At 47.0% G+C, this 119,039-nt stretch overlaps 3 protein-coding genes and 1 long non-coding RNA gene across 7 annotated transcripts; 1 reads left to right on the top strand and 3 right to left on the bottom strand.

The window, feature by feature from the left end:
- Positions 1-2,088: 2,088 nt before the first annotated feature.
- On the bottom strand, positions 2,089-8,104 carry GPHB5 (glycoprotein hormone subunit beta 5). Its single transcript, XM_040411761.1, has 4 exons — positions 8,048-8,104; positions 6,024-6,107; positions 4,932-5,156; positions 2,089-2,856 (listed from the first exon to the last, which is right to left on the bottom strand). The coding sequence occupies exons 3-4, from the start codon at positions 5,133-5,135 to the stop codon at positions 2,668-2,670; spliced, it is 393 nt and encodes a 130-aa protein (XP_040267695.1). The 5' UTR covers positions 5,136-5,156; positions 6,024-6,107; positions 8,048-8,104; the 3' UTR covers positions 2,089-2,667.
- A 7,119-nt stretch (positions 8,105-15,223) lies between these two features.
- On the top strand, positions 15,224-21,258 carry LOC120981950. Of its 2 annotated transcripts, none has more exons than XR_005774818.1 (2): positions 15,224-19,189; positions 19,256-21,258. It is a non-coding gene; the product is annotated as an uncharacterized LOC120981950 (long non-coding RNA). The 2 variants fall into 2 exon arrangements; XR_005774817.1 differs by having other exon boundaries at positions 19,223-21,258.
- Positions 21,259-22,885: 1,627 nt separating this feature from the next.
- Positions 22,886-91,266, bottom strand: PPP2R5E (protein phosphatase 2 regulatory subunit B'epsilon). Of its 3 annotated transcripts, XM_040411759.1 has the most exons (15): positions 90,875-91,266; positions 79,129-79,292; positions 66,081-66,277; positions 54,874-54,975; positions 51,763-51,855; positions 46,024-46,154; positions 44,356-44,415; positions 42,756-42,864; positions 42,076-42,129; positions 41,938-41,988; positions 39,739-39,858; positions 34,180-34,307; positions 33,210-33,311; positions 23,376-23,515; positions 22,886-23,294 (listed from the first exon to the last, which is right to left on the bottom strand). In XM_040411759.1, exons 2-14 carry the CDS (start codon positions 79,283-79,285, stop codon positions 23,416-23,418), a joined length of 1,404 nt encoding a protein of 467 aa, XP_040267693.1. In that variant the 5' UTR covers positions 79,286-79,292; positions 90,875-91,266; the 3' UTR covers positions 22,886-23,294; positions 23,376-23,415. The 3 variants fall into 3 exon arrangements, with proteins under 3 accessions (XP_040267693.1, XP_040267692.1, XP_040267694.1); XM_040411758.1 differs by having other exon boundaries at positions 22,886-23,515; XM_040411760.1 differs by having other exon boundaries at positions 22,886-23,515; positions 33,225-33,311.
- Positions 91,267-100,603: 9,337 nt separating this feature from the next.
- On the bottom strand, positions 100,604-118,747 carry WDR89 (WD repeat domain 89). Its single transcript, XM_040411756.1, has 2 exons — positions 118,621-118,747; positions 100,604-103,310 (listed from the first exon to the last, which is right to left on the bottom strand). The coding sequence occupies exon 2, from the start codon at positions 103,271-103,273 to the stop codon at positions 102,122-102,124; it is 1,152 nt and encodes a 383-aa protein (XP_040267690.1). The 5' UTR covers positions 103,274-103,310; positions 118,621-118,747; the 3' UTR covers positions 100,604-102,121.
- Positions 118,748-119,039: the final 292 nt, after the last annotated feature.

The following is a 119,039-nucleotide window of genomic DNA, read 5'->3' as shown; positions in this document are numbered from 1 at the left end:
TTAAAGGGTTTGCCCACCTCATAATCATGTTTGTCAGACTGGGAGTGCTTTAAAATAATAACGTACTCATTGATATACGCTGCCTCCTCTCAGATCCCCGGCAGTTTACTTACAAGCAGCATTCATGTGACCCCTGCTGCAATCGCCCATCTCCACTGTATCACCGCTGAGACCAATGACTGGCCGCAGCGGTCCCACGCTCAGATGTTGACCGGGAGTAAAGTCAGAGGAGGCAGCTTAGGCTACTTTCACATTAGTGTTAGCAGGGTAACCGCCTGCCAGATCCAATCGAACGCTAGCCCACGAGTGCCACCGGAAGTCCACTCTGGCCCCATTCACTTTAATAGGGACAGGTCGGACATGCGGCCGCTGCACGGCAAACATGCAGAGAGGCGGCCGGACAAAAACCGCCGCATGTCCGACCCGTCCCCTTTATAGTGAATGCGGCCGGAGCAGACTTCTGGCGGCACTCGCGGGCAACCGTTAAAACGGATCCGGCAGGCTGTTACTCTGCTAATGCTAGTGTGAAGGAAGCCTTAAACGGGCGAGCGTGTTATATTATGTCACAGTTCTCCCCCACTACACTGGGCATTCCTTTAATATTAAAGCTCATATATAAGTTTATATATCCACTTATTTAAGTAATGGCACTAAAATAAAACACAACAGACCAAAGGCATTACACGGCACCTACGGAGTCTATAGAAAAGAACCGCTACATAAAAATGTTTGGTCAGTAGTTTTTCTTTGACACTGTTTTCGTAAATCTGCCCTAGTGTCTGAGCTGCAGACGGCATGTTCTAGAGCAGGAGGAGCCGATTCATTATAACTTGTCATTTATACATCTTCTCCCTATTCGGTGTGTCTTCAAGAGTCCAGTGGGCGGTCCTACTCAGTGATTGACAGCTGCACCTTTTCAATCACTGATTAGGACCGCCCACTGGACTCCTATGGCCAGACGGAGCAAAAATTAAAGGGGAGATTTATGAAACTGTATAAAAAAAGAAATAAAAAAAAAAACTGGTGCCCAGTTTTAAAGGGGTTGTGTTATCTCATACATCGATGGCACATGGGTAGGATATGGCACGTGCTCCCCATTCACTTCTGTGGGAGTTGTGAAAATAGCCAAGTCAGCGTGCTCAGCTATATAACTCCTATAGAAGTGAATGGAGGGTGGCCACGCTAGCATTGACCATTGGGAGGCCCGTTCGGTAGATTGGTGCCACTTCTAGGACCCACTCATCTGGCACTGATGGCATATCCTAGCAATATGCCATCAATGTCTGAGATCGCCCAATCGGAATCAAGGGACTGACAGCCATCCCTCTTAGTGCGCATACAGAGCTGTCAATCACCGATTAGGACCGCCCACTGGACTCCTGACCGCCCACTGGACTCCTGAGCCCAGAATGAGCAAAGGGCTTAAATTACAAGTTAGGGCTCATTCAGATAACCGTATGAATGGGTCCGCATCCATTCCGCAATTTTGCAGGCCCATTCATTCCAATGGGGCCGCAAAAGATGCAGACATTCACACTGTGTGCTGTCCACATCCATAGTTCCACTCTGCGGCCCCGCAAAAAAGATACAGCATGTCCTATATTCTTGTCCGCAATTGCGGAGAATAATAGTCATTTCTATCATAGTGCCGGCCATGTGCGGTCTGCAAATTGCAGAACGCACACGGGCCAGTATCTGTGTTTTGCGGACCTCAATACACTACGGTCGTCTGAATGAGCCCTTATACTGAATCTTTTCCCATAAAACCAGATATCAGTCTGCTCAGCTCCTCCTGCTCTATAGCATGCTGCTGTATTACATCATAACCAGGCAGAATGAGTATTTGGGAAAGCTGGGTAGTGATCGCTAGAGATGAGCGAATTTCTTTGTTTACTGGTAAAAAGTAAATTGCGTTACGGATTCCGTTACCACGGACCCTAACGCAATTCTCTAAAGGCATTCCGATATGCATTCCGTCATAGAACTGCGTTATGGTCCGTGGTAACTGAATCCGTAACGCAATTCACCTTTTACCAGTAAACGAATTTCATAACCTGAAATTCGCTCATTTCTAGTGATAGCGGCCCTTTTGGTTTTTAACCAGACTTTACCCAGCACAACTCAGAAACAGGTGACTGTAGAGGAAATGCATATATATGAAGCAATTTCTGGTTTTACGTAAAGAAACGTAAAGGGGGTCACCTATTTTAGAGCTCTCTCTATTTAAGGCTCTCGCCTAACAAATTAGGACAGATTTCTCCAGCCGGTGCGGTCAGTGAACGGATATACAAAATATTGGAATAAGCATACTCTACATAAAACCGAAAAGTCCCCTAATATATTAGGACTCTGTGGCATTACTGGAACATAGAAAAGACTACGGCTGCCTACCGTGTATTTGACAGGCGCACTACTACTACCTCTACATGCTCTATAAAAGTAGTAACCACGGTTCTCCTCTCACATGAAGACCATCTCGCAGCCTCTACGGCCTCCGTACAGCAGGGCTCCTCACCGCCGCTCCCCAGGGCCCACCTACCGGTCAGGATTTCCATAGTATTGAGCAGGTGATGCAATTGGTGTCGATACATCAGGACTTACCACGCGGATATTCTCAAATTATGACAGGCGGGTGGGCCCTGAGGACTGGGGTTGAGGAACGCTGCCTTACAGGGTCTCGCATTCCGTAGTCGCGGTGGAGCAGACGCCGCAGTCACATCGGATCGCCACGGGGTAAGTGAAGAAGGGATCCACGTTGGGGAAGCAGTTTGGTAATTTCACGGTCACCAGCTTTGTTTCATTGTAGGTGCAGACTCTGTGGTAAGCGTCAATGTGGGGAGGGTCGAGGATAGGCTTCTGTAATAGGAGAGATATATACATGTAATGGCAAATATAGCTTTTCTATCCCCCCCTTGATGTGTTATCCCTTCTATAGAGGGGGCAGGGCATAACATGGACTCAAGGCTCCAAAAAGAATGCCTAGCTCAGGGGTCAGCAACCTCCGGCACGCCAACTGTTGTGATACTACAACTCCCGACATGCTCCATTTACTTCTATGGAAGTCCTGAGAACAGCCAAGCAAGTGTGCATGCTGGGAGTCGTAGTTTCATCACAGTTGGATCGCCCTAGGAAGGTCATAATTCGTCCCGAGGCCCTGCAGCTCATTTGGCTTACTTACCCCACATGCACACCGGACTCAGAAAGAACAGAAAGATTGGGCATGTTTAAATACAACAGTCCAATCCTCATCTCCCCCCAACATGTGCCATCAGAGGACCGTACGAAGCCCCCCATACACACTGGACGGTTGGCCACTGCTGCAGATATATACATTTAATGTGTTTGGCCAGCTTTACATTGAGCTGCTTCAGGACTAAGTAAACTTTTAAACAACTTTATTTAAAAATATCCTAAAAAAAAAAAATAATTCTAAGAATTTTTACTAAAGAAATAGGCAGCTGAACGTCGGCTCTCCAAAGCGCTTTAGAAGCAGCGCGTTTGTACATGTCTACGGATTCCACTGTACTGTGGAAAGGCGCAGGACGGGTCGCTGGTCCTGCCTGTGCCCCCTGATCTTGGCTACGCTCCTGCCTGTGCCCGCTCTGCTCTCCTGTAACAACGTGCTATACAGAGCAAGGGCTCATGCACACAAACCTATTTAGTTTGCGTGTCTGTTCCGTTTTTTTTTGCAGCCCATATACTGAACCATTCACTTCGATGGGGCTGCAAAAAAACAGAGGACATTCCGTTGAATTTTGTTCCTGCATGTCAGTTCCGCAAAAATAAAAAATGGAACATGTCCTATTCTTGTCCGTTTTGTGGACAAGGACAGGCATTGTTGCAATGGATCCGCAACACGGACGTCCGTGTTTGCGGACCACAAAATATATAAAGTTGTGTGCATGAGCCCCAAAGCAGAGCGAGCTCAGGCAGCAGCTAAATCCTGGCATACTACATTGGTAAGTGCTGTGCCAGGATTTAGCCAAGATCAGGGGGCACAGGCAGGACCAGCAGTTGGTACAGCGCTCGCTGCAGTAGAATCCATACACACGTACAGTGCCCATATATCAGCAGTGTAAAAATGTACTGATTCTAAAGCACTTAGGAGAGCTGAAGTTCCGCTGTCTATTTCTTTAATTTAAAAAAAAAAAAAAAAAAAGCACAGTATCCTTTGGACTATAAGACACACCGAAAGTAGGGGGAAAGTGGCAGTGCGTCTTATAGTCCGAATGGTAATGACCGCTTCCATTATAGAAGTGGTCATTAGCATGCAGGTGGCACAGAGAGTGGTAAGTGAAGCGGTGTACTCCCTGCTGTGCACATCATTCTGACTGTGTATAGTCTCCAGACTATGACCGGATGACAGTGCAGGGTGGGCCGGAAGAAGAGCAGGGAGTGGCGAGTGCCGGGTCTGCAGGGTGGCAGCGCCGTCCAGAGCATGACAGGTAAGTTTACTTTTTTTTTCCATGTCTGATAAAATCTTGGGCACATCTTATAGGGCAAAAAATATGGTATATTAGAAAATTTCTTTATAGGACATTTGCAACATTTTAGAAAAAAGTTATTTAAAAGTTTAGTTACTCTTTAAGGCCTAGTTCATACTTCAGTGATTACGAACCACAACCAGGAGTGGAGTCTATATGTACCTTATATTGGAAAGATTTGCTGACCCGCACCTGGTTTTGGCCCAGTTACTGATGAAAACCACTCATCAGACACTGACCAAACACTGAAGTGTGAACAAGGTCTTATAGAGCGAACATACACAAGTATTTATTTGTTCCTGTCGATGCAATATCTGTCCTATTACTTCTAGCAAGTCGTGAAACGTTTTTCTTTTACTGAGCAAATGGGTGAATTCAAACCCCCAACTCAGTTTAAGATGTCGAAAGCTAAGGTAAAGTAAACGGGACACAAAATAAATGACGTACCTCCCAAGTCTCGCAGCGCCCCCAGCAGGCATCAGTGGTGACGCGTAAACCCTTACATCCGGGTTTCTTTGCCAAGAAGGTGAATTCCCGCACAGCGCAGCCAATGAAGGTTCTCAGGCTGATGTTGGAGACGGCCAAGGTCTTCCAGCAGCCACTTAAGATCAGCAGATACAAGGAGATCAGCGTCGCACTGTGGAAATTCATTGTCTGCCGAGAAGAGAGGAGCTGTATTAAGAAAAAATATATTTATGTTACTTGTCATATTGGGCGTTTTACACAATAATATTCTGCCAAAGCACAGCCTTCCCGTTTCTATTTAAATAGGACAGTGATCCCTAACCTGCGGCTGTTACAAAACTACAACTCTCAGCATGCCCTGATGAGCAGAGCTCTCCTGATCCCATACAGCAGCAGTTCCAGCTGAGCTCTGTACTCTGAACCCTCCATCAGTCCCATTACTGGAGAAGCATGGGGCATTCCCGACCTGCTGCTCCATCAGTTTGGGGGGGAATCGGTGGTGGTCCCAGCAGTCTGACCCCCAGTGATCAGTTAGCAATACTCTATCCTGTGGATAGGGGATAACTTCAAAACTTGGCACAAGTACCATACACATTTGTAAGACTGGTGGGGAACGCTGTGTGGCCAGACGACACAATTATGAACTATGAAACTCCAGTAGGAAGAAGGAAGAATGAAAACAGAAGAAACACCTCCAAACATATTTAAAGATGCAACAAATCGTTGAACTTCTTGCAAATAACAGCAAAACAGACTTCAAACAGACTGCCTGTGATAATTCCCCTCAACTGTTCTCACCTTCCTTCTGCCTTAAAAATAAAAAAAATTGTACCTATAATAAAATACCTAGCGGGACTATAAACCTGGAAAATGATTATTTTTTTTAAGCTTTAGAGCAATTAGTTATTGAATTATTGTTACTTTCAACATAACAAACACAACACAAAAACTTTACAAACTCTGTATTCAAAGCACTGAAAATCCGTAACAGAATTTTTTAAAAAATATATACACATTTAAAACAATTTATATGTCTGGAAACTTAAAACTTCTATGAAGGTAACATGAGCAGACCTGTGCCCGCAGATGGTGTCCTCTCTGATCGCCTGGTCTCTGCTGTGGCTTCTCTGATGCTCGCACATATATATGGAGGGAGGCCTGTCAATCAAAGTAAGTTAAGGCAGATCCTTACATGAACCACAGCGATCATCAAAACGCTGCTCCTGTACAACAAGCCTCTCACTTAACTTAAGCCGGTTTAATTTTTGTTGAAACAAAGATGGATTTACTCTAATGACATAAATCCAAAGTAAACCATGTTGACAAGAGGTTTCCTAAATTTTCACATGAATGAACACAAGGGAATAGAAAGCTGACACTCCGCACTCTAGTGCTGCACAATTAGATTATTACACAAAATAAAAAATAAATAACTAAAATAAAATTTCACATTCTCTATGAAGAGGTTAAATTGCACCTAGGGCGACACCACTCAAAGCCTATGGGACTACTGAAGATAAGACTACAGCCTAATGCTTGCTCATCCATTCAAATTCTCATGATCCGTGGGGGTCACTTATGATCTATCCTGTAGGTGGGTTTAATTAGATAGTTAATTTATTGTGCCCTCAAAATAACCAAAAATGAATACAAATAGAAATATATAAAATCATTTTTTTTTATTTTTTATAAATATATACATTTATTCTAATACATAAATATATATGAAAAAAATATATTATATCTCAAATATATACTGTGTTCTCCCCTTCCCTTAAAGATTGCTGATAGAGAGGAGCGAATTTCCGCTTATGAAATTCGTTCACACTTCATTTGGTGGTAAAAGGTGAATTGCGTTATGGATTCTGTTACCACGGACCATAACGCAAATCCATGACGGAATGCCTTTAGAGAGGACTCCCCTGCAAAACAGAAATGGGACGGATCCGTTTTGCAGCCCATAGACTTCTATTATGACGGAATGAATAACGGAATGCCGCTAAAGGCATTCCGTCATAGAATTGCGTTATGGTCCGTGGTAACGGAATCCGCAATTCACCTTTTACCACCAAATGAAGTGTGAACGAATTTCATAAGCGGAAATTCGCTCCTCTCCAATTGCTAATAGCTCTTGCGGGCAGGTTCCTCTAACCCCTCTGTACCAGTCTGCTAATAGTTTCTTGTTTATTGTATTTTTTATATTTGTGTAAGGCCTATTGCACACGGACGTTTTTTTTTTCCCGTTTACTGGACGTTTTTTGCGTTCCGTATACGGAACCATTCATTTCAATGGGTCCGCAAAAAAAACGGAATGTACTCCGTATGCATTCCGTTTCCGTATTTCCGTTTTTCCGTTCCGTTTTAACATAGAACATGTCCTATTATTGCCCGCAAATCACAGTCCGTGGCTCCATTCAAGTCAATGGGTCCGCAAAAAAACGGAACACATACGGAAATGCATCCGTATGTCTTCCGTTTCCGTTCCGTTTTTTGCTGAACCATCTATTGAAAATGTTATGCCCAGCCCAATTTTATCTATGTAATTACTGTATACTGTATATGCCATACGGAAAAACGGAACGGAAAAACGGAACAGAAACGGAAACACAACGGAAACAAAAAACGGAACAACGGATCCGTGAAAAACGGATCGCAAAACACTGAAAAAGCCATACGGTCGTGTGCAATAGGCCTAACCCCGGCGGGATTTACAGCGCCATGGAATTAATGGTGTTTTAAAATAAATTATATACTCATTATTTATTATTATTAAACATGTATAAATATATCAAATATAAATATATAACAAACATATTAAATATAAAAATGTATAAATATATAAAATATAAGTATATAAATCAAGAATGTGCTGTAACTTCCTCTAATCTTTTGCTCAGAACGACAACTTAATTAAGCTGCTAGAAATCAATTGCTGCAAATTATAAAAATAGGATTTGCAACTAGAGTGAGATGTAAAAGGTTAAAAAGAAATCGGTTCAGAAAAAAATATATATATAAAAAAAGAAAAAGAAAAGAAATCAAGACAGCCTAATAAGTAAGGTGCCATTATCAATAATCCCGTCCTTTAGACTTAATACCTGCGACAGAAGAGATGCAGGTTACAGACAAGGCGGCTTAGTTGATCAAGTCCTCTATTGTTCGTGTCCAGCCTCTTGGAATGCTTTCCCCTTTTTGTTACTTTCCTGTTTTTTATTCCTGTATTGCCTTGGTGATAAAGAAGTTAAAAGGAGAAAAATAAAATAAAAAAAACTGAAAGCTTTGCATCATAGCGAAGAAAGAGAATGGGTTCTTAAGTACCCTCCCTGACTTCTTCCCCCATACAGTCTCACTAATCCCGAAAATCTCTACCCCGTAGCCCAAATCAAAACCCCCACAATGCCTGTAGCGTGTGCGATAGAATGAGCCGCGGATGTGTGCGTCATTACCGCCAGTTACTTCCAGGATGACTTAATCGCTTGATTACTAAGAGCTCATTTCGGCAGCGAAAAACCTTTATGACCAGCTCCTATTAAAAGGGAAAATTCTGCAGGTTTCCAAGTGGGATTTTGTCTTGGAGGAAGAAAACAATATAAAAATAAAATCAGTGAACTGCTCAGCCTCACACATACAACATATAAGGATTACATAGCCTTAAAGGGGTTTTTTCGGGGGTAGAATATTATTTACCTATCCTTGGGATAGTTCATCAATAGGTAATCGGTGGTGGTGGTCTGACTCGCGGCCCCCCCGCCGATCAGCTGTTTGCCTCTTCCTAGGCTAGTGACATCACGTCCATCAGTCATGTGACCTATGTGCAGCTCAGGGCTATTCACGTGAATGGGCCTCGAGTGCAGTACCAAGGACAGCCACTATACACGGTACATAATTTGTTGTCCTCCTTGTCCCTGCAATGCATAGGTAAAAAACGATGGCGTGTACCATTGGATAACATATTTGATTGACGGGACCAGGCAAGGAAAACATCATCACACCTGGCCCTGTCAATCAAAGTGGAGAGGGTGCAGCAGTTGCAGAGAGAGCAGAGCCTCTAGGTGTAATGGTAACGCCCCCGTTGCTCCTAGAGGCTCATTTGCATATAATAAAACATCATTTTTCTCAGCAGTGCGGGCACATATGAACATGGGACCAACACAGATGCCTTCAGCTGCCAAGCGCACATGTAACAGGTCAGCCATTGTCATAGGGACAAAACTGCTGACAGATGCCCTTTAAGAACTTATGTTATATTACATATTAGAGTTTGATTTCAGACCTGCTACTTATTCAGAATGGCACAATTTAACACTGCAGAACAGGAGGACTAAGGCCCCCCCCCCTTGCAGACGAGCAAGTATTCCGCGCGGGTGCAATGCGTGATGCGAACGTATTGCGCCCGTACAGAATCCGGACCCATTCATTTCAATGGGGCTGTGTACATGAGCGATGTTTTTCACGCATCACTTGTGCGTTGCGTGAAAAATCGCAGCATGTTCTATAGTCGGCGATTTTCACGCAACGCTGGCCCCATACAAGTGAATGGGGCTGCGTGAAAATCGCCATCGCATCCGGAAGCAAGTGAGGATGCGATGCGATTTTTTTAACGGATGGTTGTTTGCAAACATTTAGTTTTTTTTCACGCGCGTTCAAAACGCATTAAATCGCATGGCACCCGCGCGATCAAAACTGAATGTACTTGCTTGTGAAATTGCGCATTTGTCACTGAACGCACCCGGACATAATCCGCACACGCTCGTCTGCAAGGGGCCTAAGACTGACGATTTTCTTTTTTTAATTTGTTATTAGCTTCATAGCTACAATTAAAACAGCACGTAGTGTGACGTATTACAGAGCGTAAGCACTAACGTGGAGCCCGTAATTACACTGATCACTATAGGGACATCAGAAGACGATCCCAGGAATATGGAGTTGGATTGAGTGTTACCTAAGGGAATGACCAGTAATAAACCTGAGTCTGAACTCCACTCCATCTTAGGCTCGGTTCACATCTGCGGCACAGGCTGTTCCGCAGTCTCCCGATCCTCCCTCCCCCCAGTACCAGAGGACCGGGAAGTGGTGAATGCAGCAAGTGCCAGTAGTCAAACCGCTACCAATGTGATATTTATGGCCTATCTTAAAGAAACCCCCTTTAAAGAGGACCTGCCAGCAGAATCAACCCTATTAAACCTGGCTACTTGGGTTGATCCCCAAATGAGAGCACATATTTGGCATGTGTAACTGGCTGCGTTGTTCACATGCAAATAAAGTTATTATGCAAATCAGATGTCACAGCTCACCTCCTCCCCCTCCCTGCACAATGACTTCTGCGCAAGTCATAAAGCATGTCATAAAGCTCTCCCATAGAAGTCAATGAACATCTCATGCCTTATGCTCCATGCGGCTGCTCTACAGAGCCTCTAAATGCTGTTAACAACTGAACAGGAAAGATGGCCGCCCTCATAATTATGCAGAGAAAGTAAAAAATCTACGAGATTAGAAAAAGGGAATACGTTTCAATATCTGGTTTTAATTAAAAATTATCTACCTACCCATCTATATCACAAAGCCTAAGCATAGCCATGTAGACCCCCTCCTTGTACTGGTTGATTCTCTTTCTTACTTTTCCATCGCGGGGTTGGACATGTCTCCAGATAAGTATACCTCGGGCCGGCTCTAGCACTAATCAGCCCTCTTGTGCTCTTCACAGGACTGGATTTAGTTTTTTTCTATAAGTCTCCTCTTTGTGTGAAAGATCTCCCTTGAAATGTGTTGAAAAGAGGACTTTACTTGTTCCAACTTTTAATAGCAACGCTCCTCACGCTCTTCCCCTCTGCTACATCCCCTCTGGCATTACTTCTAACAAGGGTTTTCAAAATGCGAGTGGCTGATTGAAACCATTCAGAAAGAAAAGCGTAAGTCGGGACTGTACAAGGATTAGGGACAGGTTTCATTTTTCCCGGTAATTAATCCAAGCAAACACTTTTTGTTTTCAAGAGCAATTTTAATGACGTGGACCCCACATGGCACTGCTCCAGTCCTATGTCATCTACTCCTCCTCCAGAAATGTAGTTAAAGAAAGCCATCACAATGGACACCTACCTTGAGCATCTACGTTTTAACAATAAGAAAAGCCAGGGGAGCAGACTGGTGTAGTGTCTGAACCAACGGAAGACCCGTCAACCAGTGGAGTGCTCACCGTCACATACAAAGTGCAGCTGAAGAAGAAAGAAGAGAATCCGGCGTGAAACAGAAGAAGATCAAAAACTAATAGTCCTGCTTATTGTCGTCTCACCTTCAAGTTGGCCTTCTGCCATCATCTGCTTCCAGTACTGGTCGGGACACAGGAGACTGAATGCACCGTCAGAGGGTCTTCCTGATGATGCTTCAGAGTCTTTGTATTGCTTCCCGACAAGCTACACCAATCTGGACGGTGGAAATCGGCGCGGATTTGAGTGGCTGAAAATCGGCACCAAAACCGCATATAAATCTGCACTAGTTATTGTGTTTTTTTGTGTGCATTTTTGGCGCAGATTGGATGCGGTTTTGCCTCAGATCTCACCCATCCATTGAAAAGGGTGAAATCCGCAAAACAATTGACATGATGCCGCAATCAGCACGCCGGGTCAATTTCCGCACATACAAATAACTAACGTGCACCTGAGATTTGTCTAATCTCATTCACTTTGCTGGTACTGTATGACGCTGCTTTATTTCTGCACAAAATCCACATTGTCAGCACGCACCCTAGCGCTACCTGCACATGGCGCAGACTTGTACGCAAAAAAACAGCATCAAGAACGAGTGGAAAAATAAGTATTATCCCAGTTTTTGGTGCGGATTTTCTCTTTTATTTTTAACAAGTCTATTGGAAAATCCACTACATAAGGCCTCCTGCACACGAACGTGTGCTACCCATTGCCGTAGTGCGGATCCGCAATACACGGGCGCCGGTCCGTGGGCATTCCGCATCACGAATGCGGACCCATTCACTTCAATGGGTCCGCAAGTCTGGAGATGCGGAACGGAAGCACTACAGAGTGCTTCCGTGGGGTTTCGTCCCGTACTTCCGTTCCGCAAAAAGATAGAACATGTCCTATCTTTTTGCGGAACGGGCGGATCGCGGACCCATTAAAGTGAATGGGTCCGCGATCCGCTGCGGCTGCCCTGCGGTCGGTTGCGGCCACGGGGCGCACACGTTGTTGCAACATGTTCAGATTTAAATGCACACGGCAGATCAATGTCCCTCACTTACAAAATACGCTATGGGCACATGATTTTCAGCAAATGTCATACACTTATCTGGTGCTGCGTTACTCTGTGTGTCCCCCCCCCCAAAAAAAATAATAATAAAAAAACGTGAGAAAAACCACATGATCCGCATTGTGGGCAGTTACCCAAAAGATTTGAATAGCTCCAAGACTTTCTTTGACACATCTTGCTTTCTTACAGAAGTCCCAGTCGCCTTTAAATGTTTGCAGTTTTTGGGAAGTAGTTGGTTTTTATGTTATCCACAGGAAAGAGGATAGTGACATCTAACTTCTAATTAAAGAGAGTAAAAATTACCTTTAACTAATTTAAGGGTGTAATGACATCTCCACATAACCTCCCCAGACCACAAAGCACTTTTTTCCAACACTGAATAAAGTTTACTGCCCTTAAAGGGGTTTTCCAGGCTATAGATATTGATGAGCTAAACTCGGTCTAGGTCAATATACTGTAGGATCGGCAGCTGGAAACAGATGATCGGTGGGGGTGCCAGGTACCGGACCTCCACCGATCTAATAAGGAAGTCCCATCCAAAAGGAAAGGTCATCAGTTTCTGTATCCCAGACAACCCCTTTAAAGAAAAAGGATTTCAGTTGCCTAAACTACTAAAATATTTAAACTTCACCTTAATACAACAAAAGTTTGGCTCCCAAGGTACATGATATAATAAAAATCACTATGAAAAGGTCTGACCTACAATCGAGGAAGTGATGAACCAAAAACTACATGGAATCAATGGAGTCAACTTCTACATAATCCATCTTGATCCAACTTTGTCTTTGAACTAGTAATGTAAACTACTAATATCCATGTTTATACACAGTCAAGTCACATTATTCTAAGTACTAGCCAATATCCAGAGTATCCGCTGCTTGCTGCAGGGACAGAAGATAGATGGGCTGGAAGTGACTTAGTAAGGTCCTGGTAGGTGGTCACAGGGACCTGGAGCCACGCTGACTGCAGTGAATCCCACAGCTGCTGGAGGGTGCGTGTGAGAGGATCTATGGAGACAACACAACGATTTAGCTGGTCCCACAGATGCTTAATTAGGTTCATATCTGGGCAATTAGGGGGCCAGGGTAGTGCTTGGAAGTCTTGGTCATGCCCTTCCAACCAATGCTGGACATTTCTAGCCATGTCACCTTGCCTTGCTGGAAGATCCCATCCGCAAGTATGGGTGTACGTGATCTGCAAGGATGGATTCATACCCAAATCAGATGAGAGTGCCTTCCACATGGATGAGTAAGTGAACCCAGAGAATGCCACAAAAACACAGAAAACCTTCCCCAGACCATAACACTGTCCCCACCAACGTGTGTTCTTACAGCAATGGTTGCTGGGTGTTTGTTCTCCGAGGTTTCTCGCCTGAAATGCCGACGTACATCTGTTTATTGAGGTAGAAAATGTGATTCATCGGAGAAGACAACCCTTTGCCAATCAGTGGAGGTCCAATTCCGATACTGCCACTAAAATTTAAGCCTTCTTCTGCTGATGCAACTTGGTTGGCAGAGGTGCAGTGACCATGCTTCAGAGCCCTACAGGCAGTAGGATTTGTTGAACTGTTGTTTTAGACACACGTCTGGTGGCCCCCTGGTTCATCTTGGCGGTGAGCTGCTCCGCTGTAGCGTCAGTCGTTTTCATGTCACTTTTTCACAATGGTGCTATTTGCCCACTCACAGTACTCTTTCACCACAGCAGCACAAAAACCGTTTCCAAAGCTCAAAAGCCAATAGTCATCCCTTTTTGCAACTCTGATGAATCGCACCTTTTACCCATGACCGTAGTGAGGGATGTGTGCGGACAGCCCATCATACACCTTATATACCCACCAAGCCAGCTCACCACATGTGTTTTGAATATTTAATGTGTTTTTCTCTTGGTTTATGTACATTGCTAAATAAAATTGTGTTTAATGGTCATTTATTCTTGAGGTGCAGTCTTATGTGCATGTTCTCTGTTTGATCAGTCTGTTATGGTCATTAGCCTTGAGGTCTGTGATCCAAGTTTCCATACAACATCAACCGGGTGGTGCGTAAACTCTTGCTCTTTCATCGTGTCAGGTTCAGCGAAGTCTTCAGGCTCATACACACGGTCTGTGTGTCGGCCACTTCTCCTGGGCAGACAGCAGCTCCCCTGACCCAAACTGACTGTATAATAGTAATTCATGATGTAGTGTGCATGAGCTCTTGTGCTTTCTTCATGTCAGGTCCAGCCAAGTCTTGTTCTTTCTTTGTGGTAGGTCTAGCCAAGTATTGCTCTTCGTAGCAGTCACCGCCAAGTCTTGTTCTTTCTTTGTGGTAGGTCTAGCCAAGTATTGCTCTTCGTGGCAGTCCCCGCCAAGTCTTGTTCTTTCTTTGTGGTAGGTCTAGCCAAGTATTGCTCTTCGTGGCAGTCCCAGCCAAGTCTTGCTCTTTCTACGTGACGAGTCCATCCAAATCTTTCTTTTTCATTGTGACCGCTCCTGCAGAGTCTTGCTCTTTCTTCGTGTCAGACCAAGGGTTGCTTTTAGTGTTCAGCGAACTTGTGTTTCAAATTCTGCGTCCAAAGTTCGGGTTATCGAAGAATCCAGTTATGGATTCTGTTACCACAGACCATAACGGAGTTTGGAATCCATAACGGGATTCTTCGATAACCTGAACCCGAACTTTGGACGCAGAACTTAAAACAAAAGTTTGCTCAACACAAGTTGCTTTCATTGTGTAAAAAAAAAATAGAACATTTCCTATTCTTGTCTGCAATTGCGGACAACAAAAGGCATTTTCTATGAGAGTGCCGGCGATGTGTGGTCCGCAAAATACAGGACCCACATTGCCGGTGTCTGTGTTTTGCGAATCCGCAAAACACATACAGACGTGTGAATGGACCCCAAGTCTTGCTCTTTCTCCGTGTCCATCCAAATTTTGCTCTTTCATCGCATATGGTCCAACCAATCTACTTTTGCAACTAGAGAAGGAAAAGCCACCTTGGAGACAAGTGACAAACAAACACATTACAGCACGTAGGTCTGCATTTCAAATGTACTTTTTTATTAAAATATCACACACCTAATGTTGCCAAGGGACAATATTTGACAATTATGGGAGAAGCAAATTTTCCATTTCAAGACTCATCATTGTTCATGATCAACATGGTGTCAACAATGCAAAGGGCTAAGACCGCATAAACAGGCGACACTATTTTTTTTCTTTATAAAACTGTCTAGTCTCCATGGGGGCAATCAGATTTTTCTGTCCACGACCAGGAAAAAATAAAAATAAAAGACAATTAAAAATGAAAACAATGCAGAATTGTAGGGGTGAAGGGAGAAACTGGACAGCCTGTGCCCAACCAGAATATAGGATGAAAGCTAAAATGATCTCTCAGGCTCTGCTATTCTCTTATAACTATTAAGGATTAGTCACTATTGGAAAACTGACTTATCAGATAACATAACTATATATTCTACCGGAATACAAAACCTACTGAAGCCTGATCATTTCTCCCTAAATGACAATCTGTCCCCTCTCCTGACATGTCTGTTAGTAACTACTTGCATTCCCCTTGTAGTAACAATTCCAGAGCATCTATGCTTATCACTCTATGACGTGCCATTCCTTTATTATTTTTGTTAGAAGTCATTAATAAATTAGAAGTTTGAATTCAAGGTCCAGATCGGCGTTACCAGTCGTATATTGTCAAATCAGTGCTGAAACACACCCAACTGGGAGCAGCCATCTGGATCTTCATTGCAAACTGCTAGAAATGCTTTCATAACTAGCAGGAATAATGGTACAACACAGAATCAGAAGAATAGGGGCTCCAGAATTATTACATGGGGAATGCAAGTAGTTACTACAACAGACCTGTCAGGAGAGGTGAGAAGTCCTCTAAGTTGATTGACAGAGCACTGCTGGAAGCGCTTGAAGAGAGGGTTGAGAAGTTCTCTACGCCATAAACTCTAAGGAGAGTTTCACATCTGCTGTAAAAGGTATTCAGCCTGCCAGTTCACTGGATCCAGCCTAACCGGATACTTCCGTTCACCTCTACAGCCCATTGACCAAAATGGTATCCGGACTAAAACCTGGCATTCATGCCGAAAATCGGCAGAATACCATTATAGTCAATGGAGTCCGGCGGTGCATGGCCCTATCCGGCTAAGCTGGATACGGTGAACTCCTGCAGGCTGTTCCTCTGATAGAACAGCCTGGCAGATACCTTTACCGCATATGTGAAGGTAGCCTTAGTCACCTAATGCACTTTCGCATGCAACTAACTTCAGAACCTTCACCAATTTCAAAAATGAAACTAGTCTAAAGACTGAATCCAGGTTACATTAGAGCATATATCTGAGGATAGAGTTTGCCATGTGTCCAGTGTGCTAAGACACACAGTCCCAGAAGTGGGACCAGTTCAGCACAGAATTTAGCAACTCTAGTATCTGTAGCTTCCAGCAGGATTGTGGACACTGTCCCAATGAATGGACAATTAGCCATAATGTGGAGTATGTTAAAAAAAATTAAATAAAAAGTTCTCTCTAAACATCTACACTTGCATGTTATACAGAACATATTGCTTTTTGGTATGGTAGAAATGAGATCTTGTTTAACGTTCATCTTGCCTTTATAGACCCATATATATCATAGGTCCTGTGTTAAAACGGGACCTCAAAGATGGGTTGATGGGTTACCCGACCCCCAGAGCGGTTTGTCCTCGAGTTACCTCTATAGAGGCTCAAATAAAAAGTGAACAAATTGCATTTTACCTTTGAACAACGCCAATATGGCAGCAAAACGGTCTACTTTTTCTTTCAAAGACATTATAGACTAAGCCATACATTAGGTGTATGTATACATTTTCACTTTACAGCAGATTCTTCAGAAATAACAGCGATATATACAAGGTAACATAGATCACAATATCTTCCTTTTCTGACCTTAAAGAATAATCTTATACAATGTGCGATCTGATAATCCTGAACGTTACAGGTGACAACATGGGAAGGTAAAACAGTAACAGGTCACTCCCGGCAAAAAGTGAGAAGCCTGCTCTTCACTTGACTTCGGTCTGTTCCCTACTCTAGAAGCGGTAGTTGCCTACTGGTCTGCATTTTGGAGATCTGCAAGTCTGCCTAGGAGGTGCCTGGTTCCTTAAAGTGAATGCACGCCTTATATCATAATGCGTTGATTAATTTCTTAATATAGCTTAACAGTGGCTAGAGTGCCATTTTTTTTTCCTGAGGCAGAGGTTCAACTCTCCTGTGTAGACATAGATTCAAAATATAACAGGATTGCTACCTGCAGCTGCCACTAGAGGGCACTTACTGCGTTATTATGGAGTTCAATGAATAGACAGTATGCAGGAAGCTCTTAAGCTCCCTCTAGTGGTGGCTGCAGGAAGACAAAAATCTTGCTTCACCAGAACTACTGGAGACTCACGTCATCACTACATGCTTATGTTTTCAAGGCAGACTGACATGAGGAATTCAGAGACATCCAAAACACAGAACCAAAAGATAAGCAAAAACTTTTTCTTTCAAGGGGGAAGAAAGGGCGAGTGATTTTTTATTTTCCAATGTTAGCCTAGAGTTGATACAAAGAATAAGACTCAAAGGAGAATTCTGGGATTTTTATATTTATGCCCTGTCCTCAGGATAGGCCATCACAGCTCCATGTGTCGTGTAGTGGACAGATTCCCTTCAATCATAGCAGCGCTGCATTGGACACACAGTGGACAGAGTTGTGTAGTTCTGCTGCCTATTTCCAGAGCTGGAGCTATTTCCGAACAGCTGATCGGCCGGGGTGCAAGGTGTCTGCCCCTGCCCCCCCCCAGATCTGATACCGATGGCCTATCTTGACGACAGGACATGAATATAAGAATCTCAGAAAATCCCTTTACAGTTTGTACAAATAAGAAAACGTACAATTGTGAACATTGCCCAAAATTACACAAAGCATCATATTCTAACTATGACTATAGTAAAAAGAAATTTGAAGCCTATTGGTCATAACATGTAGAATTATCATGTCTCAGCTAAACTTATGTGTCAAAGGGGTTGGCTGCTGGAAAGAGCACCTTAAAGGGCCGGGCAGGCGTCAGAAGCAACACGAATGCTGGGGAGCCAGGTAAGTCCAACCTCTGAGAGGGGCCCAGGCGTATGGGGAGGCATTTTAGGGATTGGATAACGAATACAGGTTTTAGCACATTAGCGTATGTCCTCTGATAAGTGACATCCACTGATTTAGCACAGTTTGCTCCAGGACTGCAGGCCGCACCAGTCTTTAACATAGCTGTTAATAAAGGGGCACAAGACCAGAGGCGTTCCACTACGGCCTCCATTGAATAAATCTGGACGTGCAACAGCAAACTAGAGCAAGTGCCCTGCAAATATTATTGTTGTATTTTATTTTACTCCATGGCTTAAAGTGCTGTTTTCAGGACATCGGTGAAAAAAAAAATTTAAGTGGCCAACCCCTTTAACTATCTCCATAGACACATCAGTTCATTTAAAGCCCTCGACTATATAACATTATGTAAGTATTAACAAAATATATTTATGTACATATGGAGAAGACTTCGGTGCCCTGAATCTCTTGCCATGTGACTATCGAGGGAAGAGTTAATCAGTCCAGAAACATGGCCCACCATACTGGGCAGCAAACTAATTCCATCAACAGGGGATGGTCAGTACTCACCGTCCCCTAACGGAAACTTGAGTGACCAATCCAAATAGGTAATTTTTATATATTTTAATGGATATTTTCAGTTACATCATTGAACCGAGCACATGACAAGCTTAGAATTTGCGAAGAAAGATTCCATTGGGAGCCGGTCTACTGCTGATCTAACACATGGTGGAGAAGGCAATGATTGTGCAGACTGGAGCATCAGAGCAGAATCCTTGATGTTCTTCCAAGTCATTGAACCTATTAGGTGTGAATGCCCAAGAGTCCAGCATCATGAGTCCTGAAGATAACCAATAGACCAGCATCACAAGACTTGTGGGTGCCCAACAGACAGGCATCAAGAGTCAGGTGGGTGCCCAACAGACAGGCATCAAGAGTCAGGTGGGTGCCCAACAGACAGGCATCAAGAGTCAGGTGGGTGCCCAACAGACAGGCATCAAGAGTCAGGTGGGTGCCCAACAGACAGGCATCAAGAGTCAGGTGGGTGCCTAACAGACAGGCATCAAGAGTCCTCTTGAGGCCAGAATACTGTATTTTTTTCCTTTAATATGGTGCAAGACCAACATTCTCAAGATCAGGACTAAAACTGTTTGTCCTGTGCTCGGTTCAATGAAACGAAAGGACATACTCCTGGAAGAACACCTCAAGACATTACATACCCGACTGTGAACCCTGATCAAGACTGGATAAAATGCGGCCACCACAATTTCACTTTATGTGCAAATAAAAACCTTAAAGACGACCATAGACCATTAGGGTACGGACACACGGTCAGGTTTCCTGATGCAGTTTTGGAAGCCAGGAGTGGCTCATAAAAAGAGAGACTGTAGAAAGGACAGAGACAACTTCTCTTTTTGGAATTCACTCCTGGTTTTGGCTTCCAGAACTGCATCAGGAAACTTGACAGCGTGGCTGTCCCCTTATTACAATATTTCCCGGCCAAGTATCTAGAGTATGGCGGACACTGACACGGCTGGTTGTTAACACACACAGAAAGACAGGACTGGCCGTGTTCATGTTTCTCAGCTGATCTCCTAATGTTTTTTCTCTGGGATAAAGAATGTTGGGCAGCACCATACAGAAAAATAAAAAAAGATAATACCCGTCATGTTCAACACATATGGTAAAGTGGTTGTATGAGCTTATGAAGGAACTAGAAGGTCTCTTTTTCCAGAAACAGCACCACTCTTTTTGAATATGTGTAATACTTAGTACTGCAGATCAGTCACATTCAGCAGAATTGGCCCACTGACGGAGGTAGTGCAGTTTTTGGAGGAGAAGAGACCACCTCTTCCATGGTGGTGAGTACAAGTAGCAGTTTATCACTGACAAACCAGTTTTAAAAGGGGCTTTCTGGCCAGTAAAGATTTGGAAAAAGAAGTGGGTATGGGTGGTAACAGTGATGCTCCCTTTCTGACAATTCTGGGATTCCCTGCCGGTATTATGTGACACTTAAGTCAATCACTAACCAGTGACTGGCTGCAGCGGTCACACGTCCCCGTGGACAGGGAGTAGAGACTGGCAGGGGACAGCAGAAGCACTGATCAGAACGGTACTCAGCATGCAGAGCCTTTTCCAAAAATAATTTTTACTGGCCTGACAACCCCTTTGAAGAGGACCTGTCACCTCTCCTAATATTCCTCTTTTAGTAACTAATTCTATTCCACATGACAATTCTGAGGCATCTATTCTTATGACACTACATTGTACCAATTATTCCTGCTAGAATCATTCAAATAAAGGCAACCAATGCATTACCAATTAGGGGTGTACCCCTGCACAGTCTGGCACTGACTGGATAGAATCAGAATGCGCAGGGACACCCCCTCCCCTCCCCCAAATGGTAATACCCATTTGTACCTTAAGCAGGAATAATAGAGAAACAGCACAGCAAAGATGCTGCAGAATTGTTATTACATAGGGAACGCAAGTAATTGCTAAAACAGACTTGTCAGAAGAGGCGACAGGTTAATTCAGCAAGATCTACCTAGTATAGGTAGATACAAGACACTCCGCTGCTAGCAATGGGCCCCTGGATGATGTCAGAATGCCGATCAGTCCTCTGCAGCTACATATTCACACTTTTAACACTAAATACATTTATTTCCTGCCAAAATACTCCACTTTTGGTTGGTTCCTAGCGCAACGGGCGGCCAACACTCTTCACTTGGTTTTAAACAATTTGGTCACAATGCACCTTTGATATAAAAGCATTTTATCTTTATTAATACTCAGGACAATAGGAATTTCCAGAATTTCTTTTTCCGTTTTTTTGTTTTTGTTTTTTTTTCAGTAGCATTTGAAGAACCACTTTCGATGGTGAACACAGTAGTTGAAATGAGCATCCAAGTTCAGAATGCAGACTGATGTTGCAGGCAAAAATTTTTAAAAATAATAAATCCCTTCCCGACAGGGGACTGGCACTGCGACGTACAGATCTAATGTCCACAAGAATACCGCAACATGACCTTTCTCTCTCTCTCTTTCTTCTCGTGAGCGTGTTTCCTAGAGGGTTACAGCCTCTATTGCTGGAATACTTGAATAAAACACATTTACTAAAAAATAAGGCAAATGACTTCCAAAGAGCTCGAAAAACGGATCTGTCTGTGAATACAATCGGTACAACTCCAACAACACCTTGTCCTGTTTTCACCGTTTAGTGTTTTTTTTTTTTTGTTTTTTTTTATATATATCTTTATTTCAAAATGGTCCAATAAAATTTGTAGGATAATAATGGCTAAAATATATATATATATATTTATATAGGATTCTAAAACAGCCCTGTGTTGTGTGTTGCAGTGGGTGCGGCGGGTACAAACTTAATACTGATTGGGTCTTACACGGTTGTCAGGGTTTCATATATAGAGGATGCAAGCTCGACGGTAACGTAGGGCGCAGGTTGCACCGACAGTGAGAACAGGCTCCAGAGCTCTGGTGCAGATTTTGACTATTGCGCATGCATTACAGAGCCGTGGCCTACAACTCCCAGCATTCTACAACAGCTGGAGAGCCGCAGGATGACGCACAAAGCGCTCTCAGGTAGTACTATTACAAGGATCCAACATCCGGCCGCGGACAGCTAAAGGCTGGGGGTTGTAGTCTAACAACGGCTGACGAGTGGCAGGTTGAGAGCCACTGCTCGAATCGTCAAAATAAGCACAAGAGCTTTTACAGGTTTTATTTAAATTTTTACTAAAATAGCACTGGAACTTTTTTAAAAAAAATTTGACTACTGGTTCTACATTAGAGTGTGCAATCTGCGCCTCTTCAGGTGTTGTGAAACTACAACCCCCAGCAGATATGCCGCAGGCTTCATAACACTGCTCTAATGTGTACAGAATAGTCAAAGGAAGCAGAAGAGCTTTTACAGATTTATTATAATTTATTTTATTTTTTTTAAGTAAAAAGCTCTAGAGCCATTTTTTGCTATTGGTAATACATTGCGTTGTCTGCAATCTGCGACTCTTTCAGTGTTGTGAAACTACAACCCCCAGCATTTTACAGCAGATGTGCTGCAGGCTTCTCATCGCTGCCATAATGAACACAGAATAGTCAAAAGAGCTTATGTGTGTGTGTGTGTGTGTGTATAATAAAAATATTATATATATATATATATATATATATATATATATATATATACATATATATATATATATATATATATATATATATATATATATATATATATATATATATATACACACACACACACATATACACACACATTTTTTTATTCTTTTTAGGGGAAAAACCTCTGCTGCTCATTCGGGCTAATGTATATGCATTAGGGCATGGGCATGCAACCTCTGTGTGTAATGCCAGGAGCTGGAGGATGTCACGGCTCTAATGCATGCCCAATAGTTTAAAAAAATAAATAAATTAGGTATATTACACACCAGTTCACAAAACCGTTGCCGCGGGGAAACAGTTCTGCTAAGACATTGAGCTCTAGAAAAAAAAATAATAATTACGAAGAAAGGAAAAAGAAATAACAGTTTCAGAAAGGGGAAATGGTATCCAGAGGAGGAGGAGGAGGGTGTTCTGCAAACTCAGAATTTTCCTCTTTTTTAATTTTTTTTTTTTTTACATTTTTAACTATATAAATAGATTTATACAGTTTAGCAGAAAGAGAAGCTAAATTGAATAAGGGGGGCGCCTGGATCCGAAACACTGCGATACTCTGCCCAACGATAAATATCAAGTGCCTGACAAAACGGGAGGAGGAGGAGGGGGGGTGGGGAGGGGGTTGACACTGTCAAATTTTCATCAAGATCCGAGAAGATGTAAAGAAACAATGATTATGTTTGCAAAGTTCTGAGAAGTTCATCTAGTGTCCAAACTTTGGATTAAAGTCCATAGAATTTTTTTTGTTTTGCTTTTTTTTTTTGCCTTTTTTTCTCTTAGACAGTTATATACAGTGCTGTTGTAATAAGGAAACAAATGTTATCTACTGTAAAGTTGCACGATACAGAAAACTGCTGCTCCATCTTCTACTACATACATGTGACTCCACAGGATAAGGATGAAATCATTGCCTTTTGTTAAGTCGGGATAATGCCGTCGCTCCTAAGACCTCTCTTGAGTTCAAGGTCCTCTAATTTTTTCCATAGTTCTTCGCGTTCCTTTTCTTTCTTCTTCTCACTAAGCAAACAGATGGAAAGGATGGGATCATTTAAAAGGGGCAGTGAACATAGAAAACACACCAGAAAAAAACAACCACCCCCCAGCAATTTCACGCTTATCTGAGGAAAAACAGACATCACCCCTTCCTTCTACAATACTGGCTCCACCACGGCTCTTCTGCAGTAGGAGACAAGACGGTTAAAGGGGTTTCCCAGTGGCTGAGTATTTATGCCGACCCCTTCAGGATAGGTCATGAATATCGGTTCTGGTGAGATCCAACGCCTGGAACCCCCACTATCAGCTGTTTGAAGGTGCTGTGTTGCTTGGACGAGCTTTGTGGCCGCTTCCTTGACTTGGTCTTGGTGCAGCTCAGACCTATTCAAGTCAATGGGCCTGGGCTGCATTACCAAGCACAGGTGGTATATACAATGTACAGAGTTGTGCTTGGTATGCTGTGAAGGGCACCATGGCCTCTTCAAACAGCTAATTGACGAGGGTGTCGGGAGTTGGACCTCCATCAATGTCATGTTGATTGTTGATGACCAATCCTGGAGGATATTTAATTCTAAGAAAACGCCTTTAAAGGGGTTTTATATTGATGACCTTCTAGGAGGATAGGTCCCCGGCCCATCAGCTGTGTGAAGAGGCTGCGGCACTCCGCTGAAACGCCGTGGCCGCGTCGTGGCTTACCAAGCACAGTACTGTCCATTGTATAGTGGCTGTGCTTTTTCTCGCAACTCAACCCCATTCACTTGGACGGGACTGAGCTGCGTCTAGGCCATGCGACTGATGAACGTGACATCACTGGCCTAGGAAGTGGCGGGAGTCAGACCCCCACTATTCACATACTGATGAACTATTCTAAGGCTAGGTCATCAGTATAAAACACTCGGTAAACCCCTTTAAGCATGGTCGTAGTCTCCCTTACCCAGACAAAGGAGTTACCAGTTTCAGAGTTCCCCTTTAACTAGAATCCGGGCATGGCAACAGGAGAGGCGTCCAGTTGTAAAGAGGACCTGTCACCTCTCCTGACTTGTCGAAGTAAGAACTTGTCATTTTCCTTGAAACAATTATTGAGCAGTTCTGAGATGAATCCCTTTGTTATTCCTCCTAGAAATGTATTTCTACGAATCCTCAGTTAACTCTATAATCCATTAACTACGATTGGCACGGACTATAGAGCGGTGCATACGACTCGCCTGGATCATGTCACATACAATTACTACACGTCTGCTATTTTCCAGGAATGTCATCCTGTGGTATTGAGACATGTTCTCGGCTCCGGACAGTGGGGCATTGTTCTGCTACTTGTGACACACGTATGTAACACAGTTATCAATTGTCTGATGTTGGTTTGGCAGAACACCGCTTCTGTCCCATCAGATTAGGCCAAGCTCCATTTCCCCGCATGTTTCTCATCACGTACACAGCCTTCCAGGCATTAACCGCTATTAAAGGAGTTCTCCGTGAGTTAATATCGATGGCCTATCCTCAGGAGGGGTCATCAATATCGTATTGATGGCTGGCAGACTCTCGGCTGATAGAGGCCACGGCCCCGGGGTTTGCACTGTGGCCTTGGACGTCACGTCCATCAGTTACATGGCCTTTGTGCCGCTCGGTCCTATTCAAATGAATGAGCTTGGGCTGCAATACCAAGCACAGCCACTGAATAAGGTACGGTGCTGTGCGTGGTATACTACAAAGAGGCCGCAAGATCCAGACGCTTCATATGGTTGATCTGCGGGGTATAGGGAGCCGCACCACCACTGATCAGATACCCATGTCCTATCCTGAGGACAGGTCATTTAATTCCAAGAAACCCCCTTCAAAGGGAATATTCCTACCTCATAAAGCAGGGGTGCACAACCTGCGGCCCCCAGAGCCAAGGTTTGCGGCCGCCGTCCTCCTGGAGAGAAACACAGCTGATCGTGAGATCAAGTGTTCACTGCCCGCAGCGCCGCGCGATGGATTATTACAGCTCCTGCACTGTAGCAGGACAGGTCCCCAGCACGAGACCCGAGGAGAAGGCAACGCTTCTGCCTTCTCACACAGGCGAGTGCTATGCAGGGTGGCCCCGGCTTGGGGGCAGAGGAGCCAAGAGCTGCAGGTTCAGCAGACTCTGATAAGCTCTGCCTGTGTAAAAAGCCCCCACAGCAGGCTGATTTCCCCTGTAACTGGGGCTCCTTTGGATGCCCCAGTTACAGTAGAAATAGTGTGCAAAAAAAAAAAAAAAAAAAAAAAAAAAAAAAAAAAAAGTCTGTGTCTCCAAAGGTCTTTCAGTGACCTCTTGGGGACAAATTATGTGGAAAAAAATATTAAAAACTAAGTTACAAGAATATAATAAATCACAAATAAAATAAAAAAAATAAAAAATATGATGTGGCAAAAAAATTTAAAATTATAAAAAAAAAAAAAAAAAAAAAAAAAAAAAAAAAAAACAACAAAACATTGCAAAATAAAAGACTGTTTACTGCCCTCTAACAGTCTATTTATGATCCCTTGGGGGACACATTATGTGGCAAAAATATATAAAAAAAAAAAATTGAAAATGTAAAATAATTTTTTCTCAAAAAATAATAAAAATGCAAATAAAAGAAAAAAAATAAAAAGTGCAAAATAGTAGAGTGTTTATTGTCTCCCAACAGTCTTTTTATGACCTCTTGGGCAAGATATTACGGTATGTGGCAAAAATATATTTAAATTATAAGTAATAAACCAATTATAAAAAAAAAAAATACAATAAAATATTATTAAAATAGAAATGAAAGTAATAAATAAAAAGGAAAGAGTGAAAAATTTTGAAAAAAGTGTCAGTGTCCCCCAAAGGTCTTTTTATGACCTCTTGGGGGATATATTCAAAATTATATAAAAAAAAATATTTAAAATACATAAAAGAAAAAACACCCACACCAACCAAAACCGTTGCTATTATCGCCCCATTCACATGAAACTATACATATTATATAACAAAACGACCGACACAAAATAGGTAACTAATTATAATAATTTATTTTGGTGTCAGTTTGCATATTTAATGAATAAAGGAGCTATAGTTTGAAAAAAATAAAAAATTTTAAAATGTTTTGTAGTTTCCCCCAAATAAAACTAAAAAATAAATTATAAAGGCCCTATGTGTCAAGTGAAAAATTGTTGCAAAAATTATTTGGTAGTCAAAAGTTACAACCGTTCGAACCACCACGAGCGCTAAAATCACAAAAAAAAGCGTCTTTTCAGGCCTGATTATTAAATTGTTAACCAACAAGCTCTTTCCCCACTAGTAAGGCCCCTTTCACACGGGCGAGTATTCCGCGCGGATGCGATGCGTGAGGTGAACGCATTACACCCGCACTGAATCCCGACCCATTCATTTCTATGGGGCTGTTCACACGAGCGGTGATTTTCACGCATCACTTGTGCGTTGCGTGAAAATCGCAGCATGCTCTATATTCTGCGTTTTTCACGCAACGCAGGCCCCATAGAAGTGAATGGGGCTGCGTGAAAATCGCAAGCATCCGCAAGCAAGTGCGGATGCGGTGCGATTTTCACGCACGGTTGCTAGGGGACGATCGGGATGGAGACCCGATCTGTATTATTTCCCCTTATAACATGGTTATAAGGGAAAATGATAGCATTCTGAATACAGAATGCATAGTAAACTAGCGCTGGAGGGGTTAAAAAATAAATAAATAATAATTTAACTCACCTTAGTCCACTTGATTGCGGCCCGGCATCTCCTTCTGTCTCCTTTGCTGAACAGGACCTGTGGTGAGCATTAATTACAGGTAAAGGACCTTTGGTGACGTCACTCCGGTCATCACATGATCCATCACATGATCTTTTACCATGGTGATGGATCATGTGATGACCGGAGTGACGTCACCACAGGTCCTTTACCTGTAATTAATGCTCACCACAGGTCCTGTTCAGCAAAGGAGACAGAAGGAGATGCCGGGCCGCAATCAAGTGGACTAATGTGAGTTAAATTATTTTTTAATTTTATTTAACCCCTCCAGCGCTATTTTACTTAGCATTCTGTATTCAGAATGCTATTATTTTCCCTTATAACCATGTTATAAGGGGAAATAATACAATCTACAGAACACCGATCCCAAGCCCGAACTTCTGTGAAGAAGTTCGGGTTTGGGTACCAAACATGCGCGATTTTTCTCACGCGAGTGCAAAACGCATTACAATGTTTTGCACTCGCGCGGAAAAATCGCGGGTGTTCCCGCAACGCACCCGCACATTTTCCCACAACGCCCGTGTGAACCCAGCCTAAGGGAAAGTGCTCACTGGTTATTGCATGGCGCCTGTAACTGGCAGGAGGTGGTAATAACCAGGGTGCGCCATCCTCTGCAGGAAAAGGAAATCACAGATTTATGAACAAGTTCCTGCAGCACGGCCCCTGAAACAGAAGATGCGTACTTACCTGCTTCATGCCGCCCTGGCCCCCTCGGCCTCCATCTTCCGGTTCCTGCACTTTTACACCTGTCAGTGCATGGTCATGGTCACATGCACCTCTCCAGTCAATGACGGACTTCAGCTTGTGGCCACATCACCGCTGAAGCCAGTGGTTGGCTGGAGAGGTGCATGTGACCATGGCCATGCACTGACAAGTAAAAACAGCGCCGGGAGCAGGTAAGTATAACTCTTCGGTTTTAGGGGCCATGCTGCAAGAACGTGTTGAAAAATTCATTTTTACTGCGAAATCCCATTAAGCCAGGGCCGGATTGGCCATTTCCCTGTGGGCCGATGCCCAGGGGGCCGTCTGGGCCCTCCTCATGGCCGGCCAGTGAAAGTTTTCGGGGATGTATTTTGTACCACTGTAGCAGTATTTTGTGATGGATGGTGGTATTTGGCTCTGTTGGGGCGGTATAATGTGCCACAATATGGTATTGCTGGTCCTGACTTCCATCAATTTGTACCAGACTACAAAACGGGGCCACTTTTAGTATTTTTCCAGGGCCACTTCAAGTTCCCAGTCTGCCCCTGCTTTAAGCCCTTATGACATTGGGAGATATTCGAGAGGGACGCTCATTCATGATAACTGGCCTGTATAATCGTGCCGCATGTACGACTGTGATAGCGATCATTCCTCCCCAGTCACTTTACCTCGGCCTGTGTACATTGCGGCCCCTTGAAATAGAGCGATGTGACAATGCGGCCCTCAGACCAAAAAAGGTTGTGCACCCCTGTCATAAAGCAATGAGTACATCACTAGGATATGCCATCGCTTCAGGGTGGGTGAGGGTCCGACCTCTAGGGCCCACATGGATACAGAGAACGACGTGAAGCCTAGTTGTGCAGAACATCAGCACCGCTCCATTCAAATGAATGAGGCCGACGGCAGTTCCCTGCGCGTCCAGGTGACGCTGGAGCCGCTGTGTAGAGAAAAAAATAAAAACACTGAAGATGTCGCAGCGCCAAACTATTAGTATTTTGTAGGGATCCCAGAGGTTGGACCCCCGACCGATCATAAGATGATGCCATCACTTTAAGACGGCAATACATAGGATGTGAAAAGTAATGAACTTATTCAAGACATTATCTCATCCCTACCTACAGGGGGCATCACAAGCAGAGGCAGAGAATGGAAAAAGCAAAGAATACTAAAACAATCTAGTAAATGAACAAAACCCACCACTAGGAGGCGCAGATGATCTGTACTAATGTAAAGTGTACCCCCGGCCGAGCCCCAGGGGCTAATGCATTACTTGACAGCATCACCTACAAATCCCTCATACGGCTGAAGGTTTTTGCAGGAGGCAGGAGCACGGCCACGTGGGGCGGAATTTCTGCTGCGGTTTTGCTGCACTGCAAATTGTGACTCTGTGGTGGCTACCCACGGCATAAACCCACATCCTACGCTTTTAAAATCTGAACGACATTACTCCGCAGCTTTATTTTTTTTCTTTTGGCAGCGTGTGGATCAGATTTCTTTAAACCTCATACACTTTGCTTCTACTGTAAAATTCTGTAGTCTACCCTACCCGACTGAGCGGGCAATTATCGGGAAGGAACCGTTCTTTCCCGACAATTGCCTGCTTGTCAATTATGTATAAAAAAAAAAATCCAAAACCCAGCAATCTGAACAGTATTGTACCAGTGAAACTTTCCAGGTGCGTCGGGCCCAGCCTGCGCTCATGGTACACTACAAGCTATATACAGGCCACGAGCTTCCGAATCCCAGTTATCAGGTTATCCCCAGGAGATAACCATTAGACCCGTGATGGGGGCCTGACTGCTGGGATCATCCCTAGATATTGATGAAGCCGCAGTATGCGCCATATTGCTTCATTCATCATTCTCTATGGGACTGCCCATAGTACAGCGCTTTATGAAGCAGTAGTGCACATTGCTCGACCTGCCTTGCGTGATAGAAGGAGGCCCCAGCAGACGGACCCCCACCAATCTAATAGTTATCCCCTACTATGTGGAAAGAGAATAACTTGATATAACCGGAATACTGTTTTCAGCTTTCTAGGGGTTTTTACGGTAAGTGCCCGCAGCCTGCCTGCTGTAACCAAAGATTAATGACCTGTGCCAATCAGTTCTTGTCCTCTAATCCGCCGCCATCTTCTGGTCCCCGCGCTGTGTACATCCGGTGATGCATGTGCATGGTCACATGATCCGCTCCAGCAGGGACGCTTGTGGCCAGTGATTGGCTGCACTGGTGCATGTGACAGTGTCCTGGCACTGCCAGAGGAAAACAGTGCGTGGACCACAAGATGGAAGCAGCGCAGAGGACCGGAGCGGCGGCGAGCAGAGAGGTATGAATCTTTAGTTTAGGCAGGCTGCAGGCATTGGCTTTAAAAATGACCAGTTATAACCAATAAACCCCTTTAAAAAGTTTTCCCAAGATTTTTTTTACCGATGACCTATCCTCAGGATAGGTCATCAGTATATGATCGCAGGGGGTCCGACACCCAGGACCCCTGCCGTCGAGCTATTTTGAGAAGGCACCGGGACTACTGTGACAGCCGAGACCTTCTGGCAGCTCACCAAGCACAGCACCGTCCATTGTGTAGCGGCCGTGGTTGGTATCACAGCTCAGTCCCATTCACTTCTATGGGGCTGAGCTGCACTTAGGCCACGTGACGGATCAATGGGAAAGCCGAGAAAAGGCCGCTGCACTCACAGGAGTGCTGCCGTCTTCTCAAACAGCGGATATGCGGGGGTTTTCAATAATAATAAAAAAATAATAATTTCTCTGTAAACCCCTTTAAGTCAGAAAATAAAAAGTCAATGGAAAGTACAGACATAAACCAAACTTTGCACAAACACATTTTGCAGGGTAAAGTAGAGTGTAATATGGCCATATATTAGGGTCTGTATAACAGTTGCAAAAAACTTGACCCTGAGCGATCTTTAGAATTTATTTAGGGTCCCGGTATCGTAGCTCAAATACAGACCCCAAAACCTGTCCATTGTATGTCTGTCTGAAGTTCATCTTATAGGGTATTACTGGGGTTTCTCATGCAGCTAAAAGGTATTACAGCCAAAGAGAACATTACTTAAAGGGGTTGTCTCATGAAGAGAACCTCTGTCCATATGCCCTATTACAGCATATAGACATCAGTCAGTGTAAAGAAGCGCTCTGTACAGGTGGCTTCCATTCTGACACACTTGAGACGTCTTAGGCCTCTTGCACATGAATGTGTGCGCCCCATGGGCGTGCTGCGGCCCGCAATGCATGAACACCGTCCGTGGGGCAGCCACAGCGGATCACGGACCTATTCACTTTAATGGGTCCGCGATCTGGCCGTTACGCAAAAAGATAGAACACGTCCTATCTTTTTGCGAAACGGAAGTACGGGACGAAACCCCACGGAAGCACTCCGTAGTGCTTCCGTAGGGTTCCGTACCATTCCGCATCTCGGGATTTGCGGACCCATTGAAGAGAATGGGTCCGCATCCGTGATGCGGAATGCACACGGAACGGTGCCCGTGTATTGCGGATCCGCAAATGCGGTCCACAATACGGCAACGGGACACCTACGGTCGTGTGCAGGAGGCCTTAGTTCTACGCTCCTAATTTACTGCATCCCCAAAAATTACAAGTTTTATCATCGTGACCAGTTAATACCGAGACTAGGAGAGGAAATTCAAACAAACACATTTAAAGGGGTCCTCTCAGTTCAGCCAATAGCATGTATCATGAAGAGGAAGTTAATACAAGGCCCTTACTAATGTATTGTGATTGTCCATATTGCCTGCTTTGCTGGCTGGATTCATTTTTCCATCACATTATACACTGCTCGTTTTCAGGTGTTACCGCCACTGCTGCAGCGCAGATACCAGGTGACTGGGATGGGAGCTGCTGCGCATGCGTCCCTATGTCAGCTCCCACGGTCCAAGCCACCAGAGAGGCCAGAGCTTTTTCCCCATAGTGTGCAAGCATGACCACCACTGCTGGATTGGAGGGTGGTCGTAACCATGGAAACGAACTGTGTATAATGTAATGGCAAAATGAATCCAGCCAACAAAGGAGGCAATATGGACAATCACAATACACTAGTAAGTGCCTTGTATTAAAGGGAGTCTGTCACCAGATTGTGACCTTATAGACCGCTTACATAGCGCTCTAGCATAGCAGTCTATGATTCTAATGGTACCTTTGATGTTTTCTTGTGAAGTTCCCCCAAGGCAACAACAGATTTTTATTCATATGTAAATTAGGTCTCAAAAATTCCCAGGGGCGGCGTTCACCTCGTTGGTGCCCAGGCTGTTCTGCCTCTTTTCGTCATATCCCCGCCCCAGCCTCTTCCTCTGCCCGCCCCGCTCTTCCTTTGCGTCCTCCTTCTCTGCATCGAGATCCCGCGCCTGCGCCATCCATAGCTTTGCCGGGGCATGTGCACTGCGATGCCCATTGTGGGCACGGCATCGCAGTAGCTACGGCGCATGCGCCGGCCAACGGTGCGAAACAGCGGCGAGGATGCGGACCAGAGACACCCACAATGGGCATTGCAGTGGGCTTGCCCCGGCCAAGCTATGGATAGCGCAGGCGCGGGATCTCGCTGCAGGGAACTTGAGAAGGAGGACGCAAAGGAAGAGCGGGGCGGGGAGAGGAAGAGGCTGGGGCGGGGATATGACGAAAAGAGGCAGAACAGCCTGGGCACCAACGAGGTGAACGCCGCCCTGGGCACTTGCGAGCCCTAATTTACATATGAATAAAAGTCAATTTTTGCCTTGGGGGAACTTCACAAGAAAACATCAACGGTACCATTAGAATCATAGACTGCTATGCTAGAGCGCTATGTAAGCGGTCTATAAGGTCACAATCTGATGACAGACTCCCTTTAACTTTCTCTACATGACAAATGCCATCTGATGAAGGGAGAGAACCCCTTTAAGGCTCTGATCCAACTGACGCTTTTCTCCACTTCACTGGGATTTGGGCGTTTTAACACAGCAAGGAAAGCATAGTTCATATTCTTCACTTCATTGCGCTATCCTTGCCATCAAAAATACCCGAACCCTGAAGGAATCCTGATCGACCCCGTTATGTGAATGGGATCCATCAGGGTTTGCCGATTGGTTTGAATATGGATCTGGCATGCCCGCATCGACTATGTCGAGAACAGGGGCCATGACGCCAGTGCAAACAGAGCCCAATACAGAAGGAATAAAAATAAAAAGTCAAGTCAATGCAGCAGAGAAAACCGGCATGAGCTTTCCGTGCTGCAGACAAGAAGAAGCTATAAAAAGTTACCGCTGGCGATCTGACTTGTAAGTGGCTGTCAGTTCATCAAACAAGGTGCTGTTCATCTCCATGAAGGCTTTTAACACGTTGTAGACGAGAGCGACGATCGCCCTGGTGGGGAAACAAGTTGGCGATTGTGAGAATAGGTGGGAGACACGTCTGTAAATATTAGCTTTAGATACAATGGCTACAGGGGGCTCATAGAACGGTATATTACTAAGAGGGGTATTCTGGTAATTTGAAGTGGGGGGTACTACTGCTGGGATCTTCAACGATCACAGGAATGGGTTCCCCAAACCACACAGTACTCCCCAAAATGAACAGAGTGGCAGGTCAAGCACTTGGCTCTTGCAGTCTCAAGCAAATGAATGGAGTGGCAGTGTGCATGCTCGGCTAGTCAAACCGTTCATTTCGGGGGCCCCTGTGGGGTACGGGGCGCCTGTACTCATGATCAATAGAGGTTCAAGCAGTTGGATGCTCAACGATCTCATAGTTAACCGACATCCTGTGGGCAGGGAATGGCTTCTAATTAGAGTCCATTCACACGTCCGCAAATGGGTCCGCATCCGTTCCGCAATATCGGGAACGGGTGCGAACCCATTCATTCTCTATGGGGCAGGAAGAGATGCTGAGAGCACACTATGTGCTCTCCGCATCCCCATTTCCGGAGCGCGGCCCTGAACAATTGCGGACAAGAATAGGCAGTTCTATGGGTGGTGCCGGCCGGGGTGTACAATACGGACGTGTGAATGGACCCTTACTGGAATACCTCCAAGGGTTTTCCCATGGGAAAGAGACATTGTAAACTATCTGACAGTTACGACCCCCTCCGCATATACCCTGTAGTCGCAGGGACTTGCAGGTGACAATGAGTTGGTGTGAATTCCTAGCCGTACTGTAGTCTAACATTACACACAGGACAACCAGTGGAAAAACTAAATGTGGTAAAAAATTAGAATTTGGATAAAATTCCACTTACGGATTCCAGTGTTCTTTAGAAATCCTGTACAGGCTTGCAAACATGATGGGAAGGATGACATTTGAGTTCTCTTCTATTAAACTCATGATATATTCATTGTTCCAATAGTATAACGCTCGTTCCGCCACCTTCAAACGAGAAAGAGAGGCCATGTTAAAGCGGAATAGTGACCGCACGTGCCAAAAAAAGACAGACATTCTCCGATCAATAAGCTGTCAAGGACTTGTAATACCTCTACCATTAGTTACAGGACCATGAGTCTCAGGAGAATGAAGGAGGTGAGATGCAGCCTCCAGAAATACACCAAATACCCTGTGACTTGCAATTTCCTTTCATTAACTATCATTTTGTAGGTTTACGGACCCCCCCCCCCCCCCCCCCCCCCCTTTCCAGAATATATAAAAGAAAATGTTGGCACCAGATAAAGGTTATTCTATGGAAATCCAATGACCGCCTCTAATTCCAATGAGAAGCAGTCTCAAATCTTAAAGTAATTGCTCCCCCTTGTGGCTTAAAAGTGTAAAACCTTGTGTCAATGAAATAAAGCCGACATACAGTGTATGCAGTACAACATTCCTTTAATCTGGCAATGGGAGATGACGGACATCGGATTATCAGATCAATCTTCTGCTTCTGGTCTAATGCAATTCCACATTAGGTGTCCAGGTCTGAACTGAAGTCAAGTGCTGGATTATCAGATGCTGCATTAACCCCTTTATGACATGTTTTTCCTAATGCCGGGATGTGTGTATGGAGTGAGGGTTCAGCCTAATCCATTTGCGGCGGTTGTCGTCTGTGTTCTACCGCTGACACCCACCTACAGTGACCAGGATTTGAGTAAGTCCGAAACAAGTCATTTAACCCCTCAGATGCCATGATCACTATACCCGAGCGGTTAGTCACAGGGAGGAGGACCTGCAAGCCATCATGGGGTGCAGAGGAGTAGCCTACTTAAGGCCCCAAGGCCTGCCACCTTACTGCTCCCATTACACCCTGCCTCTGGCAGGACATAACAGGATGCCGGCAAAACCACTACACACTGCAATACAGAAGTATTGCAGAGTATTGTACAAATTCCAAATCCTCTAAAGAAGACTAAAAAAATTTGTTCGTTAAACCAAAGGCTGTAAATCAATTAAAAAAACAAACGCAATTCATGTTTTTTTTAAAGTAGGAATACAAAATTTTATACTGCCGGAATCGTACTGATCCCAAAAATATGATTCTCAAGTAACTTTTACCACAACACCAACAAACAAGAAAGGAATGGTGTTGGCTTTCCCCGTTTCATCCCACAAATCATTTTATTAAAAGGGGTCGTCCGAGTGTTTATTACTGAAGATGCATCCTCCGGATAGGTCATCAGTAGGTGATCGGTGGGGGTCTGATGCTCAGCTGTCTGAAGAGGCCGTGGCCAGTGTTCCCTCTAAGCTGCGCAGGTGGGCGGCCGCGCAGCAATTATTGTGGCCCTGCTCACAATTTTATAATGCCCGCTCACTCAGCCTACAGTTCGCTAACGCTGCTGGCAAAATGCCAGCACTTGTCGTCAGACTCATCTGCGTGACGGCGCCGACGTCCTCCTCGTAGTCTTGTGCGGCTCAGCACAGCGGGGCGCCGCCTACCAGCTACCACGTATTGCTACTTCTGCCTCCTCCTTTTTGCAGGAAGAGGAGGACTGAGCAGCAGCAGCCAGTAAGGTGCGGTAGTTGTGGCGGCGCCGCCATCTTGGAGCCAGACCAGAGGCACACGCTAGAGTGAGACTGAGTTTCTCTTATGGGCTACCTACAATAAGTAAAATCCAGTCATTGATTGCTGAACTGGTCTCTCCTGGTATTTCTAGAGTGTTAACTCATGACAAGAAGTGGAGAACAGCGGGGCACAATAGTGGCACTAGTAGACTACTAGTGCCGCTGTTCTCCACTTCTTGTCACGAGTTAACACTCTAGAAATACCAGGAGAGACCAGCTCAGCAATCAATGACGGTAGAATGTCAGTAGTAGGGAGAACACTAAACAATCTTAGTTATTTTTAATCCTATCGGCTAGAGTGAGTGAAGTGAATGAGTCTCTGGCCGAGCCTGATAGTGATAAGTCCGTCACGTGGGCAGCAGGAGCCGTGTCTGTGTTACCTAAGAAAGCAATGAAAACAGCATGTACCGTATGGGAGGTTATCACAGCAGACTCGCCAATGCAAAACAAGGGGATGCTGGTTGGCGCCGCCATCTTAGAGAGGCTCTCTGGAACAGCATTGCATTCCCTTCAGGTTTTGCATTGGCAATGTTGCTTGTCTCAGCCAAGGAAAATGGGGGAAAAAGTAACATATATAACTATATACAACAGGAGATGCCTGGGTACTACCAGCATGGTCCATATCACTATATACAAGAAGATGTATAACTTATACCAGCTGTACATATATAATTATATACAGGATATACCCAGGTTATACCAGCATGGTCCATATCACTGTATACAAGAAGATGTATAACTTATACCAGCTGTACATATATAATTATATACAGGAGATGCCCAGGTTCTACCAGCTGTACATATATAATTATATACAGGAGATGCCCAGGTTCTACCAGCTGTACATATATAATTATATACAGGAGATGCCCAGGTTATACCAGCTGTACATATATAATTATATACAGGAGATGCCCAGGTTATACCAGCTGTACATATATAATTATATACAGGAGATGCCCAGGTTATACCAGCTGTACATATATAATTATATACAGGAGATGCCCAGGTTATACCAGCTGTACATATATAATTATATACAGGAGATGCCCAGGTTATACCAGCTGTACATATATAATTATATACAGGAGATGCCCAGGTTATACCAGCATGCTCCATATCACTATATACAAGAAGATGTATAAGTTAGACGTCCCAGCCAGTGTCAGGTTAGCACTTAGCAAGGTCTTTCTTCACTCCGCAGGAGACATTTTGTGTGCGGTTCTGTTCTGACCCTTATGTTAAAACATAACTTTCATTTGATTGCTTTAATACCTAAAAGGAAAAAAATAATTTTAAAAACCTGCTGTTTCTCTAGATGACCTTATGTTTATGGTAGTTGTAATAGAGTCTCAAGGGTCTATAAAAGCAGCTACACTATTTTTACAGACCTTTGAGACTCTATTAACACTACTATTAACATAAGGTCATCTAGAGAAACAGCAGGTTTTTAAAATTATTATTTTTTCCCCTTTAGGTGTTAGAGCAATCTAATTTAAGTTATGTTTTAACACCTAAAGAGAAAGAAAAAAAATAAAAACCTGCTTTTTCTAGTCTAGATGACCTTATGTTAATAGTTAATAGTAGTGTTAATAGAGTCTCAAAGGTCTGTAAAAATAGTGTAGCTGCTTTTATAGACCCCTGAGACTCTATTACCACTACTATCAACATAAGGTCATCCAGAGAAACAGCAGCTTTTTTAAATTATTTTTTTCCTTTAGGTGTTTAGGTATTAAAGCAATCAAATGAAAGTTATGTTTTAACATAAGGGTCAGAAACTGTTTTTTGTTTAGCCTCTTGGTTATTAGTTTTTCTATGTAAGTTCTCTGGTTCAAAGATTTTTTTTCCCTGTATGGTTTTTATATGGAGAGCAATGTCCAGTGATAACAGAGAGGACTATACTGTATATTGTATGGGATGGGGCGAGGACTATACTGTATATTGTATGGGATGGGGCGAGGACTATACTGTATATTGTATGGGATGGGGCAGGGACTATACTGTATATTGTATGGGATGGGGCAGGGACTATACTGTATATTGTATGGGATGGGGCAGGGACTATACTGTATATTGTATGGGATGGGGCAGGGACTATACTGTATATTGTATGGGATGGGGCAGGGATTATACTGTATATTGTATGGGATGGGGCAGGGATTATACTGTATATTGTATGGGATGGGGCAGGGATTATACTGTATATTGTATGGGATGGGGCAGGGGTTATACTGTATTGTATGGGATGGGGCAGGGGTTATACTGTATTGTATGGGATGGGGCAGGGGTTATACTGTATTGTATGGGATGGGGCAGGGGTTATACTGTATATTGTATGGGATGGGGCAGGGACTATACTGTATATTGTATGGGATGGGGCAGGGACTATACTGTATATTGTATGGGATGGGGCAGGGGTTATACTGTATATTGTATGGGATGGTGCAGGGGTTATACTGTATTGTACGGGATGGTGCAGGGGTTATACTGTATTGTACGGGATGGTGCAGGGGTTATACTGTATTGTACGGGATGGTGCAGGGGTTATACTGTATATTGTACGGGATGGGGCAGGGATTATACTGTATATTGTACGGGATGGGGCAGGGATTATACTGTATATTGTACGGGATGGGGCAGGGATTATACTGTATATTGTACGGAATGGGGCAGGGATTATACTGTATATTGTACGGGATGGTGCAGGGGTTATACTGTATATTGTACGGGATGGTGCAGGGATTATACTGTATATTGTACAGGATGGTGCAGGGGTTATACTGTATATTGTACGGGATGGTGCAGGGGTTATACTGTATATTGTATGGGATGGGGCAGGGATTATACTGTATATTGTATGGGATGGGGCAGGGATTATACTGTATATTGTACGGGATGGTGCAGGGGTTATACTGTATATTGTACGGGATGGGGCAGGGGTTATACTGTATATTGTACGGGATGGTGCAGGGGTTATACTGTATATTGTATGGGATGGTGCAGGGGTTATACTGTATATTGTATGGGATGGGGCAGGGATTATACTGTATATTGTATGGGATGGGGCAGGGATTATACTGTATATTGTATGGGATGGGGCAGGGATTATACTGTATATTGTATGGGATGGGGCAGGGATTATACTGTATATTGTACGGGATGGTGCAGGGGTTTGTATGCTCTTTGAAGTGACAATTATCTTAGGTTTTCCTATCGCCCACCTTTGATGGCGCTGTGCCCAGCTCCGAGCCGACCCCGCTCAGCAGCTGCCAAGGCTTAGAGGGAACACTGGTGGGGTGCCAGGACTCCCATGGATCAGATACTGGTTGACCTATCCTGAGGATAGGCCATCACCATTAAACACTCGAACAACCCCTTTAAATGGTGCCATAACAAGTCATCCTGCAAAAAAGAAGCCCCGACACGGCTATGTTGAAATAAGTTATGGCTCTTGGAGGCAGAGGCAGCTTCTGAAGATACCCGCACAGTGCACTGGCAGCGGCCCAGCCATCCTCCACCTCTAGCATTATTTCCATGCTACACGACAAGTGATAATTATTAGCTGTCATCCCGCCACAATGCAATACAGCAGAAAGCTAGAAAGAAATGACTGGGGGGACCTGACGGCTGTCACTGTGTTCTTACAGGAACGAGCGCCATTTATTGCAGGTCAAATTCTATAAGATCAACTAACCACAAAGAAAAAGAAAAAACCTTGGTGATCACCTTATGATCAAGGAACCCTTCTAACAAGGGGCGGTTGTCCAGAGGGGAGAGAACCCCTTTAAGACTACTTGGCTATGCTCCTCACCTGGAAATGAGGGCTGGAAACGCACTTGGAAATCTGTTTAAACAAAGGCTCTTGGATTTTGACAAACTGTGATGGTTCAATGACGTCCAAGATCTCCTCCAACTCGCCAAGAAACATGACCTGGAAGACAGAATAATGGCCAGGGCTACGTCAGCGACTTCCAAGTGCTGGAAACACCAAGCAGCATGTGATCTGCACGTCATGGCGGGCAAGGAGCCCATCACCATACTGCCCCCCACCCCAATAAGTAAAACCAGGAACGGCCACTGCATAGTGTCCGGAGATGCGGTGTTTTGCCACAGCTGATTGGCAGGGATGTCAGACCCCCACCAATCTACTACTGATGACCTTTACAGGGCACCCGTCAACAGGATCAACCCTAGCAAAACTGGCATACTACTACCCAGTAGAGTTGATCCTGCTGATTAAAATGATATGCAATGAAGACTGTGTGAAGGTTGTCTCACATCAGTAACGTATTGTGATTGTCCATGTTGCTTCCTTTGCTGGCTGGATTTATTTTTCCATCACATTATACACTGCTCGTTTTCAAAGGTTATGGCCTCTGCTGCAGCGCAGATACGAGGTGGCCTGGGACGGGAGCTGCTGCGCATGCGTGCCGATATGCGCACCCAGGGTCCTGGCCAGCGTTTTTTTTTACTATAGTATGCAAGAACGACCACCACTGCTGGATTGCAGGGTGGTCGTAACCCCTGGAAACGAGCAGTGTATAATGTGATTGAAAAATGAATCCAGCCAGCAAAGGAGGCAATATGGATAATAACAATACATTAATGCCTTGTAGTAAGTTATTTGCTGAAGTGAAACAACAATTTAAAAAGGTCATAGACACCTCTGAGAACGATTATTCTTTAAAGGGCTTCTGTCACCCCACAAAAGTCATTTTTTTTTTTTTTGGATAGTTACATTCCTTATAGCGCGATATAGGAGAATATAATCTTGTCACTTACTTTCATGCGGCCGATTCTTTATAAAACGAAGTTTTATAATATGTAAATCCGGTCTCTACCAGCAAGTAGGGCGTCTACTTGCTGGTAGCCGCAGCAGAAAACCGCCCCCTTCGCCGTGTTGATTGACAGGCCCAGCCGTGATCTCCTCCTCCGGCCGGCCCTGTCAGTATTTCAAAAATCGCGCGCCTCTGTTCATTCGGCGCAGGCGCTCTGAGGGGAGGAGGCTCGTCTCCTCAGAACTCCCTCAGTGACGAAAGAGAAGACGTCATCGGCGCAGGCGCACTGAGGGAGTGCTGAGGAGACGAGCCTCCTCCCCTCAGAGCGCCTGCGCCGAATGACCAGAGGCGCGCGATTTTTGAATTACTGACAGGGCCGGCCGGAGGAGGAGATCCCGGCTGGCCCTGTCAATCAACACTGCGAGGGGGCGGATTGCTGCTGCGGCTACCAGCAAGTAGACGCCCTACTTGCTGGTAGAGACCGGATTTACATATTATAAAACTTCGTTTTCTAAAGAAACGGCCGCATGTAACTATCCCAAAAAAAAAAAAAAGGACTTTTGTGGGGTGACAGAAGCCCTTTAATGTCATTGCTTTTCCTCTAGAGCCCTCCCCTTCAGCGCACCCGCAGAGTCAGTGCTGCTCTGACGACCGGATCAGCAGATGGTACAGACTCATTATAGCCAAATTCATTTCAGTTTGATAAGAATTTAGTAACAAGTGTTTATGAGCTGTCAGAATTCACAGATAAGGGCTACAGACCGAGACGTGAGCGCAGCTGCAGATGCACTGAAAGTGGAAGCTGTAGAGGAAAAACTGTTGATTTTATTAATTTTTTTTAAAGACCAACTAAAAAAAATTTTGCGCATTTTGTGCTATAGTAAATAAAATGCCCCCCACCCCAAAGGTGTCCATAGCCTTTTAAAGGAGCCGACCTGTGATCAGAAACCCTTGTCATACTGAATTCAGTCTGTCAACCAGGAATTTCAAAAACTCCTGGGGATCAGCAGTTTTCACGGGGGGAAAGGTCAGACATCCCAGACACCTCCCCTACAACAAGCACTGCAGGGTAAGTGAGGTGAATAGCTGGGCCACGTAGTTATAGAAGGGGGACCTGCGCAGAAGACCCGTCCGCCGGGTCCTGAATAGAGCGCATAGACAGGAGTAGCTGGGTAATAGAACTACTGAGAAGGATGGTGCTATGTACATGTGCTTGTATAGAGACCACCTACCTCTTTTTGACTACAGGTTTTTGGCCAGAACTTCATCAATCCTCTAATGACCTAATAAATTAAAGCAACAAATTATTATTACGATCCAAAGACAGAGGAAGACGTCTTACGACGCTGACACAAGTACTGGACACTCACTGGTTCTGTGAGAGAAGGGTCTTTTTCCAGGAACTGTACTATACAATATGCCAGCTGGAAAGGAAACAAGAATGAGAGCTTATTAATATGTATACGACCAAATTACATTTTTTTTGCAGAAACATAAGTGGTTTGTAATGATACTGCCAGGAGGAATAGCAGAGGAACAGCACAATTTTAAGAGATGCCAGACAACTGGCTGGGAGAGGCGACAGATCCTCTAATGCATTTGATAGGCCTCGATAAACATGGCTGCTTTATTCCAGTAAACGGCACCACACTTGTCTACAGGTTGAGTTTGGTACTGCAAGTGAAGAGGGCCGAGCCTCCATTATCACATGCAACCTGGCAATAAGTATGGTACAGTTTCTGAAAGGAGGAAGTCATGTCTTTCTAATACCGAAAATCTCACAATGCCCATTTAAAACCTACCGGCAGCACTGCAGTGAGGTGTGCGAATGGGGCAATGGTCAGACACTGCACATGGCCGCCTCCGGCAGTCTAAAAGACTTGGAATGAAGGACTTCCTTCAAAACGCCCTGACCGTCAAGCAGAGGGACTGGCGGGAGTCCCAGTGAACAGACGTTGATCACCCAACCCCGCGGATAGGTGACAAATGTCTGTTTTAAGACAATCCCTTTAAGCAATCTACAAACCACTGGAGGAGAAAAGGGCCATACCTGTGCGTGGAAGAGGGATAAGCTCCTGACCGTGTGCAGGGGGATCAGCACTTTCACAAGGAACTGTTTATGTTCCGATTTCAGAGGTAATGCAAAGCCATTGATAATACTGCAGGAGAAAGCACAGAGGATCGATCGGTTAGTCCATAGAACACAGTGCAGACGTGTCCTCCTTACTTTTCCTATAGACATGCGAAAACCTGAGGTGACCAGCTTTGGAAAAGAAATAACAATATTTTTGCGTTTCTGGCATTGTGAGTAACGAAAACGAATTTCTTCAAAGCTACTCAACTCATCTCGGGAAACCCCGAGCCAAAGGGGAAGGTAAGGGAGGACTGGTATGGACATTCAGATGAAGCATTGGTTGGTAATCCGAAGCAAAACCAGCGTAACATATCCCAGGCGTACGTGCGGATTTTGCTGTGCATTTCACCCGCTGCTTTGCCCAGTGTTAAACATACAGAAAACCTGCATCGTGCCCTAAAGTCCACAATAGGAAGAAGTATGCCAAGTATGTAGGGGGTGTTGTAGAAACCCATTCGTTAGCATTATACATTGTAAATCTGGTGCAGAATCTGCACCAAACATCCATGTGGTCTGAACGGAACCTAAAGAAAGGCTAGCAGGTCTGTCCAGGGAGTATATGGTACTTAAAGGGGTTGTCCAACCAATGACATTTAAAAAAAAAAAAAAAAGAAGGCTTAGAATGGTGTAAAATAATAAAGTAAGTCCCTACTCACCTTACTGATCCCCCCAAAAGAACTGTTCAGGCACTTCCCGGTTCCCCAGTTGGTCTCTACGTCCAGGTCGCTACCAACACAGTAAAGCCTCATGCACACGGCCGTTCTGTGCAATGGGTACCGCAATTTGCACGGGCAACATCTGTGTGGAGGCCGCGACGGATCCAGACCCGTTCAACTTGAATGGGTCCGTGATCCGTCCGCACTGTAAAAAAATAAAAATAAATAGAACAAGTTCTATTCTTTTGCGGTGCTGAGGAACGGACAGAAACACCACGGAAGCTCTCCGTAGTGCTTCAGTGGGCTTCCGATCCGTGCTTCCGTTCCGCACCGCATCTCCCGGATTGCGGACCCATTCAAGTGAATAGGTCTGCATCTGTGATGCGGGGTGCACACAGCCAATGCCCGTGTACTGCGGACCCGCCGTATGCGGGTACGCAATACAGCCACAGTAGAATACAGTGATTATTCAGCCATCACAGACTGCAGTAGCAAACTGATTGGCTGATTGCGACACTTCCTGGGTCACGACGGACCACTTCCTGGGTCACGACGGACCAGGAAGTAGAGATCGGCAGGAAGTGAGAGGCATTAGTATGGAAATGCTGGGGGATTGGTAAGGGGAGTATCACTTATTTTATCATTTTACACCATTCTGAACCCATTTTTTTTAAGCAAATATCAACAGCTAGACAACCCCTTTAACACTACCAACAGTCCCAGCGTCGGACTACCCCATGAATGGACCACAAAGAACTGTGGTTGATGTGGATTTCCCGATTCTAGCAGCTTCTTGGATGGAATGGGGCATGATTTGGGATTGGGAGGCCACGAGACATAAAAGCGTGACCACATCTTACCTTCCTAATATTTCCAGCAGTTCTGCTACACCATTAAAGTGTTCTGTTTCATAAACAAATCTGAAAGAAAAAAAAAAAGGTAAAACCATCATTGTACGACACAATCTTCATGCCCCACCTATTAGGCATTTTGGCTTAGAGTTTCCCGAGACTTTAACTGGTGACCTATCCTCTGGGACCCCCGCCGATCAGCTGTGAGTGCTGACACCTTCTGGAAGCCCACCAAGAACAGCGCCGTACACTGTATAGTGGCTGTGCTTGGTATCACAGCTCAGCCCCATTCACTTCTATGGGACTGGAGCTGCGCTTAGACCATGCAACCGATCAACGTGACCTCACTGGCCTAGGGTTAAGCTATGAGAAGGCCACGCCGCTCACAGGAGTGCAGGGAACGTTTTGCTTGGGTCACAGGTGTCAGACCCCCACTGATAAGATACTGATGGACTATCCTGTGGATATCAATTAAAAAGTCTTGCAAAACCCCTTTAAAGGGATTGTGTCACCTGGATTTTGCCTATAGAGCTGCGGACATGTGCTGCTAGATCGCCGCTAGCACATCCGCAATATACATTCCCCATAGCTCTGTGTGCTTTTATTTAGGGAAAAAAACTAGAAAAAAAATTTGAATATCGTGCAAAAGTCCATTTATTTCAGTGATGCAACTTAAAAGGAATTGCATTAATGCAGCTTAAAATTAGAGTTTTGTGAAAAGGTTCAATATTCTTGGCTCAAAGTGTCACACTCTAGTCCGCTAATTAACCCATACCCCCTGAGCAAAGGGGACCTGAGATCGTGACTTTGGGGTTTCATAAGCTATAAGCCATAATCATCCAAATTATAACAAAAAAAGGCTTGAAATATCTCGCTTTGCCTGTAATGAGTCTCATATGTTAGTTTCACCTTTTAAGCTGCATTACTGAAATAAATGAACTTTGCCCGATATTCTAACCTTTCGAGTTTCACCTGTATGTAAATGAGGCAAGTACGGGGCTGTTACTAACGTTTCTGGAGCCCAGCACCGCCCGAATCTCCTCCTTGCTCCCAGACGTCACAAAGTCAGAGCGCTGTAATCTCGCAGCTAGCGCATGCGCAGTTTGTTCCCTGAAGCTGATGCCAGCACAGCGAAGGACATGCCGAGAGATTATGGTGCTCTAACTAGGTGACCCCGACTTTCACACTGGCGTTTTGGTTTCCGTTTGCGAGATCCGTTCAGGGCTCTCACAAGCGGTCCAAAACGGATCAGTTTTGCCCCAATGCATTCTGAATGGAAAAGGATCCGCTCAGAATGCATCAGTTTGTCTCCGTTCCGTCTCTATTCCGCTTTGGAGACGGACACCAAAACGCTGCCTGCAGTGTTTTGGTGTCCGTCTGACGAAACTGAGCCAAACGGATCCGTCTTGACACACAATGTAAGTCAATGGGGAACGGATCCGTTTTCTATGACACAATCTGGCACAATAGAAAACGGATCCGTCCCCCATTGACTTTCAGTGCTGATCAAGACGGATCCGTTTTGGCTATGTTACAGATAATACAATTGGATCCGTTCTGAAAGGATGCAGACGGTTGTATTTTTCTGATCGGATGCGTTCGTACGGATCCGCACCAAATGCAAGTGTGAAAGTAGCCTTACAGCAAAGTTCCTTACTGCACATACAATGCACTTACCGTAGAAAAATATTGTTAATCTGTTTTCGAATAAACGCTCTAAGCCCAAGAAATTTGCCATAAATTCTGTGTAAGACTGTTTTTAAGTAGTCCCTTTCACGAGGGTCTTCACTGTCAAAAAGCTCTAAGAGCTGAAAAACAAAAGGCACAGAAGTTACTGTCGATGTCCCGCACAGACGGTCACAGGCGCCTACTACCCTTTCAGTAATACAGTATTTTCTAACATTGCTTCTGATTAACCCCTACAACTAATTTCAGATGACACCCCCTTGTTCTTGTGTTAAGGCAGGCATCCTCAAACTGCGGCCCTCCAGCTGTTGCAAAACTACAACTCCCAGCATGCCCGAACAGCCTACAGGTATCAGCCTACAGCAGGGCATTGTGGGAGTTGTAGTTTTACAACAGCTGGAGGGCCGCAGTTTGAGGATGCCTGTGTTAAGGTTTCCCTCGTGAGCCACATTCTTAGATATCGGAGGGGACCTGTCAGCAGGGTTATGCTGCCCGATCTGAGGAGTCCAATTCGATTGAATAACTTGGAGTAGTTTTGAGGCTGATCATTAGCCGAGGCCGGGGGATGTAGTACGCACAAGGCAGTGCTTGATATTCATGAGCGTACCCCCCCCCACCACGCACCAGTGTAGATGGGCAGGGAACGCCCCAGCTGCTGCCTCTCCTCATAAACGACTATCAAAACTACGACAAGCCACCAGTATCTTCATCCATTTAATCTGGGTCCCCATCACTAGTTTATGCCAACCTCAGATTGATCGGCATGACCCTGGTGACAGATGCCCTTTAAAGAGGAGCAGACGCCTCTTTAGTAACCACCCACTCCATCTATGTAATACCAATTCTGGAGCATCTTTTCTTAGAACTATGTTGTGTCATTCCTCCATTATTCCTGCTAGAAGTTTATGAAAGAATTTCTATCAGTTTGCAATCAAGGTCCAGATGGGTGTTATTCGTTTTGGGGGGGGGGGGGGGGGGGGGGTTCCCTGCGCAGTCTGACACTGGCATCACTGACTGTGCAGGGACACCCCCCCCCCAACTGGTAACACCCAGATGGATCTTCATTGCAGGCTGCAGCCAATTCTTCATAACTTCTAGTAGGAATAACAGTGCTCCAGAATTTTTATTACATGGGGAATGCAAGTAGTTACTAAAACAGACATGTCAGGAGAGGGGACGGGTCACCCCTAAAGGTTAGATCACCCTTTAAAAACCCTTTCAAGTCTCTCCTGATAAGTTGTATACTTCAGACCTTCCACCATTTTTTGTCTTGGCCGGACCAGCTGTGGGAATCATACTCATCTGATCCTCGACATTGGGTTCTGGCTCCATCGCTCCCCTAAAAAGCACCGCAGGTCGCGGGTCTCTCCGAGGGTCTTGTGGCCGCTGCATTCAATAGCTGCTCAAAGCGATGAGTGAAATGACGCACGGGTGACCCGTGATGTTCACGTCGGGAGACCCCAGACCTGCAGCACCTGAGTGGGAGCTATGGAGCGGCAGTGTGAATCCCATTGCGGGTTCGGGCACATTAGGGGGGGGGGGGGTTCCACAGAAAAGGTCCTCAGGAGTGAACGACCCCTTTAATCTCTTCCCCCAGGATCTGAGGACCACTGAGCATACTGCCAAGAGAGGCGAGATATTACTAGCGTATACTATACAATACAGGGGTAGGCAAACTGCACACAATACAAAGCGCCTGAGGCCTGAAGAACGCTCAGAGACCAAGGCATTTATGGAATGTCAAAAACAAGTCTGAGAGTATGTCAAGGACGTGAACAGTCTGAAGTATGCAAGTCAAGAATGCACCGGCATCAAAGAGTAGGTCAGAAATGAGGCCGTTCGCCCTCAATTATCAGCAGAATGATTCGCTGGTCAAACGGTCAAAAGGAATCCGCCACCAAGACAACCCCCTTTAAGTTAAAGTGAAGGTCAACCTTTGAAATCCATTGAGTATTTTAATATAAGCAGGTGTGAAATTCCGTGTTCACCGATTAATACACCATTATAGCAGACAGAGCTTAGGTTTTTTTGGATGGAGAGCTTCAAATTCGCTGCACAGATATGGCTAACTTAGTGATTTCTTGCAGCTACCACTAGGGGGAGCTCACTGTGTACTGTTAAGGCCCTGTTCTCACAACCGTATTTTTGCTCTGCATCTGATCCACATTTTATTACGGATCCGATGCGGACCCATTCAACTCAATGGAGCCACAAAAAATGTAGACCGCACCACGTGGGCTGTCCGCATCCATATGTCTGTTCCATGGCTCCGTTAAAAATATAGAACACGTCCTATTCTTGTCAGTTTGGCGGACAAGGATAGGCATAGTTACAGTAGGTCCGCAAAAACAACAAAAAAAACTGATGTGTTCTGCAGATCGTCAAAATACGCACGGTCGTGTGAATGCACCTTAATTGGCAGAACTCACATCACAGTATGCAGTAGGGCTCCCTCTAGTGGTGGCTGCCAGGCTGACCTTTAAAACCACTTAAAAACAGGGGATTTGGAGCTATGTATCACTAAGGCCTCATGCACACGACCGTTTTTGCGGCTTGGATGCGGAGCCATTCACTTCAATAAGGCCGCAAAAGATGTGTGCTGTCCACATCCGTTGCTCCGTTCCGTGGTCCACAAAAAAAATAAAAAATCTGTCCTATTCTTGTCCGTTTTGCGGACAAGAATAGGCAGTTATATCAATGGCTGTCCGTGCCGTTCCGCAAATGGCGGAACGCACACGGACGCCATCCGTGTTTTGCGGATCCGCAATTTTCGGACCGCAAAACATACAACGGTCGTGTGCATGAGGCCTAACAAGGCTATAAAGAAATACCGCTAAATTGAGAGAGTAATCGCTAACAAATAAATAACGCATAACTGTCCAAATCACCCATTGATGCGCCATATAGCATCCAAAATGCAGCTGAGGAAGAGAGGTGACTGAGGGGTGCACTCCTAACGACAGCGCTGTGCCGACTGACCCCATTATGTCAGTGTAAACAGTGATGGCTAACCTCCGGCACTCCAGTTGTGAAGAAACTACGACTCCCAGCATGCTCCATTCATTTGTATGGGTTTCTGAGAAAAGCCAATCAAGTGTACATCTTGGGAGTTGTCGTTTTTCCCACTGCTGGAGGTTAGCCATCGCAGGTGTAGGACGATATGGAAACAGTGAAGGCAGCGCCCACTGTAGACACTAGGTGGCAGTAGAGATTAAAATTAAACATGAAAGTAAAGAATTAAAGCAAAGTTCCTCGAAGGAAGAAATAGAACACGTTAATCTCATTGCGTTTTCACACACGGTTACATATTATACGCATAAAATCACATCTACATAGGAAATGTTCTACAACTCTAAATACATCAATTATGTAGAACTTGTCATTTAATGATTTCATTGATTGTCATTTCTGCTCATTCTGTGGTCAGCTGTCCAGCGGTAGGTCCTACTTCGCGATTAACAACCACCTGCAGGCGCACCGACCCAGGGAAGGCTGTCAATCACATAGTAGGCCCGCCCACTAGGCCACGCTAAAACTAACATGATGCTGGCAGATTAAAGGACATCTGTCAGCAGATTTGTGACTATGACACTGGCTGACCTGTTACATGTGCGCTTGGCAGCTGAAGACATCTGTGTTGGTCCCATGTCCATATGTGCCTGCATTGCTGAGAAAACTGATGTTTAATTATATGTAAATGAGCCTCTAGGAGCAACGGGGGCGTTGCTGTTACACCTAGAGGCTCTGCTCTCTCCAACTACCGCGTCCTTTGAACTTTGATTGAAAGAGCCAGGTGTGATGACGTTTTCACTACCTACCCCTACTAAAGTGCAGAGGGCGCAGCAGTTGCCTCTAGGTGTAATGACAACGCCCCCGTTGCTCCTAGAGGCTCATTTGCATATAATAAAACTTCATATTTTCTCAGCAGTGCGGACACATATGAACATGGGACCAACACAGATGCCTTCAGCTGCCAAGAGCACGTGTAACAGGTCAGCCAGCGTCATAGGGACTAAACTGCTGACAGATGCCCTTTAAACAACATTTTTATGGTTTCTTTAAAAAAAAAAAAAAAAAAGGGGTCTGAAATTTGCAAACCACAATTACAATTCCTTAGCTGTATGCCAATGCATCTACTGAATTACAATCCACCGGTAATGGCAAGCTAATCAGTCCTGCTACGTTCACTCTTCCAATAAAAAAATAACACAAAGCGTTAGGGCAAAATCCCGAGAGCCGGGTTCACGGAATTCCGCAGCCCTAGAAACATATTGGAAAGGCTATTTTTGGGCTGTTGGTTGAAGTGTTTGAATAATTTCCATGCTTATTATATCTAGCGAAGGAAAAGTGGATAAAAAAAAAAAGTGAGTGCGACTTACTCCAGGAGGCTCGACGAGATTCTTAAAATATTTGTCTCTTAGCAACAAATGTCTTCCTCTGGGACTCCAAGAAACTCAACCGGCTTGGCAAGCGCGAGAAAGCCCGCTTACCCTGCCTAATATTAAGAGATCGCTATCTACAAGCCGACGCTGGGCCTGGAGACGGGAACAAGCTCATAACCCTCGTGTTTGGAAGGAAGAGGAATCAGGACGGGATTTATCACATTCAGGATTGTCAAATAGAAGTCAGACCATCCACAGCCCAAGAACAAGGGGGGGGGGGGTTTAGTAAAGGGGTATTCCCATATGGGACATTGATGGCATATCGCTAGGCTAGGCTATGCCATCAATTGTCAGCAGGGGCGGACTAGGAACTTAAAGCGGCACTGGAAATGTAACTAAAAGAGGCCCCATTTTGGAGTCCGGTCAAAATAGAGGCAACACCAGCAATACCACCCCAACAGAGCCAAATGCCAGAGGGCATCAAAATACGGCCGCCGCAGCAAATAAATAAATAAAAAAAATCCGCAAAAACTACCACTGTCTGGGTGTGAGGAGGGCTCAGGCGGCCCCCTGGGGTGTGAGGAGGGCTCAGGCGGCCCCCTGGGCATCTGCCCATCGGGAAGTTGCCCTGTATATCAGATAGGAGCAGGTCCCAGAGATGGACCTGTACCTACCTTCCAGAAAGGGGTCCTGAAGTGAAGGGCGAGCACACTGCGCCTGCGCGGCCACACTCCATTCATAGATATGGGACTTCCAAAAATAGCCAGCCTTGGCTGCTTTCAGGAGTCCCATATGGGCGATTGGAGGGGTACGGCTATGAGACTTCCAAAAATAAAATAAGCCAGCGTTTGCTCGGATATTTTTGGAAGGCCGATAGCAGTAAATGGAAAAGACACAGCGGATGCGCAGTGCACTCGCTGTTCACTTCGGGGCCCAGTTCTGGAGATTGATGCGGGGGCGACACTTTTGGGACCCGCTTCTATCTGATATTTTTGGCATATTCCTGTGCTAATCCCACCTCTGTGAACCCCTTCCATCTCCAGAACTGGGACACCAGCTGTGCACCGGAACTGTGTGAATGGACACCATGTAATGCTTCATTTCCCCTGTGGAGGCGCTGCAGGGAAACTGAGCACTTACTGCCAGGATGTCCCACAGAAAACAGACAATCCCTGGAGGACCCAGCACGGAGACGCTTTGTGATCAGCCGATTGTCAGGGGACCCTCCTTCTAATAAGCAGAGACTGTCCACACTTCGAGAACCCTTTAAACAATCCTCATCAAGCAAATAATGTAGAAAAAAAATAAAATAAATGACAAATTACACATGTGAAGGAAATGTGCTTACCTGTAATACAAATTTTTGATCTATGTACTTTTTGGCAATACTGGGCTGAAATTCTTGGCTTTCCAAAAATCGTATGAAAAATTCATATACAAGCTGAAAGAACACAGAGGAGAAACAACCGATCAGTAGGATCTCCCAGGGTCAGCGGCAGCCTTACCAGATGGGGGTCTGTCCTTCTAGACATAGGCGAGGGTCCCAACGCTGACACCTGCTCCTATCAGACATTTACGGTCTACGGACATGCTGCAAATACCTTTTTAATACATGGACCTCGCCATCCACAACTTAGGCTTCTTTCACACTGGCGTTTCTGGGTCCGCTTGTGAGATCCGTTCAGGGCTCTCACAAGCGGCCCAAAAACGGATCAGTTCAGCCCCAATGCATTCTGAATGGAAAAGGATCCGTTCAGAATGCATCCGTTTGCCTCCGTTCAGTCTCCATTCCGCTCTGGAGGCGGACACCAAAACGCTGCTTGCATCGTTTTGATGTCCGCCTGACGATGCGGAGCCAAACGGATCCGTCCTGACTTACAGTTTGCATTTTGTTCATGGTAATGCAAACGGATCCGTTCTGAACAGATACAAGCGTTTGCATTATCGGTGCGGATCCGTTTCTGCAGATACAAGGCGGATCCGCACCTAACGCAGGTGTGAAAGTAGCCTTAAAGGTTTCCCCCCCCCCCCCCCAAATAACAGGTTTGCGATACGTCATAAGGATTGGTCCTGAACACTGATTGATGTTGGTGAGATCGGCTTCCATTTTAGACATCAAACAAGAAGTGGCGGCACGCGTGTATTCCTTGTGTACTGACTGTCTATCACTTCTAAGAGAATACAGAGCGTCATGGCTGCTCAGGGAGTGTATACATGTGCCTATGGCCTCGGTGTGCCACGTGCATGACCTCTAATGAAAGACTGACCAGAATCTAACACGTGGCTTCTCCCAACACCTCAATATTACAACCATGCACGTGCACTGCCGCTCCATCCAACTCTGGTGGTGCTGAGGAGCACTAGTCCCACAGAGTTGAATGGAGGTGGCATATCCGAAGCTCCATTCAGATGGGATGATGGGCCCCGATCCTAAAAATCCACGGTTGTTGTAATCTGACAGCCGTTTAAAGAAGCACTCCACAAAAGAAATGTATTCTCTGACCTGTTAGAAAGGTACATGATATAAACTGTAGTGAAGGTAATCTTCTTACCAGTGACTGTATTTGTGAGTTATAACCTCCCTTCTGATCCTCAGCTGTGTCATGTGACCAACACTCTGTTCATTCCTATGAGACTGACACTGAGGCTGCCATAGGAATACTAGGGTTGTTTCGATACCCAAATTTTTAATCAATTTCGATACCATTAAAAAGTATTGCGATACTAGATACCACGCGAAAAAATAAAACCCCCAAAAAAGCAGCGTGCATTTTATGGAACGTCCGGCCCATAATCGAACAGTCCGATCCTATTTTTTGGGGGGACAACGTAACAAAAATAGCGAATCGTGCGGGATTTTATTTGTTTTGTTTTTTCTGTTACGGGGTTCACCGAGGAGATATTTTTTATATTTTAATAGTTCGCACTTTTTTGGGCGTGGCGATATGTAAAATGTTTATTTACTTATTGTTTATATATTTTATATGTAAAATTAGGAAAGGGGGTGATTTAAACTTAATATTTTGGTGTTTTGTTTTTGTTTTTTACTTTTTATTCAATAACTATTTGCCCCCTTAAGGGCCAGAACCTGGGATCTTTTCATCCCTTGTCCTATTCACCCTAATAGAGCTCTATGATGGTGACTGGGACCTCACACTCTCCCTGCTGCCCTGTGCTTTGTGCACACAGCAGCAGGGAGATTACCATGGCGTCCTGGCTGCCATAGTAACCGATCGGAGCCCCAGGCTTACACTGCTGGGGCCCCGATCGGAAGCTGCCACTGCACCACCAATGAGGAGGAGGGGATCCTGTGGCCACAACCACCAATGATTATAATACTGGGGAGGTTGAGGGCGGGCGCACTACGCCACCAATATTTTTAGTACTGGGGGAAGGGGGGCGCACTGCACCACCAATGAAGATAAATAACCTTTTAATACAAACACAGGAAGAGACTTCTATGACAGGGCGCTGCAATCCACGGCAGTTAACTCCTCAGGTGCTGCACCTGAGGGGTTAACTGCCGCGGATCGCTGCGCCCTATCAGAGGTAGAGTGCCGGCTATGTTATTCTGCCGCTGGCACCCGCCGCCTATATTTGTATTAATGGGAGAGTTATCATTGGTGGCACAGTGGCCACAGCCCCTCCCCTCCTCCGCCCCTCTCTCTTCTTATTGGCAGCAGCGGCACAGGGGGGAGGGTGGGAGAGACTCCTTCTCCCCTGTGCTGCTGAGGAGAAAATGCAGCGCGCTGAGAGCAGCGTGCTTCATGTTCTCTGATACTAGGCTGTGCCATAGCGCAGCCTAGTATCGGTAAATGTCAAATCCTGGTATCGAATCGATACCGGTACAACAGTATCGATTGGGTATCGATAATTCGATACCCGATACAACCCTAAGGAATACATAGAGAAACTGGCTTTCTGTCCACACATAAGATGTGGAGTGTAAGTGACTTCCTGTTCTGTGTCCGTTGGAGACCAGAGTGTTGGTCACATGACACAGCTGAGGATCAGAAGGGAGGTTATAACTCACAAATACAGTCACCGGTAAGAAGATTACCTTCACTACAGTGTGCATCATGTACCTCTCAAACAGGTCCGAGAATAACATTTTTTGTGGGAGTACTTCTTTAATGAAAGCAATTTTTTTTTTCATGGCCGCAGTTCGCTTCATTTGGCTTCTATATTCCCACGATTTCCCATAAATGGAGCCACGGTGACGGACATCTCGTTGCCACTACGTGAGTGAATTTAATCTGTCTTCTTGTCAAGTCTTCAGCTTGTGTGCGAGACTTATAATGTTTAGATTGAAGAGCGAGGCCGTACAAGGAGCTTTTCCGCAGCAGAGTGGAAGCGCCAGTTCTATTTTTACCTTGCACTTAGGCACTGGAACCTGACAAACCACTGTGCAGGCAATGTACTTACACGCCGTGGTTTAGACGGCGCAGGTCCGACTTACCTGTAAGTGCGGCCACGACGCCTCGAGGGTGGGTTCGTCTTCTTCAGGATCAAACTCGTTGCTGTCGCTCGGAGGGAGGGTCCTAAATATATTGCAAGATACCTAGAAAGTGATCAGAAGAGAACGACTTGTCATTTTACAGACACCACTACGTCCAGAACTCAATAGAAAAAAAATATATACATAAAGGCCCCATTCACACCACTGCATTTTTTGCAGATCGGATGTGGGCTCATTCATTTTAATGGGGCTGCAAAAAATGCGGACAGCACTCAGTGTGTCTGTATGTCCATTCTAGGTGACAGCAAGTTGGAGACTGCCCAGGTGTCGTCTCCCATCCAATGCAACCTGATCACCCACATCTCTCCACACCAGACGTGCCTTTGCAACCAATTTTTACTTCTCCAGTGCATCCACAGAGAAAGAAAAAAAAAAAAAACTCTGCAAAGTCGCTGTTAAAAAATGTCTACCGTTTATGCAAACTAACGTCTCCACGGTATGTCTGCAATTATCTTATCTTGGGGATTTGAGCAGAAAGCTGGGGAAAGACAGACCGCTAGATCTGACTACACAGGGTCTGTTTGTTGTCTGTTACCATGGAGACGCACAGGTCTGCCTAGCAGCTGTAGATTCCAAAAGGTAGGAATGTTTGTTAAAAGGTTGTTTGCAAAGTGGCTTTAGTTTTTCCTTTCAGAGGCACTTGAGCAAAAATTATGGTTGTGAGGGTATATGGATGTTACTACTAGGGGGTTGGTATATTGTGAAGCCCTGTTGGAGGCTTGAGCACAAAAAGTTATTTAAAAGGGGTTCTGCAGTTTGTTTTAACTGATGATCTATCCTAGGGATAGATCAGCATCTGATTGACGGGGGTCTGACACCCGAGACCCCTGCCGATCAGCTGTTTGAGAAGGCAGCGGTGCTCCAGTAGCGCCGCGGCCTTCTCACTGTTTACTGCAGGCCAGCGACGTCACGACTAGTATCAGATACTGGCCTGGGCACGGCTAAGCTCCATTCAAGTGAACAGAGCTTAGCCGCACCCAGGTGATACTAGTCGTGACGTCACTGGGCCAGCGGTAAACCGTGAGAAGGCCGCGGCGCTACTGCCAGCGCCTCTGCCTTCTCAAACAGCTGATCGGCAGAGGTCCCGGGTGTCAGACCCCCACTGATCAGATGCTGATGATCTATCCAGAGGATAGATCATCATTTTAAACAAACTGCAGAAGCCCTTTAAGCAGCTAGCGCAGTTCAACTGCTGAAACATTGAGGGTGTGAAACAAAGTCGCCAAATTCGAAGGCCCAAAAATATGAATTCTCCATGACCATCGTGTAAAGTGGCCGCATGGGCTGTAATCTGGCAAAGAAACCTGCAACTGGGCTGGGTCCGAGTTCAATACCAAACAGAGCCCACGGACCAGAGGGGAGGGGGAGCAGCCACCTTTTGTCTGATCTCCGACAATCCCTTTAACACCAGTGAAATGCAGGAAGGCAAGTCAGGAAGTCTAGGAAGACAAACGCCAAAACAGTAGTTGGGATGGTGGGCACGATACTGGAAGCGTGATCGTCCCAAGACCCCCTCCTCAGCCCTGAATATTTCACGAGTACGGCGGACTAATGAAGGCTTACCTCCTCTCCACTAATTGCCAGCAGGTTTTGATCTTTTTTAGGACACCCTCCACCTTAATATTTTTTTGCACGGCTAGTCTGCTACTAATGCAACTTTAACCTGGCCCCCGTCGGAGGCTGGAAGTAATGTTTGTGCTATAGTGCGGTACTTGAGCGTTTGGCACGACTACTACTAGGCGTAAAGGAGGAACTAATCAGCGCCCATGTTAGGCGTCATAAAACATGACAAAGTCCATTTCGTTCCGGGTTTAATAATTACACAGCACAATACGTAAAAGTATTAGAGAAACAGGAGGCGTAAAGTCAACAAGATACGTAAGGTAAAGGAAGGGCTGGGTCTGTGAAGAAGCCTGGCAATATGTGAGATAAGTGTGTTTATGGGGGCAAATAATTCCCTGAATTTCTATTATAACCTACAACCCCACCCCCCCCCCCACCCATAACCCCCAGGATCCAACCAGTAACTCTCAGCTGCACAAATGGAGACGACAACGTCTAGTATCCCTTTAAGAGCGACAAAAGGCAATTCATCCTGTTTAGAGGTATCAGATTTGCTCCAATTTTTGGTACCAATTCTGCAAGGAAAATGTGCAATAAGCTACAGCACAAACCCCCGTTAGCACTAAGCGACTTTTTGCTCTCCGAATTTAAGGGCCCGCTGCAGATTTTGAGGCGGATGCAGCAAATAATTTCCACTGTAAATCTGTAGGTGCTGCGCACATATTTTGTCGCCGATTTTTGCACCGGAAAAGGGTGAAAGCTTTTAAATTCTGCAGCATGTGCCGAATTCTGTGCAGAATTTTTCTGGTACGCATGGGTGAGATTTTAAAAACCGCACCGACTGTACTATAAATTGCTGAAGTATTGCGGTACGGAGCTTGTGTCGCAAATCCACTAGTTTGGACTCGGCTTTATAGTCTCGGGACTTTAAAAAACGCACTTGAAAGGGTTTTATAACTTTCCACAGCAGATGCTACACACGTCGAGGTCGGCGAGCGGTCACCCCCTGGAGCTACCATCTTCTCTGTCGGCAAGTGGTCCCCCCACATGTTGAAGCAGAGAACTACAAGACCACCCGCAGGTGAGAAACGGTGGAGCGTGGTGTTCCTCAGTTCACTAAATAACTACTGCATCAGATGCAATTGCAGTTCTTACAAGTACGGCAGCTGAGAGCATGCTGGGAGTTGTAGTTCCAGCAACAGCTGAAGAGGTACAGGTTGGAGGGCCCTAATAGACGGCAGTGAGAACCGCTCTATAATACAGGCCATATCTCCAGCGGTCCAGGGCTGACAACCTGCGCCGTGGCCTTCATCGAACGTACGTCCTGCAGAGTGCTTCTATTTTTACGCCTGTAATGCTATTTGCAGCGTTTTTCGTACCCACCTCCCGGCATTAATCACGGATGTGCTGAGTGAGCGGCCACCCTACCCGTACACGCTTTGATCATACAATGTCAAACAAAATGGTTTCTGTGGAGGGGGACCAGAACCAGTCACTTCCCTTGATGCCACAGACGCAGGGCTGCTGGGGTGAACTGGTCGGCTCCAGTCCCTTCCCTTTTAACTTTTGATGAGTTTTTCATCCTGTACTTTGAAGGAGGAAGCAGCGCGGGTTTATAATTAAATCCTGACTTCCCCTCGATGTGAAGGGGCGGCTTCCAGCGGCGGTCTGGGGTGCCCTGGATTTACAGCATTAGTCTGGTTATCGTCTGTAGTACATGGCACCGACCTGCTCCACTGCGCTGTACGTCGTTCCCGTGGTCGTCGGATACACAAACAGACCCTTATGCAATTTTAATAAGATGCAAATTAACCCATAAGTATGCTTTTGGAGAGTGGGAGCAGTCCAGGGGACCTGGAGGTAACCCACATTAACCTAGATGTCATGGACCGCTAAAGCTGGCGACGTACCTGCTGCCAGCCTTCCATACACATGCACGCTCGGCACCCATCAATAGGGACATGGGAAAAAGCCATTACCAGAAACCTCTGATGGTGGTTTATCTCCACTTGAAATCCAACATGCACAATGCTCCCCCCCTCACCCCTCAACTTGAAGAGTCGGGAGGCTCCCGCTATACACCTGCCGGATCATACGGGTGCAAGGCAGCTATAGTGGCATCAACAGGCTGCCGAATTCTTTTCTAGAATGTGGTCATACACATGACAGCTGACGTCATCAGGATGAACTGACCGTGTGTATGGGGGTCTCCTGACTCTCCTGCAATGACAGATGTCATAAGAGAGCAGGATCGGGCTAGTGGATGTCAACATGCCCAATGCCCATGTTCTCAGGAGTGCCTGGCAGTGGAGTACTCCTCTCTTGCCAATCTGAACACATGCACTCTTGGCCAGGGAATGCGTGCATGTGTACGATGGCTGTTGCAAGATCGCCAGCAGCCAAATAAGAAGCGAGCTATGTATTATGTATGCACAGTCTGAGGCCTGGTCATCCTTGTAAGCGTCAGCAGAAAATCCAGCTATCCTCTGCCAATCATTTTTTTAGCAGAGGCCCCCACTGTAGCAAAAGTACTCATCCAGCCATGAAGAATACGACATGACAAACAAACCTCTGGCATTCTTCTTGTGCATTTGCTAATCACCAGAAAATATTTGTTCGGCATGCAAATTAGGCACAAAGTGCCCAGCGGGGCGTTTCTAGACCTCCAGAGCCCAAGTCCGGCTATACAGAGAGCACAATACCTCTCCTGCGCGCTCCTGACGCCCGGTGACGTCACCGATGCTCTCCTGCTCCGCCTGGGCCTGCACACCACAGTACATAGTGCAGGCATCGGCCTCAACGTAGGCCAGGCACATGCGCAGCAAAGCTGACCTTGTCCTTGCGGAGGCGCAGTGGTCGCGCAGTGAGTACATATAGTGAGGTCAATGCCCTTACCATGTACTGCGGTGCGCAGGCCCAGGCAGAGGGGAGCTACTGGGCTCTCTAAATAGGTGGACTTGGCCACATTTGTAGATGGAACAAACATTTTCTGGGGAAAGCAACTGCACAAAAAAACCAAATGTATGTTTTAAAGCATGTTTGAGTGCACAACAGCATTACTTATAGGCCAGAAATTGCTTTCCCTTTAAAAAGGCATTTTCCGAGATTATTCTTTTAACGGATCCAGTATCTGATCGGTGGGGGACCAACACCCGGGACCCCCGCCAATCAGCTGTTTGAGAAGGCAGCAGCGCTCCTACAAGTGCCGCTGCCTTCTCACTGCTCACCAAGCACAGCGCCGTACATTATATAGCAGCTGTGCTTGGCATCGCCCTCGGCGCCATTCACTAGGCCACGTGACTGATGAACGTGACATCACATGGCTTAGGCTAAGGCTACCTTCACACTAGCGTTTTTGATGGATCCAGCAAGGTTCGGCAAAAACGCTACCCTTACTGATAAGGGTACTTTCACACTAGCGTTTTTGTTTTCCGGTATTGAGTTCCGTCCTAAGGGCTCAATACCGGAAAAAAACTGATCAGTTTTATCCTAATGCATTCTGAATGGAGAGCGATCCGTTCAGAATGCATCAGTTCAGTCCCTCTTACGTTTTTTGGCCGGAGAAAATACCTGCAGTTTTCTCTCCGTCCAAAAATACTGAACACATTCGGATCCGGCGTTAATTTCTATTGAAATGTATTAGTGCCGGATTCGGCACTAAGTGTTCCGGCAAAACTGATCATGGTTTTCTGGTCTGTGCATGCGCAGACCTTTAAAAATGCAAAAAATAATAATTTGAAAAATACTGGATCCGTTTTTTTCTGGGTGACATCGGAGAGACGGATCCGGTATTTCAATGCATTTGTCAGACTGATCCGTCTGACAAATGCCACTCGTTTTGTGGCAGAGGATTCCGGCAATCCTGACGCAGTGTGAAAGTACCCTAATACAACCGTCTGCATCCGTTATGAACGGATCCGGTTGTATTATCTGTAACATAGCCAAGACGGATCCGTCATGAACACCATTGAAAGTCAATGAGGGACGGATCCGTTTTAGATTGTGTCAAGAGAAAACGGATTCATCTCTATTGACTTGCATTGGTCATGACGGATCCGTCTTGCTCTGCATCCCAGGACGGAAAACAAACTGCAGCATGCTGCTCTCCGGTACGAGAACGCAACCAAACGGAAGAGAATGCACTTTGGAGCACTCCGTTCTGTTCAGTTACGTTTTGTTCCCATTGACAATGAATGGGGACAAAACGGAAGAGTTTTTTTCCGGTATTGAGACCCTATGACGGGAAAATAGAAACGCCAGTGTGAAAGTAGCCTAAGTTGCAAGAATACAGGGGTGCTCCTGTGAGCGCCGGGGCCTTCTCCTGGGTGTCGGACCCCCACCGATCAGATACTGATGACCTATCCTGAGGAGAGGTCATCAGTATTAAAGTCCCGGACAACCCCTTTAATGCCAAGCGACCTTTTAAATCCCCATTTATCTTAGTCTCCACCACAGTTACAAATACTGGATAAAATATATTATAGGGGTATTCCAGTTATAATAAGTTATCTCCTATGCACAGGAAAGGAGATGACTGGTGGGGGTCCGACAGTGACCCCTGAAACAACTGAAGTGGCAAGCCTGGCATGTGCACTGCCATTCATTCATCTCTATGGGACAGGCGGAGATAGCAGAGAGCAGCACGCGACTATCTCCAGCAGTCCCCATAGAGAGGAGAGCACAGACAGGGCACATGCTGGACTTGCCGCTCCATGGGGTACAGGGGTCCCCGTTCTAGTTCAGATCTCCACCAACCTAATAGTTATTCTCCAGCCAGTGGATAGGTAATAAGCAGAATAGTCCCTTAAAGTCAGACATTACAGTATCAAGCCTTTCAGAGCAATCTGATCATGCAGGATTATTCATCCCTCCAGGTGCTCCTCACTGGTACATGTCAGTCTTTACACAGATTCTGCCCAGGAACCAGGAGGAACAGGATGAACAACCCTATACACCCTGCACGGACAGAGGAACGGTGTGACACAGCCTAGCCAGGTCTGGACAGGAGCATGCTAGAAGGCTCTGCGTAGTCTCTAGGGTAGACAACTAGACACACAAAACTGGAGGCAATAGAGACTCCAGGCTTCTGGTTCCGGCGCGCGCATGAACGGTCACGTGTAGTGAGAGCTCCGGGCCGCGCTGACCGAATACATAGGAGCCGCCGACAATCTAGGGGACAATAACCCCCACGGACATACCTGCTGAGCCATCTAGAGCTCCATGGAAAAATTCCTGCAGAAAGTCGGCTCCCGGCAGACGACATCGCCGCTCCAGCAAGAAAAGCAGAGACAGAGCAGCAAGATGGCGGCGGCAGCAGCAGGAAAACAACTGAGGCAGACGAGATCACGAGAGGCGCAGACTAATGGGGGAGAGACACAATCGAGCCAGAGCCCGGACTTTACAGCCTCATGCCAGGAAATGGCTGTTGCAGTGGCGAAACTGCTAGCCCCAGACATAAAATCCACATTGGAGGCTACTGTGTCCACGACACTGCTGCAGGTTCAGCAGGAGGTCTCCCAGCACACGACCCAAATAACAGAGCTGGAACATAGAATCTTACTAGTGGAGGAAGAGCTGGAGAAAACCCAGATGCAAACTAAAGAAGTACTCCGCAGCAACCAAGCTCTGAAAGAAAAGCTGGACGACTTGGAAAACCGCTCTAGGCTAAATAATTTGCGGATTGTGGGGCTCCCAGAGTCGATCCCGCCGAATCAATTAATGCAGATCTGCGCGACTGAAATTCCACAAACCCTGGGCCTGCAAGGAACGTTCACGGTAGAGAGGGCCCACAGATTAGGCCCAAAAAGACCTCAAGGCCAGGAGCTGGGCACAGATAGGCCCAGAAACACCATTGTAAAGTATTTGAACTATGCTGCAAAAGAGTCGATACTTACTCGTTATCGGCGGAATCCGCAGAGCCTCATTGTACGGGGCAATAAGCTATCACTCTTCAGCGACTATTCGGCAGAGGTGGCGAGACGCAGGAGAGCCTTCTCGGACATATGTTCAGCCCTGGTGCGGGAAAAACTGAAATTTGCCCTTCAATACCCAGCAAAGCTGAGGGTGTTCCAAGCGGATGGATCTATATCCACCTTTCTAACGCCGAAGGAAGCGCGAGATAGCCTAGGAGTGGAGATGGACTCTCCCGCTCCTCACAACGACTCACCTCCGAGGAACGGGTTCCCTGGCAGAGGAAGAAGAGGGTACCGATATCAAGCCCCAAGGTCCCCCAAAGAATCGACGGAAACTGAAGGCCCCCGAGGCGGTGTTTTCTTCAAGCCAAGAGTCCGCGTGGGGATGAAGAAGATGCAGAGAGACTGTGAGATATGTTTTTTGTTGGTTTTACAGTTCCAAGGTCTTTCTGATGCCTCCTTGGGATTGCCCAGGTGCCTGTAAACGATGGGACATTTGAGATAAAGTTTATTATCTTTCCTGTTTGCTTAAAAAAGGGCTAGCGGTAGGGAGGCTAGCAGTTATAGAGTTAGGGCGAGAGAGTAATGGATAGCTACAACGGCTATACGTTACCATGCGCGAAAAAAGTGAAGTCAAAATGTTGGATGATAACATTGTTGTGTGGGGAAATTTTCAGGGTAGGGAACGTTGGGGAAAGGGTGGGGGGTAAGGTGAGCCTAGGTCCGATGTAAAGATAACACGAGACCTACTGGGGGGGCCGGAAAGGGTCCGCCCGGGTGTGCCTCTTGAGCTTCACCTCATGATATATGCATTATGCGTCTAGTGACTTGGAATGTGAAAGGCCTGAGATCACAAACCAAGCGTACAGCTATTTTGAGACATCTTAAAAAATTAGATGCAGATGTTGCTTTGTTACAGGAGACACACCTGGGAGATTCGGACTTTTGGGTGGGCCAAGTAGTGGGTTCCCCCATCCCTGGGGAGGAAAGCAGGAGTTACTATTCTGCTCCATAAGCGATTACAATACACTGTCAAGATGTTCAAGTCAATAGAGGAGGGGAGAATCTTGAAACTGGTTCTAGACTCCCTAGCTGGCTCGATCACTATATATAACATATATGCGCCAAATTCTTCCCAGCAGTCTTTCTATAGGACATTGGAAATAAATATTTTACAAGAAGAGGTAGGTCACCTGGTAGTCGCAGGCGACTTTAATAGAGTACATGACAATGAAGAAGACAGACGTCGCAGCAACCCACAAATGAGGTCCAAGATAGGTAAGACGGGCACTCTCTCTCCATTGTTGCAAGCCACGGGTTTGGTGGATGTGTGGAGACATCGGCACCCTATGGAAAGAGAGTACACACATTTTTCCCACTCGCAAATGTCATGGTCGCGGCTAGACCTTTTTTTGTTGTCCCTGGACTTGTTGGGAAGAACAAAAATCTCAGACATGGTCCTGTCGGATCATTCTCCGGCGACGCTGCAGTTACTGGATGATGTTCCACATGGGTCGGATTTCATCTGGAGGTTCCCCCACCACCTCCTGGTAGACGAAGATTTTATAGATAGACTCAGAGGATGGTGGTGGGAGTTCTCCCAGGATAATATGGAGCATAGCTCTAATTATGCCCTATTTTGGGATACGGCAAAGGTGGTACTACGGGGGCAGGTCATGGCGTCTACGGCGGGGAAAAAAAAAAAGAGAGAGTCTAGAAAAAAATTCGATGAGGGCACTAGAAAACTTAGATCTATGTACACTGCTTTTCTAAATCACCCGACGGAATCCAATAAACTGCAGTGGGTAACGGCCAAACACGCACGCGACTATGAACTCGAACAGACAACAAAGTGGTTTGGAGATCGTAAAAAAGTTGACCTGTTTCAACATGGCAACAAGGCGGGGAGGCTACTCTCCAACCTCACTAAGCCTTATGCTGCTCGACCGCCTACCCATCCCTTAAAAGATGAGAGTGGCGGCCTCTTTAATAGGCCAGAAGACATAGTTAAAATAATGGGAAGATATTACCAATCCCTTTACACCCGGGACCCCTTTGCGAGAGACAGGGCAGATGAACTTTTGAATAAGGTATCCTTACCATTGGTGTCGGAAGAAGCCCGAGCGGCTCTGAATTCAGAAATAACTGAAGAGCTGAAAACGACAATTAAATCTCTCGCAAATGGTAAGGCCCCAGGTCCTGACGGCTTTCCAGTCGAGTTTTACAAAGCTCTGGTTGGAGAGGTGGCCCCCAGCCTAACCTCATTATACAATGATATTCTGAAAGGCAATGGATTGCCGCCATCGGGACATCTGGCGTACATAACATTAATTCCCAAACCTGATAGGGATTTGACTCAACCAGGGTCTTACAGACCCAAATCACTTATAAATCAAGACGTCAAAGTTATCTCAAAAATAATCGCTAACAGGCTAGCCTCTATATTACCAGACATCATAGGAGATCACCAAGGTTAATAGCAGTCTACAAACCCCTGCATCGATTACCATAGTTACCAGGTACCAACTGAATATGCCCGCCGCAGAAGAGAAAGGCTGGGTCCATGGGCATGGGCTAGGGGAGGACAAGAGGAGCTCCCAAAAACGTCCACTGGTTGGGTGCCAGGTTATAGCATATAGCTACCCGACTCCCGTGATAAGGCAGAGCAGGAGTCAAATAGCCGCCAGGTCACACTTCATCAGCACTGGCCGCTACAAGGAAAAAGGCTGCAATTGTTTGCAGAGGGTCTCAGGAGCTGGACAGTGGTCTTCACTACATTCCTTTGCCGCCCCACCGTACATATTCCATCTATTAGTCCAGCCCCCCCGCTCCTGTAGGATGCTGCAGAGATCCACGTGCACGCTGCAGAAACAACCCTATTCAGATGTATGGAATTTAGTTTTGACATTTCTGTCAGGCGTACGTGAATTCGCCCTCTGACCGGCAGGCGGCCGACCTGCTTTTGTCCGCCATTTACTTTCTGTTTTTACTATACTGTCAATTTATAGGTTTACAGCTTCCCCGAGTTGGAAAGTGTTAGGGAATAGGCTGGCACTGGATAAATAATTTATGGCAATTTCCAAAATGGACATGATATAGCCTGAAGCCTAAGGCCCCTTTCACACGAGCGAGTTTTCCGCACGGGTGCGATGCGAACGCATAGCACCCGCCCTGAATCCTGACCCATTCATTTCAATGGGTCTGTGTACATGAGCGTTTGTTTTTCACACATCAGTTCTGCGTTGTGTGACGCAGCCCTGGCCCCATAGAAGTGAATGGGGCTTCAGTGAAAAACGCATTGCATCCGCAAGTAAGTGCGGATGTAATGTTTTTTTCACTGATGGTTGCTAGGTGATGTCGTTTGTACACATTCAGTTTTTTATCACGCACGTGAAAGACACATCAAAACTGATTGCGTGCAAAAAATTTAACGCAATCGCAGACAAAACTGACTGAAATTGCTTGCAAAATGGTGCGAGTTTCACTAAACGCAACCTGAACGCATCTGGAGCCAATCCGCCACGCTCGTGTGAAAGAGGCCTAAGGGCTTGCCTCACCATACACAACAACTTTGGCTCTTGGCAAACAGCAGACTCTGCTCGGGGAAGCCGCGGCCGGCCAACCAGATGAATGGCTGCTAGGGCGGTCTTCATGTACAGTGTTAGGACTCACCATTCTTACGGCTTCAGGATACGTCTGTTCTGTGAGGCAGCCTCTGCTTATCGTGATGTAGTCAACCAGCTCGTTCAGAGTAGACCGCTTGTATTCCTTCATTTTAAGATCAGACAGTGTATCCATGAAATCAAATATGACACAGCACTGCTGAAGTTTCTTGAGGAACAGTTCCGGCTGCTCTGTGGTCGTGACGTCTGAAATGTAAAACACACAGCATTAGACCGGTACACCATCACAAAGGAATCCTTAAAGGGCATCTGTCAGCAGTTCTGTACCTATGACACTGGCTGACCTGTTACATGTGCGCTTGGCAGCTGAAGGCATCTGTGTTGGTCCCATGTTCATATGTGCCAAATCTGCTGACAGATGCCCTGTAATGGGGTTATCCCCATTAAGTATCCACAGGGCAGGTGATAAATGCTGGATCACTATGAATTCCATCCCATAGAAGTGAATGGAGCGGAGGAATAACACGCACATGACTGATCCTTTCAAAGAAGTGACTCCGGGACCCCCCGTCCTCCGGGGGTCCCAGAGGTCAGAAGTCAGTGATCAAACATCATCTATCCTGTGGGATAACCTCTTTAACCGGGTTTCTGAGATTTTGATAATCGATGGCCTGTCCTAAGGATAGGTCATCGATATGAGATTGGTGGGGGTCCGACTCCCAGCACCCTCGCCGATCAACCGTTTGAAGAGGCCGCATTGCTCCGGTGATTGCTGCAGCCTCTTAGGCCAGCGACGCCACGTTCATCGGTCACGTGACCTAGGAGCGGCTCAGCCCCATTCAAGTGAATGGACTGCAATACCAAGTACAGCCACTATACGATGTACGGCACTGTGCTCGGCAGGCTACAAGGAAGCTGCGGCCCACCTCCTCAAGTAGCTGATCATCGGGGGTGCCAGATTTTTTATCGCAAATTTTCCAATTTTCACAATCAAGAAAATAATCACTGGAGATCACGAATTCTCGAATATATGACGAATATTCGCCCAAATATTCGCGAAAAAGCACGGATTGGAATATTGCCCCTGCCGCTCTGATGCTGATGGCCTGTCCGGGGGATGCATGCAGTATTAGCCCCAGGGTCTACTCTCTTCTGTTTCATTAACTATTTGCATTCGTTTTCTTAGAACTCTGCATAACTCTGTTACTCCTCCTGGAAATGCATGAATAAACTTGAAAAACTGTGCGCCGAGCCTTCCTCTGGTCAATAAGGCACGTTCCCACACAGTCAGCACCTCACATACCGTAGTCGCCTTGCACTTATGATGAAGACGAGGTTACTACACTATTGTCAGCTAGACGCATCTTATCAATTATCCACCTTCGAAAACAATTGCTCAAGGCATATAAAATAGAAGCTGAAGCAACGCTGCAATAGTAAAACACAGCACATTAAAACCGTCCCACCGTCTTGCTGCTACAGCTCCTATGCGTGACGATGCGTCTCCATAGTAACAGACTACAAACCGCGTCGTCTGATCCTGCAGTCATATTGCCTCCCATCTGTCCTCTACTCCTGGGCGACCTATCAGATGGGCGTTAGACAAACTGAACAAAGTTTAAGACTGCGTCAGGATTAAGACGTCAGGATTACACCGCACACAATATGGCTGCCACCCGATACCACGGAGATGCATTATTTACTATGGGAACAATTTAATGAATCCCAATTACAAACTTATTTTACCTTTCATCTTTCAGATTTATTTGGAAAGGCAGTGAAGGTGGACACAACCCTTAGGCTCCATTCACACGTCCGCAATTTCGTTCCACATTTTGCGGAACGGAATTGCGGACCCATTCATTTCTATGGGGCAGCACGATGTGCTGCCCGGACACAGCATTGCGGGTCCGCACTTCCGTTCCGCAAGAAAATAGCAATTGTGGACAAGAACAGGCATATTCTATTAGTGCCCGCAAAATGCGGAACGCACATTGCCGCTGTCCGTGTTTTGCGGATCCGTAAAACACGTTGCGGACGTGTGAATGGAGCCTAAAAGGGGTTCTCTCCCTTCAGCAAATGGCATTTATACAGTAGAGAAATTTAATACAAGGCACTTACTAGTGTATTGTGATTGTCCATATTGCCTCCTTTGCCGGCTTGAGTCATTTTTCCATCACATTACACACTGCTCGTTTCCATGGTTATGACCACCCCACAATCCAGCAGTGGTGGTCGTGCTTGTACACACCATATGAAAAAGCACTATCCTATGTGCAGTACCACAGTCCAGGCCACCCGAGAGGTCAGCACTTTTTCCCATGGTGTGCAAGCACGGCCACCACTAATGGATTGCAGGGTGGTCGTAACCATGGAAACAAGCAGTGTATAATGCGATGGAAAAATGAATCCAGCCAGCAAAGGAGACAATATGGACAATCACAATACATTTAGTAAGTGCCTTGTATTACATTTCTCCACATGATAAATGACATTGACTGAAGTGAGAGAACCCCTTAAAGGCTGGGGCTACCGGGTGATCTTAGCGGTGACACCTGTCATGTGACTAAAGATCACGGTGTAGCAGAATGTGACCATGACCCCAGAATTGCAAAAAATGTAAAATAAAATAAATCGACCATGGTTGGATTTTTTTTTGGGTTTCCAATTCTGAGGTCGCAGCAGCTTGCAGGTGACGCCGTGACCCCATTCATTTCCATGGCTGCACCGCTACACAGCGATTCGTGGTCAGGCGACAGCCTAAATGGCGGCGCACACCTCTGGCCTGTATAAGATCCGGTGCTGCGGTCTGGCTGGCTCTATGCAGCCGCTCTGATAAGTATCGTACTACGGCGGATAAATGATTTATTAGATGATCTCCACAGGGGCCGTGTGAGCGATCAGTAATACACAGATCCGGTTACCAGCCCTAGTTAATAAATGACAGTATCATGGCTCCCACACTGCAGGCCCATTCTTGTTACACATAATTACTTAGCAACTCGGAAAGCCTATCAATACCGGCCGGCGGGGGGCGTTTAGCGTGCCCGTCATAGGCAGGAGAGCAGAAATCCCTCCAGGACTAGGGAGGCACAGGCACAACAATGCCCTATTCAGGGGCCCAAGAATATATTAATGACCTATGCGTAGGATGGGTCACCAATATCATATTAGGTGTCCGACATATGCCGATAGCGGCCGCTGTGGATCCACAGCGCCGTACACTGTAGTGGCCGCTCTTAGGTACTGCAGCTCAGCAGCAGTACCCAAGAATGGTCACTACACAGTGGATGGCGCTGTGGTGTTCTGGCGATGACTGGTGTGGGATGCCCACCGATCTCATACTGGTGACCTATGGATAGTGTCATAAAATCCCTTTAACCAATTTTTCAAAAAAACCTGAGAGCCGAATGATCTTTTCCAATCACTGGTCTGTGAAAAATCCCTCCTTGATCAGCCGATAGTAAAGCAAACGCTCTTCTGGTGGCCGACTGCATGCACGGCCACCCTCCGTTACCTCCAATATCAGACTACACACAGGCTGTGCTTGTAGTCTGTAACCATGGAGACACATAGGGCAGGACAGAAGCTGTACAAGATGTATAACCCACATTTGGAAAGACGGACACTGCCTTTAATTCCTGCCCCCGAGCACTTTCTGCCAAACTATTAACTGGTAGCTGCTGCTCGGAAGAAACCGCCAACAATTCTGCAGACCGCCATGGCGGCATCCGAATAAGGCAGACTCCAAATTACTTCAGTAGGATCTGCATTTATAACCATGGCTGGTCAGGGATGAAGAAAAACACTACAGAAGGAAGGAAGCGAGTCAGTGACACATCCTGAGCAGAGCCGAAGACAGGCCGACAGGCCGCGCTCATCTGATCTACAGCAGGGAGGATACCGCCGTACTGAGTGCATGAAGCCTAAAATATGAAAAAAAAAAGATCCCACACACACACACCCCTTTATCTTTTGAACTCAAAAGGCATCTGTCAGCAGTTTTGTACCTATGACACTGGCTGACCTGTTACATGTGCGCTTAGCAGCTGAAGACATCTGTGATGGTCCCATGGTCATATGTGTCCACATTGCTGAGAAAAATGCACTTTTATTATTTGCAAATAAGCCTCTAGGAGCAACGGGGGCGTTACCATTACACCTAGAGGCTCTGCTCTCTCTGCAACTGCCGCTCTCTCTGCACTTTGGTTGGCAGAACCAGGCATTTAGATGCTGTCACTGCCTGGAGAAGGTGCGGCGGTTGCACATAGAGAACAGCCTCTAAGTGTAACAGCAACGCCCCCATAGGTACAAATCTGCTGATGGATGCCCTTTAAAGGGTTACTGCCATCTCAGACATTGGGGGCATGTCAGTAGCGACCCGTACCAATGCTTATAATGGAGCCCACAAAGTCCCAGGGGGGCCCTCCATTCATTCCTATGGGAGCACTGAAAATAGCCAGCCATTTTCAGAAGTCCCATTCAAACGAATAGGAAGCAAAACCAAAACCGTTTCATTCACTTCTACGGGGCTGACTATTTTCGGCACACTCCTAGCAATGAATGGAGGGTAGCAGCACATGCACAGCGCGCCGTCTGGGACTTTGCCAGCTCAGTTCTAAGCAAAGGTGCGGGTCCTAGAGGTGGGACCCGCACCTATCACACATTGGGGGCATATCCCAGCAATATGCCCCCAAAGTCTGAGATGGGAATACCTCTTTAAGTTTTTGCATAATCCTACAGTTGGCTTGAAGCTGCAGTGGTGTCACCTCAGTGTCTAAGGCCGTGTTCACAATGCACTGTCGGAGTTCACCATGGCCGGGCACCGCCGGATCACCACTGCCTACCGTGAGATCCGACTGGTTTCCAGCATAAATATCAGCTTTCAGCTGGACGAATAAGCGATGTATGCTGCGGTTTCTGTCCAGCAGAAGAGACGACATTTACGCCTGGACAGGCTGCCGGATTTCATTGCATAAATGTGAACCTAGCGTAAAGGACCATTGACACAGGCAATTATCAGGAACAACCCAAAAACATTCCTGATAATTGCTTAATTGCCATGGTAGCGGCATTTACATGCAGAAATTGTTTTCTCTCAATGGGGACGAACGATCGCTACTGCGATCCTTCATCCCCATACAGTTTGCAACCAAACGAAAGAGGTGATTGGCGGCACCCTAATACGAGGCAATGATGAAATCCCAAGAATTGCCCTGGTCCTCAAACCGTTAAACAGGTATTCCCATCTCAGACATTGATGGCAGATGGGTGCGGGTCACAGAGGCACTCCATGCGTGTCGGCTCGGTGCACTCTACATTCACCGTTATGGGAGTTGGGAATTCCTAAAAAATAGCGGAGCGTGCTCTTCTTCACATCGGGGGCCTGTTCTGGAGATTGAAACCGTATCAGGCACCTTATAGGTGAGGGCACCTGACTAGCTCAGGTTGCTTACAGCCTCATCACATCGGTCTCATTCAGACGGCCGATGCCGACCCATTTACCGTACTTCTATTGGACCCTTTTCTTCCGTTCTATGACTCCGCAAAACAAATAAAACATGTCCTATACTGGTCAGTGAAAATCAGGACGTGGTGCCATTGAAGACTACGGGTCAGCAAAAATGCAGAATGGAGGACAGTTCCGCAAAAATGGATCCGCATTTCTGCGGACAGCATACGGCCGTCTGAATGAGCCCTTAAAGGGGTATTCCTATTTCAGATAGGTGCGGCTCCCACCTTCCACCCCCTCTGCCCTCCCGATCCTGGCACGCAATTCACATTCATACAGAAGAGTGACTTTTTATCCCATTTATCACTCAAGCTGGAAGAAATAAATCGCCAGCCAATCGCACTGCGCTGAAAGGCAGCGGCTCCCGCCGTAACGTCTATATAACATGCTGTATACAGGAGGCCACGGAGCTGGAAATCTGAAGGCTATTGGGCACACAGCTTGGCGGGTTCACAATTGAAAACAGTAGTACAGACCGCGCCGGAGGTGAAAACGATTGCCACCTGCCTGACGACGCAAGCGGCAGACAAAACCCCCCGAAACGTCTGCGTTACTGGAAAGCTGTCAGACACGCATTACCTGCAGCTGTTTAGGAGAATGAATGGAGGAGCCGGCTGTCATGTTCAATGACGCTGTGCAGGCGCCCGGCTGGAGTTCCCTCTGCGCTCGCACACATACGGCAGGTTGGGGAGGTGTAAAGCATCGATCCTTAGTAACCGATAACAATGCAGAGCGCCGAGGGAGCAACTAACAAGACGGAAACTGAGCGATGGCGGCTGAATGTGCAGGACACGTCCTAATGTTCACCGAAATGGGTTTCACCCTGGTCCTATGGAGATCATACAGGGGGAACGCCCCCCGGACCCCCAACTATTAGCCAGGGAATGGCACCATGCTGGCGGACTTAGGCCAAGCTATTATGTGCCATCCAACGGAATGCTTCCCTGCAAGCCGCAATATCCGCTCCTGTCCCTAGCGGGGCTGCAACACTGAAGACACCTGTGTTTCCCATTAAATAAATACAGTAGATTTCTTTATTTTAAAGATTCTGTGTTGCGCTGTTCCTCTGTTATTCCTAATATAAATGTCTGAATAGTTTAACAAATGGGTATCCCTACAGCGGGGATCGGCAACCTCCGTCACTCCAGCCGTTCAAAAACTAAAACTCCTAGAATCCTCCTTCGACTTCCATGGGAGTTATAAGAGCAGCCTGGATAGTGTGCATGCTGGGAGTTGTAGTTTCAAGGCAGCTGGAGTGCCGGAGGTTGCTGATCCTCGCCCTACACAGTCTGCGAGTTGGCACCGGTTGGATAGTGTGAACATGTGCAGCAGGGACACACCTTAAACTGGTAACATCCACTTGTCATTTTAGAAGGAATAACTGAGGAACAGTAGCATGCAGAACTGTAACTCAAGGTGCTCCAGAACTATCAAGAGACAGAATATAATTCACTAGACCCTGAAATGTCCATTTTAGTCATTAAATACACTCTCCTTGCAATAACAGTTCTGGAGCATCTTATGACGCTATGTTGTGTTTTTCCTCTATTATTCCTGCTAGAAGTTTAGGTATAAAGGTACATATGGGTATTACAAGTTGCTGTTGATGTGAGACTGCACAGCCTAAAAACTGCAGCACAGACCGGACAGGGGCCACACTTGTGCCTGTATTTATAGCCTGGTAGTAGGAATAAGAAAGGAATGGCACAGCATACAATCATAAGAAGAAATGCCCAAGAACTGTGTCAGGAGAGGCGACAGCTCGGCCCATTCTCAAAGCTGCATGAATGAACTACAGCAATTCAGTCAGGCAGTGCCGGTAAGTCGGCAGCTCCCAGTACCTACTGTACAATCACCAGGTAACACTGGGCGCTTGTTTAGTCTTCTGGGCTCTAAGGTCACGGTTACGCTGCTTTGCACAAGGCGTTACGCTGCGCACAACTATTACATTATACGGTTCATTCCAAGAAACAGGTTCTGCTTCTTCTTAATCAGTCACTGACTGTGTCCACAGAGGCCTCCGACCACATGGAAGACAGTGAATTATATAAGGCGGGATCACTGGCTGGGCCATATCTCACACAATTCAGGAGGATCGCCAGGAGTGCAATCCAAAAAGAAGGCGTCAATACACAAGTCCCAGTCACGGGCTGAGCTGCAGGGAAGGGAGTCGACTTCCTGAAGACGCACTGATCTGTGTGATGTCACCGTCTGAGGGAGACCACCTCCTCGGCGGCAGAAATCTGCAGAATCTAGTAACTTCTAGGAATAACGCTTCATGCACACAAATCGCAGATCCGTCCGTGTGCATGACGCATTTTCTTAAAGGGCATCTGTCAGCAGATTTGTACCCATGACACTGGCTGACCAGTTGGCAGCTGAAGACATCTGTGTTGGTCCCATGTCCATATGTGCCCGCATTGCTGAGAAAAATGAAGTTTAAATATATGCAAATGAGTCTCTAAGAGCAACGAGGGCGTTGCCCTTACACCTAGAAGCTCTGCTCTCTCTGCATCACACACCCCGCACTTTGACAGGACCAGGTGCGATGATGATTACACTGTCAAAGTGCAGATGGTGCAGCAGCTGCAGAGAGAGCAGAGACTCTAGGTGTAATGGTAACACCCCCGTCATATAGTGCTCTGCCTTGTACTGTTCCTCCGTTATACCTCCTGGAAATGTGCAAGCACAAAGACAACCGGGAACGCCTATTCCCCTTGCAACGGTGGCACCCAGTTGTCAATTTAGTCATACAGTTCCAAGAGGAACAAAAGAGGGACAATAGAAACAGTGAAGAACGGCAATGTCCGTCACGTAATCGGCCCCAGCGGACGTCTTCCTGAAGGTAAGCAACGCTGGCCACGCACATGGCGCAGACACCGGCTGAATGCTCGTCTGGCCTATAGCTCTCTCTCCGGACTCCCCCTTACACATGCATGCTCAGCTTGGCCGAGTGTGCATGCATCCTGAACGCTGAGAGAAAGCTGCTGCTAGAAATTGATGGAGGCGGCTCGCTTTCCCCACAATATAAAAAGGATTGGACATTGCAGAAATCTGCACGTAAATTGACCTGCCATGCAGATTGTGAAAAACAGCACCATCCCTGTCCACAGGTCGTGCCTGGTACTGCATTTCTGCTTCACTGACTCCGTTGGATCCGAGCCTGCAATACCAGACGCAATCCATGGATAAGGGTGGGGCTGTTTTTGGAAGAAAGCAGCCATCTTTTTCTAATCCTGGCCCTTTAATCCACCGCTTGTCATTTCTTTCACAGGCTGGTGACAGGAAAAGTCCATGAAGCCTAAAGGGGCTTGTCCTGAAAAGATAACCTCAGTCCAGGACATTAGGGCATATGGATAACATAAAGGGGGCGTCTGTCAGTAGTCGGTACTCCACCGATCGGATATCGGCAACCTATCCTGAGCATAGATCATCAATAGTAAACACCCGGACAACCCCTTTAAGCAGCATATGGCTGGGATGTCCCAGATCCAGTAACAGTCCGTCCCCAGGTCTTATTATACTCCATCCGCAAACCAGCACAAGGTTCTGTTCACATTTGCGTTACTTCTTTTCCGTCAGGTCGATGGGGGGGGAGGGGAATCATCATGGGCCCGGTAAGATATCCAATAAACATAAGACAGGAGGAAACATACGATGAGGAGGAGAGGATCACGAGTGGATTCTAACTATTATAAGGACATGTCTGCTCCGGGCAGCAGCAGGAAAATCACAGGACGGTCAGGCTCTGGCTTCTTGAGGACATGCCACTAAAAGCTCGGTCTATGTAGAGATAATTTCTCTTTGACCACAGGGGGTCCTGGCCCACCCCTCTAATATTAAAGGCATATTACGGACATGTGGCGCTTCAGCTTCCTATAGAGCAGCACAACCTATTCTGGAGCATCTATTCTTATGACTATGATGTGCCGTTCCGCTATTATTACTACTAGAAGTTATGAATTAATTACTACTATTAGGTTTCAAGGAAGGTCCAGATGGGTGTTTGTTACCAGTTAGGTGGGGGGGGTGTCCCTGCACAGTCTGACACTGGCAGCGCTGAATATATAATGTCAGACTGGTAACACCCAGCTGGATCTTCGTTGCAATGGCACGGCATAAAGCCATAGGAGGAGTAGGTGCTCCAGGGACTCGGCTCCTGCATAGTGGATCGGAAGAGCTCGGAAAGCAGAATCTGATCCACTGCGCAGGCGCCGAGTCACTGAGCCGCCTCGACTCTGCAGTGGGCTACATGAGGGGTCTAGCCCTGTCAATCAAAGAGGAGGGGGAGTGCAGAAGGCCAGACCCTTGGTGCTCCAAATAGGTAATTTGCATACATATAAAAATCTGCTACTATGAACCCTAAAAAGGTATCATTTTAGCCAGCATGATCAACCCTACCCGGCAATATGCCTGGTTTAAAAGGGTTGATCATGCTGACAGAGGCTCTTTAAATAAAATGTAGGAGCCAATAAACTTTAGGATCAGGTACCAATTTCCATTAATTGGCGAGACACGTTCCAGGGCAGAAGAAAGGACTATTACTCCTACTGTTTGTAAAATTCTGTGAGCATCTATGGCCTTAAAGGGGTTCTCCGCTTTGGACAAACCCTACTTGTTAAAAAGTTTGCTCGACAATGAATTGATGGCAAAATGTCCCTCTGCTGTAATCTACAGAAATCCGCTGGGGAAACCGGGCAACAACTGTTCTATTTCCCTGCAGCGCCTCCGCAGGGGAAAATGAGCATTACACAGCCTGCTTTCAAATCGGTAGAAACGTGTGACACGGGACAGGTCCTCTAGAGCAGGGATCAGTGACCTCCGGCACTCCGGCTGTTCTGAAACTACAACTCTCATAATCCTCCTTTTACTTCTATGGGAGTTATAAGAGCAGCCAAAAAAGTGTGCATGATGGGAGTTGTATTTGCACAGCGGCTTGTTGCTGATCCCTGCTGTAGAGTCCTGGTTCGTACAGTCCGTGATTGTGAGCAGTAGCACCTACAGCGACAGAGAGGCGCAGATCGCCCCCCGAGCCCCATCTCTGCCACGTCCGGAAGAGCCTTGAACTCGTTTCTGCGCGCAGAGCAGACGTATTATTAAAGGGCGCACATCAAACGTTCACAACTTCATTACCAGAGACGATTATGGATATAGGTCAGCTCCAATGGACGCCCCAATTAGGAATAATTAAACCGTGTGCTATAATTAAGAAGGCAGAGCGATCCTATTGGTCTGCACGTCGCCATGTGGTCAGTGGCACGCTTCGCTTGTAGGCTTATTATGTGACATCTAGGCTTCTGCCTGGCTGCGGCTGCACAAAACCCTTAAAGGGGTAGTCTAGATACATTAAGTTATCCCCCTATCCATAGGATAGGGGGTAACTATTAAATTCGGAAGTGATAGGCTCCCACCGATCACAATAACAGGGGCCCCATACCCCCTGCAGCCTCTTGAAACACAGTGGCCGGATGGGCATGCATGCAGCCGCTCCATTCATTTCTACGGGAATTCCGGAGACAGGTGAGCGCCGTCCTCGGCGATCTCTGGAATTCCCATAGAAATTATTTGAGCGGCTACACGCAGGTGCAACCAGTTGCCTCGTTCATTTCAGGGGCTGCAGGCGGTACGGGGCCCCTGTTCACGTGATCGGTGGGGGTCCCAGTGGTAAGACCCCCCCACAGGATACACATTTTATTTTTTTATTTTTTAACAAATCTCATCTACTATGCAGCTACTGTAATATGCTACAAGATGGGTTTTTTCTGGCTAGAAAAATTTAAAATCTGCAGCCTCCAATATACAGAGAGGGAGCAGTTGTATAGAAAAGCATACACTGAATCACAGTGACTAATGACGGGAGAGGGAACTCCGAGGGACAGAGGAAGTCATTACAAAGTACGGTAAGCTGGCTCGGGTGTTTTCGTTTCAGCTGGAGTCTTTCCAGAATGAACTTTTTTATTGGGAATTGCCCAACAGCTTGGAAAGGCCATTTTAACTACAGGGGATGAGGCAAGTGATCTAGTGAGGGATCACTGGAAAATCTGCACTTCTACCGCACTATGTAATTAAACCCGATACGTCATACACGGATGACCATGGAACTGAGCCATCCGTAATTCGCACCCTGGGGTCTGAGCACCAGCCCCATTACACAAACACACAACTGAAATGTGAACACTGCTCATTAGCCTTAAAAGAGGTCGGGCACTAATTTCCAGACCTCCGACTGGCATGGCAGGACCTGCGTTGGTGACCATGCTTACCTGATCTCAGTCTCGGGTCTCTCCATGTAAGCATCCGGTTTCAGACTGCTGCTCCCCTTACATCATGTCAAATGGCCGCGTGACGCAAGGGGAGCAGATTACCGCTGTGGCCGCATCAAACCAGAAGTTTACATGGAGGGGAATTGAGACAAGCAGCGGAGGCCAAGGATCGAACGAGTTGGAGATCTGATAAGTATGACAACCAACGCGGGTCCCGCCAGTCTGAGGGGTCTGGAAATCGGTGCACAACCCCTTTAATCACAGATACAATAGAGCACCGCAACCCAACAATGGTACATATATGTAATGCACATTGCACAATATGGATGTAATAACAGCCTCCACAAGGCTTGAAAACCAACTTAGCTCCCCTGACGGAGCAGTGATCCCTATGAAGAGATACAGACAAATCCTGGCAGAGCCCACTGGCTGTAACGGAGCCCGTCGGGTTTCTGTAGGGGCTGTGGTAGTTGACAGCAAGAGCAGAGCTGCAGACTGGACTGTTCATGGTGGGATCAGAACTATCACCCAGCTTTTCTAAATACAGACCTAACTCATGAGAGAACGACTCAGACCTAAAAGGGGTTTGTCCGATGCCAGTACATCGTAGAATGTAAAAAAAAAAGTTTTTCCAAGACTTTAATACTGATGACCTATGATCAAGATTGGTCACGAGCATCCGATTGGTGGAGACCCCTGCCGATCAGCTATTGGAGAAGGCACCAGCGCTCCACGGCCTTCCCCGTGCTTGGTACAGCAGCCGAGCCTTATTCACTTCAATGAGCTGATCCTAGGTCATCTGACCGACGAACTGGCCTAGAAAATCCGAGAGAAGGTCGTGGCGATACTGCGAGCGCCGATGCCTTCTCAAACAGCTGATCGTTGGGGGTCCCGGGTGTCAGACCCCACAGATCAGATACTATATTAAAACATCATGTTTCTCAGCAGTGCGGACACATATGAACATGGGACCAACACAGATGCCTTCAGCTGCCAACTGGTCAGCCGGGCGTCATGGGGACAAACCTGATGATAGGTGCCCTGTAATACCTCTGATTTTAGGGAAAGGATGATTCAATAAAAGGAGAATCTTATCAAGTAGCGGCACATTGTTATTTTTGCCATATCTGCCGGGGTGCCAGAGGTCGGGTGCCTACCCACTGACCAGGGCGCGGACACAGCACTCCAGTAAACCACTGTGGGGTTAGAACCAGACCCCCACCACCATAAAGCGATGACACCGCTGTATAACAGGTCACCGCACGCTTGGTTGCAGTACATGCAGCGCGCTCGGTTGCAGTACATGCAGCGCGCTCACTTACCTTTAAGCAGAGGCAGAGGCGTTAACTCTATAGGCTTGCCCTGAGACCTAAACTGTGAAGAGCTCTGTGACCTCTTCTGCCGGGCTTTTCTGACGGACTTCCGAGAAAATCCGTCTACTTTATCCACTGATGGAGGAGTGGTTGGTGCTGAGGACATATCCCTACTGAAGACAAAAACAACGGAGAGAAGGGTCAGTCAGTGCCATGGCAAATTTATATTCTTTCATTAACATTCCCAAAAGTATACAAAGTGGCCCGCTTGTTGACAGTTTCCTTGTAACTAAAGATTGCACGTTTTCTATACTAAGCAGAGGAGAGAAAAAAAAAAGGGCAATGGCAACAGGTGAACACAGCAGAAGGGGAATAAGGAGAATGACAGATATTGACTAGATGGCCAAAGTCAGTCAAAAGTGTAGCTTCTAAGTAAACAAGGTCTATGCCAAATCAATGAAGGGTTAAATTAAAGGGCGTCTGTCAGCAGATTTGTACTCATAAAACTGGCTGACCTGTTGTCAGCTGTAGGCATCTGTGTTGGTCCTATGTTCATATGTGCCCGCATTGCTGAGAAAAATTATGTTTTACTATATGCAAATGAACCTCTAGGAGCAACGGGGGCGTTACCATTACACCTAGAGGCTCTGCTCTCTCTGCAACTGCTGCACCCTCTGCACCGATTGACAGGAATGAACACATTTACACTGCCTGATCCCATCGCAGAGAGAGCGGAGCCTCTAGGTGTAATGGTAACGCCCCCGTTGCTCCTAGAGGCTCATTTGCATATAATAAAACCTCATTTTTCTCAGTAATGCGGGCACATATGAACATGGGACCAACACAGAGGTCTTCAGCTGCCAAGCGCACATATAACAGGTCAGCCAGTGTCATAGGTACAAAACTGCTGACAGATGCCCTTTAAGGGCTCCCATTATAGCGCTACAAGCAATGTTTGGAGGGTTGTATACCAAGCCCAGCATCCGGCTGAGGAGGACAACAGGGAGCAGCATTGTAAGGGAAGATATGTCAGCTGTTCTGGGTCCTCTAGCGTCTTCAGCTTGCTTTTGTGTTGCTTTGTAGTGAGGAAACTATCAACAAGCAGGCGAGCTGCTGCCGACATATCCGATGGCTTGTATGCTCATTAACAGACAAAGCTCTAATTAACCTGATTAAATTATGCTTGCAGAAACCCGTGTGCTTGCCGCAGAATCGCCTTCATTCAGATCAATGGATCACATTTTCAGATTCAGAAATTTCAGCAACAAGTGTGAATACAGCCCAGGCAGCGCGGCTGCTGCTGGCGATTGTTGGGGCTCCCCTCTACGTGCCGCCCGGCAATTAGCGGTAATCCGCACGCAGATATCGCCGCCTGACCACATCGTATGTGGGAACCCTAAAAAGGTTATGGATGGGCGATCTGTCAATGCGCCATCGGTGGGGGAATCAGACTCCCGACGCCCCCACAGGCGAGCACAATAAAGGGGGCGCACAGTCGTGCAGCCGGTCTCACATCCCCGTAGAGTTAACGGCACATTCATTAATCACGTGGGGTAGGAGCAACTCATAGAAGTGAATGGGGCTGAGCTGCAGTACCAAGTACAGCCACTATACAACGCACGGCGCTGTGCTTGGTAGGCCACGGGAAGGCAGCGCTGCGCACAGGAATGCCACTGCCTTCTCAAACAGCTGATCGGCGGGGGTCCCAGATCTCGGACCCTCACTAATTATATACTGATGACCTATCCGGAGGAAAGATCATAAAAATAAAAAAATAAAAATAAATAAATAAATAAATATAAATCTTGGACAACCCCTTTAACATACAGCTGTAGAAGAGTAAACCCAGGAAGAGAAGACTGCCCTTCCCCCGGCCCTCTGAACTATATTTTTTACTTCCTTTGCCTTCGGCATTAATTCAAATCCGTTTTTGGCGTGTGCTGCAGATTGTCATGTACTCATCCCAGGTGATCCGACAACATGCTGACACCTGTCACCAGACGGCCCACGGTGGGATGAGGTCACCGGAGGCCGTCAGCAGGCAGGAGGCTCACGCTTTCATTTTATCGCCTCCATTTAAAAAGGACATTTCTGCAATTATTACGAGCAACTGATTCCGGCCAACGAGGAGGAGAAAAGACCCGACAACCACTATGAGCAGATCTCGCTCACGCTTCTAGTTGTCAAAGGTTTGTCAGAAAGGGATATTTATTTATTATAATTTTAGAATTGTTGGCTGTTTTGTTTTTCTTTTCACCACTAAAAATAAAATACAAACTACTATTCTTCTGTAGCAGCGCAGAGAGAAAACAAAAAACAAAAAAAAATCCTATATAGCCAAGTAATCCACTGTCAGTTTACTACTGCTGTGAGGGGAAGGTGTTCACTGCACGGTAATGCCCATTATAATAGTAGATCGTTCTCTTCATAGGGCGAGATCAAGGCGACCACAGAAGAGCGCTGTACTCATCAGTGTAATGAGGTTCTGAGTCATTATGGGGGGGCCGGTTCTGGCCGCAAAGATGGTTAAAGGGGTTGTCTGCTTTTCTTTTATATTGAGGACCTATCCTCCCCCGCTGATCACCTACACCCAGGGTGGGGCCAACCTGCGGCTCTCCAGCAGTTGTAAAACTACAACTCCCACCATGCCCTGCTGTAGGCTGACAGCTGTAGGTAGTGTGGGCATGCTGGGAGTTGTAGTTTTGCTCGCCGTCACAACTGCAGCGGGGAGCAGAATAATTACAACTACGGCGTCCCATTCACGTGGATGGAGCCCCCCCGATTCCATACCGATGACCTATCCCGAGGATAGGTCATCAATATAAACAAAGCGGACAAACCCCTGTAACACCACGGGGGGAGATTTATCAATCGCCCAAAGTCACAAGTCCCTCCATTTACACCGCCCTCACCGACAGCAGAGACAAATTTATCTTAATTTACACCGGTTTTCTGGTGCAAATGAAGCCAGAAATCTACAGCAGCTCAGAGGGGTCGTAGATTTCTATTTAGGTGCAAAGACTGTCGGAGGATGCACCGAATATATGATGAAGCCAATTAAGCCCATACACCCTGTCTAGTGTGCGCTCCTGTCCGTTTTTTTTTTTTTTTACTTGACGGGACAGCGCAGATGTCTGCACTACCCCATCCAGCAGCTCTCTGAAGCAATGCACAAAAAAATAAAATTACAATAATAGGAGGATACGTTAAAGAGGAGCAGCCACCCCTCCTGACATTGTGGAGCATCTCTTCGGACTCTACGGTGCGCCATTCCTTTATTATTCCTGCTAGAAGTTATAAATGAACTGCCAGCAGGTGCGATGCGCGAGGTGAACGCACTGCATCCGGACCCATTCATTTCTATGGGGCTGTGCACATGAGCGGTGATTTTCACGCATCACTTGTGCGTTGCGTGAAAAATTGCAGCATGCTCTATATTCTGCGTTTTTCACGCAACGCAGGCCGCATAGAAATGAATGGGTCTGCGTGAAAATCGCAAGCATCCGCAGATGCAGTGCAATTTCCACTCATGGTTGCTAGGAGACGATCAGGATTTCTATCTTCATTCAGCAGGACCTGCGCTGACGTTACATCATCAAAAGGTCCTTTTGCAGGTCCTGAAAGAAGAAAGAAGACGATGCCGGCTGAGCGATCAAGAGGATGAGGGGAGTTAATTTATTTTTTATTTTTTAAAGGGATTCTGTCACCATCGCTATGTTGACTAAAGTACCTTATTTCCAGGACTCTTCTTGTTACTTATTTTCGTTTGGTAGTTTTGTTATAAAAGCGATTTTTATGTTATGCTAATTAGGGTCCAAGGTGCCCAGAGGGGCGTTTTTCTCACTCTCCGGAGCCCAGTGACGCCCCCCTGCAGTGCCCAAGAACGCCTCCTGATCATCAAAACACCTCCCACAGCCCGGCAAACGGTTCCGCCCCCTCCCCACGTCATAGTCTACCTTATAGATATGCCCCGTCCTCCTTCCTGTCTGCGGCCAGAAAACTCGCGCAGGCGCAGTACCGTCTGCGGCCTGCGCGATCATCAACCTCCTGAGGGCAACAGCGCTCAGGTCACATCATTGGGCTCGGCGCATGCCCAGTGAGACTTTTGAGGCTGTTGCCCTCAGGAGGTTGATGATTGCGGAGGCCGCAAGCGGTACTGCGCCTGCGCGAGTTTTCTGGCCGCAGACAGGAAGGAGGACGGGGCATATCTATAAGGTAGACTATGACGTGGGGAGGGGGCGGAACCGTTTGCCGGGCTGTGGGAGGTGTTTTGATGATCAGGAGGCGTCACTGGGCACTGCAGGGGGGGCGTCACTGGGCACCGGAGACTGAAAAAAACGCCCCTCTGAGCACCTTAGACCCTAATTAGCATAACATAAAAAAAAAATAAAAAACGCTTTTATAACAAAACTACCAAACGAAAATAAGTAACAAGAAGAGTCCTGGAAATGAGGTACTTTAGTCAACATAGCGATGGTGCCAGCTTAAAATGCTAAAAGCAGGTGACAGAATCCCTTTAACCCCCTCAAGCCACATTTTACTAAGCATTCTGTATTAAGAGCGCTATTATTTTCCTTTATAACCATGTTATAAGGGAAAATAATAAAATGAATAGAACACCTAACCCTTCAGTGAAGAAGTCTGGGTACCACATTCCGTTTTTTCTCACGCGCGTGCAAAACGCATTGCACTCGCGCGGAAAAAAACTTAACATTGGAACGCAATCGCAGTCAAAACCGACTGCAATTGCATGCCTACTCGCGCGGTTTTCCTGCAATGCACACGCGACGCATCCAGAGCAAATCCGAAACACCCGTGTGAAAGAGGCCTAAAAAAAAAAAAAAAATTCCCTTCTGGAAATAAGAAACATGGTGTGAATCCACCCTAAGGATATGGCCTTACAAACCTGCTCTTGTTCATACGTTCTGCCACCAACACCCCTGGCAGGAAAATCCCCATCGCAGTAAAGACAAATGAAGTATCTGGATGGGGCGAGACGACCACTTCAGACATGGACGCCGTGCACTGCCGCACAATCTACGTATCTTACCGAGACGTCGCAGGCAGAAGAACCCAAACCAAAAGGCGGGTAAGTCAGCAGCGACCGGGCACTTACCTAAATGTATAGTGTATTCTGCAGCAATGTAAACCTCCTGCCGCTGCTGTTTATCTTACATATAACACGAGCTAAAGATATATCCTTTACAGAACACGGGGGAAACGGAGGCACTGAAAAGCAGCAGCGACTGCTCAAAAAAGAAAAATTCAATTCAAGAGATAGACCGGGAGGTCGAAACGTCGCACTTTTTGGTGAATAAACCAGCAGGTTCGGTGGAGGTGTCCATGAATTTTAATCATAAAATTGTTCTTACCGGGGCAGCTTTTAGAAAAGCATCTCCACGAATGATCCAGAGGACGGCCAGAGCATCTCAACCAGAAAGAGCTCTCCTGAGTCCAAGCAGCGACATGCTCTCTATTACAGGGGAGACCGTGACGGCATATACCAGAGGTGGGACCCGCGCCTACCTCTAGCAGGGGCCCCTCCAAAGAGGCCCCCATTCAAGTCACCCACTAAGTGCAGATCCATTGAGAGACTCCACCAGACCTCTGAAGCATGTGGCACCAGTCCTCTTGGACGTGGCACTGTGACGTTTCCTGCAGATATACAAGTGGTAAGGTGGGCCTTCACATCCCCACGGATGACGATCAGATTGAGGTCTAGTGAATTTGGAGACCAAATCATGACCTTTGAGGTGTTCCTCATTCCCTTTTTGCGGCATGAACATGCGGCTGAAAGAGGCCCCTGCCGTTAGAGAACATCGCTGGCATGAAGGGAATACCTTTCTGGACAGTGGTTAGGTAGATGGCAGGCGTCACATCCACATGATGACAGGACCCAGGATTTCCCAGATCACCACATTTCCTCCGCCAATTTGTCTCCTTCATGCTGGTGCCATCTCTTCTCCAGGTAAAGGATGAATATGCACCAAGCGGCCCACATGACGTGGAAGAAAAGGGGATTCATCTCAGCAGGCCGTCTCCTTCCGTTGCCCCACAGCTCTGTTACGATGCTCACGTGCCCATTGTACGCTCTCACAGCAGTTGCCAGTTGGGCACTCCGACCCCTCTGCGGCTACACAGCCCCCATGCGATCAACACCTTTCCATCATAACCAGTATTAACATTTGTGCAATTCGCTCTGCACATGGGATAGCCTTCAATACCCAGACACATCAATGAGCCTCGGGCATCCACGACTACGTGGCCAGTTCACTGGACCACTCTCGGCTGGGCTGTACTAACCAATGTATAATGGGAACACCGCACAGGACCTGCTGCTTTGGAGAGGCTCTGGCCCAGTCGCAGAGGTAAGTCGTCCCTTGCCGGATCCTTACGCATGCCCATTTTTTCTGCTCCAGTTATGGCCGAGCGGTGTACGGTCCCCGAGCTCTGGCTGCAGGGTCTGTGACCTCAGGAGTCCTGACAAAGCCATACGCTCTGTGCGCGATACCTCCCCGAGGCACAGTACCGGAACAGAGTAGGCCATCACATCGGTAATTCATGAATACTTGAGGAAAAGGAACTGCGTGCCTTCATATAACGGTACAGTTCCTAAAGTGTCACAGGCACAGTATTACAGGCTTGTACCGCAATACTCTGTAATATAGCTGTATGCATGGGGGCAACCCATACAAAGCTGCCTGTGGAGGCAGCTCTCCATCTTTCTCTATGGAAAAGAGCCAAGTACACCCCCTCCCCCCATGGGTGTCCCTGGCTAAGGACTGGCACACCGTAGTGTACCGACACCATTTACCATAAAGGCGCCCAACAAAATCGAGCAGCGCCATCCAAACTGAGCTGTGAACGCCTAAAAGCCCTTTCTCGCACGTTGATGCTCGGGCAATTATGGGGAACGACCTGAGCATTCCCCTGATCTGGAGCAGAGGTGGAGAGCTGCTTTTACGTGTACTGGAATGAGTGATCGCTATTACGGTCCTTCATCCCCCATAACTATTTAATGTGTCGGTAGCAGAACCCTGTTTACACAGGAGAATGTGCCGCCAGCAAGCAGTGATCTTAAAGGGAACCTGTCACCGGGATTTTGTGTATAGAGCTGAGGACATGGGTTGCTAGATGGCCGCTAGCACATCCGTAATACCCCGTCCCCAAAGCTCTGTGTGCTTTTATTGTGTGAAAAAAAACGATTTGATACATATGCAAATTAACATAAAAGAGTCATATCTTACTTGTGTGACCAGAGAAGAGTCATATTTTCAAGCTCTGACTTATCTCAGGTTAATTTGCATATGTATTAAATAGTTTTTTTCTACACAATAAAAGCACACAGAGCTATGGGGACTGGGTATTGCGGATGTGCTAGCGGCCATCTAGCAGCCCATGTCCTCAGCTCTATACCCAAAATCCCGGTGACAGGTTCCCTTTAAGTGCCGTGCTAAAAGATGCGATCACCCAACAAACAAGCCAGGAGCTCATTCGTCAGGGGAACAACGCCATTTACACCAGGCAATTATCGGAAACGAGAGAGTTCCTACAAACGCCCATCCCCGATAATTGCCCCGACCCTCAGCCCTAGGGGTTAAGTTGACATTCAGAATGTCGGGTCTGGTTATCCCTGACGGCAGACTTCAAGGGGGAGTCCACTATTCATCCTCCACGTCCATTGTGCAGGTACAACCCTATAGCCTTCCCAGAGAGCCGAAGGTGAACAATACTTAGGGGTCTCCAAGTTCTCATAAAACTTTTCCATAGAAACTTACCAAAAGTTGTGATCATTGCAGGTCTGAGTGGAGACCCCCACCCATCTCTAGAACGAGGAGAGAGCGAAGCGTTCATTCGCATATCCCGCATTCTCTTATCATTTTAGCGACCGATGGTGGTCTCTGACCTCCCCTGATCAAAACTCAGTAACCCTTTAAAAGCAGGCATGCTCAACCTGCGGCCCTCCAGTGTTGCAAAACTACAACTTCCAGCATGCCCGAACAGCCTACAGCTATCAGCAGGGCATGATGGGAGTTGTAGTTTTGCAGCAGCTGGAGGGCCGCAGGTTGAGCATGCCTGCTTTAAAGGGTAGTTTCATGTTTTTGGGGGGTTTTTTGTGGTTGTTTTTAGAGGCAGATTTCTAATTTGGAGGAAGTTTTAAAGGAGTTTTTGGTTGAGGTTTCTCCGCTTTCCATTGACTTCCATGAAATCCACAATCAATTCTGCTTCCGAGAAGTAACCCGTCACTTCTTAAGTGTTTTTCCAAATCAGCTACCGAAAAAAGTGGCCCAGCAATAAGAACGTTCACAGACCTCAATAGAAAGCCCAAAACCATAGGCGCGGGTGACAAATATGAAGTGGATCGGCTTCCTGGATCGGGTTATTCGAAACCCTTTAAATTCCGGCTCAGTCACTACTACGGTCAGAAGTAGTTCCAAAACCCTTTAATCCTATAGTATCGCACAATGAAACACGCGCAACATGAAGCTCCTGGACCCTACCTACCCTGTGCCATTCATAATGCCTTCGGGGCTCCTCAAGTGCTAGGGCCCGGGCGCAACTGCTGCCGCTGCACCCTTCACCGATAATCCATCAGGTAGGAGTCCAAGCCCCCCCCCCCCCCCCCTACAGGGACACGGCATACAAGGGGGTCGGGAGCACCGTACACAGAAGCTCTTCCTATTACCTGCCTTATCAATTATTGAGGCCTCTTTAAGACGCAGGTGCAGCGTTCTTCCTTAACCCCTTCCGGCCTGTTCCACAAGGCCATTCATTCAGTGGCATTTCCAGGTGATGAAGCAGGAACGAGATTTTCCTGTAATTGCAGTTTGCACGACTTGCCATGCATCTATGCGAGGTATGCGGGAGGACAGGCTTCCCCGAGCCATCGGGTGCCAGTAATGGAGGAAAAAACGGAGCAGAAGGGGCGCATAGCACCCAGCCAAAATAACCATCGCGGCCATTCTACCGCAGCATCAGGGGTGGCCTTTTATACCTTCCAAGGGCCACGCTGCACACTTTAGGTCCCCGACTGCAAAGAGGCCACCCATAGGTGCTCACTCCCCATTGTATTCTATGGGGGATACGGAAAGTCTAGTGAGCGCGCTCAGCCGTTTCTGTAGCTCTATGGGGAGCAACTCTGCCTCTTAGACCACCTTAAAGAGGAGCTCTCCCCTCTGCGGACATGTCTGTTCCAGTATCTGCTTGCATTCCCCATGTAGTAATAATTCGGGAGTATTCTTATGTAAATAATGGTGCCGTTTCTCTAGTATTCCTACTATAAGCATATGAATAAGTAGAGAGCTGGGCGTTATTATTCCCCTTGTAAACGGGGCGCGTCCACGGGCAGCACTGATGAGACGATGTCAGGCTGTGGAGAGACACCTTCCCCAAGTAGTCAAACTTCTAATAGGAATAATGGCGGGAATACAATTATGTGCTAAAAGTGGCGACAGGCGGGGGACGGGACGCCCACTGTGTGTGACAAGAAGCCACGTAGGTGTGAAGCCGTGGACTATACAGCACCCCAGAGGAACGGGGGACCAGGGCGAGGAACCAAAGGCAGCGTCTGACCCCAGAGTCGTGGGTTGCCCATCACTGTTCTACATAGTGCACACAGAGGACAACTGAACTATGTGTCGTGCTAAAGGGGTTCTCCGAAAACGTAACACTGATGGTATTTCATTGGTGGGAGACCAATCAGCACCACGAAGGCCATACCTGGCACTGGAGCCCCTCCTAACTGCCCGATCACTGCGCTGGGTCCAGGTCTTCAGACTGCCACCTATTCATGGGCTATCCTAAGGACAGGTCCTCAGACTCAAGTCTCAGAGAACCCCTTTAAGGAACTGCATTATAAGCAACTCTCTAATATTCAGATAGTGCAGGTCCATAGGCAGCAGCCTGTATTCTGCCAATGCTAGGCTCGCAGAATCTGCCACCGCGATGGGACTCCGCACATCGAATGAGGGGATGAGCCAAGTGCAAGAACTACTACTACTGCTCTGGAGGTTGGATCCCTCCCATATATACAGTACATAGAGGTCCACACTACACAGTATGACTTCTGGATACTCCACACACTGGAGGTTAGATCCCCCCCATATCCACACTATGATATAGAATACATGTCATCTCTGTACCCTGGTGGTCAGATCTAAATATACACACACACACAGTATATTTATATGTCCACACTGCACAGTATATGGACAGGTATATATCTGTATACTACACACACACGAGGTTAGATCCCCCTATATCCACACTATGATATATCCGTATACTCCACACACTGGAGGTTAGAGCCCCCCCATATCCACACTATGATATATCCGTATACTCCACACACAAGGTTAGATCCCCCCATATCCACACTATGATATATCCGTATACTCCACACACTGGAGGTTAGATCCCCCCCATATCCACACTATGATATATCCGTATACTACACACACTGGAGGTTAGATCCCCCCCATATCCACACTATGATATATCCGTATACTACACACACTGGAGGTTAGATCCCCCCCATATCCACACTATGATATAGAATACATGTCATCTCTGTACCCTGGTGGTCAGATCTAAATATACACACACACACAGTATATTTATATGTCCACACTGCACAGTATATGGACAGGTATATATCCGTATACTCCACACACTGGAGGTTAGATCCCCCTATATCCACACTATGATATATCCGTATACACTCCACACACCGGAGGTTAGATCCCCCCCATATCCACACTATGATATATCCGTATACTACACACACTGGAGGTTAGATCCCCCTATATCCACACTATGATATATCCGTATACTCCACACACTGGAGGTTAGATCCCCCCCATATCCACACTATTATATATCCGTATACTCCACACACTGGAGGTTAGATCCCCCCTATAGCCACACTATGATATATCCGTATACTCCACACACTGGAGGTTAGATCCCCCCTATAGCCACACTATGATATATCCGTATACTCCACACACTGGAGGTTAGATCCCCCCTATATCCACACTATGATATATCCGTATACTCCACACACTGGAGGTTAGAGCCCCCCCATATCCACACTATGGTATATCCGTATACTCCACACACTGGAGGTTAGAGCCCCCCCATATCCACACTATTATATATCCGTATACTCCACACACACAAGGTTAGATCCCCCCATATCCACACTATGATATATCCGTATACTCCACACACCGGAGGTTAGAGCCCCCCCATATCCACACTATGATATATCCGTATACTCCACACACTGGAGGTTAGAGCCCCCCCATATCCACACTATGGTATATCCGTATACTCCACACACTGGAGGTTAGAGCCCCCCCATATCCACACTATGGTATATCCGTATACTCCACACACTGGAGGTTAGAGCCCCCCCATATCCACACTATGCTATATCCGTATACTCCACACACTGGAGGTTAGATCACCCCCATATCCACACTATGATATATCCGTATACTCCACACACTGGAGGCTAGAGCCCCCCCATATCCACACTATGATATATCCGTATACTCCACACACTGGAGGTTAGATCCCCCCATATCCACACTAGGATATATCCGTATACTCCACACACTGGAGGCTAGAGCCCCCCCATATCCACACTATGATATATCCGTATACTCCATACACTGGAGGCTAGAGCCCCCCCATATCCACACAGGGGGAGGGGCCCCTCAGACACACGGAGCAGGCATGTGTGGATTACCTTGGAGCTCTTAATAGGGATTAGAGATTTTGCAGGGGGTGTCCTGGTAACCGGCGCCGCTGGCAGAGGCTTCTCCCTCCCTCCCGTCCTTCCCTGTGGCTTGCTTCGCTCGCAGTCTAGGCCTCAGCGCTTCCCCCGGCAGCAGCTTGTTCCTGCGAGCCCCGGATAATCCTCCTTCCGTTCACAATCACCGCGAGAATCCCCGACAAGAAAAGGGAGTCACATTCCCTGGGCCTGTGGCTGTCCCTGGGGGGCAGAGGGAGAGGAGCGCTGCTGGCGGCGGTCAGGACGGGGCCCCCCTCTTGTCAATTTCCTCTCTATTGTCAATATCACTGGGCTGAGTCCATGGCACACAGAACACAAACACAACCTAACATGCCTGGCCGCTTAGCCCCGCCCTCCCTGCGCTGACGAACGATCAGGTTCAAAAAGGAGGGCGCCTTGTGATTGGCTGCGGCGCGCTGCTTCCACACCAGCAGAGAGGCGAGGGCCCAAGCCTAGCAAGCTAGGGTGAGAGTGCAGAGCGCTGGTAAAGGGGACGTGGGATTGGTCGGTGCGGGAAGTGCCCGGATGGAAGAGGGGGAAGGGCGGGTAACGCTGCGCAGGAATGGGGTGTTGTTTTCACTGCACTGGGGTGGGGTGGAACTACTGAAAGTGCTGAAACTTCATAGCAGAGGGCAGGCCTGGACCTAAGGTGCGGGGACTACAAGTAGCAGCGTGCCTCGCAACTACAGTGCTGCCGCAGGCCTTCACGTGAAGCCGTGGTTCTCCAGATTACTAATGTATGGTGTAGCCATAGAGCTGGGACTGTAATACTGCTCTGTGCATGTGGGACTGTAAGTGGCCCCAGTTCCCTGTGAGGTGTGTAAGGCCTTGTTCACACAGTGCTTGTGAAACTACAACTCCCAGCATGCACACTTTCTGTGCTCTTCCCCGCAGCAATGACTTGAGCGTGCTGGGAGTGGTAGTGCCGGAAATGGCTGATCCCAGCCATGCACATAGCCGTGTGTCCTCACCAAAAAATCATGTGCATGCGCTATGTTAGTCTCTAAACCTGCCCATTCAAGTCTGTGGAAACTGCTGTATCCAGTACGTGTTTTATGGACCGTTGCCAGCAGATACCCTGGGTATCCCCCGTTTCAGCGGGAGAGGACAAAATGGATCACCTTTCGTGGATGTCTGTGGCCAGCGCTGGAAAGCTGAGAGGTTAAGCCCTGTCCTTTGTGCATTGAAAGCGGTTATCCGTGAGGCCGCCACGTGATTTCAGCCCGGGAGTACGGCACGTGACCCCGGAAGTGTCGGCCGCATCTCGGCTGACCCCTTTAAAGGGGTTGTGTCTTCAGTAAATGGCATTTATTGTGTCGAGAAAGTTAATACAAGGCACTTACTAATGTATTGTGATTGTCCATATTGCCTCCTTCGCTGGCTGGATTCACCTTTCCATCACATTATACACTGCTCGTTTCCATGGTTACAACCACCCTGCAATCCAGGCGCAGTGGACGTGCGTGCACACTATAGGAAAAAATGCCGGCCTCTCTGGTGCCTGGGACAGTGGGAGCTGACACAGGCTGGTGCTTTTTCCCATGGTGTGCAAGCGCGACCACCGCTGATGGATTGCAGGGTGGTCATAACCATGGAAACGAGCAGTGTATAAAACGTGATGGAAAAATAAATGCATGTAACCTCTATGGGAGGTCCAAAAAGTAACCAAGTAAGCATAGAAGTAAATGGAGAGAGTCATGTATGTGCGGTCACCTCTCCCCTCAAAGCGGCAGTCAGACAGGGGTCCGGGTCCCACCTGTGGGGTGGATATGCCATAGATTTAGGAAAGTGGAAGGCTCCTCATAGACTGTAAAACAAGTCAGCGATGAAGACCTCTGACCGGTCTGGCGTCTTTATGACGCGCTGTTTTAGGTCTTTGTCTTTCCTGCAGCTTGTGAACTTCAGGTGGGAAAACCCTTTTAAGGGTCCATTCACACGTCCGTAGTGTATTGCGGATACGCAATACGGCCGTTGCCCCCATAGAACTCCCTATTCTTGTCCGCAATTGCAGACAAGAATAGGACATGTTCTATTTTTTTTTCTGAAGCCGCGGACCGGAAGTTCGGGGACGCACTTCAGAAATGCGGATGCAGACAGCTCAGTGTGTGCTGTCCGCATCCATTCCTGCCCTATAGAGAATGAATGGGTCCGCACCCGTTCCGGATAATTGCGGAACTGGTGCAGACACGATCTACAGACGTGTAAATGGCGCCTTCACACGCTGCAGATTTTGTTGCAACTGAAAATCAGTTCCATTCACGTAAATCCATGTGCTTGAGCCCCATTCAAATACATGGAACTGATTCCATCACGAAAAATTCTGCAACAAAATCCGCAGCATGTGAAGACGCCCTAAAACAGGCCTCATGCACACGACCGTATGTATTTTGCGGTCCGCAAAAAAAAACTGATCCGCAAAAAATACAGATGACGTCAATATGCATTCCGTATTTTACTGAACAGCCGGCCCCTAATAGAACAGTCCTATCGTTGTCCGTAATGCGGACAATGATAGGATATGTTCTATTTTTTTGCGGAACGGAAAGACGGAAACGGAATGCACACAAAGTAACTTCCGTTTTTTTTGTGAACCCATTGAAATGAATGGTTCCGTATACGGTCCGCAGAAAAAAACGGAACGGACACGGAAAGAAAATAAGTTCGTGTGCATGAGGCCTAAGGCTGGGACCTCGTCACACAACCAAAGATCGCTGGGTAGCACGGCAGCCATTGAATTAATGGGGCTGACCAGCAGTGGATTTTTTGGAGATTCTGGGGTCGCAGCTGTAGCAACCTCCGATTCGCGATGCTCGGTTCAAATGGCACAATGTGTATCAGGACCAAGATTGCCGTAAAGCTCCAGCCGTCATAAGCTCTCCAAGAGAAGTCCTATGTAGGGCGGAAACGATTACTCGATTGAATCGAGTAATTCGACACAAAAAAATCCTCGATGCAAACTTTTTGCATTGAGGATTCGTTTGTGTCATGTGACCACGGAGCGGGAGTAAAGCGCTTGTTATTACTCACCGCTCCGTGGTCACCTGCCGGCTTTCGGACAGCAGCTTCATCGCCACCCTCACCAATGGCTACATGATCAACCACCCGCTGGACAGGAGCAGGCAGAGCTGGACGCAGGTGGCCAGGCGCTTCTCTTCCATCACCAACATGGTCAAACAGACGGCGGGTCTGGAGGAGCAGAGTGCAGGGGGCCCCGGGAGGAAGTCCCGTATCCTGCTGGTGTTAGATGACCCCCACACCGGCTGGTGAGTCCTTGGCCGTTATATGTGCGCACCGGATCATAAGGGCCCTCACCTGCAGGGGCCCCGATGTACACAAGCTGTCCCCTGAGACAGTGCATTATGTTCCGCATAGACTGGGGGGAGCCCCTGGATCATGTCAGCTGTGGGGTCCCCAGCTTCCCCCAATGTACTGGTGTGCAAACTGGTTTACATTCCACAGGGACTGGGGGGTCTCCCTGTTTAATGTTAGGGGTCCCCAAATAAATGTATGCAAATAATTTCTTTATATTCCACATCCTGCATTCTAGGGCATCCCAAAAACTATATAGAAAATATATTATGTCATGTACACAGGGGTCCCTGTGTTAGATTGCCATAGGACCCCCAGCAAAATATATAGAAATTATATTATTGCTTTATACACTGCTCAAAAAAATAAAGGGAACACAAATATAACACATCCTAGATCTGAGTTAATTAAATATTCTTCTGAAATACTTGGTTCTTTACATAGTTGAATGTGCTGACAACAAAATCACACAAAAATTAAAAAATGGAAATCAAATTTTTCAACCCATGGAGGTCTGGATTTGGAGTCACCCTCAAAATTAAAGTGGAAAAACACACTACAGGCTGATCCAACTTTGATGTAATGTCCTTAAAACAAGTCAAAATGAGGGTCAGTAGTGTGTGTGGCCTCCACGTGCCTGTATGACCTCCCTACAACGCCTGTGCATGCTCCTGATGAGGTGGCGGAAGGTCTCCTGAGGGATCTCCTCCCAGACCTGGACTAAAGCATCTGCCAACTCCTGGACAGTCTGTGGTGCAACGTGACGTTGGTGGATAGAGTGAGACATGATGTCCCAGATGTGCTCAATTGGATTCAGGTCTGGGGAACGGGCGGGCCAGTCCATAGCATCAATGCCTTCGTCTTGCAGGAACTGCTGACACACTCCAGCCACATGAGGTCTAGCATTGTCTTGCATTAGGAGGAACCCAGGGCCAACCACACCAGCATATGGTCTCACAAGGGGTCTGAGGATCTCATCTCGGTACCTAATGGCAGGCAGCAGAACGTTCTCCGCGGCGTCTCCAGACTCTGTCACGTCTGTCACATGTGCTCAGTGTGAACCTGCTTTCATCTGTGAAGAGCACAGGGCGCCAGTGGCGAATTTGCCAATCTTGGTGTTCTCTGGCAATTGCCAAACGTCCTGCACGATGTTGGGTGGTAAGCACAACCCCCACCTGTGGACGTCGGGCCCTCATATCACCCTCATGGAGTCTGTTTCTGACCGTTTAAGCAGACACATGCACATTTGTGGCCTGCTGGAGGTCATTTCGCAGGGCTCTGGCAGTGCTCCTCCTGTTCCTCCTTGCACAAAGGCGGAGGTAGCGGTCCTGCTGCTGGGTTGTTGCCCTCCTACGGCCTCCTCCACGTCTCCTGATGTACTGGCCTGTCTCCTGGTAGCGCCTCCATGCTCTGGACACTACGCTGACAGACACAGCAAACCTTCTTGCCACAGCTCGCATTGATGTGCCATCCTGGATAAGCTGCACTACCTGAGCCACTTGTGTGGGTTGTAGACTCCGTCTCATGCTACCACTAGAGTGAAAGCACCGCCAGCATTCAAAAGTGACCAAAACATCTACCAGGAAGCATAGCAACTGAGAAGTGGTCTGTGATCACCACCTGCAGAACCACTCCTTTATTGGGGGTGTCTTGCTAATTGCCTATAATTTCCACCTGTTGTCTATCCCATTTGCACAACAGCATGTGAAATTGATTGTCACTCAGTGTTGCTTCCTAAGTGGACAGTTTGATTTCACAGAAGTGTGATTGACTTGGAGTTACATTGTGTTGTTTAAAGGGTTTCTGTCACCCTGCAAAACTCTTTTTTTTTTTTTTTTGGATAGTTAGATTCCTCATAGTGCGATATAGCAGAATATAATGCTCTTACTTACTTTCATGCGGCCGATTCTTTATAAAACGAACTTTTATAATATGTAAATGAGGGCTCTACCAGCAAGTAGGGCGTCTACTTGCTGGTAGCTGCTGCAGAAATCCGCCCCCTCGCCGTGTTGATTGACAGGGCCAGCCGTGATCTCCTCCTCCGGCCGGCCCTGTCAGTAATTCAAAAATCGCGCGCCTCGCGTCATTCGGCGCAGGCGCTCTGAGATGAGGAGGCTCGTATCCTCAGCACTCCCTCAGTGCGCCTGCGCCGATGACGTCTTCTCTTTCGGTGATGTCATCGGTGCAGGCGCACTGAGGGAGTGCTGAGGAGACGAGCCTCCTCATCTCAGAGCGCCTGCGCCGAATGACGCGAGGCGCGCGATTTTTGAATTACTGCCAGGGCCGGCCGGAGGAGGAGATCACGGCTGGCCCTGTCAATCAACACGGCGAGGGGGCGGATTGCTGCTGCGGCTACCAGCAAGTAGACGCCCTACTTGCTCTTAGAGCCCTCATTTACATATTATAAAAGTTTGTTTTATAAAGAATCGGCCGCATGAAAGTAAGTAAGAGCATTATATTCTCCTATATCGCACTATGAGCAATCTAACTAGCCCAAAAAAAAAAAATGAGTTTTGCAGGGTGACAGAAACCCTTTAAGTGTTCCCTTTATTTTTTTGAGCAGTGTATGTCATGTAGACAGAGGGCCCTGTATATGATCGCCATAGGGTCCCCAGCCCGCTCCTCAATAATATATATGGAAATTATTGCTCTATATGTCATGTAGACAGGGGCCCGGTGTCCAGGATCCCCCATACTGACTGGAGAGCTCCCCTTTTATGAGACCTCCTACACCATGTCCGTGTAATGTCTCCCAGTCACTGCTGGTACAGTATGTACTGTAATATATATATATATAGACGGGGATCCACATGTTTATGTTGTATACATGCACATAGATATAATATACATAACACTGCGTCTCTTCAGGAAAGTGACCGCTCGGAGAGAACTGTTGCATTATGGAAAGTACTGAGTATAATGTGTCATGTGTGATCCGCTGACAGACATAACATATATAGAGATGGTATTTTTTATTTTATTTTTGAGCGATATATAATATTGGTGACTAGGAATCTGGGGGGGGGGGGCTGATGAGTTTTTATAAAGAAAAACATTATTTTAATTAGTTTTTTGTTATTAGATTACTCAATTTCTAAAATAATCATTTACTGCAGCCCTAGTCCTATGTCAGGGGAGCAGCGGATCGCCACAGGTAGTGCTGAGCGAAGATGGATCTGAAGTCACTTCGGTCAAAACTTTGTTTGAGTGCTGTGCGGAGATTCACCTCCATACAGCATTCAAATGTATGGGCTCTGACAGGGGAAATTAGCTATTACCAAAGTCTTGCGGGACTTGAAAACCAGTTTAAAACTTGGATCTGAAGTTGGGGGGGGTGTCCCTACACAAGCCAATCATTGTGTCAGACTGCACAGGGACCCCAAATGGTAACGCCCTCCTGGACCTTCATTTCAAACTGCCGTTCATAACTTCTAGCAGGAATAATAAAGGAACGGCACATCCATAGAGTCAGAAGAATAGATGCTCCAGAATTTTTATTACATGGGGAATGCAAGTAGTTACTAAATGTCAGGAGAGGTGAGGGGTCCTCTTTAACAGCCGGTTCAGACCTGTGCGTTTTACAGCGCGTTCCTACACGCTGTGAAACGCTCAACAAGGAGAAACCAATGCTTCCCTATCGGCATGGTTCTCAGCTGGGTGTTTTACAGCGCGTACGATCGCGCTGTAAAACGCCCAACGCCCCAAGACGTTCAGGAGCTTCTTTGGGGCGTAGTGTCGGTCGTTCCCGTACATAGACTTCCGGGAACGCGCGACACTGGGCGTTCGCTTGTCTCTATATGCGCGTTTGCAAACGCCCGTACAATCGCGCATACAGAGCGTACGCTCTGGTGTGAACCCAGCGTAATACATAGATGAGCAGGTCTGCCATCTATGGGATGGGGAGCAGCAGCGCAGGGTACTACTCTCTGACGTCCATGTGCCCTAACGATGAATATGGAACGAGGCTTTCATCATGAGACCTAAAAAGTGCTAATATAAAATGACCCCCCAAGGACAGCAATCGTCATAAAATAATAAAAACGGAAACTCACTCGTTTCTTCTCCCAGCGCTGCCACTCAGATTCTCTTTGCCGGACCCTGTTTGTAAGTATACAGCCACATCTTTACTGCGGACAATCACTACCCTCAACGGTCTTGTACCATAAACAGTGGAGGCCAGTCCTTGGCTGCAGCAGCGTATACTGGCAGCAGCGACGTGGATAGCCACAGCGGGGGATTAAATGGGTAACTATATGTTGTTGTAGTAGTATTTTTGACAGTCGCTGGCTTGGGGAATTTGTTTATTAAGCAGGACGTACCTATAAAATACAGTGTACTGCCACAAAGAAGCACCGTGATCTGCAGGGGAATCACATCCATGGGTCATGGCTAGGGATGAGCAGGAGCTCCGTACAATATTAGAATGTATTGGCTCCGATGAGCCGAAGTTATAGACTTCGCGCAATAACTTCATAAATTAACTTGTACTGTAAAAAACCTTGGAACCGAACCAGAGTTCGGGAAATGGTTTTTACAGTACAAATTAATGTATGAAGTTATTGCGCGAAGTCTATAACGTCGGCTCATCAGAGCCAATACATTCTAGTACTGTACCGAGCTCCTGCTCCGTACAGTATCAGAACGAAGTTTCATCCCTAGCCATGGCCAATGCAAATCTGTGTTTTGCTAGTCTACAGGGAAGGGTTAACATAGAAAACTATTTCAACTATTGCATGGGTTGATGTAGTATGTGGACATGTCACTAATGACAGGTGAGTCAGCCGCAGGAAGCTCCTGAGTCAGGTGGGTGATTGGGTCAGGACGGATTGGGGCGTGAGGGCCTCTTATCTTCTTGGCGATTGTATTATGAATGAGTAACGTGGCAGTTCTTAGAATACATATTGAGGTAGGAAAGGTGAGCTCCAGGGGGACCCAGCTGCGCTCCTGACAGGTCTGCTTTAGTAAAAAATACGTGTTCTCCCCATCAGCTAAATGCTTAAAGGGGTTGTGCAAGAAGGGGGGGGGGGGGGAGGGTTGGTAAAGGGGTTCCAGTATTTTAACAGAAGAACTGCACAATGCTCAGATCTAAAAAAAAAAAAAAATGCTTAAAGGGCTTGCTCCATTACAACTTAGGATAGGGGATAAGTGATTGATCGGCAGGTGTCCAACCATTGGGGCCCTGCCATTTGAATAGAGGCATTCAAGCATCTGTGCTGCCACACCATTTAACTCTACAGCGACTGCTGGTGATAGCTGAGCACTTTTACTCTTATCTTTGGCCGTCACATAGAGTTGAGTGGATGAGTCGGACATTTACGCGCGTCTGCCACTCCATTCAAATGTGGAACATGGGCCCCAGCTGTCAGACCCCACCGATTAAAGGGATTCTCCTGGCTTCTCTTCTTGTTCAGCTGCATTGACTTATGAAAAGAAGCCCAACACATCTGATGAGAAGAGCCCGCAGCCTGTGAGTGCAGTGGGGACGGTGGCATAGGCGAAACGAGGGATGGGTAACTAAACAATTCCACAGGCCAGTTTTTTATAAAAAGCCTGGAGAACCCCTTTAAGTTGTCTTAATAGGACAACCACTTGAAACATTCTTTCTTAGATCTGAGCGTTGTGCCGTTTCCATTATTCCTCCTGGAAATAAATAGAAAGTTGACATTTGAGACTTGTCACTTGATTAGGTCTACACTAGGGCTGAAACAATTACATTGAGTAATTCGACACAAACAAAAAATTTAAAAAATCCTTGATGCAAATTTTTTGCATCGAAGATTCGTTTGTGTCACGTGACCACGGAGCGGCAGTGAAGCGCTTGCCAATACTCCCGCTCAGTGGTCTCCCGCTGGCCCGCAATACTCACCTTTCCAGCAGGGGGCCTCCGGACACTCCACAGCACATCCATGGTCCCGCGCTGCACTGACCTCCTGACGTACGCACGCCGTGGCCTGACGCGCAGTGTGACATCAGACGCAGAGCAGCGCGGAACGATGGAGTGTTGGCGGCGCCCCTGCTGGAAAGGTAAGTTGGTGTGACTAAGGCCGGGCGCCCGGGGCTGATCACACAGGGGGGAACAAAGGGTGTTGGGGACTGATGAGGTTTTTATAAGGGAAAACAGTATATTCATTTTTTCTTATTAGATTACTCTATTAATCATAAAAATAATCGATAGAATACGCGATTTCTAAAATAATTGTTTGCTGCAGCCCTAGTCTACACAGAGTGACCCTGTACAGTGCAGACAGTAGCAGAGTTCTGGTCCTGAGTCGGATGGTCGCACACAGCAATCTCATAAAACCTTATTTTCACAGACGCTCATTTTATACAGAAAGTATCATATAAAGCAGTCACAGGGGAAACGTGGATGTGGAACACAAAGTACCAAACTCCTTTTATTTAAAAATACAATGATATTCAGAAAATAATTTACAATCCAAATTTACTGTTTTACATTTCTGTTCCAGTGGCAACTATACAGCACGTGGTGATATGGGCATTATGCAGTAAGGCACCAGTACAACTGCCCCTATTACATTCAATGAAGCAATCGACCTTTTAGATAGGGGTACACAACCTTTTCTGGTCAGAGGGTCATGTTGGCAGAATAAACCAATCCCAAAGCCCACGGTAAAATTTAAAAGGGTTTTCTGGGATTTACATATTGATCGAATGGTCATCAATATCACATCGGTCAGACTCCCGGAACCTCTGCCGATCCGCTATTTGAGGAGGGTCTCCAGTGAGCACCGCTGCTTACCAAGTACAGCGCCGTCCACTGTGTAGTGGCTGTGCTTGGTATTGCAGCCCAGCCCCATTCACTTAAATGGGACTGAGCTGCGCCTAGGCCATGTAACCGATGAACATGTCGTCACTGGCCTAGAAAGAGGTCTAAGCATTCTCAGAGCACCGAGGCCTCTGGGCACAGATAATCGGTATGGTGCCGGGAGTCGGACCCCCACCAATCTCATATTGATGACCTATCCTGAGGATTGGGGTCTGCTCTGAATGCAGCATGGACTGCAGGCTGTACACCCCCTATTCTAATTAACAGATTAAAATCTATAAGATTAAAACTAAACAAGAACAACGGGGTACAATCTGAAATTGGGGGAGGCGAGTATACACTTGGAACAAACTTTCAGCAGACGACATGGTTGGAAATTAGACCGTGGATGTAAAGCGGCCTGAAATAAGCACATAACTACCTGAGGGGCAGATCAGACGGACCAGGGGGTCTTGGTCAGCCGTCAATCTTCTAGGTTACTAAAACCAAGGGGGCAGCTCCAATAAAAATATAAATTCCCATACAAAAAGGTTATTAAAAGACCCATTCATTATACATGTCTCCTAGAATATGGATGACGCCCTCTCTTAAAATCTTAACTTTATAACCAGTGAGTAAAAATATTTGTAAAAAATCCAAACTCCGTTAAAGGGCATCTTTTAGCAGATCTGTACCTATGACACTGGCTGACCTGTTATGTGTGCTCGGCGTCTGAAGGCATCCGTGTTGGTCCCATGTTCATATGTGCCCACATTGCTGAGAAAAACAAGGTTTTAATATATGCAAATGAGCCTCTAGGAGCAACGGGGGCGTTACCATTACACCTAGAAGCTCCGTTCTCTGTAACTGCCTCGCCCCTTTCCAATTTGAGTGACAGGACCAGGCAGTATAAAGGTGATTGCGCCTGGCCCTGTCAAAGTGCAGGGGACGCAGCAGTTGCAGAGAGAGCAGAGCCTCTAGGAGTAATGGAAACGCCCCCATTGCTCCTAGAGGCTCATTTGCATATATAAAAAAAAAATATCATTTTCTCAGCAATGTAATGAGACATTTACGGACCTAAACGTGGTATGCATACAATACCATGAGCCCATAGGACTTAACGATGATCATTTTTGCTTGCTCAAGAAGGATTTGGTGTTGTGCATACGAACCCTCTGCTGCACAGAGGAAGCTGCTTTCTTTGAGTCCCTCTTTTTAGGCGACATGTCCTTGACTTTCGGCTTCCATAACAACAATTGAGCGTCTTCCCCACCACTTATCAAGGAGTCATCGTCTCCACACCAGTAGACTGAGCGCACGATGGTGCTGTGCCCACCAGTTAGGGTTTTTAGATGCGTGACCTTCTCAAAATTACAATTCAACAAACTGATGTCCCCATCTTGAGTCCCTCCGAGAAGCAGCAACGCATCCCTTCCCCTATTATAGAAACCAGCAATGAGATAGTCAATGTGACATCCGCTAACATGTTCCCTCATGTCCTCTACCTTACAGAGAGTAATCGGTTCCTCTGTGTCCACCTGGTCGAGATCCCACCAGAGGAACCCTTCGCTGTGCGTCAGGCAGTATACCTGCTTATCATCCCTTCCTGCCCACCCAATGATATTCACAGAGGATTCGGAATTGCAGGTAGAAGTCAACGCATCATCTTCGTTATCTTCATTGAGATCAAACACATTGACCAGACCATCGGTGGAACCGGTCGCCACCAGGCTTGGGTTGGTTGGATGAAAGCGAACTTGAGTGATGTCATCGTTGTGAGACTCTGAATAAACACCGAGAGGTTCTTTAGATTCTGTATCCGGAGTGTATCTTCCATCCCAGAAGACCAGATACACGTCATCACCTACTTTCTCTGTGCCGGCACAGACAACAAGGTCATTAGAGCCAACATCGAAGCTGATGAAGACGTTGGACGGGTAACCAGTATATTGCTGTACAGCATCAGTGCCCGACACACGGGCGTCCCAAAGTTTTACAGTGGCATCGCTGCAGGCTGAAAACACCAGATTGCTGTTTGTGTGGGAGAAGCGCACGCCGCTCAGCACAGTGGGTCTCGCGTTGTACTCGTGCAGACAGGCCATGGTTTCCTTGTTATATAACCTGATCGTTTTATCCGAGCACAGAATTGCAACCGTCTGACTGTTTTGTTCCTCCACTGATTTCGACACGTCAATGTCAAGGATGTAAGTCGAGCTGTCTTTCATGGCTGAACGCCTCGCTAGGTTGAGGTGTGAAAGCTCTTCTGCTAAAGCTTCCATGATGAAGAAGACAGATCTTCCGATATTCCCTTTAGATCTAATAAAAACATAATAAAAGATAATTAAGATGAGCGATGTGAAACACAAAACGTGGTTATTTCCCAGCAGTAAGACATGTCAGTGATGTCTGGGGAAGCGACCAACTACCAAGATGGAGAAGAAGTATTATGTGGTGCAAGCCCATCAATGACCCAAAGCAGCAGGATGAATTTGACTGCCTACATGGGCAGCACGGTGGCTCAGTGGTTAGCACTGGTATCCTAGGTTGGAATCCGACCAAGGACAACATCTGCATGGAGTTTGTATGTTCTCCTCGTGTTTGCGTGGGTTTCCCCCCACACTCCAAAGACATACTGATAGGGACCTTAGATTGTGAGCTCCATTGGGGACAGTTGGATGCTAATGTCTGTAAAGCGCTGCGGAATATGTCAGCGCTATAGAAGTGAATAAAATAAATCAGCTACCTTAAAAAGGGGTTGTATGCCCCCCCCCCCCCAAATATTAAATTTATCTAAGGCTGGAAAACTGGTAGAGAAAGAAATCCACTCATGTTCAAAGCTGCTCTATCGCAGAGGCTCTTGTCCCCAGCAGAACGGAGGTGTGACATCACTTCTGTGGTCATAGACCACTGCAGCCAGTCATTGGCCTCGGTGGTGACATGCCGCTAGGGGAACACTGGGGCCAATAGTGTCTGCTGCAGTCCACATGAAAACGGAAGGGACGTCACACTTCTGCTTCCCAGTAGAGCAGCAGGGATGGGAGCCTTGGAGTGGCTTTCCCTCTCAGTTTCCCCCCAGTTTTTTTTATTTTATTGGGGTGTTGAACAATGGTCCGCAATCAGCGGCACCCCAGCTGTTGTGAATCTAACTCAGCGTGCTCCGACTAGACCCACAAATGTATGACAGCTACAAGATGGAGAACACGACTTTGAAGCCTTTTCCAGGAATATCTATTAAAGGGGATCCCCACTGATCCACAGAACGAAGGGACTGCAGTGCAATTTTAAAACAAACAGGGCCATGTTGCAGTTCCCTGCACAGCCAGGTGGGGCGCTATTTAGGGAGAACTTAGACGGGGACGCAGTGTTAAATGCACATCGTGGCCCCTCCATATTGTGGGGGTTTCAGAGGTCAGACCTCGTGTGTTGGAGCCCCACCAGTCAAATATCTATAAGATGCATATATGTAATTTCCGGACCGATCTCTGAAACTGCAGATGACAATATAAAAGTAAAACCACGTTGAATATTATGCCGGGAAGCCAGTGCACAGACACAGATTAACAAGCCGTCGGTGCAGACATTTGCTGTAATTACAAGACACCGGCTCCCCCGAGGCTTCAGATCAGTTTAGTCAAGTCTTCCCAATAACTTAATTAATTAGATTTGTCACATGAGGCATCAAATAATCATCGCTGGGTCGTAAACCTTCCAAAAACTTACATGAAAATCCCGTAGAGCTCTACAACATAAAGGGGGCTTCTATACTTGATTTTACTGTCCCATTCACAACATGTGGAGCCACGGTCACCCCTAGGAGCAATGATCATGAGACCTGCATGAAAACGGAAGGCACGCTATGGGTCACCTGTGTCCGTACGAGGGCTGTGTGCATGACAGCAAAGTTAGAACTTCAGAGTTATGCTTTGTGCAAGGCTTGACGACGTACTACCCTGAGCAGTCTCTGCCTGCGGACAGACGCTGAGCTGTGAAAAAAAATAACTCACGTCTCAAGCAATTCTATAATACAACCTTCAAAGTAGTTTCAAGGGGAACCGTAGTGCCCATTTACATGGACTGATACCCAGGGCAATGATCGGGAACAAACTGCTGATTCCTGATCATTGCCCCGTTGGTAAAGCAGCAGAAGTGGTGCTCTGATCACTCTGCCTCTTCGGCTTTTATTGCCTCTGTAGGGCTGGCCGGGCGTGTTGAGTACAGATCCACAGAAAGTATAAGAGCAGAGGCAGTGAAAGCCAAAAGGGGTAGAGTGCTCAGAGCAGAGGTTATGAAAGCCAAAAAGGGGTAGAGTGCTAAAAGCAGAGACAATGACGGTCGAAGGGGTAGAGCGCTCAGAGCACAGGTAATCAGAATCAACTTTATTCACCAAACACGACACAGTCGATCGTGCTCGGAATTGGGTTAGGCACAGGTAAAGGCATAATACTAGGGGTGGGAGGGGGTAGGGTTATGCAATGGGCACATCAGGGGTGAGGGATTATGGGCGGGAGATGGGGCGTGGTGAGTTCAGCAGTCTGATGGCCGTTATGAAGAAAGCGTTCAGCCTCCTCGATGTCCTTGCAGGGATGGCCCGATACCTGCGGCCGGACTTTAGATGTCTGAAGAGATGATGGCCCGGATGGGAGTGGTCATTGGATATTTTCAGAGCCCTGGAGCGCAGTCTGTTGGAGAAGATAGAGTCAAGGGGTGGTAGTGGCAGTCGAGTAGTTCTCTCCGCCGAGCTGATGACCCTTTGTAGTTTGCGCTTGTCACTGGCTGATGAGCCGGCATACCACACCAGAAGAGACAAGCACAGTACAGACTCGATGGTACAGGAGTAGGACTTCAGTAGGTCCTGAGCCATGCCGAACTTCCTCAGTTGTCGAAGGAAGAAGAGCCGCTGGTGAGCCTTCTTTATGATGGACGAGATGTTGGGACGCCAGGATAAGTCCTCAGAGATTGTCGTGCCTAGGAGGCGGGCACTGGGTACCCTTGCGACTTCAGATCCGTCAATATAGGTCGGGGGGGACGACTACCCTTACCTTCCTGAAGTCGACGACCAGCTTGACTGTCTTTGTGGCGTTTAGGACTAGATTGTGCGCGCCACACCAGTTGCTGACCCTGTCGATTTCCTTACGGTAGGCCTGTTCATCGCTGTCGCTACGTGATGACTTTAACTGAGGCCTCCTCCGATCTGCACTCGTTCATGTACAGAGAGAACAGGAACGGCGATAGTACACATCCCTGAGGGGCGCCAGTGTTGGTGACCCTCGGTTTGGAGGTCAGATTGCCCAATCTGATGACCTGGGACCTGTTAGTGAGAAAGTCCATGATCCAATGTCGTAGTGTTGGGTGGACATCAAGCACCGTGAGGTTACTCTGCAGGATGCTGGGGGAGATGGTATTAAAAGCCGAGCTGAAGTCTAGAAGGAGGATTCTCGCGTATGTGTTGGGTTTGTCGAGGTGTTCAGCGACGTACTCTAGGCACATGTTAATCGCATAGTCAGTGGATCTGTTTGCCCTGTAGGCGAATTGCAGAGGGTCCAGCCGGTCCAGAGTGGCGGGCTTCAGGATGGAGAGGACCACCTTCTCTAGGGTCTTCATGACCACCGAAGTCAGAGCCACGGGCCGGAAGTTGTTTAGATCAGAAACGCCCTGTTTCTTCGGCACAGGGATGATAGTTAAGTTCTTAAAGCAGGCGGGGACATATCCCTCCTTAAGAGATCTGTCAAAGATTGGGGTGAGGGCCGGGGCCAATCGTACTGAGCAATATTTCAGGCACGCAGGAGTGACACCATCGGGACCGGGGGCTTTCCTTGCATTTAGCTTGGACAGCAGGGTGCGAACCGTAGTCACATTCACTGTAGGGGGATCAGCGAAGTCAGCGAGCGGGCCAGATAATGTGGCAGCAGGGACTGGGGTGCCCACTCTAGGGGGCATTGTCCGAGTTACATCACCCTGAGTCGAGGTCTCGAATCTGCTGTAGAACCTGCCCAACTCCTCTGCCAATGCCTGACAAGGGGTAGTGAGCGCCGGGGGGGGGGGGGGGGGGGGGGGTTGTAGTTAGTCGCAGACCTAAGGCCCTTCCAGACCGCCCTCCGGTCGTTTGAGCGTAGAGAAGGGTGGATGCGTTCTGCGTATGCCCGTTTCGCCGCACGCAGTTCCCGATTAAGGCCTCATGCACACGAACGTATTTTTTTGCGGTCCGCAAAAACGGGTCCCGTTTTTCCGTGATCCGTGACCGTTTTTTCGTCCGTGGGTCTTCCTTGATTTTTGGAGGATCCACGGACATGAAAAAAAAGTCGTTTTGGTGTCCGCCTGGCCGTGCGGAGCCAAACGGATCCGTCCTGAATTACAATGCAAGTCAATGGGGACGGATCCGTTTGACGTTGACACAATATGGTGCAATTTCAAACGGATCCGTCCCCATTGACTTTCAATGTAAAGTCTGGAGTCCCTTTTATACCATCGGATCGGAGTTTTCTCCAATCCGATGGTATATTTTAACTTGAAGCGTCCCCATCACCATGGGAACACCTCTATGTTAGAATATACTGTCGGATACGAGTTAGATCGTGACCCCCCCCCCCTCCCCAGTTTGAATATCATTGATGGCCAGTGCGGCCCCCCCCCCCCCCCTCCTCCCTCTATTGTAATAAATCGTTGGTGGCACAGTGTGCGCCCCCCCCGCCCCCCCCCTTCCTCCCTCTATTGTAATAAATCGTTGGTGGCACAGTGTGCGCCCCCCCCTTCCTCCCTCTATTGTAATAAATCGTTGGTGGCACAGTGTGCGCCCCCCCCTTCCTCCCTCTATTGTAATAAATCGTTGGTGGCACAGTGTGCGCCCCCCCCTTTCTCCCTCTATTGTAATAAATCGTTGGTGGCACAGTGTGCGCCCCCCATCGGCCCCCCCTCCCTCTATAGCATTAACAACATTGGTGGCCAGTGTGGGGGGGGGGGCGCACTGGCCATCAATGATATTCAAACTGGGGGGGGGGGGGGGGGGCTTCCCCCTGATCTCTTACAGGGGGATATGATAGTACAATTAACCCTTTCAGGTGCCGCACCTGAAGGGGTTAATTGTGCTGATCACGGCCCCCTGTAAGAGATCGGGTGCTGCCAGGCAGCAGGGGGCAGTCTTGTACACAGTTTGTAGTGTATTCTAACTAGAAGCGTCCCCATCACCATGGGAACGCTTCTGTGTTAGAATATACTGTCGGTCCTGAGTTTTCACGAAGTGAAAACTCAGCTTTGAAAAAGCTTTATGCAGACGGATCTTCAGATCCATCTGTATAAAAACTAACCTACGGCCACGGATGCCAATCTTGTGTGCATCCGTGTTCTTTCACGGACCCATTGAATGAATGGGTCCGTGAACCGTTGGCCGTGAAAAAAATAGGACAGGTCATATTTAACAGTGCATTTTCCGATTTTTCCACGGACCCATTAAAAGTCAATGGGTCCGCGAAAAAAACCTGAAAACGGCACAACGGCCACGGGTGCACACAACGGTCGTGTGCATGAGGCCTAAGGCAGTTTTTAGCCAGTCTGTATTCTAATTGATTACCGGATTTATGCGCGGTTTCCTTGCGCCTGCGTAGTTGTTTGAGCTTGTTCGTGAACCACGGTTTGTCATTTGGGTAAATCGTGTATGATCTTGAGGGGATGCAGGAGTCTTCGCAGAAACTGATGTACGAGGAGACAAAATCCGCCCAGGTGTCCAGGTCATTCTCTTCTAGGGCTCCCCAGTCTGTGCAGTCAAAACATGCCTGTAGTTGTAGCTTGGCCTCCTCGGACCACACTCTGGAAGTTCTACGGATCGGTTTCGATGACTCTAGGCGACGTCTGTAGGAGGGGACCAGATGGACAAGGCAGTGGTCGGATGAGCCTAATGCGGCTCTCGGGACGGCTTTGTACGCTTTCCTTAGAGGCGTGTAACAATGATCCAAGGTGTTCGAGAGTCTCGTGGGACAATCAATGTGCTGGGAGTAGCGTGGTAGGACACAACGGAGGTCCGCTTTATTAAAATCACCCAACACAATAAACAGTGAGCCAGGAAGGGCCGACTCCCAGTGTGCGATGGTATCGCTGAGGGCCTGTAGGGCATTACCGGTGTCAGCGTCGGGGGGGGGGGGATGTAAACACCCACCAGCACGTACGAAGAGAACTCCCTTGGCGAGTAGGCCGGCCTGCAGTTGATGAGGAGCGCCTCAAGGTTCGCAGTGCACATCCGTTCTAAGAGGGAGACATTAGGGCACCAGGTAGCACTGATGTAGAAGCAGATGCCGCCGCCTTTGGACTTCCCCGAAAGGGATGGTACGCGGTCCGCACGAACAAAGTTAAATCCATGGAGATGGAGAGCGTTGTCCGGGATGTCATCATGCAGCCAGAGTAGAGCGCTCAGGAGCAGAGCGCTCAGAGCAGAGGCAATGAAAGCCAAAAAGGGGTAGAGCGCTCAGAGCAGAGGCAATGAAAGCCAAAAAGGGGTAGAGCGCTCAGAGCAGAGGCAATGAAAGCCAAAAAGGGGTAGAGCGCTCAGAGCAGAGGTAATGAAAGCTGAAGGGGTAGAGCGCTCAGAGCAGAGGTAATGAAAGCTGAAGGGCTGGCCGGGCGTGTGGAGTACAGATCCACAGAAAGTATATAGGACCCGTACTCGTCGAGCAGAGGCAGTGAAAGCCAAAAGGGGTAGAGTGCTAAAAGCAGAGACAATAAAGGTCGAAGGGGCAGAGCGCTCAGAGCAGAGATAATGAAAGCCGAAGGGGCAGAGCGCTCAGAGCAGTTAGGGCTCATTCAGACGGCCGTATGCTGTCCGCAAAAATGCAGATCCGTTTTTTTGGCGGATTAGATGCGGTCCCATTCACATCTATGGGGCACTTTTCTTCCATTGCACGGCTCAGCAAAAAAATTAAACGCGTCCTATACTTGTCTGTGAAAATCAGGACATGGCCCTATTGAAGTCTATGGATCAGCAAAAAAACTGAAAGCAATCCGTTATTTTTTGCGGACATGCTGAACTATCCGCAAATAAACGGATCCGCATTTTTGTGGACAGCATACGGCCGTCTGAATGAGCCCTTAATGAAAGCCGAAGGGGCAGAGCGCTCAGAGTAGTGATCTCTATGACAATCATTCCGCCACGTACTTATTATTAGCGGGCCCCTCACCGCTCCTGACAGGTCGGTTTTAGCAACCATTTGCACCCCCCATGTAATAACAGAGCATCATTTCTTATGACTGTATGTTGTGCTATTCCTCTATTATTACTTCTGAAAGTTTATGAATGAATTGCCATCATTCTGCGATAAAGGTCCAGCTTTTTGTTAATAGCTGGAGGAGAGGGGTGTCCCTGCACAGTCCGACACCCTTCAATCAGACTACACAACGGTACGCCCCCAAGTAGTCGCACCCATCTGGACATTCATTGCCGACTGCTAGTAATTCATTCTTAGTTTCTGGCAGGAATAATACAACACACACAGTCATAGGAATAGATGTTATTACATGGGAATGCAAGTAGTTACTAAAATATGTCAGGCGAGGTGAGGGGTCCCCTTTAAAAGCTGCATTTACAGAGGGGGGGGGGGGGAAATGATGATGTAAACGCGGCTGCAATGATTGGGATTTATCGGTTTGTTCCTGGTCATCGCCCTGTGGCAGCACCTGTATGTTTCCACAGGGCGACGTGCTGCCCACAAACGATCCTATGGGCCACGTATACGACAGATCACCCGACAAACTTCCAAACAGTTGTCCTCTTCTGACAACCTCACTGATCATCCAGCGGAAAACACTGGGACACGGAGGGGGGGGGTGTCAGCTGTAGTATAATGTGCTGTCGACTACACTTTACTACCCATGGCATACGCCAGGCCTGTTAACACCCCCTAGAAAAAAAACTGGCAGGACGGCGGTAGTAATACATCGCTCAGATATAGCAGCTCACAGTGGCACTCTATGCCGATTTTAGCCCTTAAATACCTGCTCAGATTATATTCGCCAAGTGTGCTTGATTAGCAGCTTTTTGCCGTGAAATTTGAGCAACGCAACCTTAGAAAACGGCCGGGCAGGGCGCCAGCGTCAGGTCACTCCCGGGTGACACTGCATCTAATGATAGACTCTCAAAGGATATATGACAGATAACATTTCAGCTCTTTCTTCCCCCCTCCCGTACAACCTATCTGTCCAGGCAGGTGACTGTGGGTGCATATAACCGCCTGCAATGACGGGTAATTGCCCGCGGAGTACGAGGCACTTGTTATAATTTGTGAAAGTGGGGATCGTGCACAGCAAACGGCACGGGGACCCCCGGTAAGAGAGGAGGATCGGAGGAGCAGATCAATGCCGCGCTCTCTGCCGACTTTGAGGAAAGACAGAGGCAGAATGTCCGCCTGCGACATTGAGAACCTGCGGCCGGTCAGATTAGAGATAATCCCACGTGCTGCGAGCAGATTAAATCCACACGGCCTATATTCCTAACTAAAGCAGCATGCAACATCATGAGGATGAGAGACGCTGACCCGTATGATCCAGTCACCTCTGCGCCGATATCATGGCAGTACCTGGGATTTCTCTAGGGCTTTTCGGTAACCTCAAATCACTGACTCCAGAACTTAAAGTGTTTTTTCCTGGATTTTAATACTGATGAAACCCCCCACACTTCCTTGTCCGTGGGCTGTGAAGGTATTGTAGCTCACCTCCGCTGAAGTGAATGGGACTGAGCTGCAATACCACACACAACCTGTAAACCACTGGGGCGCCTTTTTATGTAGAAAGCAGCCATGTTTTTCCTAACCCTGCACAACCGCTAATATAACAAGCAGAAATCAATGTCTGGTGTAATATTCCCTTTAAATGGGTCGTCCCTTCTGTAAGTCCCGCCTTTCCAGTGGCACATCATGTGACCACAAAGGTCCAGCGGATAGGACATTGTCACGACGGCGCCAGAAGGCGGGACTTTTAAAATGACAGTTTTTTTTTTTGTTTTTTTTTTTTTTTGTTTACACTTGTTCCTGCCTTTTTACTATGTATTAGATAACCCCTTTAAATATAAAGTCAGGGCCAAATAAGCACAGACATACTAGGATCCTGGGGGAAAAGTGGCTGCGCATGGAGTCGGGAAAAGTGGCTGCCCTTTGAGCGCCTGTCAGCCCACTCCATTCTGAAGCCGTGGAGGGGAATGGCGCTACGTGACTGCTATCAAGCAGCTTAGGGCTCATGCACACGACTGCATGTACAAAAAAACTCAAAGGCTATTTACGCGATTCGGGTTTGCTCATTGAATTGGAAATCCCTTTGCGCTCCCGCAATTCTGAAGGGAGCGCTAGCGATGCTGTATCTGTATTTTGCGGTCTGCAAAAAATACGGAGGACGCTGTGTTGCATCCGTTTTTTTGGGTGGATCCATTGTAAAAATGCCTATCCTTGTCCGCAAAATGGACAAGGATAGCACATGCTCTATATTTTTTGTGTGGCTACGGAACAGACATATGGATGCGGACAGCAAACTGTGTGATGTCAGCATTTTTTTTTGCAGACCCATTGAAGTCAATGGGTCCACATACAATCCGGCAAAAAAAACACACGGAACGGACACGGAAACAAAATACGTTTGTGTGCAGGAGCCCTTCCCAGTACAGCGCCATACATCACAAACTGGTTACTATAGATCCCCAGCCTGACAACTAAAGCTGGGCATCCAACCAGGCTGTCCGTGGGCAGAGGAGGACTGACAGCCAAGCTACGCTTTTCTTGATCTCACTCCCAACATAAAAGGTTCTGAAGTTACGATTTTGGTGAATTATCCCTTTAAATAAAAATATGAACTCAGCCCCGAAACCCATGACGTCTATAGCACCAAATCCGCAGGCGCCAAACAACAGGAAAAGGCTCGGAGGCTTCATAGAGCCGGAGCATCGGAGCGGCAGGAAGTAGGCGATCTCCCCAATAAGAGCAGAGCAGGAGTTCTCAGATAAAGGTGAAGAATCACACGGGATTTGGTCATTTCCGCAGGAATTCTTATATTTATCGCTGGATGAAAGTCAACTTCTGGGCACCATATTCCAGCCCGTGACGAGGACACGGGGGATCCCGAGAAATGTCCCCTGGCTGCCCTGAGCATCCGTAATTAGACTAACGCCTCGGTCACACGTCCGTGCTGTAATCCGTAATAGGATGGTCAGTGGTTCATCCGTGAGGGATCCATGTTTGGTCCGTGTGTCACAGACTCTCTACAGTTCAAAACTCATTTTCATTGCATCTCCTAACAGTGCATGAAAAACAGATGGCATCCGTGTTTTTTCACGGACCCATAAACTATAATGGGCGCGATGGACAGACAAAATAGAGCAGGCTGCCGTGCTAAAAACACGGATGTGTGAATACACACATTACAATAAACGAGGAGGTGTGCTGTTCGGGGAGACACGTCCGTGAATGAGGCTTAAGGCTGCCTGCACACAATGCGGATTACGTGCGGTTTTTCCTTGCAGTAATCCAGTACCAGCAAAGTGAAGGAGATTAGACAAATCTCATGTGCACTTTGCTTTTTTTCTTCCGTGCGGATTTTGAAATCTGCAGGGTGTCACCTGTTGTATTTTTCTTGTGCGGTTTTCACACTTTGCAATGGAAGGGGCGAGATCTGCGGCAAAACAGCATCAAATCTGCACCAAAAAACATCATAAAAAAAAAAAAAAATGTGACAAATAGGCAGATTGATGTGCTGTGGATTTTTTTTGATGTGCCGGTAGCCTTAGGATGGCAGCACTGTGTTCAGATATATGTGCACTATTTATTGTATTTTTTAGTGCGGATTAAATGCCGTTTTGGCGCAGATCTCATCCTTCCATTGAAAAGTGTGAAAACTGCCCAAGAAAAACACAACAACAGTTGACATGCTACTGTTTCCAAGAGCTATTCCTTCCCCCACCCCCTCCGTGCTCTGGGGCACAAGCCGGACATCGGAGGGTATGTGCACACGGCGACTTTTTTTCCGTTAGACAAATCTAAAACTTTGAATCCTGCTACGGATTTGCAGTTCTACATGCCACAGCCCCATTCAATGAAGCTAATCCATGTGCGTGGCACCCGCCATTTTAAATTACGTTGTTTTTTTTTCACGCAGAAAAATCCCAGTGTACCGATTTCCCATTGACAACAATGAGAGGCGGATACTAAGCAGATTCCATGTAATAACACTTTGCAGGATTGTGAATGGGGAGCCCAGCTGAGCGCATTACATGTAAGTACTGGAGTAACAGCACACCCTAGTGGGCAAACTGTGTAATGACAGTCCACATCATGCTTTAGGTGAATAGACTTTATTGGTCGGGGGGGGGGGGGGGGGGGGTTGTTTATTATGCATTTCTTATGTAAAGTCAATGTATATGAGAGGCAGCGATTTATTTCTATCCACAGATTCAGACATCTACTATGCTTGTATCTGTCTGCCCATCATCGATTGCACAAATTATCTGTACAGGTACAGTAACATGGTGGCCCCATGAGATATCGCACAGCCATATGGACCAGACATGGTGCCAGTGACCATCAAGAAGGAGTAGAAAACTGTTCCCACCTTCTTAAAGTGCACCCGTACTTTTTAAAAACTTTTGATATCTCGTAGTGACATATTAAAGGTGGGGGTTAGAGTGCCGAGACCTCTCAAACAGAGCGCCGTCTCTCCTCGCTGCTGAATAAGGCCTCTTTCACACTTGCGTTGTTGGGATCCGGCATGCACTTCCGTTGCCGGAGGTGCCTGCCGGATCCGGAAAAACGCAAGTGTACTGAAAGCATTTGAAGACGGAACCGTCTTCAAAATGCTTTCAGTGTTACTATGGCACCCAGGACGCTATTAAAGTCCTGGTTGCCATAGTAGGAGCGGGAAGCGGGGGAGCAGTATACTTACAGTCCGTGCGGCTCCCGGGGCGCTCCAGAATGACGTCAGAGCGCCCCATGCGCATGGATGACGTGATCCATGCGATCACATGATCCATGCGCTTGGGGCGCTCTGACGTCACTCTGGAGCGCCAGGGGAGCCGCACGGACGGTAAGTATACCGCTCCCCCGCTCCCCGCTACACTTACCATGGCTGTCAGGACTTTAGCGTCCTGGCAGCCATGGTAACCATTCAGAAAAAGCTAAACGTCGGATCCGGTAATGCGCCGAAACGACGTTTAGCTTAAGGCCGGATCCTGATCAATGCCTTTCAATGGGCATTAATTCCGGATCCGGCCTTGCGGCAAGTCTTCAGGATTTTTGGCCGGAGCAAAAAGCGCAGCATGCTGCGGTATTTTCTCCGGCCAAAAAACGTTCCGTTCCGGAACTGAAGACATCCGGATGCATCCTGAACGGATTTCTCTCCATTCAGAATGCATTAGGATAATCCTGATCAGGATTCTTCCGGCATAGAGCCCCGACGACGGAACTCTATGCCGGAAGAAAAGAACGCAGGTGTGAAAGAGCCCTAAGACCTCAATAAAGTCTTTTTACTAACATTTTTATGCCCCTTTTTAAATGCCCATGCAACAATATTTCGTCACATGGGTGTTTTTATGCCGTTCTCGCCAATTGGCAGAAGCGGGGGGGCGTGACGGAGGCCGAGCCGGGGGGGGGGGGGGGGGGGGTACCGGCCCTGACAAACTTACTAACAAATGATGTCTGTCAAGGTGCACAGACTGCCGAATTTACACCTCATCATAAATTAGGCGCATCCTTCAGCAGTGCAGGGGGGGGGGGGACAAAGACTGGTGTAAAACGCCGCTCTTTGTAAATGACCCCCTACGAGCTTCTATCACCTCAATCTAAGGCTCCATTCACATGTCCGCAAAACACGGAAAGCGGCAATGTGCATTTTGCTGACCGCACATCGCCGGCACTAATAGAATATGCCTGTTCTTGTCCGCAATTGCGGACAAGAATAGGACATGTTCTATTTTTTTGCGGAACGGAAGTGCAAACCCGGAAGTGCGGATCCGCAATTCCGTGTCCGGGCTGCCCCATTTGAATGAATGCGTCCGCAATTCCGTTCAAGATGCATTTTTTAATGCCACCATTTTAATTTACCATGTCTTGTATTAGAAAAAAGGAACCAAATTATTTGTGTGGCAATATTGAAAAAAAAAAAAAAAAAACTGAATTCTACCAAGGTTTTTGGGGTTTTGACATCACAGCGTTCACTATTCACTAAAAAATTACCTGACTTTCTTTTTTTGGCGTCTCAATACGAATGCGGCGATACCAAACTTGAACTTTTTTTTTTTGTTTTACTACTTTAAATAAAATTAAAACCTTTAGAAAAATCAAAACTTTATTTCCATCGTTATATTCTGACAGCCATAACTTTTTTATATTGCGGTCTACAGAGCTTTATAAGAGCTTGTTTTTTGCGTAATGAACTGTAGTTTTCATTGATGCCATTTTTGTAGTATATAAAACGTTTTAAACACCGTTATTCAATTTTTTTTGGGACAAAATGACAAAAAAAAAGGCAAATTGCGTGTTTTTTTCTGTTACTGCGTTCACCGCACAATAATTTTTAAAAAATATTTTAATAGTTCAGACATTTTCGGACGCGGCGATGCCCAATATGTTTATTTTTTATTGTTTATGTATTTTTATATGTAAAATTGGGAAAGGGAGGCGATTCAAACTTTTCAAATATATATATATATATATATATATATACATACACACACACACACACACACACACACACCGCAGCACTTCCATTTTTGCTTGAAAATGGTCCCAGCAAGTGGACCGAAACGTTGTACGCATGGGTGAATTTTTTACTGCTAGGTGTGCTGCCCTGATAGTATGCATGTATGTATATTTTTTTTTTTTTTTTTTTTTTACAATTAGCCCCCATATTCAGCGCCTATGCCTCGTGCATAGCTCAGTATGGAGAAAGCCATGTCAGGCCTGGATCACTTCAGCAGCGTCCGGCTGCCATGGCAACCGATCGGAGCCCCGCGATTTCACTGCGGGGGCTCCGATCGGAAGAAAGATGGAGCTGATTCACTTCACAGGTGCCACGATCAGCCTTGATCGCAGCACCTGAGGGGTTAAATGGCAGAGGCGGCCGGATGCTAGCTGTATCATACAGCCGTCAGATCGCGCGTATGGAGCGGGCTCACTGCAGAGGCCCGCTCCATACATCCCCTGGCACGCAATGACGTACCGGTACGTCAAAATGCGGTAAGGAGTTAAGGCCTCTTTCAAATGAGCGAGTTTTCCGTCAGGGTGCGATGTCTAAAGCAAGCGCAATATAAAAAAGGTTATGGCTGTCAGAATATAACGATGGAAATAAAGTTTTGATTTTTCTAAAGGTTTTAATTTTATTTAAAGTAGTAAAACAAAAAAAAAGTTCAAGTTTGGTATCGCCGCATTCGTATTGAGGACAGAATCCTGACCTATTCATTTCAGCTGTCTGGATAGGTCATCAATATCTGATTGGTGAGGGTCCGACAACTGGGACCCCCGCCGATCAGCTGTTTGAGAAGGAAGCGGCGCTCGCACGATCACTACGCCTTTCTCGCAGCTTTTCCTAGGCAGAGTGATGTCACATTCATCAGTCACATGGCCTAGGAGCAGCTCAGCCCCATGGAAGTGAATAGGGTTGAGCACTATACAATGTACAGCGCTGTTCTTGGTGAGCAGAGATGCTGTGGTCATTTGCGATCACGGCATCGGAGGGGTCTTTTCCAGGGAATGCTGCACTCCCAGCGAGCCAAGAGCTCCCTCGTGCCAAGACTGAGGGAGCCGCTTGGTTGCTATGGCAGCCTCGGGCCTGCCATAGTGAAGCTCCTATCAGGCCCGGTCTGTGGCAGAGCTCCACAGGAGCATAGTGAAACTCCCATAGGCTCCAGTGTTAGATCGTTGCAGTCTATGGGTGAAGTGATCAGACAATCACATGTTAAAGTCCCCTAGATAGGACCTAAAGGGGTTCTCTGAGAATAAACACTGTTTCTGTACTGCACACAGCCTGCCTCCGGCAATAGAAGATTCCTACTTTCCTGGTCCTCCGGTACATCACCGTAGACACCACTGGATGTAAACCATCCACGGACATGCGGGAGGAGATAAGAACGAATCTTCTATTCACAATGGCAGGCTGTACAGAAAATGTCTTTATCCTGGTGAACCCCTTTAAAATAAGCATTAAAATAAAAATAAAAAGTTTTCAAAAATATTTAAAAAAAAAAAATTAAGAAAATTGAAATCCGTAATTTTTAATAAGAGTGATCATTGGCATTGCCGCATCCCAAAACAACCAAACTAATAACATATAAAATGCATTTCTCCAGTACAATAAACACCGTAAAAATAAATAAATAAATAAATAAATAAAATCACAATGGCCGATTTGCTGTTTTTGGTCACTTCTCCCAACCCCCCCCAAAAAAAAATTAGAATAAAAAAGGGATGAAAAAGTCATAAAGCGACCAAAAATCCCAGGTGACATCAGACTGCTTCATGGTGATCTATGGACAGCACATTCCCAATATGCAAACACTGGTGGAGTACTACAACCCCCAGCAGGCTCTGACACCTACCTAGAGCGTTGCAGCACACTTCCATGCCACGTTTATTACCCAGCAGCTGCAGTATCACAATACTACACATACACTCACCACTCTGTGGACAAGAACAGCACTTTCACGGCAGCCGTCAGTGGCCCCTAAGCTCCCGGTGAGTGGCCCCTGACTTCCATGTGCACAGTACAAGAAGACATGTTGGACACGCGCAGACTCAGTACAGGGCGCTCAGAATCCATAGCTCCGCCCAGCCTTTTCAGTGATTGGTCGTGAAAGCGCCCGCCTACGTTACCTTGGTAAGCAGACTGTGGGCGTGGCCGTCTTGTGATGACGTAGATGTATAAATAAAACAGGCTGCTCGTTCGCCGGAGGACTTTGTTTGTTTGTGTGTGTTTTTGTCGATAAAGTTTGTTAGCGAATAAATAAATGTGGGATATTCCTATAATAAGCATAAAGTCACAAGTACTAAGAGGAGAGCGCCTCATGGAGAGGCATTAGGGTTCATGCACTAAGTA

This window comes from Bufo bufo, chromosome 11, assembly GCF_905171765.1.
Source record: "Bufo bufo chromosome 11, aBufBuf1.1, whole genome shotgun sequence".
Lineage (NCBI taxonomy): Eukaryota > Metazoa > Chordata > Amphibia > Anura > Bufonidae > Bufo > Bufo bufo.
This window is presented reverse-complemented; position numbering and strand designations above follow the sequence as displayed.

Excerpts from the sequence above, each read along its gene's own strand:
- GPHB5 (XM_040411761.1), bottom strand. The coding sequence starts at position 5,135 with ATGAATTTCCACAGTGCGACGCTGATCTCCTTGTATCTGCTGATCTTA. Across the intron at positions 2,857-4,931 it reads GGCGCTGCGAGACTTGGGAG|AAGCCTATCCTCGACCCTCC; the intron begins GTACGTCATTTA and ends CTCCTATTACAG.
- PPP2R5E (XM_040411758.1), bottom strand. The coding sequence starts at position 79,285 with ATGTCCTCAGCACCAACCACTCCTCCATCAGTGGATAAAGTAGACGGA. Across the intron at positions 46,155-51,762 it reads ATCAAAAATTTGTATTACAG|CTCTTAGAGCTTTTTGACAG; the intron begins GTAAGCACATTT and ends TTTGTTTTTCAG. Across the intron at positions 33,312-34,179 it reads TCTAAAGAACACTGGAATCC|GGCGATCGTCGCTCTCGTCT; the intron begins GTAAGTGGAATT and ends TTTCCCCACCAG.
- WDR89 (XM_040411756.1), bottom strand. The coding sequence starts at position 103,273 with ATGGAAGCTTTAGCAGAAGAGCTTTCACACCTCAACCTAGCGAGGCGT.